The sequence below is a fragment of the Phragmites australis genome, chromosome 5 (assembly GCF_958298935.1).
Source record: "Phragmites australis chromosome 5, lpPhrAust1.1, whole genome shotgun sequence".
In the NCBI taxonomy this organism is placed as follows: Eukaryota; Viridiplantae; Streptophyta; class Magnoliopsida; order Poales; family Poaceae; genus Phragmites; species Phragmites australis.
The window spans coordinates 235,679-355,456 of record NC_084925.1 but is presented as its reverse complement, the minus strand read 5'-3'; the positions used below and the strand labels follow the sequence as shown (position 1 = coordinate 355,456).

Genomic DNA, 119,778 nt, shown 5'->3' with positions numbered 1-119,778 from the left:
GCCACATGCCAAATGATACATGAATCAATGCAACCTCAATTTTGTAATATTTGTAATATTCAGTTAAATCTGAATTTCAATGTAACCTCAATTTTGTAATATTCAGTTAAGTCTGAATTTCAATGTAACCTCAAATTTGAAATATATATATATATATATATATATATATATATATATATATAATATTCAGTTAAGTACGAATTTCAATGTAATCTCAAATTTATGATATGTTTGCAGGAGAAGACGGCTGTCAAATCCTGACTTTGCTTCATGATGCAGCCAGTATATAGGTAAATCCCTGAGAGTGATGAGCAAATTACTGACGGGTGAGAACTTCAAGTGTCAGTAAAGATATAGATAGTGACGTGTTAATTTACGACCCGTCACTAATGATCGAATCCCATGATGGAGAGACCTAGTCATTAGTGACAGGTCGTATCTATGACCCGTCACTAATTATATGTTTTATAAATAACGGGCCCGGGAACCCTAGCCTCCGATTTACACATACTAAGCTTCCTCCTCGCCGCCGCACCCACCGCCTTGCTCCTCTAATCCAGTGCCGTCTATGACTGCCAATGACAAGGACCTGGCATCGTTGTCCTCGGTGTCAGCCCCCGACGAAGATTACATCGATTGAGACCTCTTGAAGGTGGAGGCGGAGGAGGAGTATGAGAAGGAGAAAGCGATTGCCAACGACAAGGCGATCGCTCGTGCCGTCCATGAGGCGGAACTCATCAGCAAAGCTGATGGAACAGTGGAGGCCATCGTCAGTGACAAGGCCATCGCACACCTCTTAGTGTAGGAGGTGGAGATGGGCGACGACTACGACACCGATGACGGCGAGGAGGAGGAGGAGATGAGCGGCGACTCCGACATGACCGACGATGAGGAGGAGGAGGAGGATGAGGAGATGGGCGAATGGTAGTCCATTACTTACCTAAGTTTACTGTGGTAATCCGAATTTAGAAATTTAGATTTAGCACCCTTTTTCTGCAGTCCGGATGGGTATTTTTTGTGGAATTCGGACCTTCTTTGTAGTGATGAACTTACTTATCCTAAATTAATGAAAAGGTCAGTTAATTGGAAAAGTATGTTAAATTGAGGATGCAAGTGAGACAACTAATTGAGTACATTTTTCTCATCATCGGATTATCCTGCTGCTAAATCCTGACTTTGCTTCAAGATGCAGCCAGTATATATGTAAATAGAGGGATGATCACATTAGTGACGGATGATAACGTCATGAATCACTAAAGAGGTTATTAGTGACGGGTGAATTTACCACTCGTCACTAATTACCAAGTCCCAGTGATGGGATGGTAAATCCACCCGTCACTGTGACCCAATCATTAGTGACGGGATGTAAATTCACCTATCACTAATGATATATTTATAAATAACGGGCGCAAAAACCTTAGCCTCTGTTTTTTCCTAAGTCCCTCCGCACCCGCCACCCATTCCTCCTCGCCTCCTTCTCCCGGTCGTCCCCGAGGCCACCGCCGTCTCCCTGCCATTCCCATCCCCCTCCCCGACGCTGTCTTCCCCTGCGCCTTCGTCCCCGACTACCTCGACGACGAGGAGCCCACACCGCCGTCGCCTCCTCCCCAACAAGCACCCCGACGCCGAGGAGCCCGCGCCACCATGCTCTTCACCACCATCGGCCTTATCCATCGAGGTAGGCCTCCCGCTGTCCCCTCCTCACCGACGCCTACCGCCATCGTCCTCATCCACCATTGTGAGTTACTTCTGTGCATTCTGCCATACTTTGTGTGCCAGGGGTGAATGCAAATGGTATGTCAGATTATATTACTCGATGATGATAGCGGCTAAGTGAGGTTGTGTGTGATAGTGTAGTCTACTTAGGTGCGACAATATGAACTTAGCAGTTTAGCACAGATGAATTAGGCGCGCTGTTATCTTACACATTTAACACTTACTATTGAATACTTAAACTCTACGTGTTCCTAATGTTGACCCTTGAGTTGCGATTTCTATGTAGTATTTACAGTAATATAGGAGATAGAGGGTATGTGAATCAATGGTTAGTAGTTTAGCACAACTATGTTGAAATTTTGGTTTCCAATATGCATAAATATGGAGGCTGCAGTGCATACTGTTCTTTGAAATGATCTGAGAATTAAGAGTACGTTGTCACACATACCGATGATATGAGATGGCCAATTTGGCGTTTGGATGGCGACATCAGTCATAACCCACTCTCCGGGAGTAAAACTTGATAACATAAACATGTTCTTGATGTTTATATGCTTGGCATATGCAATTTTCATGTTTACATATTTTTATTCTTGCTTATATTCAGTCCTGACAGCACACATTAATTCTTATTCTTGTTTATCTGCTGTTGTATATTCTTGTCACTAATGAATGCATATTGTACAACAAGTTCATGATGGTTACAATTAAATTTGTAAGAAAATCCCAAAAATGAATCTAGGTTGCATAACCTATTACGTCGTCTCCCGTTTGAGAGTGTTTGATTATAAATATGACTTAACAACTCATCATATTTATAAGAAGATGCTCCCGAATTGTCCACGCACTTTGGACAGTTCGAGGATATGTGGCCCGAGTAGTATGTTTTTGTGCTCTTGTATGGTTCTAGAGAGAATTTCAGTGGTGTCTCCCTGTTGTTCTCCGGATACACGGCTCATTGTCGAGATGTGTATTTGGAAAACAGCGAGGAGATATTGCCAAAATTTTCTTCAGAACCGTACAAGAGCATGAAAACCTACTTGGGCCACATATCTTCGAATGGGATTAGGACCTATCTTTTCCTGTTAGAAATTAGGTAGGATCCTTTGCTTTAGATAAGAAATACAACATATTTTCATAAATTCATATAAAAGTGAATATAGTTACTAAGACTTATACAATTGTATCTGCATATTTGGATCTACTAGATGTCTGCCAATGAGTCATCGAGATCCTTTGACGAAGCACAAGCTCCCAGTAAGATGTCTGCGCAACTAGGTCCCAGTGGAGCAACAGTATGAAAGGCAATGGCACAAGTAAAGTGGCCGATTGAAAAGATTACCATCATAGAAATCGATGATGATGGCGTGCTTACGGAGAAGAAGGCCATGCATATGTTGCGGAAGCTCGCAAGCCTTAATGCTCGGGAAATGGTGTCATTGACCCTTCGGAAGTTCAATGACCTCACTGTGGATCAAAAGAACGCCTTGTTCAATGGTGGTGTCAATACGTTTCTGGAGTTCCCAGAGAACATGAAGGCGAAGGCTTGCAGGGTTGCTATGAAAATGATAGCCAAACTTTGGAGAAGCCACAAGAGCAAGCTTGTGAACAAGTATATGAAAAAAGAGTTGGACCCCTTCATCAAGTACCCATATATTAAAAGAGAGACTCGTGAAGTTTTTGTGGCGTCGAAGAGCTCTGAGACATTCCAAATGGAGAGTTCAGCAAAGAAGCAACTTCGAGCAAAGAATAAGCAGAATCACAGCCTGGGTACATGCAGGTATGTGGGGAAAAGGGATAAATGGTAGGCAGAGGATGCAAAGTTAGCCAACGAAGGCCGCGAGAATCCTTGGTTGCAATTCCCGGGGCGATCGCAATCGTATTTGTGCGTGAGGGGTACACTGTCAGATAGTGGAGAAATCACCTTCAAATCTAGCGAACATGATGTGCTCTCCACTGCGCTGGGAAACCCTGAGCACCCAAGTCGCGTTCGAGGCGTGTCCAGTTCCCAGGGCTGGAAGTTAGGCTTCTCTGAACACGTTGGGATGTATAAGAAGAGGAAGAGGTCGGTCCCAATAGATGTGGAAGCATTGACCCAGTCAATCAAGGAGATTGTTTATCAAGACGTCATGCAAAGGTTTGGGGCACAGGGAGTCGTAATTCCTAGTGCACCAGTGGGTGGTAGCCTCATTGCTGGACATAAGAGTAGTTAAGTCTCCAGGGAGGTTGAACAACCTGTCTTCTCTCCATTTGTGGAGCCTGATACCATAGACCTTCTCGATGGGCCCACGCCGTGCTCGCTGGTCATAAGACCTGGAGGCTACTATATTGAGGTTGCAAAGGGCCAGGTGCATCCAAATGTCCAGTTGTTACATACGGTCCCGATACGTCCTGGCTATGACGTGGTCTTCGTGGATTTTATACATACCAATGCCGTGGACACAGATTTGCCTGTTCCCCCCAATGACGAGATCAAAAAACTGAGCCAAGCTCGTCTTCAAAGGATCCAATGGAAGAGGGAGGACATCGTGGTGCACACGGTATCTAGGAGCGATCCGCTTGGACGTTCAAGTTCCCTATCCCAACCTCAACCTCAAGATGCGCTACTTGTATCGCCTTTGCCCACTCCGCCATCTACAGTTAAGCAACCTGAGGGCAGCCCAGAGAAGAAGAAGAAGCCTTTGCCCACTTCGCCATCTACAAGTAAGCAACCCGAGGGCAGTCCAGAGAAAAAGAAGAAGTCTAGGACATGGTCCAAGAAGCAGCTGCCGAAGAAATCCAAGTCCTCTGGTAATGACTCAATTGTTGAGAAGTGTTGGATAGGGGAATCTTGGACTAAGGAAAACCCAAAATTCAAGCTTGGAAAGCCCTTGCTGCCGGCAGATCCACTTCGGCAGGTGGGACAACCTTGTGTTGAGTTGCATAATTACTACTTGCAAGGTTGTAGAGAGAAGAAGGTTTCCATTATCTTATATTACCAAAATCATCACTTCTTGACTGGGGATGGCTACTTCCTCGTGGGCTTCAATGACTTATACGACCTCTTCAACCTCGATGGCCTAGATGTGGGGTTATGGCGATGCTTTACATTGTAAGCCCTTTCAAACTAGACGTTCATTAATTATTATCACTAAATTATCCAATCTAACTAATTTCTTATCTATAAACACTTGATATAAGAAACGAGAAAGAAGGATCCCTTCAGATTCCTTGACCCCCAAAATTTGATGATTTCTTTGATGGAACAACAAAGGAAATGTGTTGTGGAATATGTGGCTAGGGCAATGAGCCACTTCTCGAAGAGGGACTACCTGATGGCCGCCCACAACACGGGTGGTCATTGAATCTTACTAGTGGTGGGACCTAACGGCGAACGGGGACAATGTGACTATACTTTCATTAAATAAATCATCGATGAGTAAGCTCTTCATGACTTAGGTTACATATTGAAATTTTCAAACTTATACTAAATGTTGAATATTGGATCCCTCTTCGCATATAGGGATTTTGATATGTATATGTGTTGTGATCTAAACTATGATCCGAAGTATAGTCTTTACGGTAAGTGCCAGCAAACATATTTGCAAATACTCTACTACTACATTTTTTTCCTTTCGAACTAACGGGTTTTTCCCTCTCCAGTGTCACCAATAACCACCGGGCAACTCCTGTGGATTCTCGTTGCGTGTCACATGCTTCTATTCATGGCAGCAAAGGATATGAAATCCCCAGATGTAAGATAATTGCATAGTCTTTTCATAGCTGCTTTATTCATTACAAATATCCGATGATAAAATGATTTTGCTCACGCTAATTGCATACTTTTTCCATAACTACTTTCATTCAGCTTACCGGACGACAGCATCGAGTAGTCTGCACTCTCCAACATTTGAGTACGGATCACCTCATTCTTAATGACCGAAGTCTTCTCTTCGAAAGGTGAGTTCTATTGTAGGGAGGCATGGCTCTAACTTATGTAATATGTGGTTGTACTTTCTACTTATGTAATTTGTAACTATCTTGATGTAATTTATGGTTACACTTTTGACTTATGTAATTCGAGGTTGCACTTTTGACTTATGTAATTCGAGCTCTTGATGTGGACTTGCGTCGTTGTACGTTTCGATGACTTTTGATTATGTAATTTGTGGTTGCATATCTCGTGACTTGGTCCCTACAATGTGGGCATATATCTTGAAATAAATGGTGATTATGGCATGAATGTATCTGGATGTGTCTTATTTGCAGGAGAAGACGGTAGCCAAATCCTGACATTTCTTCAGGATGCAGCCAGGAAAAAGGTAAATCCCTTCGGGGGATGAGACTATTAGTGACGGGTGATAAATTCACCCGTCATTGATGATCGAGTCCTAGTGACGGGTAGCTTTCCAACCCGTCTTTGGAACTCAGTTATTAGAGACGGGTTGAAAAGATACCCGTCACTAATGACTCATAACACTAGTAACGGGTTGTAGCTACCTGTCACTGGTTCTAGATAATGAGTGACAGGTGGTAAATACATCGTCACTAATGACCGAGTCCCAGAGACGGGTTGAAAATCTACCTGTCACTAATGACTCAGTAACCAATGACGGGTGGTAACAACCCGTCACTGATAACTCGATCAGTAGTGACGGTTTGTAGTTAACACCCATCACTAATGACCGAGTCCTAGAGACGGGTTGGTAAGTTACCTGTCACTGGGGATCAATAATTAGTGACAGGTAGTACATATACTTGTCACTAATGACGATCATAGTGACAGGCAATAGGCCTGCTCAGGTCACAGGAGACGCATTTTAGTGACGGGTTTCAATTATGACCCGTCACTGGTGATTGTCATTAGTGACACAATAAGAGTGATGGGTGTCATAACCGTCACTAATGACGGTTATCACCTGTCACTAATGTGTTGTTCTAGCATAGTGACTATCACCCGCGCCTGCTACCCCCGTCCGCCCCACTGCGTCGGCTGCCATCATCCACCCTCGTCCGCCCACCTCGCATACGGGCATGCCCGTGGGTATGTGATGCCCGCGGGCAGTGGGCACAGGTGCCAATTCTTACCCGTGGCGGGTAATGGGTGCGGGCACGAGTTTGGAAATTAGATCACGAGTACGGATTTGTATAACTTCTAACTGTTTGTGCTTGTTACCATCCCTAGTTGTGAAAAAAATACAGGAATACACTTGGAATTTGATACAATGTAAAGATGCTACATAAATTCAGGATAATTACATTAGAGGAGGTTACTTAATTACAGAGGAATAACATCGAAGTAGGAACCAATCCAGATCCAACAGGAGAAGCTAGGCCACTTTTGGCTAGCTCAACATTGTGTTGTGATGCACCAGGGAGGGTGCCGCATGGCATAGTAGCCAAAAGGGTCTCCTCCTTGCTCCCAAAGACAGTTTTCTCTGCGTGAAGCTTCTGGAGCCTTTATTGTCCGATAAGAAAATATCTACGATGACTTTCTCCACCTCTCCCAGAAAAGGATCATGTATGGTGGCCTATAAATATAGGCCCTCACCCCATGGTGAAGGCATAGAGATTTCCCACAGAAAATAGATTAGATTAGGGTTAGAAACAACAGGTTGTTGCCCTTGGTGAAACCGGAGGTGCCGCTGCAAAGGACTACTTGTGCCGCATGGCACAACCCTAGGTTGCCGTGCTGCACCGTTGCCCTAGTTGCCTATCAGCCACCTCCCTTCGTAGAGGACTTCTAGAGAGGTTTCCTTGCACATCTAGCCATGTATCCGCAATGTATTATGGGATAATCTCTTTGTTCTTTTTCAATGTTATCGGAGATATTGCCATGTAAACTCTGAGATGATTTTGATATCTATTTTATCCATTCAGTCTATACGATGTATGTCTAATTCTCGTATCAAAGATGCTTGTATACCTAAAGTAAGGTAGATACAAACATTGTGTTTAAATCTATACGTACCCATAGCATCACCATAATGCATTTGTAGATGATTTTGGAATAATCTACGACGTGACAGGGAACTTGACGAGGAATAATTAATTAATAATTATATATATTTAATAGAAATATAATATATCTTTAGAACAAGTATTCACTATACACATGTCCTTAACTTGATACGCTAGTTTGCACAACCGCTATATAGTAAATAAGGCATGTGTTGATATTTTAGGCAATTCATCATGATCTACACGAAAACCATCCTCGGATTAGGAAGGAGCCTTACATATATTCTGGGAAGGTTACACTCAGAAACTCCAAGTATGATATGTTCCCTTGACTTGACTATATAAGGAGGGGAGGGAGTGCGTCCAGAGAGAGGGGATTCTAAGCCAGACACTTGAATTCCAGGCAAGGGGTTGGACTAGCCATACAGAGCAAGTCGAGTCGGATAGGAGCAAAGACAACCTATTGAGATCCACAATAAAGTCATAACATGATAAGATTCATTCGGCAAGGGTTTCAAGACTTAGAACCCGAGATACCTCGCCGAGATCCATAGGATTAGATCTAGACACACCCCTATTATAATTATCTTTTTCTAAAATTAATCAAGACGAAATAGGACGTAGAGCTATTATCCTAAGGGATACATGAACCTGCATAAAATTATGTGTTCTCTTTTTCGATATGCACAGTTGATGACAAGGTATTCTTACTTTAAATAAATATTCGCATAATCTACTTTACTAATCGTCGACAGCTACCGCTGGCCATGGTGATACGGTGAGACATGTCTTTATCAACTAAGCGCATCAAGTCTCTGATATTGGGCTACTCTGATGATGGGTTCTACGATGACTTTGGGCTTAACATCTATGTAAAGCCTGACGAATTGATGGAGGTTTCTCAATCTTCAATGGTGAATTTTGATGACAAACCCTAGGGTTTGCTGGTCAAGATGACCACTCACGTGATCATATGGCTTGTGGGTCATAAACCTAATTAACTATGACTGTAGCCTTGACTTTCGGTAGCTCTCACTACCGAGTAATGGCCAATATAGAGAAGGAGATTTCGGAGGACGAATCTCACTTCTCAAACTTTGACCCATCTACAAACAAAGAAGATATGGAGGATTATGGCATCAATGCGATCTCTACTGATCATCCTGAGGATCAGCCAGATGTTAACTTTGGGCATGAGAGTCCCATCGCAAATAAAACCGACAATGGCGCTCCACAAGGAGAATCGAGTCCACCTAAACTCCCCTCCTTGGCACACGTTCTAGGTGGAAATCAACACCGCATGCGTCAACAGATGTCGTCTTGCGTTTCAATTTGCCTCTGGCTCCGCTTGGCACCTACAAGGCGCGAGAACTCTACTCTTCAGTCTACCTCAAGGAGGATTATAAACTTCAGAATGGGCATGGTGATTGGAAGATATCACCGGGATTATCATTGCCTCATATTCTGTAGGCCCTTCACCACACAACACCCTCCTCTGTTCTAGCGGATGGTGAGTTCTGCTCCCTCTACCACCCCTCCCTAATTAACTCACAATATGGGAGAAGAACAGCCCCACTGGGCGAAATGCGAATCTTCACGCAATATGAATGTTACAAATTTGAGGTGCTTCACAAATTTTTTTACTCGTTTGTTACATAGAACTTCTGTTTGTGATAACTTTAGGCAAGTAACTAACTTGATGCAACCTTGCAACAGGGAAGCTTCCATTTTGATATGCAAGTTGCAAACAGGGAAAATAATTACTAGTATCTGGCCTCTTGAATTTACCATGAATGTTGATGTTGCTGGCATACGTCCCAATGTCTCACCATCCATCACCTTGGCTGGTTCCTACCTGTGCATTGGTTTGTGGAGCTAAGTTCCACTGATTTCAGACTAAAATCAAAATCAAATTAAAAGCTAAGACAAACAGGCCTAAAGGGAGATAGCATGGATGAAATCAATCAAATAACAAAAGATTCGAGGAAACTCACCATTGTATTAATAACCCCTTTGCGTCAACTGCGAATTTATTTGGAATGCAAGAGGCCGTTGTGTCGTTGGAATACGAAAAACAACCATACGGTCTGATGTAATCATATCCAGAAGAGGAAAAAATAAAACCTTGGGCTGAAGGTAGCAGCTGGTACGCATGACAAATATAATTGCTAAGAGGCAAGTTAAAATAAAAGAGGAAGGAAGAAGGAAGGGCTGGGAAGAAGAAGAAGAGATGAGTGGATGCTATATAATATATGTGAGATCCACTTTTGTTGACCGCGCGTGCCCTTGGATGTTATGGAGCCAAATTAGTTTGTGACAGACAAACGAGGTCAAATGACACACATGGAAAATAATCATATAAGACAAGGTCTTATGCATGTGAGGTTTGTCGGATTATTTTCGATACATAGGGAGGAAGTTCGGATTATTTAGGATCGAGCGAAACGTGGCAATTTCAGCAGGCATTAATTCATGAGTTCAGATTTTGTATACAGGGTTCCAGCACCCTCATTGGAAAATTCAATCAGCATATTGCAACGTTTCAAAAAATCTTACGTGCATGTAATACACATAAATTTAACTAAACATGCAAAAATCCAATTTCAAATTCATCCTAGATAAATGTCAAGAAACAAAATAGACAAGTAACCAATATCCAGCGAGCATGGTTCATCATGTGCTAACAGCACCACTTCTGCCTTTTCGAATCTCGATATTAAAGATGAATTTGAAAAAACATGTGTATACACATGTTTTTTATGGAATTTTTGAAACATTACAACAATGCTGAATTAATCATATTTTAATTATTGGGACGCCGGCTCCCTGGGAACCAACCAATTTCCCTTAATTCAGTATCCAATTGAGTAGTTTTCATGCACCCCAAACTCATGTGTCGATATACAATTGTAATTGGTAATATTTTGTTTCACCATTATCGACTAGAGAAGGATAGGTTAGGAACATGTGACACGTGTGATGGGAACGATAGGAAACGCATGCAACAGAGGCGGCCAATGGCATTGGGTTGTCATGGTTATAAGATAACACATGGGTCTTCCCGTTCGTTGATGGATGGTGTTTAAACAATATATGTGTAAATGCAACTAAAATGTGGTACAAATAGCTTAGATCTCAGCCACACGAATGCAACAGATACGAGCGGTGTATGTATGTATGTGTGTGTATATATGCGCACAAATTGAAACATTAACGGAAGCCACTAAATGATATACCAATAATAGTTTCATTGCATGGTCAAACTAATGAATGGTTGAGATAAGATGTATGAAGCACATGCATGGATATGGCATTTTTTAATCTCGTACTTTTATATACAGGATGTACAAATAAAAAATGTATTCGATTGTATTGCATGGTAGCACTACTACATAAACATCAATTCATGACCCTCTATCACGGTTGGTTCTTTAAAAACCGACAATAATATAGTATATTCAGAAAGAACTAGTAGTGGAAGAACCGTCAATGATAGTATTAGTGTTAGTTTTTTATATTGTCGACAGTAATAATGGTAAAAAACCGACAGTGATAATGGAGGGAGTATCGCCGCTATATGAAACTGGTAGCGATAATAGTGTCAAGAACCGACAGTGACAGTGTCAAGAACCGTGTTACGAACTGATAGTAATAATGGTTTGCAACCGTCTTTAGAAATTCATAGATTTACATATGGAGTTGGATGGAAACAATTTTTATATAAAAATATAGTTCTGAACGAGATCTACAATTTTGTGGTTGATAAGTTTTTTGTTTAACATAATTTTGATATCCAAATAATCATCACACTTTTGGGACAACAAGGGTCAAAAACAAAACATGTCTTATTACTCTCAGCAATCAGTAATATGTGAGATAGTAAGGAGACTTCACATAAGATGAGAAATCTACTCTTTAACTCCCCTACGACTATGTACATAACATAGGTGAGTGGTTCGGTGAAAAAAATTAGCCTTAAAGATATTTTTAAACTGATAATAATAATATACTCACTACTGATTCTGGTTTAAATTAGTAGCGATAGTGCAATGTCGGTTCAATAATCAGCACAGATGTCTGTTATGAACCGGAAGGTGGGCGGGCGACCAGTTGATTTTCCTTTTCTGAAAATCAGTTGTCTCGTACGAAAGCACATGACGCCACCATGCACTAAAACGCAACCTGTACTTTCCGTTACCCATTGTGTCGTCGTTGCCTCGTCTTAGTTTTAGCTGACCACTGTGCTGGGAGATTGGAAGTTGCCACTTTCGTAATGCTGAAAGTTTTCTATTCAGATTGATATTCAAGTCGAAATTCAAATTTCTAATGGAAACAGAATATTTCCAGATTCAAAAGGTGATATGCTTGATTTAAGATCTGGGTAGACTACTTCATAAAATTCAATTTTATAACTCATAATAGCGTAGTCTCTTTTGCTCTGAGCGAATACATAACTCTGAGCATAGACTGGTATGCACATACAAAACAAGACTTGACGATAGACCAGTTTGGACATACAAAACTTGAGTTGACGATAGACCGGTTTGGACATACAAAACTTGATTTATCTCTCTCTCTTTTCTTTCTGAGAATAAAATTGATTTCTCTTGTTTCCGACAAAGGAGGAAATTAAATAAGATCCTAGTTCTTTTTTTTTCAGATCCTCGATCCCGCACGTAGAAACTTCCTCCTTTTTGTTATGCCTGCTGCTTATCATACAACCTCTGTCTGCGTTGCTTGCTTGGATTTTTCTTCCAATTCAGTGTTGGATGGAGGAGCATCTGATGCCTCTTTGGTTTTTGCCCAGAGGACAAAGTATAACCCAGCAACCACAAGAGCAGAACCCAGCACACTAGAGAACCAATAGACACAATTAAAAGTATATCTACTTGAGAATGAATCCGGTGGTGAAGCTGCTGTCAGATAAATATATAGTTTGACGATGAAAATGAAATGAGCACATGAAGTAAATAAGGGTGATGTATACCTTCCAACATGGAGCTGTTCGTGGAGAGCAACGATGTTGACACCAGCTGCTGTAACTTGGATCAGAGGTGTGAATGCAGTTGTGAAGACTGGACCTCTTTGCTCTATGCACCAAGACATGGCCAAGAAACCTGTTCCAGACCCCATTATCCCCTGAGACAATACAATGATTTTTTTTTTGTCAAGAAATAGTTCAATCATCGTGATCGTTTTTTCTCCATAGAGAAACTTATAGCATTGATCTTTTTCTATCAATGATCCTGCTTACCATAAACAGCACAGTGATGATCTGGAGCTTGCTTCTTAGGATCCACACAGAGAAGTCTTTCTCTGTAGCTAGCCCAACAGCAGCCATCTGAAGAAAGCTGAGCAAGAACACGAAGGCAGTTCCAGAGTAGAGTGCTGGGTACTTCTTCCCCAGCCTTGACTGGAGAATGAACCAGAAGGACCAACATGCTGATCCGGCCAGCAGGGCCAAGGACCCAATCACCCATCTATGAGCACCATGGCCCACGGTGGGCCCTTGCTGTGGTGATGCCCCAGCTACAGACTCCATTGGTGGGGATGGGGATTTGATCAGTGATGGACCTTGGTAGAGTGCAAGCAGCATAGCTCCTGTGAACCCTACTGTTGTGCCAATCACCTTTGCTATGCCGGCTCCAGTCTTCAGGACTAGCTTTTCCATCCTGCAGTGGAACTTGCATATTAATTTCTTTTTTCTGGCAGTAATAATGCACACGGCATGTATAGAACTGAGAATTAGAGGACATAATAGCTGCATTGTAAAAAAGTGAAGTGAAGAAATACTAGCTTGGTACCCAAAGGGAAGTGCCACAAGGAAAGTGAACATTGGAGTCATGTTGATGAAGGCACATGCAAATGTTGCTGTAGTGTATTGTAGCCCCACGAAAAATAGCCACTGAGTAAGTGAGGCACTGCAGGTACGGTGCAACAACAAGAGAAGTTAGCGCTTGCTGAAAGCATCAAGAATGATGGATGATGGTTGCATGCATCTATCACTTACCCAAGCACTGCACTGAAGAAGAGATACACAAAGATCTCAACTGTAAGTTTAGGTCTTGTCTTCCTACGAGCATATATCCATCATAAACACAAGCACATCCAGCACTGTGACAATAGAAAATAAAGATACTGATCGAACTACTCTATATATTGTTAGCTCATTCATACCTCTCTCGGAAGTATGCGATTGGGGCGAGGAAGATGAAGGCAGTGAGCTGGCGAAGTGTGATGAGGACGGTGGTGTGCATCCCTTGGTTGAAAGCCATCTTTGTCAGTGTGTTGAGCACGGCAAACACAACAACAACCGCCAACATTGTTGCCGTAGGCTTGCAGTCACCCAAAGCATAACGCCCCATCTCTCTAGCCAAATGACGAGGCTTACACCTAGCTATATGATGCAAATCAAGCCAAGTGATGCTAACTAGTACTAATAGCTGCACTGCAATAGATCAAGCTCGATCTGGCTCCAATTTGCATCTCACACATTCATGCAGCAGGCTATTTATATATATGGCCATGGCATCCAATCAATCCAGTCGGGTGAGGATATATACCATCAATTAAGATAATATATGTTTCCTGCCCAAGGGATATTTTTCTAGACCATTCAAATGGAAGAACCTATCTGACGAAAGAAGAATTAATGAGAGAATTTTGTGCATGTAGCTTTATGCTAAAAAGAGGAAAAAGAAGGTCGGATGCTTTGGAAAAGCTGACCTTAAATTACATATTTAAACTGAAGGGTGTGTGGGTGTGTGTGTGTAAAAGAAGAAGAAAATTAATTTAAACGCTCCATCTTTCTTTGAAACACAGGACATTTCATTTGTTCCTTTATAAGGAAACCATTTTTGTATGTACTAGCTTTAGTACTAAGCAAAACCTTGCCGAGCCCTTTAAAATACATAATTAATTGCACACCTAAAAAAATAAAAAGGGAGCACATTATATTTGAGTGATCTCTTCCTCCCATTTTACTAATGCCATCCGTTGTTGCCTCATGAGAAAAGGATGCATACCATCAACAACAAGCAGATCAAAAAAGAGGGGTTGGAAAGGAGCTTATATGGTTGTTTTTACAGTAGATCAGAGGATGTCAATCGTATTTATTTGGATGTGCTCTGGTCTAAGTTTTTTAGTGCTCTGAGAGATATCTTCGGATGAAATATATTCCCCACTTCGGTAGCTGACTTATGAGCAAACTGACTTCTAAAGTTTCTCAAAATCTCTCAAACCCTAGACTTTTTCTATTTGCAGTATTGCTTGGGCACTGTAGAGGACAAAAAACGTCATGGCCATTGAGAAGAAATTCCCCACCAAGCCGACCGATGTTCTAATTCTTGTTATATCCTTCGTGCAGAAATAGAGCATCATTCTTAAACATGACGATAAGCTTATAGTGGACAGTGTTTTCTCATAGTTCCATGAGTGGCTGCCTTACTTCTCTTCGGCAGATGTTCTGGCTTCTGATGTATTTTTGCTTGACGCGGAGTGTTTGGACTTATGTAATTTTCTAGCCTATACATCTATCTTGTTCTCTATATATATGATCTCTCTGGTGTGCTGATAACCCTAGCTATTACCTTTCCTATCTTTCCCTCCTCTTCTGTTGTTTCTAAACTTTAATATTGGTATTCTCTATTAAAAAAAGCAGATCAAAGAATAACCGTTAGAAAACGGAAAAGAAAGAAAATGAATGAAACTGTCTGTCGATGCAAGACGAACATATGTGCATCGTTGTGCCTCTGTTGAAAAGCATCCAGTGCTAGCTTTCTCCATCCAGTTGATCCGTGATGGAATGCGTCATATATACGAATTTCTCCAGATTTAGCACATGGGCGACAACAACGATAGACAAATGGAAGACAACAAGGATCACTTTCTTTCTCAACTGATTTACTTGGCTTTTCTTTGCTCGGTAAATGAAGGCAATTATATATGTCAAAATCACTCATACATATAGTACGCATGCATCACTGACATGATTCTGATTTTTATGCTCCTACAAATATATATGATACCGAAGGCCATGTATCGTGTCGATCAGCCATAGTATAGTAAGACGATTAATGGAGTCTCTTTATGGATAAAAATCTCGAACCTTGTTATGAAGTGATTTTCGTTCTCTTTAACGTTTTAATAAAATTTTTTTATAGTTTCTATCACGAACATCGGTGGATCCACCTTGGTGCATGGGTATGCAGCTGCATACCTAACTTTTTTGGAAAAATCAATTATATATACACTATATATTAGATATACGTGTAGTACGTAGCTAGTTTGATCTAAAACTCACAACCTTAGTCTTCCATCGGATATCTGTTGTCGGCCTATCCTCACTTCCGTATGCTCTCATCGGCCTACAGTCTACGCATTTAGTCACTCAACAGCTTAATTACCCTTCGCTAGTTCGTTTCTTCACAATCTTGCATACTCAACTTAGATTTTCTGGATCCACTACTGGTCACGAATGGATTCCTAATGTCATTCCCTTTAGGACGAGATTCTTTCCCATTTTACTTCACGATTCTCTTCGAAAGAAAGTTAGCAAAGATGAGAGAAAATAAAGAGAACGAAAAAGAGAATAAAAAATGAATAAAATGAAAGGAATATGATTGGAATGGTCTAATATACAGTGGTGCGCATGCAACTAAAAACAGCATCTCAACTCTGACTAAACAGTAAATTAAAGACAAAAGAAAAAGAACGCATACGCATCGATCATGCATGCTGTCAAATGCAACAGTTAACACTTTTCGCTGCCGGTGCCCTGCAAATCTGATGCCCCCGGCCGGACGCAAGCAGATTTATATTATTCATGCATTACAAATTAAGAAGAAGCAGCTATTCGGAAAAAAAAAATAAGAAGAAGCTAGTTCGAAATTAAAGAACTGATGGTAGATGTTGCCGACACTAGAAATGCATGGTTAGGAAAGCAAGTATGGGATCCGGCCGGCCATTCTCTCTCACTATATGAAAAACAAATAAATAAGACACGAAATCAGTGACAAGTTATCACGACCTATCACGAAACAACTTTTAGTACGATCCATCATTTATATAGTTTCAAATCAGGATCGAACAATGATCTATCACTGATGACAGGTCATCAATAACGTGTTATAAAGTTAATTGTCACTGATGATATTAGTAATAGGTCGTAACTACACCTGTCGCTAATGTATAACACATTAGCAATTGGTCCCAATGGATCAGTCATTAATGACAAGTTATGTTACAACCCGTCACTTATGACCTGACATTAGTGATATATCTCCTTAGGTCAGTCATAAGTGACGGGTTATGTTAGGTATCATCACTGATGATAAATCATAAGTGACGTATACTGTTATGACCGTCACTAATGACTCAACTCTGTTATTATAGCTGGTTAGCTATTGCGCGCCTATTAGTTACAGAGCGTGACATTGGCGTCAACTTATGGCGATTTTCTTTGGTTTCGCTAGAGATTTTCTTCGGTTTATTTGGTGTCAATAACGACCAAGTTCGATGACCGCATTGACAAAGAAAAGAGAGACTTGTTCAATAATGTTGTCAATGAGTATGTAGAGTACCCTGAAAACATGAGTGAGCGTCAAACGAATACCACAATCAAGGTAATAATGAAAGCGATCGTGAAACTTCACTGAAACTTTAAGAGCAAAGTTGTTAATCAGTACTTGGCTAAAGAGGTGGTGTCTTTCAAGAGCTACAAGCACCTGAAAGCAGAAGATTGAGAAGCTTTTATGCAGAGGAAGAATACAACAGCAGTTCAAAAATAAGATTAGGGAGAAGAAGCAACTTAGAGCTAGGAACAAGTACAACCATAGGACTGGTCCAACCGAGTATGTGGTAAAAAGGGCAAAATGTCAGGCAGATGATGAAAAGTTATCCAAAGAAGGCCACAAGAATCCTTGGTTGCAATTCCCAAGATGATCGGAGTCATATTTGCAAGGGGTGAGATGTCCGAAAGCTGAGAAATCACAATTAGAAACAACCGAAGCTAGCCAAGGTTCTTTCTGGGTCAAGGAACATGATGTTCTTTCAACGACGCTGGGAACCTCGGAGCACACAAGTCAAGTGCGAGGTGTATCCAGTTCCTAGTGATGGAAATACGACTTTCCCAAAGACCTCGAAATATACAAGAAGAACAAGAGGTCATGCAGTGGACGTGGATGCATTAACACGGGAGACCTAGAAAAGTTTACGCAAACATCATACAAACGCTTGCGGCACGGGGAATACAGATTTCTATCCCAGAGGCAGGTAGCCTCGGAATTGCACAGAAGAGTAGCTACGCGTCCAAGAAGGTCGATCAACCAGAAGCCAATGTGACTGAGACGGATATGATGAACCTACTAGAAGAGCACATGCCTTGCAGCCTTGTAATCAGGTCTGGTGGGTATCAAATAGAGGTTGCAAGGGGCCAGGTGCTTCCAGACGTTCATATCTTACATAAGGTCTTGATATATGCTGGCTATGCTATGATTAGGGTGGACATGGTACATAGAAATACCACTCATCACGTGTTGGAGCTCTCCTCCAATGATGAAGTCACAACTCTAGGTGAAGCTCTTCGTCAAAAGATTTAGTGAAAGAGGGGCGACATCGTGGTCTCTAGTGCATCTCAGTCTAAACGAGCTTCAAGTGCACCGTTGCCGCGCCCCTCACTTCCAGAGAAGACAGCTTCACTGTCTTATCCTCCTCCAAAGAAGCTGGCTTCACCATCTCCTCCGCATTTGGTAGCCTCGCTTCCAGCTCTAATTCTGTCTCCCCCAAAGAGCCTAAAGAAGAAGGAAAAGCGAGTTGAGAAGAAAGGCTATAAGAAGCACCCGCCGAAGAAGTCGAATGTCATTGTACCGGCGAAGAAGTCCACGGGTATTGGAGAAGCGTGGATTGTACCCACACGAAATTCTAATATGAGAAGCCACTGATAACGGCGGATGACCTAACAAGGGCGGGATAAGCATGTGTTGACCTGCATAATTACTACATATAGACTTTTAGAGACACCAAAGCTTAATCCATAATTGTGCAGTACAAATGACGTCATTTCTTAACTGACGACGGCTACTTCCTTGTGGGTTTCAATGACTTATATAATTCGATTGTCGATTTTTATCTTTAATTTATAAATTTGATCGATTAAATTTGAACAAATTTCCACCAAATTTTAAGTATCGAGAATTTCCAAAATCTCCACCGAGCGATTTCCGAACGTTTTAATATTGTTGAAGAGGGTACGACCATATGGGCTTTAGTCTATCACATCGGTTGTCCCTAGCTTCCTCAGGTTTTGGGCCCACGTGAAAGACGTGCTGAGATTACGTAGGATGGACGACATTGGGCTTTAATTTACGCCTTGCCATTGGTTTCAGTTTCCTTCATCCAAGGAAGAAATCTAGTGTTTTGCTCTCGTACCAGTCTGATTTCCTTCCTCACCCATAAAATAAGATATTCTTGCTCTCTGATCTTTGGCAACTATGCAAATCAACCTCTATGGAAACTGTGCAAATCAACCTTCATGTGGTTTCCAAGAAGATGGTTTCAAATGATGTGGCTCACGCATGGCAACTGATCTCATGTGTAAGATGATACGTGGCGATAGTTTTATATAGTAGGCATCATAGTCACTAAATTGAAAAAAAATAGATGCATGCCCACTTCTCTGAAACTAAAGTGGTTGATTTGCACGGTTTTGGTAGTTCAAGAGCAATAATAACTAGTTTTGTGATTGAGAGTGAAAAATCAGAGCGGGGTCAGAGTTGAGAAAGGAAAAATAGACATATATACTATATACTTTGTGGCTAGGAATCGGTGTGCTTCCGGGGCATCATGCCACTGTAGCTCCTATAGCACCGTCTCCAACATGTGGGCCCAGCCCTGGTGCCGGTTCCCACCTCGCATGAAGCACAGAAAGTTCCAACGTCTCTCTCAGCGAACTCTAGACGCCAGCCCAAGACAACTCACTACCTCCTTCTACCACTTTAGATCGACTCGAACACAAGCACGTCCCGATTCATCCCATCCACACGAATACAACTCACAATCGAATCGACTCAACTCATAACCAAACAACAAATGGCCTCATCTCATACAGATGCTCCTTGAACACATATGCTTCTCAAACACAAGGCCAAATCAACCCAAACACATATCAGAGGCCATCGTAAGCGACCTCGCCTGCGCCCTGGACCTACCTGAACTCACCGGCGTTGCTCAGAGAAGCCCACCCGCGCCACTCGGAGGAGCCCGCTCAAACCTCCAAGGTCGTGCTACCGCTCCTCCACCGCATGCTCTCGGCCAAAGCGCTCTACCCCAAGAACTTCTTCCTCGCCTCCCTTGCCAGCGTCACCGCCAGGCTGTGCTGCCCCATGCAAACCTGCCGCGGGAAGATAGAGCTGACATGCAAGAGGAGAGGACACCATGGGATGAGAGGGCCGACGCATGAGAGGAGAGGACACCGCGGAGGAGAACGCTGGCACGAAATTGACGCGGGAGAAGATCCACTGCGGTAGGAGAGGGCCGGTGCAGACGGACAGCATGGACTCGGCACGGGAGTTCCACCACGGGAGGAGAGCCACCACTGGCAGAGAGGGCCGGTGCGGACCCACCAAGGGAGGAAAGCTAGCGCAAGAGGAGAGGGCCGACGCTTGTTGCTGGGCTCTGCTGCACGCCGCTGAAGAGAAAGAAGCACCAAAGAGATAAGGGAGAGAGAGACCGCCTGTGGAGAACAGATAAGGGAGAGAGAACTTGTTGCGAGGATCAGGAGCAAAATTGCACTGGAAATAAATTTTGGGTCCGGTCACATTGGCTGGTATTAAAAAACAGGTAGTGATCTGCCGATTTTTATATAAACCGGCTATGATAACCCGTTATCGTTGTCGATTGTTTCCTAAAACCGAGAATGATACGGTTGTACCAACTACAATGTACATTAGCACTTGACGCTGTCAATGTAGCATTATATTATTGCTCCATGTAATCTTCCTTATAGTGTACTTCCATATTGCGATCTGTAAATGTTAAAAAAAAATGGATGATGCAATCACATGTATGAGCGTGACCTAGCACGCCTATCTGCCTAGTTTTCCTTGTTCCTACAATATAAGACATGAATAGTCCGATGCTTTATTCCTAGACATAGTATATTTAATCATTCATAAATATTTATTTCACTAAAAACTATTACCTCTGTTTTTTTATTTATCACCATTGATTTACTGTAGCTATTTTGATCTCGTGTTTTTTCTGCGAAAAATTATAGATACCTAAAACTTTCATATCATTAGATTTGTCGTGAAATATACTTCATTAGTATTGTATACTTTTAAGTATTTGTAAATTTTTTTATAGAATAAAGCATAATGTCAAAATTATTATAGTAAAATTAATGGTGACAAGTAAATGAAAATAGAGGAAGTATGAATTTAGATTAGGTAAGGTAATCTATCCAAGTAACTAGACAAATTGTGATGAAATATGCGTATTGCCTCGTTGAATTCGGAGGCAGACACAAATAGTTCACATACAATGGATACCCATTTGTTCGTTTTCTTTTAGAGATTTCAGTTTTGCTATTTATAAGTAGTTTGAAAACAACTTATTTTTCAATTAATCTCCATAGTAAATTCTCGGATCATAATATGTAAGGGACTAGGATGATGACCGAAAAATAAGTTGGTTTCAGACACTTAAAAGTATAGTCACGCCCTTAAGATTTTGGCGGGCAGTGCCACTAAGAGACAGTTGATGGACAGTCAATCGTTGCACGCTTGGGCTGGACTTGCTGGTGTGGGATGGGAGGAGGGGGAGGAGGGGGAGGAGGAGGCACCGCTTGCTCCTCACCCCGTCTCCCTTCCACTCACTCCGTGCTGCAGCACAACCCAATCCTCTCCTTCTCCTCTCCTCTCCTCTCGCTCCTTCCTCCCCCTCAACATCTCACGCTCATCCTCCAGAGTTTCTCTCCTCAATCCACCTCTGGGCACGCACAGCCACGTAGGTACCTTGCAATCCAGAGCTTGCCGGCCACCGCCATGGCCGCCGTGACCGCCGCGGCCGTGACACTGTCCTCCTCCTCCCCTGCCAAGGCTGCTGCACCGTCCCCGTCATGCAGCCACTTCCTGGCATACCCGCGCAACGCCCGGGCGGTGCGGGTGCGGGTGCAGGTGTCGACGACAGAGACGGCTGAGGCGGCTCCAGCGCCGGCGAAGAAGGAGAAGATCTCCAAGAAGCAGGACGAAGGGGTGGCGACCAACACGTACAGGCCCAAGGAGCCGTACGTCGGCCGGTGCCTGCTCAACACCAGGATCACCGGCGACGACGCGCCCGGGGAAACATGGCACATGGTCTTCACCACCGAAGGTACCCTGCCTCTACTCTGTAATTGTATGCATATGTCGATCGATGCATCACAAGCTAAGCTACAAACGACTTTGATTTGCCACTCGAATGGAGCAATCCAAAACGACTTTGATGTTTGAAATACCGATTACCCTGGGTAGTTGCAACGGTTTTTGGGGAAATTTTTTATTTTGATATTTGAACCTTGTGATCTTGTTGTTTTTGAAGGCAAGCTCCCATACAGAGAAGGGCAGTCCATCGGCGTGATCGCTGACGGCGTCGACAAGAACGGCAAGCCACACAAGCTCAGGCTCTACTCCATCGCCAGCAGCGCCATTGGCGATTTCGGCGACTCCAAGACGGTCAGTTCATTCTCGATTTCTTTGAGTTGCATGTTTTATCGCCATTACAACAACAAACAAAAAACAAAAAGCGATCAAGGGTAAAATTACTTGTTATCGGCAGGTGTCGCTTTGCGTCAAGAGGCTAGTTTACACCAATGATCAAGGGGAGATCGTCAAAGGAGTCTGCTCAAACTTCTTATGTCAGACTTCGTTCTTTTTAGAATTCGAGAATTGTCTTGTCCGGTCTTTTCTTTTCTTTTATTTCCTTTCCCTTTCAGATGATGGATGACACAAATAGTTGAGTATTCAATACGATGTACTGTATATATATATACTTTGTTGTGGTAATATATATAAAATGCTGCAGGTGACCTGAAGGCAGGCTCTGAAGTGAAGATCACAGGGCCAGTTGGTAAGGAGATGCTCATGCCCAAGGACCCCAATGCAACTATCATTATGGTAAGTTAGTCCAGGGTGAGTTGAATGGAATGTATGCTTGGATGATGCGCTTGATGATGATCCTCGCAACATTGACCAGAAATGAACATCTCATTCACCTGTGTTGTACGTGTTGGTCATTGGCAGCTCGCGACGGGTACCGGAATTGCTCCCTTCCGCTCCTTCTTGTGGAAGATGTTCTTCGAGGAGCACGAGGACTACAAGGTGGAGTAGTTGTTTTTTTTGCTCTAGCCAAAAAGAAGACCTGCCTGTTCTGTTCATCAAACAATGGAATGTATCATATGATCATATATATCCTGTGCAGTTCAACGGTCTGGCATGGCTCTTCTTGGGAGTTCCTACAAGCAGCACTCTGCTGTACAAGGAGGTGAGTCAGTCAACTCTAGACATTGCGCGCATTTCCCGTCTTCGACTCGATGCATTTCCCTTGTTGGTCGTTGGAAAATGGTGATGTCGCAGGAGCTGGAGAAGATGAAGGAGATTGCGCCGGAGAAGTTCCGGCTGGACTTCGCGGTGAGCCGGGAGCAGACGAACGCGGCCGGGGAGAAGATGTACATCCAGACGCGAATGGCGGAGTACAAGGAGGAGCTGTGGGAGCTGCTCAAGAAGGACAACACCTACGTCTACATGTGCGGGCTCAAGGGCATGGAGAAGGGCATCGACGACATCATGGTCGACCTCGCAGCTAAAGACGGTATATATGCGTGCATCTTAGCTATCTTCTGCAACCACATCATGCTCATGCATGCTTTGCTTTTCTTTGCTTTCTTCTTCCTTGGGTTGAATCAATCAGCAAGTAACTGAAGAAGCTTTTTCTTTCTTTCTTTCTTTCCTTGTGTGTGTGCGCGCGCGCTGCGAATTTCATCAGGGATTGACTGGTTTGATTACAAGAAGCAGCTGAAGAAGGCCGAGCAATGGAACGTCGAAGTCTACTGATGGAATCTTGCTTTTTAATTCCTCTGTCTTCAATTCTTCATGCATGTTGTATCTAGTAGTCTATTGAGATGCATCATCATCAGCAATATGCATGCTCAGCTCAAATCAAACCAATCAAATCGTTGGCTCGTCCCATCGATCCATGTACGTACTTAAAAGGCCCATCATTTTACGGATATCGATCGATCGAGATGGATTTCTTTTTCTTTCTTGAGGCTTTTTAATGTTCTTTATTCTTTCTCTTTCTCTCTCTCTCTCTCTACATGGGAAGGCACAAGTCAAACATTGGGCCCTAGATTGGCCCACTTAAAGCCCAGCCCAAGACCACCCACCCTTCTCTTCTCTCTCCGAAAGAGACAAAAACCCTAACGCCGCCGCCACCTCCTCCTGTATAAAAACTGAGCTCGTCTCTTCCGCGGCCTCCTCTCCCCCGCCGCCGCACCTCCTCCTCCCGCACAGGCACAGCCGCCGGAGAAGAAGAAAGCCGGCGAGATGAAGACGATCCTGGCCTCGGAGACGATGGAGATCCCCGAGGGGGTGACGGTGAAGGTGGCGGCGAAGGTGGTGACGGTGGAGGGGCCGCGGGGGAAGTTCAGCTTCAAGCAAGCACCTCAACCTCGATTTCCAGCTCCAGGAGGGCGGTAGCAAGCTAAAGGTCGACGCCTGGTTCGGCACCCGCAGCACCATGGCCGCTATCCGGACCGCTATCTCCCACGTCCAGAACCTCATCACCGGCGTTACCAAGGGGTACCGCTACAAGATGCGCGAAATCAGGAACTTCCTCGGAGAGAAGAAGGTAAAAGACCGTCCTTCGTTCGTCCTCCTCTCATTTTTAGCGCCACCTTCTGTTACTGATATATCTTCTTGGGGCGATTTGCCTGCATAAAGATTGGATTTTTACGAGGTGTGTAGTGTCGCCCTTAGGATCATAGGAACTCGTGCCTTGCTGGATTTTTAGCTCTGATCAACTAACAAGGGTTTTAATTGATCCTAATTAGTGGTAGCCGAGTGCTTAGACTGTCAGGCTTAAGAGAATAGGGGATCGCTTATAATGTTGATGCTGTTATAACATAATGTGAGTCACTGCTGGTGTTATGGTACCTAACTAGTTAACAGAAGGAAACAAGTTAACAGAGCATTTTTGACTTGTGATTTACCTAGTTTTTCTTTTGCCTGTATGTGTATACATATTGGTTTATCATGCATGACGTACAGAGATAGACGTCATCAGGATTCATATATATACATATACTACTAACTCTTTGGTGAATGATGGATATCCTAGTCTTTTCTTATTATATAGCACCTCACTCTTAGATATATATAGTGCAAATATTCATGTTACCATATATTTAGAATAATAGATATACTTTATATCTATTATGTGCCTATACCTATCGTAGTTTATTGTTGCACCACCTTTAGTTACTACAGGTCAGTTTTCTATATATATATATATATATTTTGTAGGTATGCTCATTGTAGTTTATGTTTACGCACACATCATAAGTTGTAACTCACAGTGTTTCAGGTTGTAACTAGGGAATATGCGCAATGCGAATAACAAGTTGTAACTCACAGTGTTAGCTTCTCATGTTGCAATTATACATTTATGGACGTGAAATTGTAACTGGTCTACCTAACAAGTTGTAACTCATAGTGTTTCGAGTTGTAATTGAGGGATGTACGCAGTACGAATAATAAGTTGTAACTCACAGTGTTAGCTTCTCGTGTTGCAATTATGCGTCTCTTAACGTGAAGTTGAACTGATCTACCTAACAAGTTGTAACTTATAGTGTTTCGGGTTGTAGCTGGAGGATGTGCGCAATACGAATAACAAATTGTAATTCATAGTGTTAGCTTTTCATGTTCTAATTATACATTTCTGGACGTGAAGTTGTAACTCACAGTGTTTTGTGTTGTAATTGGAGGATGTGCGCAGTGCGAATAGCAACTACGCATAGGCGCAGTCTTGCCGTATGTATGTATGTGTATGTGTGTGTGTATATATATATATTGTTATGTGATCATAATTTGTTCACCTTTATGCACACTTCCAGTTACAATATTAAAAATAGTATAGTTGCGATTCATAAGATAGGTCAGTTACTATAAATATATATGATTATGACTCAGTAACTTCTCTAATTGTAATTATATATTTTTTGTCATGTGATCGTAACTGACTATTTTTTCCTTAGTCGTAACTTGAGGGTAGCGTAAAAGTAATGCAATTGCGTCTATGCGTAAGTTGTAACTATAGTATAGCACAAATCGTAACTGAGATGCCTACCATATTGTAACTGGATCAAAAAAGAGGGGAAAAGGCTCCCCACCGCTCACATCAAGACATGAATCCAAATAACACTACACAGAGCGTACACACGACCGTGTACCGCTCATTCCCGTGCGTACATCTTCGTTCCAACTCCAAGACAAAGAGCAACAGATCGGCCAATGGCGTCGCCGTTCTACTCATCGTGGCGCTGGCGGCCACCCGCGACGCCTCCGCAGGTGCAGATCGCGTCGCCGCTTGCAACTGCGTCAAGGCCACCACCGGGGGCTTCTCGGCCATCGACTTCGCCCGCACGGCCAAAATGACGCCGTGTAGGTCTGTTCTGCGTCTAGACGCATAATAGACTTATCGTGTGTGTATATATATATAGTTTCCATGCAATCTAAAAATTAGAAAAAGAAGAAGAGCTTGTACCAAAATAGCAGTTGAGTAATCCTCCGTTGTGCATGCTTAGCTTGCACGTTGAAGCATTCAACGATGGAACTGAGGCCTCTCAGCTCGATCATCACTTTGCCAACAACTGAGGAGGCTGGCATCTTCGATCCGCTCCATGCATGCATGGAAGAAGAAGAAGACGATGTCTCCATGCATGCATGCATGCACCTCCGATCTATCGATACATGAAAACCTTTCTAGTCATCTTGAATAAATAGCGAGCCTTCCTCCCAACCTCTCCCTTGCCTCTTCGATCTGCATCTTCAATTCGTCGTCTTCTCTCTCTTAATTATATATATAATTTCTCTCTCTTTATACATATATACATATATAGACCTCTCTGGGAGCTAAGAGAAAGAGAAGTCGATCAATTCCATCGCTCGAAACGTATCGAGACAGAAATAACAACTGCAAGGCCTTAATATATATCATCAGCGACAATGGGGATGCGTGGTGATAGTGTCTTCACGACGTCGCTCTGCCTCGCCATCCTCCTCTTGCGCAGCATTGCACCGGCACAGGCGGCGGAGTTGGAATCTGCGCCGACGGAGGAGTGCGCGAACCCGGTGAGCGTGGAGGTGGCGTGCCGTGGCGCGTCGGAGACGCACGCCGCCGTGGCCTACGAGCACTGCGTGGCGTCGCTGGCGGGCGACCCGCGCAGCAAGGAGGCCGGCAACATGCACGGCCTGGCCGTGCTCGCTACCAAGCTCGCCATCGACCACGCCGCCAGCACCGAGTCCAAGATCGACGACCTCTCCGAGCTGGAGGACTCGCCGCACGCGCGCGCGCGCTTCAACCACTGCCTCGAGCAGTACGGCGGCGCCACCGACCTCCTCCGCGACGCCCTCGACAACCTCCAGGCGCACATCTACGGCAAGGCCATCGAGCAGCTCGCCGCCGCGCTCGGCGCCTCCGAGAGCTGCGAGGACGCCTGGAAGGGCGAGGAGCACGTCCCCGTCGCCGGCCACGACAGGGAGTACGGCCGGATGGCGCACATCGCCCTCGGACTCACCCACGCCGCCGCATGATCCATCATCCATCAACTCCGATCCCGATCGACACGCACGACCCAGATCGGTCTATCCATCGATACATATCCTTGATCTCTTCTTGATCATCTGGTGTTTCTTCCATGTTTTGATTTGAGTTCTGTACGCTAGGGGGTGTTGTGTTGCTTGAATTAATTTCAAAACATGCATTCCAGCAATATTATTAGTTGTAGTCCATTTGTGTTTTTCTTTTTTGTGTGCTGTGCTATTGATTAAATGTTGTAGGGCTTCATCAGATGAAGAGAAAAGGAAGGAATAAAAGGCTTAATTTACTCTGTATTTTACTTGGTTCAGTTTTCTTCTTCACATGCATGGTGTTGAGCCATGTGTCAATGAAATTCACCCAGGAAATAGAGTTTCATGTTCAGATAAAGGTAAAAGTAATGGGCTTCATACCACTTAATGAATGATCAGATAAGGAATGGCAGAATCAAACATCTTTCAGTTCAGGATGAGGTTATACTGCACAGCATTGTAGTTCTTTGCATTAGCAGTTAATAATGCAGAGGATCGTTGTCGCAAACAAATGGGATAATTGATGAGGTACTAACTGTAAGCAGATTTCTCTAATTTATCAGTCTGTCAAAACGAGACTCAATTTTCAGAATCTCTGAGTTTGCAACAACGAAAACACCGGACAAAAGAAGAGTGGTTCCAACTTGGCATGCCAAAAGAAACTTGAATCAATTTCAAGTCAACAATCTGTCTTGCACTTGATTTTCCTCGGAAGAACAGTAATTCAATTCTTTGTTGTACGATGCCATTTTGGCGTATATTTGCACAAGTATACGTGTACATATACATGAAAAGGAAAAAAAAAGAAAAAATGGGCCAGCCGGCCTTTGCCTTCCGGGCCGGCCCAGCGGCCTTCTCTCTCTCTTGGCCGGCCCAGCTACTGCCCCTCTCCTTATCCCGTCACTCGGCTGCTCTATATAGCCCGGACGGGTGCCCGCGGTAGGGGGGAGGCCGGATCCGAGAGCTAGAGAGAGAGAGAAGAGAGAGGAGAGAGATCCATTGAGAGACACATCCTCGCCGCACAGGTTCTCTCCCTACCGCCAATGGCCGTAGTCGCTGATGCGTGATGTGGTGGGCTCCTGATGTGACCACCTCTTCATCTCCTTCTTCTTTGCTACAGGTTGGCCGCCGGCGATGCCGCGGGCCTTCGGGCTCACCGGGGACGTCGTGTGCGCTAGTCCCCCCCCCCCTCCTTCCATATCTGCTACAGGGTTTCGGCCGGCCTTCATGTCGTGATCGTACAGGGTTTCGGCCAGCCTTCACGCCGTGGCCATGGAGATAGGTGGGCCGCCGAGGTGCACAGGTTCTTGTTTGCTCCACCCGGCCTTCGTGACATGGCCGTGAGGTGTGTAGGTGTATGCCGGCTAACGCTTGCGCCTTGGCCGTGCGAGAGGCAGGTGTTCCAGCTGGTGTATTTGGTGTCGATGTTGTACAAGTTCCAACCGGCATGTTTTATGCCGTTGCCGTACAGGTTCCAGCTAGCGTGTTTTGTGAAGATGTCGTACAGGTTTCGGTCGACATGTTTTGTGCCGATGCTGTGGAAGCATACAGGTTTCGGCCGGCGTGCCTTGTGTCGCCGCTGCAGAAGCATGGGTATTCCATCATTCTCACTGTTGCATTTGGCCCCCTCATTTTGATCTTTAGCCACACGTGTGTGCGAGCTGTCCGCCGCTGATGTGTTTGCTAGCATCGTGTGTGCTTTATCCTCCTACATGTGTGTCTTTGTGCTGTCGTGCCGGCGTGCTTCACCACCGATGCGCTGGTGTGCGCGTGCACCACCGTTGTACTGGCGTGCGTCGCCACCGACGTGTTGGTTAGTGTGGCATGGTGTGTCTTGCTTCTCCGCCATCGTGCTGACGTTTTTTTTTTTTTTTGCTTCTCCCTTGCGTGAAGTCTGCGCTTGTACTCTGGGCAAGCACCATGTGCGTGTGTGAGAGCCATGGCTCTCTGCCGCAGCTCTATTACTCAGCCATATGCATGTGCATGAGTGCTGCCGCCCTCAAGCTAGTCGGTGTGTGTGCTGCCATCGTGATAGGACTGACATTGTGTTGGCTCGCTGCTGTCCGGTGTCTGTTGCCATTGATTTTGTTATGCATGCGTTATCGTGGCTGTTTGATGGCTGACCAGTGTATGCACTGGTCTGGGTGCTACCCTGGGTTCTGAGTACTGCTGCTATTCCCTATTGTTGGTCCTGGCTTGGTTGTTCTGCTGTCATCTGATACAACCCTAAGGCTGATGCCTTTTGTTACTTGTTTGGCCATCCTGAGATTGGTATTCCTGCTGATGGTGAAAAGGGTTGCTGACACCGAATGGTGCATCTATTATTGATGGTACAAATGACTTGGCATCAATCTCCTTGCCTGATGTCGATGTTGTTTTATTGAAGCTAATGGCCCTGTGATATTTATCGATGGTGGCTGAAGTCTAGCTTCTGAATGAGGCGCGCCCCTCCTGTCATGGGTGTGTTCTGTTGCTTGTGAGTTATGGAGATAGGAATGCCTATTGAGATGATGATCATAGTGATGAACTCCCCTTATGATGAGTTGAGTGTTGGGTTGATGGCTTAATGCCCAAATGAGAGAATAAAGGTTTTGTCGGTTACCTAACAATATCTCGTTATGGCTGATGACAATGTTGAGGCCCCGAGTCATGTTGCTTATGTTGATGGCTGTGAGCCTATTATCCCATGTGTGTTGATGACAAATATATGTTGCCTCGGATATATCGCTTATGAGATGTTACCGAGACCTGTGATGCTAGGGTTGAGGTTGAGGGAGGGTTGGCGTGGCTAAGCCGATCGTTGTGCTCCCGGGTAAAGCCGGTTGTAGCTATACGAGACACTATGCCTCCTAACCTTTCTCTCCCGTTTTATATCGCTTAAGGCCATGGCTGATGATGAGCGATTATACACACTATGCTAAGGCTATTTAGCCGATGATGACTCGGGATACATAAACAATCAGTAAAGCTCACGCTAGACTGTTATCTTGTTTCTGCTTTATTGCTAACACTTACTTTGCTCTGTTTTGATGCCTGTGACTACAGCATTGTAGACTCGGAGACGACATCCATATGAAGACTATCAGCGTGGCTTAATCGAAGGTAGCCCGGGAGACGGGCGTAATTAACCGGAGGCTTCGCAAGCTCACAGGAACCAAGACAAACGATCGCCGGAAGACTCAGTCAGATAGCGTGTGTATGTGTGTGAGAGAGCAAATTGTAATTTATGAAACTGTAATTTATGATTTCGATAACAAATGAATAAAGTTACGTGTTTCAATTACATTTTATCTTATGTTTCTCTCGTATACGTTTGTATCATGTCACATTCGCGATTAAAGACATTCAGCGTTACATATAGCAATTTGAATACAATGACATGTTTCGGATCCACGAAACAGGTTTCGAATGTGCGAAACATTTGTATTATTCGATGTTGACTGGTCCTTAAAAATTATCAATTTACCTGTGGATAGCCTAATCTGTGCCCAACAGTGCGCAAACCTGAATCCTATTGCACCACCACCAACACCACAACAACAACAGGGAAAATTGGTTTGGTTCTACAGCCAGATCCAAGAACAGGAACTTGGGCACAACCTGAGTAATCTTAAAACTTGGGCAGAAACTTGAAAATTATCTTTTCAGTGTCTAATGGCATTTGCCTGGTAAGGACAAGAACAGTAGCACACAACAAACTTGCCTTAGCATTCGGTTGCAATCCGACCTTCAGCAACAAACAGGTTGCTTACACACTTGAGCCACCTGGGCTGGGAGCGCTCCACAAAGCACTAAGCACATGACCCTGCTTTCTTTCCTCCTGCTTCAGATCGATTCTTGAAATCATTCATTATAGAAATGAATGCTACAGGATGAAATTAAAAAAAAACCAAATTAACACGGCAAATACAAACAAACAATAACGCATTTTCCTTCCTTGTCAGAATGCTCAGTTCTCACACTCCACATAACTTGCCAAATTTTTTGCTATCCTGATTCCTCGAGCATGTATATATGCAACCTCACACAATATGGGAGTCCAACAAAGGCTCTCCTGGCCCCTTGGTGCTACCTTTTACTCCAGTCTCCCAAGAGTACGTAGCACGTATCACAATATGCCACCTTCCTACCACTTCATTCCTTTCTTCCTCTTGTTAATTCTCTTTCAACAGTGCCCCTCGCCTTCAGTGGCCTCCCAGTTTGACACCTGCGAAAGATGCAGCAAGAGCAATCCTAAGGTGAACTACACCCTCTGTGTTACATCTCTTTCAGAGAGCCGTGAGGCAGACCTCCACGGGCTTGCTATGATTTCAGCAAAGTTGGTCAGATCGGGTGTGATGAGCATGGAGTCCAAGATGAAGGAGCTAAGCAGGAAGGAAACAGCAGGGACAAACCCAACCCAATCCACATAATATATCTCATCAAACTTAATCCCACCCAACCTAAAGAATAGCTTTGCCAACCTAACCCAACCCAGATCTCTCAAACAGGCTCAACCCACTCTCCAACCCATTATCACGTTTCAGCCTGTGAGCCTGGCCAGCATGCTGCTGCCCATGTGCCTAAAGCCAGCCGGTTCTAGTTAAACAAGTTCAAAAGTAAATGAGTGTCACATTCTAATTTTTTTATAAACAAGGTCAACAGATCCAAAATATAAAAAAAGAACGTTGAAGAGACCCATGTGCCGCAACTAAGCACGTTGAACAGAACTACAAAGATAAAAAAGAACACACGACGTTGAACAGAAACACACAATATTACATTGGCATATTCACTTATTATACATAGAAGAGAAATCACAGAAATATTTGTTCTGACTTGTTATACTCTACTGATCTTGGAGCTGCAGGCATATGGACATAGTTTAGATCAAAGAATATTTGCTAACCAAAGATGCAGCACAATGATAACGCACCCAATGTCCACAATAAGGAGTCTAACAAAGTTCAGAATGTTCAGAATGAGCATCAGATCCAATGGTCAATGGTGCTACATTTAGTTAAGTGTGTCATGATATAGTGATCTAAACTAAAACTTCCCAAAAAAACTTAACTAAACAGGGCATCATCGCAACAGAGAGTTGAAGAACTGGTGAATGTAAAAGAACTTGAACCAAGCACCCAACTGATGCTTGCACTTACAGTCAAAACTCAGACGGGTGTCAAAAGAACTTGGACTGATCATCCGCTGCAATCACAACAAAATAAAAAATATGCAGTTAAATAGGTGCCACAAGCATTGCTCCTGCTCCGGGCAAGACAATACAAGAACTAATCATTCTCAGATCTTATATGTTATAATGATCTGTCAAGCTAAAGCAAATATAACTTAGCCACAGAAGTAATAGGATATTAGCAAGTTCTTGCAACCTGACAGATCTCCCGATCTACTTTGAGAACGGTAAGCCTAGACAAACATCAACTCCCATCTACTTTGAGAACAGATCTCCAGAAGTTGACAGGAAAGAGAAAAGGGAAAAGGCATAAGCTTGTATTGTTGCTAAACTTTTTTTTTTTTTTTGCCTAAACAACTGAGTTGGATCTCTTTCTACAAAGCCATCTATGTCTGTCATTGTTCAGAAACTGAAGCAAACCAGCAACCCTCCAGATTGGTACATGCACACCTTGAAGTGATTGAAGATATGATAAATTCAGCAAAGTAGAATCAGAGGCAAGTTTTTCAGCACAATAGAATCAAGTTGATTACCTCATCTAGCTTCATTGCCTGGAAATTCATATAGTCAGTCTTTGCCACAAACAAGAGCTTTGAGAGTTTCTGGCGTCATTGAGCTTCGATTGTCACCAAGAATCCGACCGCCACAACTAAATGCAGATTCTGAAGAAACCGTGCTCATAGGTATTGCAAGGAAATCACGTGCCATAGCTGATAGCACAGGGTCTTTCTTGGCATCTGTTTTCCACCAGCTCAAAATTTCAAACCTCTCATCTGTTCTTACAAACTCTTCTTCTAAATATGCTTCAAGCTCTGACTTTGGAATATGCCTCCCTCTCCTCTGGGACCATCGAACAAATTCTTGTACTCTTATTTTCCTAAGGATTGGTGAACCCAAAGTACTCTTGGCTGCACTAACATGAGGCAAGGTTGCATTATTTCTCCTAAGAACCTTTTCATATTCCTCAAAGTACTTGGTGAGCCATTCTTTAGCCAAGGTCATACCCTTGTCAATGTCAACATAGTGCTTGCACACCTTATCGTAAAAGAAATCTAAGAAATCCATTTTCTCGAGGGATCAAGTATGACGGCAATAACAAAGGTTATGTTGTAGTTGCCATCCCAATACTTACTGAACTTTGAGTCCATAGCACTAGCCAAATCATTTAGAACCTCATTAACTTGCCATTCTCGATATCTTACTGCTTGGTGGATACAAAGAACATTGTGCAAAAATAGTTGACATGTAGGACTCCTATCCGCTGAGAATGCTTTTGTAGCTTCTTCAAAAGCTCCAAGAAACTCACCAATAGCCTGAACATTAGTCCACTCTTCCTTGGTTGGTGAAGGTTCAAGCAGTGATTCAGCGCACCTTTTCACGACAACCTTGTACTTGACAACCTCGACAATCATATCATGTGTCGAGTTCTAACGGTTAGGAACATCAAGAACTAAACCAGCCTTTGGAGAAAGACATGCCCTTTCAGCAATCTCATCAAAAGTTTTGATTCGTCATGGTGATGAATCAATGTGCCTGATTAATTCTCGTATCATCTCTATCGCCTTCACATATATAAAACCAATAATCTTCTTCTTCAAGACAAAGCTGGCATCAATATAATGGGTCGTTAGGCAAATACATCCTAACTTTTGGTTAGATGTCCAAAGGTCAAACGTGAAGCATATGCGGGAATCAAGATTTTACAGTTCACTTTGCAATTCTTGCTTCACTTGCTCATACCTAGCAACAGAATTATTGCGCATTGTTTGAAGCCTGATGCCACTAAATGTTGGTTGCATCGACTCCATCCATGGAGCAAAGTAGGGGTCATCAAATTTATTGAATGGAACCTCGCGTGAATGCACCACTTGACCATTAACTCATGGCTTCTTTGAGGATCAAAGACAGAGAGAGGGCAAGCAAACAAGCAAAGGGCTATCTATCTACTAGCATGAGAAGTGAAGTTGGAGAAGCAAACAAGCAAAGGACTGAATCTAATTAGCTAGCTAGGCGTTACACACAATTGCCAGTCATTGTCACTTGTTGTTCATTCATTCTCAGCAACACACTCACACATGACGCTACACCAGCAGCACGCCACCACCACACTCCTCTCTCTCTCTCTCTCTCTCTCTCTCTCTCTCTCTCTCTCTCTCTCCAAATCCTCTCTCTCTCTCCAAATCCTCTACATATCCATCTTCTTCACCGTACCTCCTCTAGCTAGGGCTCTAGCTACCTCATCAAGAACATCCACACATCTCCAAACCCACCAAGCAAGATCGATCCAACTAAATTCTTTTGATATAGTTATTGAAGCAAGATCGAGGGAGCCGGCCGGCTCAATTGTATTCGTTACCTTCATCCTCGGAATCGATCGTCCAAAGATTGATTCTACTAGCGTTGTGCCCCGCTTGTTTTTCTTCCCCTTGGTACCAAGTCAATCAAGCAATTGCATCTCCATTTATGGAGCTGTTCCCCCGGCAGCCGGACCTGTCGCTGCAAATCAGCACCCGCCCGAGCAGCCCGTCCTCCGCGCCGACGGCCTGGGGGCCACATTCGTCATCGGACTCCGGCGACAACAGCACCGCGTCGGCTCGATTCCACCACCTAGGGTTTTGGCGAACCACCGACAGCACCACCGTGAAAGACACAACGTCAGCGACCCTGCCGCCTTCTTACAACCTCCTCCCCTTAGCCGCCACCACCACGGCAAATCCTACAAGCACCAGTGGCAGTGGCAGTGGCAGTGGCAGCGCTGCTGCTGCGACCACCATGCCTCCTGCTTGTTACCACCACACAAGTATGAGCAGTGGTGGTGCAAGCTACAAGCAGATTACGTCTACCAGCAGCTACGACCATGGCGGCTGCTACTCCAACCAGCACTACCACCTGACGAATGCTTTGCTCAAGCCGATCAGAGAGGTCCCAATCTACCATCACCGCCAACATCCCTTCCAGTTCCAGCTCCAGCAGCAGCACGTGATGATGGCGAGGTCGAGGTACGCGCCGGCGGGGCGGCGAAGCTTGCGGGCACCAAGAATGCGGTGGACGACCACGCTGCACGCGCGCTTCGTCCACGCTGTCGAGTTCCTTGGCGGCCATGAGAGTATGTACACAGATCTCTCTCTAATCTCTCTGAGTGTATGAGCGCGTCGCGTGTCTATAATTAATTAATTGATTGATTGATTCACACATGAAAGATACCGATTTCTTTTTATTCTTAATTTCTTGTTCTCATGGAATTGATTTTGTGATGGGATCGAGTGATCACATGATGTGTTTTCTTTTCCTGGGATTAATTGGATTCAGGGGCTACTCCCAAGTCAGTGCTGGAGCTCATGGATGTGAAGGATCTCACCTTGGCCCATGTCAAATCTCACTTGCAGGTAACATACCTGCTTGATTAATGATTAAATTGACTGAATCTTATTTAAAATTTTGCGAACGGGTTTGTAGCTCGGTGGCAAAGCCTCAGGGAGAGGCTGAGCTGGTCACGGGTTCTATCTCGGCCTCGCACGTCTCTAACCTCCAATAAAAACCGTGCAGATAGGATCACACGTTAAAAAATCTTATTCAATATTTTCTCTTTTTTTTCTTTTTCATATGGTTGGAACATGTGTTCGTGATGGCTTTAATTAGTATAGGTCTTGATCCTTTTTCATCCAGATTTTCAAAGCTCAGTTCTTGATGCATGATGTGAATATCGAGCATGTCTCCTCTTCTTGTTTCAGCCTTGCTTTAGTCCATATAGCGCGCTCTTTTGTTAAAGCAGGCATATATGATCCATACATATATGGTTTGCAACGTAGATTGTGATCGTATGAACAGAGAAAAGAAGAAAGAAAGGAAACAACATAGCAGTACAGTGCATAGCTCTCCCTCCTCTCTCTCTCTCCCATTGTAGAGTGTAATGGAGCAGCTTTTTGCAAGAGGGGTCGGAACACAAGGCTAGCTTTTGCAATTGAAAGAAAATCTCTCTCCCTCCCTCCTTGTACATGTTGTGCAGTAAAAAAAGGTAATCAATATCTTTGGCAGGCAGGCATATATGTGCAAGGGAGGTATAAATAGATTGTTAGAAGAAATGACATTTTGCAGCAGTGTATAGTGACCAGTAAGTACATTGTGCAGTTGGTTTGTTATCCTGACCTTCTGGAACTTCGAATGCTCTATTAAATATAGTTTTAATTTGCATCTGAGGAAAACATGTAGTACGTACTCCAGGCTGGGCCAATATATGTACTTGTTGAATTTTTTTTATGTATCATGAATTCCTGCTAGTTAATAGCATGCTATATGCAATTCATGCAGATGTATCGCACGATAAAAAACACTGACAAACCTGCAGTTTCTTCAGGTATATACTAATCCTCTAAGATATCTTTTTGGCTTCTTAAGTTAGTTTTCCTTATATTTAAGTTAATTTCTTTCGTTATTTTTTAGGACAAAATGATGGATTCGAGAACGGGTCGGCAGGAGAGAGATCCGGCGACAGCTTTCTAGAGATCCGCAGTGGCCGACAGATGGATCAACCGTTAGCACAAAATGGGACTAATAGCACTACTGGGAATTCTCACACGAACAGCAATTACAGTGGTGGTCTATGGAGCAACTCTTCAAGGTGATAACACTCCTTTTACTTTGTTCTAATCTCTTTAGTTTCTTTACTTTCGTTAATCAACTAATTAATTAAGTGAAGCTAGTAGCAGAGATAGTTATATAAATAGTTAAATAAATGGATACTTAATAAGTAAATTTCATCATCCAATTCCTATGTGCACCATGCATGCATGCATATATAATCGTCCTAGGTTGACAAATAAAAGGAGTTATCTATATACTTAACCGATCCTAGCTACTCCTACATTTGACTAGCACAATTATGTGAATCAAGAAGGCTTAACTCTTATAGGAGTTGATATATAGACAGTAGCTAGTGCTGATTACCATATGCATTTTGATGTACTATTAGGGTTTTTTTTTCAGAGTCCTTAAACTAGCTCCTAGAGTAAAATAAGAGTAGCTCTGCTAACGACAGTTTTTAGCTAGTTTTCAGATCTTATATTGATTATGTGAGAGTGATACCTTAAAATGAACTAGATGTATGAAGTTAAAAATCAGTTTCTCCTGATTTATTTCCTCATAAAATTACTTCATCCATAGAGTCTACCTTAGAGAATCACTTTCAACTATAAAATCATTTTCTCTGTAGAATTATTCCTCCGAAAATTTGGATCAGATGAAGCTATAAGAAGCATGCCCTTACTGTATGAGTAAACATTTTATTTGTATATATATGTTTTACTACTTAACAATATGCCAAGAAAAGCTTGATTTTTCTGCTTTAGCTAGCCACAGAAAGACAGAGAGTGACAGTAGTACCATGTTGGCCGCGGGAGATGTCTCATGATCTCATCTCAAAAGCTAAGCTCTGTGGCATTCCCTATGCCTCATTCATGGACCACACTAGTGCTCTCTCTCTCTCTCTCTCTCTCTCTCTCTCTCTCTCTCTCTCTCTCTCTCTCTCTCTCTCTCCCCCCCCCCCCCCTAAAATGCAAATATAAATATATACTTGCTCGCAAAAAAATTGGAAAGAAATAAATCTTGGCATTGTTCGATCTATTTGTCCAGTATTTTTTGGACATTTGAAACCTCATGGTGGTGCAATGATAGATCTCCTTCAGTTGTTTAATGGCATGGCTGCAACGAAAAGCTGTTCCTCCTCCCCTCTGTACACGGGCATGGGCACATTATCGGATCGGATATTGGATTCGGATGTGAGAGTTAAGTATCAGTTGGATATCAGATATACAAGAATAAAATCGGATGTATCTGAAGGCTATCCGATAACTATCCGAGTCTATCTTTCGAAACTAGTAATTTTTTTCATACGGAGTCGAATAGAGCCAATCTTTGTATTAAAATTATTGTCCTTAACGAGATATACAAGTTTGTAGTTGATACCTTTTTATTTAAATTATTAATATGTTTAAATAATTAATATAAGCTTCAATTAGCATATTAGACACTCGTAACTTCTCCGATTTCACTCTAGCACAACTCCTTTCATAGAAGTATATTATTGATTTGCTTGTTGGACCTATAATGTAGTTGAGTTTTGGATATATAGAATGATCGAACAATCATAATATATGCAATATATATGATTATTGCTTTTACTCAATATCTTAATAAATATTTATGATTGACATTGTCTGTATCTGACTTGTCATATATTCGATTCGTATCGATCCTTATTCATGATCGAGACTATCCGTATCTGTATATGTATTCGATACCGTCCATATTTAGCTCTAATTCTAATAAAAAAATATAAAATAGGATTTAAATCACCGATATCCATCTATATTCAATCCGATTACACCTCTATTACCTAGGAGATGAGATGAGATGAGCACACAGTAACACATGCATACCAGAGAGTAGTGCAGGGCCGCTTGCTTGTCCAGAAAGGAAAATGACAAAATGTACTGCCTGCCTCACTGCATGCTTCCTACTAAAAAATTATGTATATATATCCTTTAATTTTGTTTTGCATGAAAAGTTTCACCCTACACAAAAAAGAGGTCTATGCACTATGCATGAGAACAGTGGTATATTTTTAAAGAAAAATAAAGCTAGCTAGGTTCAAACAAAGGACAAAGCTTAAGACTTCTTTGGAGATGGTGGTGCTACTGAGTTATACTACTACAATACTAGGCTAGATAACCTTTTTAAACATATTTATAATCATACCTCAACATAATGGTCCCTCAGTTGTGAGTTGTGACACATATATAGTAGTACACTAGCACAATGTTATTTGTGTGATTTCTGCTTGATCAGATCTAGATCAGGTGATTCATTACCATTAATTGGAGCCGGCCTTTTGATGTTTCTATTTATCATTTCTCTCTTGTGCCTCCCAGCAGGGCAGCCTGGCCTGATTTCAGCTCACCAAGTGAATCAAACACTGAATCCAGCAGAAAGCAAAACCTCAAGGTAATTACATATCAAGAAAACCATAATATTTTCAATTCTTAATTCACATTAGGATGTATATATGTACTCAATGTTTGGCTAAAGAAAGCCTGAAAATGGTCAAGAGAAATAAGATTAATAATATACAATTGGGTAGTGTTAATTTATGTCATATATATAATTATATATAAAAGAAGTAAGTGTAATTCCTTGAGATTTGATCTATCTGGAAGATAAACTAGACAACCAATTGAACTGAATTTTGTTTTGGCATGCAGGAAGAAGCTCCATCAAAGAGTTTGGAGATGTCAGAGATGAATGTGTCATGCATCTCTGAGACATCCAGCCCGCTGGCCGGGCAGCCAAATCTTGAGTTTACCCTAGGGCGGCACAATAAGTAGGGTGCTGCTTGCATGATCCAGTCACCAACAACGAACGGGCAGATCGATCGAGGTAATAAAGCAGGCACACAAAAGATGCAAAAAAGGGAAAGCATATGGCACTAATATATTCTGTCCAAAGAGTATGCATGCATGGCGAGATAAAAAAAGGCCAGCAAATTAAACTGATATATATTACCATCTTCACTCCACTATGTATGTGTGTGGAAATTAAGAAAGAGAGAGAGGTCGCAAGGAGATCTAGATATATTATGTTGCTCGATCTCCATATGGGGTTTGCGCTAGCTGCTTTACGTATATAAAGTCTTGTATGTTGTTTAAAGATTATATATATCCGCATGAAGATGATGAGTGAGAGATCGATCGACGAGCTGACTTCATCTTTTTCTGCTGCCACGGTACAGATTAAAGCAGCAGGGGAAATCTGTTAAAGGAGAGGCCTCGTTCACGTGCATGCAACTCCGATCCCATTTAGCTAGATGCATGTTGCTTTTATATATGTGCCCAAATTAAAGCTAGCAAAGGAAAAAAGAAATACTACTAGTAATTGTAGATGAGACCTGTACATTTTTCATGGAATTAATCGATCTGCGTGCAACCAACGACATGAAAAGAAATCTCACATTTACCAAACCTTACCTAAAAAGATGAGGAGCGCATATCGGTTGCCTTTGCATCTTCAGGATTCTTGCCGTACAATACAATCGTGCCCTCAAAGTTTTAATTCGTCAACAAATCGGGGATTGATAGAGGCTATCTGAAGTAGATATGATGATCGAAATTCATTGTTTTAAGCTTCCTAGCTAGCTTGTTATTTCATCTTGAAGTGAAATATATATGAACATAATATTTTAAGCGGTTGTAGTTAAATCTATACCTGTACCCTTATAAAATGCACGAGTTCTTGCAGATCCAATCAATCCATATCGTCTACCTGAGTTGATCAAATGATCACCATGTAAAATTAGATCTCGTTCCTCCTTCAAAAAATACAGTCAATCTTCAAGTATTTGCCTATAGATAAACCTACGATATGCCACCAAACAATTATCTAATCTACGATATAACATCTATTGTAAGGATGACATGTGGGTTCCACATGTTATTGATATAACGATTGCATATAAGAAACACAACGATTTATTTAGTGGCAAATAGTGGAATCTCCCGCCTTTCATACCTAGACATCCGATACTTGTCTTCCATACATTCCAAAAATACATCCAATCTCTCATTATTTAACTTTCATACCTAGACATCTAATATTTACCTTCCATACGTTCACTGACATATTTCTTCAGAGGGTGTGCCACCTCCTTCACTTTGCCTACAACGCTGAGTTTCTCCAGAGGGTGCGCCGCATCCTGCACTTCGCCTACCGTTCCGGCTTTCAGGAGAGGGTGCACCACCACCCGCACGTTGTCTCCACCGCTGTCTACCATGGAGTTCGCCTTTGTCGTACTATCTTTACACCAATGAACTATATAAGAATTATTTTTATCCCTTTATAAATCGGTCACCATCTTGATTCTCCTTACAACGTTGCTACGGACGATCAACTCTGGATGACTCGGCCCCCTCCACTCTCATATCTAGGTACTTGTTATTCTCCCCTTCCTGAAATTATATGATCATGTTGTGAATTTCGTGTATGCAAATCTTTTTTTATGTTATATCTTTTGACTTCTTCGGATTACTATATTCTGAATTGATTTCACGTGTGTAAAATATATGTGCAGTTGCTAGTTTAATAAAGTTGACCAGCCAGTTAAAACTGGTGATGTACATATGCTCTCAAATCTCAACACCAATCAGATCAATCGCGTCATACGTTGCATTTTGGTTTCAAAAATAATTGAAGCTCACAACGCACATTGCTAGCTAGGATACAACAAAATGTGCTATGTGTAGAAATGCATTGTGTACCTTTTTTATAAAAAAATCTTGGCATAATTTGGAGTATCAAACTTGCTAGTGTATATATAGGTTCTTCATCAACTGATGACTACTGCATCTGCATGCATAGCCTTAAAATTAAGAGAAAAAAACCAAAAGAAAAACGGACAGCCTTTGTACCTCTCATTGGTGAGAGCAGAGAGGCACCCATGCGTGTGGGTCAGTCAAACCCAAGAAAAGCAGAGAAAGCAGCAGCAGCAATAGATTGATTTAGTTTTTTCACTGGGACATGAAGGTGAAAAGATCCGAGGAGCCCTCCCTAGCTAGTAGCTAGAACCAGAATCAGGTCAGGTGACTGAATGATAAAAGAGATGCTACTCTCCTTTTTCCCCTGCAGATCAGAGAGCTTTTATTTTATTGGCACACACATGAATCCACACATGGACTGTTTATGCAATGCATGTTTGCCTTCTTTCTTTCTTTCAGCTTTAAAGGTTGTGGTGTTGGTGTTGTTCCCTTGAAGCACTCGAGGTTGCACTTTTGGGACCTGCTTGCTTTACCATGCATCTGTCTGGCATTGACCCAGCCACAGGTGAGTAGAAAGATCTTGCTAGCTAGCTGGTGTAGACTGCAGAAAGAGACCACCAAATTATAGTAGAATGAGTAGCATATGATGAACTACTAGTGATCATATAAAGGATACTCTAACTCCAGCTGTGTATGGCAGCATGGGCTACTACTGATTTGGATCTCTGATTCTTTCTCCCCGTGTTTCTTGGGCTAGACTAGACTAGAGATAGTGTGTGGTGTGGACAACCACAGCATGCATGCAGCAACAGCCAGTGTATTGCATGCATGTCAGGGCCACTGCAGTACGTGTTGACACCTCTTCTCATCCTTGACTTGAGCCCATCCGAATTTCAGACCGTATTGAAATCGTTTGTCGGCCCATAGCGATGGAAGCCCAGATCAAAGGAGGAGTCTCATTCTCCGGTGCTCCTGTGATAGTCTCGTCTTCTCCGCCGAAGCATCCGCAGGATCCAAGATCTTCATCCAGACCATCTTAGCCTTCCTCACGGATCGGACAGGCCGATCTCATTTGTGAGCGCTTGCTTCGATTCGCAGGATGTGGGTTGTAGCTGCTAGCAATATGATCATCCGACGGAGACTGACTCGCTTATTATGCTCCCTATAGTCCAGACACGAGCTACATGCCATTGTCACTTCTTCTTCTTCTTCTTCTCCTCCTCCTCCTCCTCCTCCTCCTCCTCCTCCTCCTCCTCCTCTCCTCCTCCTCGTCCATTAGCTGCTTGCTGTCTCTTCTCTATTCTAGCTAGCTTGAGCTTGACTATTAGAAGCCACAAGGATAGATGCCAGGCTCCTGATCCACTCCCTCCTTTGTTTGCCTCTCGACCTGTCCAATCAATTAGTATGATCTAGGTGATGTTTCTTTTAAAAACTATTGCTGACTTAGCTTCTGTCATCAATGGCACCACAATGGTGGCCTTTCTAGCAATTTGATAACTAATCGCCACATTGTTTGACCTAGCTAGTTCACGTTTTTTTTTTTTTTGGGTGCGGAATCAGCTTTTAAGAACATGCAAAAAACTATCACCTTTCCTTTTTTCTGTTTCTGAAGCAAGCTGCTGTTTGGTGGTAATTTTGCGGTGCTACGGGTTGGTTAATGTATCAGTTTGCAACAAGAGTGAGTCTAGACTCTAGACTTGAAAAGTGCAAGCCAAGATGGCAGATGAGATGATATGATCAGTAGTTTCTGGATTTTCTCATGCACCAATAGTCTGTCTGTCCACCAATCGTTGGATTAATACATAAATTATTGATGGAATTTTAGGTACATTTTCCGTTCCTGGACTTTCATTATTATCCACCCTGTGGTGGGGCCCAGCTGCAGCACCGACCTACCAGTACTACAATCAATTTCCGTACACACCACACCAGCAGCAGCTCATCAATTTACTCCGGGAGTACTGTATTTTTTACGTACTGCTGTCTCCAGTACTCCAGTGTCCACACTTAAGTGAGCCTGCCTTTCTGCCGAAAACACAGAAATCACATTGTACTATACCGTATTTCAAGAGAACAAACCATTCATAAGGTTTCCAAAGAACAAACTACATGTATTCCATTTTTAAGCAACTCTTATTTAAATATGACAAGATTAAAAAATTCAAGTCCACTTTCAAACAACTCTTATTTAAATATAAGAAAGATAAAATCATCCAAGCAAATACAAATCGACTAAGTAGAGCTAAACGATCAAAATCACCTCCTAGACAAGGAGTATATGGATGCCACCCCTTGACCAACTCAGTGCTATAACGGTATATGGATGCCACCCCTCCTATACAAATTAATCCTTTTTATTTGATGTGGATAGCACCACAAAGACCAGTATTTGATAGAATATCACATCTTGATCGATTAAAGCTTACAAATCGGTCTAATGATGTTCAATATACTAAAGATGTAAAGAAAGTATACCGAGCCGAGAAGGGTAGTGCTTCTACTCAAATTTTAGATTCTAATGTTAATAAAGTATATGCTACTACTGCTGATATTATTAAGATTGGTTCAATGAAAAATATTGACCAAAGAACTTGGCAAATGATCAATTATTTTTTTGATAAATCGGTCAAGTCTAAACACATATCTACTGTTGTCCAAATTGTTTCAAGGGATAATGATCATAAAGCAAGTAGCACCAAGACACTTTCTAAATACCTACAACCGAGGTGGTGTCCCTCAGGCTTGTCTCACACAAAGAAACGAAAATTGCAACGGCTACGCAAGCAAGAATTAGTAGAGCAACAAGCTGAAAAATTATGAGATGCTACTTTCAATGAGATTAAACCAATGCAACATGTGAAGCAAATATAAAGACCAAAGCTAGATGTTATAATAGCTCCTACAACAACTCTTTCATCAATAACAACGCTAGTACCTATGCAAGAGGACAAGAAAGATGAAGAATTACTTGATTATGAGAGTCATCGGTGTATGCTAATGATGCTTCACCAACTAAAGGTATAGATATTAATATGATTTTTATGTTACCTTCAGAGTTCCGGTTAAATGGTGTAGTGAATCAATAAACAAAGACGTAAGGCCAATGTATTACTTACCATCGTCCTAAGGTATTTATGATTGATGTCTTGATCATCGTCCTAAAAAATGTAGAAATAGGTCAGATATGTTTTTTTTGGCATATAAGCTTTACCAAAAAAAAAAAAAAAAATAGGGGGACACATGTTGACGATCGAAATTGGTATATTGTGAAGAATTTTGGTTCTGAAAGTTTCTTGGTTGATCAGTGAACAATAATTCGACCAGTAAATAGTAGCTCCGACCATGATGAATAGTGTTTTGACCAGTGAACAATACTTCAACTACCATAACAGTACTATGCCATATAAACAGTAACTCTAACCATACGAATAGTAACTCCGACCAGTGAACATACTTCATGACCACGATTAGTGATTACGATCAGTGGTCACGACAGTGGGGCGATCAATGACCATGGTTTATTTTAGCAGTTAGTCTCCGAACAAGTGGAAGAGCTGATCGGATTCAAGTACATAGATACATCAAGCATGTAGACGAATTCAAGAAGATCGAACTGCAATAAAGGATACTTAGGCAGATATATGAGAGTTTACGTGGTTGATTAGGAAAGATATGTTAGTTATAGAAAATTTGGAGATCAAAAAGCATAGCCGAATTATATTTGTAGATCTTGTTTAGTTTGAATTAGAAGTCCTGATCTCTTATGATTAAGATCTATCGTCTTTTAAATATGAGAGCGTCATGGCTAATTGAGAAAATCAACCAATGGATCAGATCAATCTACTTTACATTTCATCTTTCATCTAGTTTCTGTAACATTGTTCTCTTTTTCGATCTATATTAATACATATTCTTGATTCTAATGATCAAGGACAAGACAACGGTCATTCGTACTCTGACAGAATCTTTTTCGAGTATAGGTAACTATAAAAGTCCAATAACGTAGTGCCATAACTAGGGTATCACATTGCTCGTCGGATATTACATACGATGGGCTTCTTTTCATATCAACAGTGCCAACAACTATATGAATTCCTCTTAAAAACTAAATCCATTCATGATGTTACTATAATGCTATTAAGCTTCAAAGGGCGTATTATAGTAAATTTGATGCATGGAATTACGTCGATATCAGAACCGATACTTGTTCTTACCCCAAGGGATCAGAATAACAACGACTGAATGAAATAAAAACTCGAAGAACACAGTGCAAATTACTACTGCTAGTTTTACCACGAGCACTGTACATGGTAACTAGAATCAAATCCGAGGGGTTAAAAGAAGAGATGAGATTGAGCCATTCCGATCCGAGTAGTAGAGTAGTGAAGTGTCTGTTGTTGGCGGCTCATCTTCGTCTTCCTGCCGTCGCTTTCCTTCTCAGTCCAAAAGCGACACGTTTATTACAAGTCAGCCCTGCAGCCTTTCGGGGTCTCTAGGTCTGTCCTCCGTTCTCCATCCATCCATGGTGTGGTGTCCTACAGCTACAGCCTGTGCAGGATTCATTCTCGTTGCTTCGTTCTGATCAATCCGATCCAATTTTGAGGAGAGGTGGCCAAGATCTCCTTCTGCCGACCTCGGAAAGCTCAGTTTGGTGGTGGAAAGATTGGATTTTGATTCCACCTCCTGCGGATTTGAGCGCAATTGAAGCCAGGGTTGCGGTAAAGATCTCTCCTTTTCGCAGTTCTTGCGCCCTACGAAGACTGGGGTTTCGGCCGGATTTAGTCATTGGGAAGATTCCGGTGCTAAAGGAGGAGGAGTCAAACTTTGTGGGTCGGGTCGAGAAGGATTCATCGGTCAGCTTTGCGGTTATGCGGACGTAGGTAGGAGGCCGAAAGGTGAGGTGGTTGACAAGCAGCCAGCTAGGGGAGGTAGAGAGATGGCGGAGGCGGAGGCCTTGGACGGGAGCACCTGGGAGGACATGATGAGGAGGATTCTCCCCCCCGGCACTCCCATCCCCGAGGCGCCGCCCAACCTCGACTACTCCATCGCCCTCGAGTACGACGGCCCGCCGGTGTCCTACGAGCTCCCCAGGGTAGACCCGGTGGAGATGCCAGTAATCCCCACGGCCGAGCCGGTGTCTTGTCCCCAGATGCTCGGCAATGGAGGAGGGCTACCGTTGGCACCGGTTGTTGAGCCAATCCGCCTCCCGGTGTCCAGGATCGCCCGCTGCGCAGATCCGGTGCCGGCACAGGTTGGTGGCAGCTCAGAGTCGGTCAATTCTGTCCTGCAGAATGAGGAGTTCGACAACGATGACGATTCCCGCTCACAGTCGCACGGTTCAGCGCAGAGTTCACCGGGGCCACAGAATAGGCCTGAAATGCAGGAGGGGAGGAGAGCTCCGGTGGTGACATTTGGGTTCACGCCGGACAGCAAGTACAAGAGCAAGGAGTTTGAGGAGATGTCTGAGCAGTACGTGGCGGTCACAAAGAAGGAGAAGAGGAGAAGGGCATGTTACCGTTGTGGGAAGCGGAAATGGGAGAGCAAGGAGTCGTGCCTTGTCTGCGATGCAAGGTACTGCAGCTGCTGTGTGCTTAGGATGATGGGATCAATGCCAGAAGGGCGCAAGTGTGTCACTTGCATTGGTCAGCCAATCGATGAGTCGAAGAGGTCAAAGCTGGGGAAGAACTCAAGGACACTTTCGCGTTTGCTAAGTCCATTGGAAGTAAGGCAAATATTGAAAGCTGAGAAGGAGTGCCAAGCGAATCAGCTTCGGCCTGAGCAACTTATTGTGAACGGTTGCCCTTTGAGGCCTGAAGAGTTGACAGAGCTGCTTAGTTGCACACGGCCTCCTCAGAAGCTAAAACCTGGAAAGTATTGGTATGACAAGGAGTCAGGCTTATGGGGAAAGGTAAATCTATTAGAAGTGTAACAGCAAACCTTGTGTATAAATTTAACTGAATTTGTGCTGATGAAACTGCATTTTTCTGATAGGAAGGAGAAAAACCAGACAGGATTATTAGCTCTAACCTCAACTTTACTGGGAAGCTTCAGGCCAATGCTAGCAATGGCAACACTCAGGTTTATATAAATGGAAGGGAAATAACAAAGATTGAGCTGAAAGTTCTTAAGGTACCGGTCTTTCCATTTATTTTGCTCAGAAATAGAATCATGTGTTGCTCTTGGCCAAGCATGCTTTACTCCTCTAGAACTGCTTTTCGTCAAATATAGACTATAGCTAGAGATCTGAGAAAGACCAGCTATTGAGTCCCTTTGGCCAAACTGCATTCATAAGGAATATTTTAGTGACCAGACTATGGCTGCGTTTGGATAAGCTGTGGCTTCGTAGCTTCTAGCTAGTTGAGGAAGTTGTTATGGCTGTTGAATTTTGATTGTTGTCTTTTACAATAAACTTTTAGCTTCTCAGCACACCTAAAAGCCAAAAAAGCTAGCTAGAACATGCTTCTCTGTTTTTAGTTCATTTCAGCCACAACTGCTTCTCCAGGTAGCCAAAAGCCAGCAGAAGTCAGAACCAAAAGTCAGCTGTTTGGATAGCTTCTGTCTTTTTTCAGGAAAAAGCTGAAAATAAGCCTATCCAAAGGGGGCCTATAGCTGGCAACTGCATTTATTTTCCACTTTTGGTCCAAAGTAGCATTGTGTGTATTTTATAAAGTCTATATTTGTCAGTAATTCACACTAAGTTCTCATTGTTAGTTGCAAAAAAAAAAAGAGTTCCCATTGTTGTTCCTACGAACATTTTGTCTCAAGGAATTTTACGATACACCTATTTTTACTTAAACACTCCATTTCACATAATATGACTGTTGATAATAAGTCATACCTAACCATTTCAAGGCAAGTAATGACGTCTTACCCTGTACATAATTGGGGAAATCACAACATCAAACGAGGAAATGAGTAATGATGATATCAATGTTTTTGATACTGCGTGACGTGAGCCATTTTGTCTTTTCAAGAAAAAAAAACCTTTTCACCTATTCAGTCTTTTACTTTGAGTTCCAGAACATTAGTTGACTTCAAATATGAATTTTCTGCCATTTTTTGAAATATTCAAATTATGTACTCCACTGTTTTAATGGCGACCAGTGCGAATTAAAAGATTCAGACTCATTGATTACTAAGATACTTCAATTTAAAGTCAATCACGAACACTCTTGGTGTAATCGATTCATTTTGTATACATAACAAAGGCTCAACCGTCATCTTCCTTTTAAGACTTTCCAGTTTGCGACAAATTAGGAAGTTTTCCTAAATGCATCAGTCTTTCCATTCTGGATAGCGAGATATTAATACATCATACGGAAGTTCCCTTTGTAGTCAGGACTAGTAAGTAGTAACTGGCAGCCTAGCAGGCATGCTTTTTTTAGCTAAAATTGAGCTCTTCAGTTCATGGCCAAGATTTAAAAGAGCCCTTTTACCTCAAGAGATGCACCATAAAAGAGTGTTTTAATCACATCATTTACATTATGCTTGCAGGTTGCAAATGTTCAGTGTCCCCGTGATACTCATTTTTGGGTTTATGATGATGGTCGTTATGAGGAAGAAGGGCAAAACAACATCAAGGGAAAAATATGGGAGTCAGTATGTATCTTGGTTAAAAGGAACTGCATAACATTGTTATTTCTATGAAAACTTAAGCTCGGCATGCTTATTCCTGACTTTTTTTTTCTTTTGTGTGGCCAGGCTTTGACACGTTTTGCATGTGTATTGTTTTCACTACCGGTGCCTCCTGGGAATTCTAATGGAACCAGAGATGAAGTTCACTATTCTCCAAGAACTGTCCCTGATTATTTGGACCAGAAAAGAATCCAAAAGCTGCTTCTTCTTGGACCACCTGGTGCTGGTACAAGTACTATTTTTAAGCAGGTCAGATCTGATTTCATCCATTGACCCCTTTAGCTGTATCACAATTCGTGTGATGTAACTTTCTGTAACTGGCCCTGTGCGAGAGATTGCACTGTTATGTAGTAATTCATCTGTGGGATGTAGAAGCCATTTGAAGGTCAGTAGTGATTAATTTCAACAGATTAGCCATGTTTGTTACTGTCAGGTCCCTTTGACAGACCAGAGATGAGTTATGTTTTCTAATGTGTAATCATCGGTATTATATCCTTTAAGCAGAGTACTTAGAATTTTTTTAAGGAGTTCCAGCAAGTCATGATTCGTACTCAGGATATGTGTTATCTTTACCTGCCAGTGGTGTTGATATTTTGTATCCTGCACTAATTCTTGTATGTTTCATGCTGATTTTTTCCTTTTAATGTGTCTTAGGCTAAGTACTTGTATGGGACTAGGTTCACCCAAGAAGAACTTGAAGGTATCAAACTGATGATCCAAAGCAATATGTTCAAGTATCTTGGGGTTTTGCTGGAGGGCCGCGAGCGTTTCGAGGAAGAGGCTTTGTCTAGATTGAATTACACAATTTCAGAGGATGAAAAAACTCAGCATGGTAATATTGTCAAGTCATTTGCTCTTTTGCTATTTTCTCCAGACAGAGACAGTATTATTGAGCTTTTTTTTTGGTATGCAGATGAAAATAAAGCCAATGGCTCAAATTCCTGTGTATACTCAATAAATGCAAGGCTGAAGAAATTTTCAGATTGGCTTTTGGATATCATTGCAACGGGTGATCTAGATGCATTCTTCCCTGCTGCAACACGCGAATATGCTCCGTTCGTTGACGAGATGTGGAAGGATCCTGCCATACAAGCAGCATTTAAAAGAAAGGAAGAATTGCATTTTCTCCCCGATGTGGCCGAGTACTTCTTGAGCAGGGTATAACCTCATAGCTTTTAAATTAATATAGCTCTAACCTTGATCAAGCTAGTTTGTATCGTGTAGAGATGAACTTTTCATTTCAAGTTTTTGAATGACTTTTTGGACTATACTGGCATATTTTTGCAGGCCATTGAGGTATCAAGCAATGAGTATGAACCTTCAGAGAAAGATGTGATCTTTGCTGAAGGAGTAACACAAGGAAATGGGCTGGCCTTCATTGAGTTCACCCTTGATGATCGCAGCCCAATGTCTGAACCTTATATCGAGAACCCTGAGGCACATTCCCAGCCTCTCACCAAGTAATCTCTTAACTTCCTTCTGGCCGTGTATAGAAGTGCATATAAATCATGTGCTTAATCTTGTATTCTTTTTCTTCATCAGATATCAGCTGATTAGAATTAGTGCAAAGGGCATGAATGATGGCTGTAAGTGGGTGGAAATGTTTGAGGATGTCCGCATGGTTATATTCTGCGTAGCACTGAGCGACTATGACCAATTGGGACCTCCTGTAAATGGCAGCAGTAGGCCTTTTCTGAACAAGATGATGCAAAGCAAAGAGTTATTTGAGGCTACAATCAGGTATGCTAATCTTTTCCATTAGAGAAAATTTTAGGACTGAATGCATCTGCATGGTATAATTGTCCTCGCTTAAAATGATTCTCAACTTCACGTTATCTTGGGGCCTTGCGGGGAACATTCATTCGAGTTTCATAGTTGGAAAGCATTATTATCAATTATCTCAGTGTTGGTATTGTTTCTGAAATGAAAACCTTCCTTGAATCGGTTTTGTTGAAGTCAGCAAAAAAATTGATTATAATTTTCAATTCTGTTTGACCAGGCAACCATGCTTCTGTGATACACCATTTGTTCTGGTTCTCAATAAGTACGACCTTTTTGAGGAGAAGATCAACCGTGCGCCCCTCTCAACCTGTGAGTGGTTCAATGACTTCTGCCCTGTTCGGACGCACCACAACAACCAGTCACTGGCCCAGCAGGCATACTACTACATCGCAATGAAGTTCAAGGACCTGTACGTTGCGCACACGAACCGGAAGCTTTTCGTGTGGCAGGCCCGTGCTCGTGATCGTCAGACGGTCGATGAAGCGTTTAAGTACATAAGGGAGGTTCTCAAGTGGGAAGAGGAGAAGGATGACAACTACTACCAGGAGGAATCATTCTACAGCACCACTGAAATGAGCTCCTCTCCATTTATCAGAGCGGAATGAGCACCGATTTTGGAAGCTTGCTGTCTTCTTTCCCTCAGGATTTGAACTGATTTCGTGTCCTACAGAAATCATTAACGCTTGTGTGTTAATTCTACAGCTTATTCCGATCGTAATTGGTTGTGTGCATCTTAAGAGAGAAGAATCTGTTGGTCCTGTTGTTGCTTTGTATTTACTAATTATTTTCCTGACAGAGAAAGAAAAAAAATGTTTGCGTGAGATTTTGCCCTCAGTGGCGCGGTTGTGACATTTCTGTGATGCCTGTCTGCCCTCAAATTTCAGAACGACGCACCTCAAAATGATAAGAAAAACAAAGGACTCGGAACGACGATTTGCTGAATCTTGTCTTCTGAAAGAGAAGGGAAGTGCATCGCTGAACGCCTGTTTGTCATATTAGCATTCCAGAACGAAGAAGCTAATTGCCAGTTTGGCCAAAACGCATTACGGAGGAACAATGTTGCAAAGAAACAATCTGCAAGATGGTAACTCATTCACTGCAACTGCGCATGCTCCCCAAGGGGAGAAATATGTAGTAGCTACAAACGACAAACGGAACCAATTCTCTTACATTTTTAGGACTGTAGAACAACCTATCTGATCAATAAGTTGCAGTTTAGCTGAACTCTGTCTCAAAACTAATGGTAGACTCTGCCTCCAGTGTAAAACAGCTGCCGAGGGAAAGGGAAGCTCATCTCCTAAGTTTAGAAGCCATAACCTCCTGAGAACAACAGGAAAATAAAATATAAAGACCATTCCGATTTCTGAACAGGTAACAGTTGACGAGCAGCAGATGTCCCCATATATACCTGAACCACCCATTGGGTTTGCAGCAGGTGCTTTTTCAGGCTCCTTGATGTCAACGACAACAGCATCAGAGGTGATGAAAGTTTTCGCCACGGATGCAGCATGCTCCAAGCAACACCTCACAACCTGTTTTTGCAAAAGCAAATTTATGAGCTAAATGTTAGCGCAGGAAAAGGAGGGCAAATAAATTTTGATTGCAGTAAAAGAAAGAGGGCACGGAAAACACTCTAGTCATTTTCCAGCAAATCACAATGGACTCGAGGGTTTCAATATACACTCTTAATTGAACAATATTCTAAAGTAATTTGCTCATATTAAAAGAATTGTGTCATGCAACAACGAAGTGAACATTGCTTCTGCACAGACATACCTTGGTGGGATCAATAATACCAGCAGCCATCAAATCCTCATACTTCCCTGTAGCTGCATTGTAACCATACCTGGAGTTTTCGTTGGCAAGAACCTGAATGTGGACAGGTTTAAAATTTGTTAAGCATAAGTCTACCCCAACTTGTTTGGGAATAAAAGGCTTTGTTGTTGTTGTATAAGCTGCAGGACTTCTAATTCATACAGAACAAAATTCCATGTACAAACCTTCTCAATAACCACACTGCCATTAACACCAGCATTTTTCGCAATCAATTTAAGTGGATAGCTCAAGGACTTCCTTACAATTTCAGCACCAACCTTGACAAGGAAAAAAGGACAATAAGATCATCATTGATGGTATACCAAAAAAAAAGGACCTTAACCATGGGTAACATGAAATAACAATTGAACTTTTGGAAGAGAATCTCATATATTTTTCCTACCTTCTGTTCATCATTCTCAAGGGTTTCTATAATGTCATCGACTTTTGATGCAAGCCTTAAAAGGGTACAGCCACCACCAACAACAATACCTTCCTCAACTGCTGCCTGGCAACAAAGAAAGTAGTCAGCTAATAAGAACTGATTACAAATAGGATTTCATGTAAAAGTACAATCAATACAGTACTAACAGTGCATCAGCAGGCTATGTGAACGATAACATACAGGCACACTATCCCAAAAATCAATTGAAGCAAGAATATAACATTTACCTTCGTTGCATTAAGGGCATCTTCAACCCTCAGTTTCTTTTCCTTAAGCTCAGTTTCTGTCTGCGCTCCTACCTACAAAGCAAGACATGTCATTTTGTAATAGTTCTCTTCCGCTAAGGCATTCTAATACACCAAATGTCCTTCCACCATTGCAGCCTAATACACGAACATGTACCTAAGGTTCAACGTCAGGGTTTACCTGAATAACAGCAACACCACCAGAGAGTTTAGCTATCCTCTCGTTTAGCTTTTCTTTCTCATATTCTTGTTCAGTAGCCTGAAAAATTGATGTTTTGGAACAAACCATTAGTCAAAGCATTTCTATCCAGATAAACAAGTTACTTATGGAGACATGCAACACAAGCGAATGCAAGCTATCTGTATTGGAAAATAAGGGCTGCAAAAAGAGAGTTGAAAAACAGAGCAGAGCCATGAGAAAAGCGAGAATGAAGATGATTTGACAAACAGGAGAGGACCACACAGAATTTTAAACTTTCCAGAATGCAAACCTCAATCTGGTTCAGAATTTTAAACTTTCCAGAATGCAAACCTCAATCTGGTTCTTGATTTGTGTCACCCTTTTGTTTACTTCCTCCTGTGTAGTCCCATCTCCAACTATTGTTGTTGAATCCTTAGTAACTACAACCTTGGCAGCCGTTCCTAGGACCTCGTTGTCTGCCTTGTCAAGGGACAATCCAACTTCTTCTCTGATGACAGTGCCTGCACAAAGAATGAACAGTGTAAGTGATCAACTGTCACGGAAAAGAATATAATATCATGACTAAAGATGAAGTTAACCTCCAGTGAGAGTAGCAATGTCATCCAGGTATTGACTCTTGCGCTCTCCAAAACCAGGGGCTTTGATAGCAGCAATCTTCAATGCACCTCTAAGCCTATTAACCACAAGGGTTGCAAGAGCTTCCTGCTCAATATCCTCCGCAACTATTAGAATTGGATACCCACCTCTAATAGCGTCCTCCAGAATAGTGATAAGATCTCTTGCATTGTTAATTTTCTTGTCCACAAGGAGCAGCTGGGTAATAGAATTAAATCAGCGTAAGTGCACAGAAGTCATGAGGACTGCAATTGCTAGATACTACACAATTTTCAGTACAAAAGCTAGGGGGCACCAAACCTTGCAATTCTCATACTCAACTGACATTTTTTCACTGTCGGTTACAAAATAGGGGGAAATATAACCGCGATCAAACTGCATTCCCTCGACAACATAGAGATTATTTTCAGCACTCTTCCCTTCTTCAAGAGTGACCACCCCCTGCCGCCCAACCTTGCTCATAGCATCAGCTATCATATTCCCAATTTCATAGTTATTTCCCGCACTTACTGCAGCAACATCAGCAAGCTCACTATTCTCAACCTGCGGCATTGAAAGCAATCCGATATATATTCAAATTTCAATAGAGGATAATGCACTTGAAAATGAATAAGATACGCTCCCAAATATAACTGACTGTTAGCAAAACAGCAATACTATAGCACCTATATGCAGTTCAACTGGAAAAGAAATATGACGATAGCACACCATACACCTTTCAGAACAACTCTGAGGAAAAGATAGAAATGAAAAATACAAAGAAGAACGCATAGCTGAAAAGAAGGCAAATTGGATGTGCTGATGCAGCATTTTTTACTGGGAAACATGGTCATATCAAACGTCCATTGCGCTGGACATACTGATGCACATTCAGTCAATATATAGATTTACAGATAGGCAAGCCATGTCCACATCAAGTCCGTATTAGAAAATAGATGTATAATAGTAGGTATCTCATGAACGGTACTTAGGGTTGGTCAGCCATCCCATTTGTAAATAATACACTGGACAAAGTCATCAGATGCACACTGTGATTGTTTTGGAGTATGGTGGTTGTGTTGGCTAGCGATTTAGCTATATGCCATCTGGTTAATGGAAAGTGCTATGTTCCTATAAAAACAACATAATAGAAAGACATAATACTAAGGTCAGTACAAATGCATTTTCAGAACAGAACAAGATCATAACCAGAAGTTACCTCCTTGGACATCTTTTGGAGTTCGCTAACTAGTGCTTTGGCTGTTTTCTCAATACCTCGGGTGATCTGCACTGGATTTGCGCCAGCAGCTACAATCTGCGGAAAGTAACAAAGTCAACTGTAGCTTCATAACTGCGTAAAACATTCATGATATAAATACTGAGACATCAAGTTTTATAATGTTGTACCTTAACACCCTCGGTAATCATCCCTTGAGCAAGGACGACCGAAGTGGTTGTCCCATCACCAGCCAAATCATTTGTCTTAGCAGCAGCTTGCCTGACCAATTTAGCTCCAATATTTTCGACAGGGTCCTCCAGCTCAACCTGGTGCATGGTCACAGCCATTGATGAGAAAACCTTGCAGCCGCAGTAAGTTAAGGCATGGTTGTAGTATGAACAAATGATGGTAAAATTGTAATGTGACACACCTCCTTTGCCACAGTGACACCATCATTGACAATTTTAGGTGACCCATACTTGCTCTCGAGGACTACATTTCGTCCTTTTGGTCCAAGAGTAACCCCAACGAGATCTGCAAGCTTATTGACTCCATTCTGACATAGAAAACCAAGTAAAAAACAGGCATCTCAAACCAAAGTGACAAGATGGCATAGATGAGTAGAAAATGAAGCCGTCTTTTAAGAGTGATTCTGTTAGACAACTCACTTGCAGTTTCCTGATGGCCGACCCATCCTTGTTGAAGTACAACTCCTTGGCGGCATTAACTCTGAAACTGAACTTCCTTTGAGGCCTCATTTTCTGGGGAAGCGAAACAAATAGGGGGGAAACGAGGGAAAGGTGCTTCTTGGTCGCAAAGCCAGTAGGTGCAGCCTTGAGGCCACATGTGGAGGTGCTGCCGAGTGCCGAATCCATACTGTTGCCTATTGCAGCAAGCTGGACGGTTTGCATCAACATTAATTCAGTATGTGAAAAAGGAGTAGTGCTATAAGGAATATGCTTATAAGCGATGTTCAAGGGGAGGTTCCGTAGAACATGAAAATTGTAGGTGGTTATAAAATGCAATTTTCCATTACTAACAATGTGCAGTGAGGTGTAAAAGCGAAAGGAGGATTTTTTCGGGGGGGTTCAGTTCAGACTTCAGAGATAATGAAATGCATGTGTAGTGTAGGTACACAAAACTAATGCATGGAAAAAATTGTTCCTTTGTTGTGTGAATGAAGCATGAGACACCGGCAGCAGCGCAGACGAATAAGACACCAAACCCAGAATACGGGGGTCGGAAGACACGCCTTGAAAAAAAACACAGTAGAACCCAAACCAATCCAGCCTAGCCTCCCTCCCGTAATAAAATAGAACAAAATAGAAAAGAGTTGACAGCGATTTGAGATCATAATACTACTAAGTGGATCAAAATGACCCCAAGGTGGATGGGATCGATGGGAAAACTAACAACAAGAATCATACTAGTAATACTAATCCCTATCCCTCTTCCCTCCGTAGCAGCACAATCAATCAGAGTAGCCGGTGGCAGTGGATGGATCGATTCGTCTGCAGAAGCACCGATGGATCGTCGCGAAACAAGGAGAGATGAAGCGGTTGATTGATTTCATACCTGGCGGCCGGAGCGGAGGATGATCTGAGGGGTTTACGCGGTGGGTGTTAGGGTTTACTTAAATAAATACGTCTGACAGGTGGGGCCGGCGAGGGGACGGAGTAGTTGCGCAGATATGCCTTCCTTGAAGAACCAGCAAAGCATGCACATCACCATGGCAGATGTGTCTCTACAAAAGGCAAAGGCAAAGGCAAAGACAAAGGCAAAGGCACCTATGTATGGAATGGATGTACAAATAGCGAGCATTCACCAATCCCCTTTCTTCATGGAGATCTTCACCATTGCATCCTGAAATATTTGAAAACAAAGGAATAGTCTCATCTTCCACATGCACTTCCTCCATTTCAGATTGCATATTGTTGCTTCCGAGACAGCTACAGGGCAATAAAATGGCTTTGTTGATCCGATCCTAGGTCACAGCTACATTCAGGAAAGGAAATGGAACACCACAAGCTCCTAGCTCGTTCAGCGTCCTCATAAATCACCGCTGGTTCTGATTCTCCCTACGTCGCGCATAGCGGGTTCTGTCATTGTATCTGGGCCTATCTGCTGCTCTCTGAGGCACAGGCTCCACCCTCCTCTGCCTTTCTGGAGGTCTCTGAACAATCTCCCCGTTCACAAACAGCTCGGCTGCACATCACAATGAAAATTGCTGAGACAGTCAGTATCTTCACAAAAAGTATCGCCAGTCCTCCAAAAGTCACGCAGCACCAGTTCAAACCGGCAACTCAACTTTGATACGAAAAATGCACTAAATGAGCATGCGCACTAGTGATGTTTATTTCTCTCATCTCTATAGATATTTTAATATATTCCATTAACATACATGTCAATTAGGGAATCTAGATAAGAGTTTTTAGAACTTCATTAGCATTAAAAGCAAGACATTGCTCTCCATCACTTCATCCAGATGGAACATGAAACAATTAAGACACTTACGTAATTGTTCGAGAGGTGACATATAGGCGTACATGGCAGATTGGCAGTTTGCAAGACTTGTTACTTAATACATTAAAATTCAAAAGCAAAGCATTGCCCACTAGAATCTATTGCTTTTTGCCAGGACAAGAACACCATCGTTTGTAATTAAAAACAGTAAGAAACACCAGGTTCGGGCACTACCGGATTTCGAGACTTTGCCGTGTGCCTAGGGCACACGGCGAAGGCCTTAAAACACTCGGCAACATGTTTGCCGAGTGTAACACTCGGCATATCACTGTCGGCATACACAGTGCCGGCAAACTACTGTTTGCCGAGTGTTTTATATCGTGCACTCGGCAAACATATTTGCCGAGAGCCAAATACGACACTCGGCAAAAAAAAGTGACCTAACGGTGCCAATGCGTTAACGGCCTCTTTGCCGAGTGTCTCAGGGATACACTCGGCAAACACGAGGACACTTTGCCAGAATGTGACTTTCCGGGAGAAGGCTACCAACAACTGTCAGCATTGCATCGAAGGATTCTCGGCTGCCGCTAAACTGGGACTTGATAGCCATTAGGCGTCCGATGGCATCCAGTTGAGAAACCTTGCAATGCCCGTGAAGGGGTTGCTGCGCCGTAGACAACATATCATAAAAGGCCTTTACGGTTGACTCCGGCACTTCCTCCATACGTGCTTCATTAAAATGTGCGTCATGGAAGTCATCTAGCATGTCTCCGACCCCGACATCATAGTCATTGGTGCGTTGACGCACCACCTCCTCTCTGGCACGTTCGGACTCACCATGGTAGGTCCACCGGGTATAGTGTGGCATAAACCCATTCTTACAAAGGTGTTGACCCATGACCTCCTTTGTTTGTTGACGCGTGTTTGCACAAATACTGCAGGGGCACCAAGTTCCACGAGGTCCCTTAGGCCTAGCAAATGCTAATTCCAAGAACGCATCGGTCTTCTGGATCCATTCATCGGTCAAAAAACCCTGACTAGAGCGGCCAGTGTACATCCACTCACAATCATCCATCCTCTAACATATTGGGAAACATACACATATAATATTTTTTATTCAGCAAGTAATATAAAAATCAAATATTTGTGTTTGACCATAAGAGGGAATCGGCATGCATCAAACTATCTAATAGGTAAAGATAGGTCCTAATCCCACCCGACGATGTGTAGATTGGGCCGTTTCCATGCTCTACTCCGATCCGAGACAGAATTTCGGCAGCACCTCCCCGCTGTTCTCCAAATACACGTCTCGGCAACAAAGCCAAGAGAATGTGTATCCGGAGAACAACAGGGAGACACTACCGAAACTCTATCTCGGATCGGAGTAGAGCATTGAAACGAACCCAATCTACACATCCTCGGGCTGTCCAAAAAACGTGGACAATTCGAAACAGTTACGGTTATAGATATGCAAAGACTTACATATTTGTAACCATAACTCTTTCAAACGGGAGACGCATAGGTTACGCGACATGCACAAAACTTGCAGTTTTTTCCCTTTCTTTTCGAGAGAGAAATCAAATCAAAGCGCGCATTCAGTTCAAGAAAATACACACTTTGTGGAGTGTATAGCTTTAGTATTTCTGGAAATAACTCTTATCACTTTAGTTGGCATGGTTCTGATTTTAAATCAAACTAAACCACCAAAAGGAAAATACACTTTATGGTTATTCTAGCTTCAATCAAAGTCAGTACTCTAGTAGTGGTCTTAATACGTATATAATACACTCATCCATCACAAAGTAAAATGAGTTATATTTGTTTTTCAGTGTATGAATGCAAATAATTAAGGTGAATCGCGTAGCTATCTAACTCGAATATGCCTCTACATGCATATTGGAAACTTCTAACAGGATATGTGTACAAGGAAAACCTCGAAAAAAGTTTCTATCAGATATAGTCCTGGAAAATTTACTTATTAGACAGTACTTTATACTAATTATACCCTTTTCAAGGATGAAGCTGGTCATGATTTAGCATTCTACAAGTATATCAATTGCATGTTTACAATTAGGTTACTTGAATTAATTAAGTAGGGATAATAAATCCACAGATAGGATTCTCTGTAAGACAAAAGGCTCTATCCTCTAGCCATATAGAAGTGTCCCATCAGCAAGAGTTTCAGTAAAAGGAGTCAACCAAAATAGTAGGCTGATTGGATTTTCCATGTGTGTGGCAATTTGTTGCCTTCTATATTCCTTGCAGTACATTTTCCGGCATGACAAATCTAACCTTATCTATAGACTGCCTCAGTTAGAAAGGGAACTGGAGAAGAAATAAGCACACGCTTAAAGTTAACTTTGACCTTGTAGCTAGAAAAGAGCCGTCAATAATTCGGCCATAGACATTATATCGAGTTACTATGTACAAACCAGCTGATCCCTAAAGCCTAAGCTGGTATAGACATTAAAGACGAACAATTCATTTATACTTTAGCAAAACTGCATTATGGTACAAGATAATTGCATTATGGGGCTAACATGGAAACTTGAAAAGAATTGTGTAGAGGGGTAGCAGGAGGTGGCTATCTGTAGGAAGCAACTGCTTGTCTACCCACGGTGGGAAGGTGTACATTGGCTGTAGCAGGAAACATAGGAGTACAATGCTTGCATTCGTGACACATTCATGAGAGAGAGCTAACACCACTACCAATACAATTGATACAACTAGTTTCATAAGTAAAATGCTAGAACAAACTGTAAATTAAGAGAGAAATTTTCAGCGAGAAACTATGTATTAGGTCAGCCCTGTTAATTTGGAATGCAAGCGGTACCTTATACCCGGGCGTCGGAGGGGGGTGGCGCGGGGTGGCGCTGGCCGGCGCGGGGGAGGCGGCGTTGGGCAGCGCGCGGCAGCCGAGGTGCCGGCGGAGGGGGGGCGGGGGCGCTGCCGGCGGCGGCAGCGGTGGGCCGAGGCGGCGGCGGCCCGCAGGGGCGCGGCGGCGGCGGGCCGAGGCGGCGGAGGGGCGCAGGGGCGCGGCGGCGGCGGGCCGAGGCGGCGGAGGGGCGGCGGCGGGCCGAGGCGGCCCTGGCGGCGGAGGGGCGCGGCGTGGGATGGGCGCGGGGGCGCTGGCGGCGGAGGCGGGTCGGCGGCGCTGGCAGCGGGGGGGGGGGGGGGGGGCCGAGGCGGCGGTGCTGGCAGCGGGCCGAGGCGGCGGCGGCGGACGGGGGGCAGGGGCGGGCCGAGGCGGCGGCGGCAGGAGGGTAGTCACGCGCGGGACAGTTTTCGATCTGTCCCCGCGCGCGGGGTGGGGAAACCCTATATTCGCTGCTTTGCCGAGTGTGAAATCTTTGCCGAGTGTCAAATCTAGGACTGGTTTGCCGAGTGTGAGAGCAAGGCACTCGGCAAACAAGTGGTTTGCCGAGTGTAAAACAAAGACACTCGGCGAACAGCTGAAATTTTTTTTTGACTACATATTCACTAAATGAATTAGAAATAGCAAACGGACCCAGAAAAATACCAAATTTTAACATCAAATATGCTATGTTGTATGTTGAGTGTAGAAAAAGTTTCAATGTCAAACGACGATTCAAACGTCACTTCGGGTTCAAACCTAATCCGTTCCCTCTCGAAACCATGATTCTTCCTGGGAGATGCTTTGATTTCTAAGCATCGTACGTGACAACTTTTGCGAAACCTTCTCAATTTTTTTATCTCAACCTCTACGTATCATATCATGCCACTATGGCAAATCTCATGTTTTTCTGACTTCGTTTGCTTTTTTTAGAATTAAAAAACCAATAAGCTACATGTTGCTGGTCGAGTGTTGCCGCCCAGATGTTTCAAATTTCTTTTCATTTCTTGGGTATGGCCTAAAAATAGACTCAACAACATGAATATGATTTTTCTACCCATTTTTGTTCATTATTTCATGTACTTGCAGATCAAATTTGACTTATATCCATTAAAAGCCTAGAAATGCACTTAATGAATTAAAAATAGCAAACGGACCCAGAAAAATACCAAATTTTAACATCGAATATGCTATGTTGTATGTTGAGTGTAGAAAAAGTTTCAAGGTCAAACGACGATTCAAACGTCACTTCGGGTTCAAACCTGATCCGTTCCCTCTCCAAACCATGATTCTTCCTCGGAGATGTTTCGGTTTCTAAGCATCGTACGTGACAACTTTTGCGAAACCTTCTCAATTTTTTATCTCAGTCTCTACGTATCATATCATGACACTATGGCAAGTCTCATATTTTTCTACCCATTTTTGTTCATTATTTTATGTACTTGCAGATCAAATTTGACTTATATCCATCAAATAATTTCTTATGAAAAAGAGTTGTCCATAAAGTTAGATTTCGATAGAACATAGCAAACATGTTATCCATCCAAGAATCGCCAAATGAAGTCGCTTTTTTGTTCCACCACTTCTCACTATGCTACCAGCTACCTCCTCTGATGCACTTAACGATGAACCAAGCAAAACCCATAGATCAGAAGGGCAGCTTAGTGTGTCAAGCTGATCTGCTTTTGCTTCTTCCACTTGGCAAGCATTGAAAATTCCTTCTTTGTCTGGATGACAGCTGGAATGATAGTATATAGTCGAGAAATTCCTTTTTTAAGGCAAGGAAGAAGAATTGTTATTCTCTTTCAGAGCACAACTGATTCCAAGGGCCGCTCCCAGGAGTCCACATCTGCTGCATCTCAATATTAAGCACGACTGAATTCTAACTCCAAGTTCATAACAATATCATTCTTAAATCATACTGTAGTAGTATCGGAATCGATGTGTGGCGGTCTTTGGTTGGTTGTTATTACGAGAAAGAAAAGAGAACAAAAGGAAACCAAAAAGAAACTAAAGAAAAAAAAAGTTTGCCGAGTGCTTAATATCGAGCACTCGGCAAACATTTATAGACGACACTCGGCAAAGGGGCGACTCGCCGTCAGCCGCCGAACGGAGGGACACGTGGCGCGTAGTTTGCCGAGTGCCCGAATTCGCCGAGTGTTTGTTTTCAATTTTGCTGAGTGCTATTGTTTGCCGAGTGTTTTTTGAGGTATTTACCGAGTGTTTTCGTCGGGCACTCGGCGTAGGTGGTTGTTTGCCGAGTGCCCGATATATTACACTCGGCATATACGTAGTCACTCGGCATACACATCGTTTCCGGTAGTGGGGAATGTTTGTCATTGTGCCCTGCCCCACTAGCCTGCACCCCATTTCATTTGAGTGCAGCCGCTAGACATACATTAATTATTAGTCCGTTAGCATCAAAAGCATGACATTGCCTAATAGGCACCAAGGCCCGAAAATATGTACTAGACCATCAATGTACAATGATGGCCACCTTGGATCAATTCATATTGCAGCAAACCCCGGATATAATCCGGCATCTACGGAAAAAAAACATTTAGTAATCCTCTTGTATCATCTCCAGAGAAGTGTAGGTCATTTCAGTCACATCTGTAGCAATTAATTAAAGAGAACATACTTCTTTTATCTTCGAAAGGTTTCAAGAGGTAAGACGTAGTATTTATAGCTGTCTCATTCAAGAATTAAGGCATACCAGCAATATAATCATTGATGTGACGAATTCATTGTAAGCCCAGAAATTGCGAGGTTAAAAGACGGGCACATTCCATCAAAAAAAAATTCGCATCCACTAATACACACCATTTCACTAAGGTGCATGACCATGAAGGTAATTCTAGCTGGAAGTCCATTGGCCATCAAATTGAAGATATATTGCCAAAATGTAACACTACGCTCTTCTTAGACGTAGTGAACTCATTAATCCATAATGGTGATCGTCTTAAGCAACCATAACCCCACAAAATACCTCACCAACACGTGAATACAGGTTAATGTCTAATTTCCTTGGGTACATAAAGATCGAACCAACAAGCATTTCTTGGATTTAACTTAGCATGTGGAAACAATCAAGCAGAAAATCACTAGAAGTTGGTTGTGCGAGAATTAATATGTCAGGGAATTACCTCCATAGTCCTTGTATTCAGGGTCAACATATGAATCCGGGAGGACAAACAGAACACCAGGAAGCCCTGCAACGCAACAAAGTCAAACAAACACATTGCGAAGCACGCCCCTTTAAGGCTTTAATGAAAAGGAAACAACACAATTTATATCAGACTTAATTGTAAATGGCATGGAGACCTTCAAGCTTGTTTGATGTATCTTCGTCAATCTCACACCCGAATCCGAAGTAGCGTTGACAAGAGGCATTGTAAATCTTCTTATTGGCCTCTTCCTCACTGTGACACATCCAACGATGGAACGATATCAAGTCACAGGGCTTAGACGATCCAACTATGCCCTGCGCGGCGCCTCCAAGGCGGAAGGAGGAGACCGCTGGGCGCAGCAGCTCCACCAGGGCCGGGGAGGAGGGGACGCGGCGTAGGAAGGAGGATGAGGATGAGGAGAGGAAGAGGAGGGAGAGCAGCTTGCGAGCCATGGCGGCGGCCATCGCGGGGACGAAACCCTAGGAGCTCACCCATGGGCGGACCCATCAGCTGAATACCCAACTTTTTTGAAAAAAATTGATTATATAGCAACTATACTACGTATATATATCTCTAGTTAGGCCAACTTACTTGTTTGCTGCTTCAATCTATCAGACCACCTAGCAAATCGTGAACCCAAGCTACTATCCATCCTCCACTCGGTCTATTAACTAGAAAGAGCCCACCTTCTCATACCACAGCAACAAGCATCAGGAGTTCATGATCTCCATGTTGTGACTGCCCAGTTCAGCAGTCAGCAGTTGAGTGTGAATTTTTTTTGCAAGTTAAGAATAGTAACATCATTTAACGCTTTCAAGCCATGAAGGAACACAAAGTTAAATTATAATTTTCTTTTAAGTATTTTGCAATTTCTCTTAATTAGTTGAAACTTCTTTACAATGAACAATTTATATTTTAAAATTTACGCTACTATGAATTTCTCGTATCTTGGATTGAGTTTTTTTTTAATACTGAATACCCAATCACCAAATCCTGGGTCCGCCACTGAGCTCACTGATGCGAAGAGGAGGAAGAGCTGTCGATGCTATCGGGAAAGAGAAAGACAGTGCCTGCCAGGGGTTAGTTTCGAACGTGGTTTTCAGTTTTTACGATTCCAACCTAAAACAGATAGATAGTTTTTTTTATAGTTTTTTTATAATTCATTTGGTGTATTGCGGTAATTGACAAGCTGATTTCTGTCAATTTTTTATAAATTGTAAAAGTCTATTTTACTAAATTGTTTATAATTTTTTTTTAAATCTACAATCTAAAATTTTTCACAATCTAATTTTCTATAATCTAAATTTTTACAATCTACTATCTACAAGTTGTTTTTCAGAATCTCCAATTAAAAAGAACAACTCATGATTTTAACCAATACATTTTTTCCCCTTCATTTGATCTGCTGATAAATGGGCCACTTTCTGGGCTCAAAAAAAACCCTGCACACTCTTTAAGTTGATTTCTCAAAAAAAAAAAAAAACCTCTTTAAGTTGACAGAACTTCCCCTCAAGAAAGAAAAAAAGTTCATCAAACAAATATCAACAAGTACACAAATCAAAGAGAGTGGCAGCTTGTATTGCTGGGATTGTAACGGGTGAATTGCTCGAAAACGTGAGAAATAAAACTAAGTATTTTCCTTCCCTGCAGAGAGAGAATGTCCAAGCAACCCTCCCGATCTAAGCTTCAGATTCATTGATTCATTCATATATAGTGATTGTTTCTGATGTAGGTGGTGTAAAACAATTAATTACAATACATGGCAGAGCATCACCATCATTGTTTTTGTTAACGAGGGACACATGACAACAAAGAGTATTCAGCTGAGAGTGTATAAATGACTCTAGAAGCATGTACATGGAATCGTCTCCCGAACTGAATTGGGATTTTATTTTTATTTTTATTTTTTTGAAAGAGCGATATGTAGCAAAAGAGGAAAAATTATATATTGTCTGAAGTTTTGAACTCGATTAATTATAGGCTAAAATTGTGGATATCAACTACCAGACTGCCTGATAGGACAAGAAAAGGAGAAAGAAGTAAATATATCATTTCATTTTCCTGGACAAGTCATCCTCCGAGGAAGTATTGTTGTTGTTATCGTCGTTGCTGCTGTTGCTGCTGCTATCACTTGGCGTATTGCCAATGTCAGGAACTGCTGCTGTGGCCGGTTCGACATGAGCTAGCCGAGCTGCGCCAATAACCTGCTCCGGGAGCTCCTCGTATGTGTTTGCCTAAAGGAAGGCTCAAAGTGCTGTCAAAGCTGAAAAAGACTCCACTAATATTGTTCCCAATTCAAACCAAAATTTATCTTACCTGTATTAGGAAGGCCATATCAACCACTAATGTTGTCACCACACCAAATACAAGGCCCAGAACTCCATTTGCCACCGCAGAAGAACCAATGTCAACATCCACCTAAAACAAGAACAAATTACCTTTTTAGATAATGGAAACATCATTTCAACAACAAATTGCCTTATTCACTTTTTTTTTCTTGAATACGCAGGAGAGTTGTGCATATTTGTATCAAGAAGGAAGAGTTAAGCATGAGTTTTGCACGATGATCTGTGACAAGTCATAGTTGCGTATAAGGCATAAGGTTTGGTACTAAATGATTACACGAAAAAGGAAGCAACTGGTCCAGCAAAGACGGTAGTAGATTAGATGACTGAGCTGAAAGTGCGTAGCCGCTCCATATGGTGGATAGATTCTTAGCTCCTGCCTCACACTAGCGAATGATGTCGTCACCGATGAGGGCCACTAGAGAATCTGACGAACTACAGTGATCGTTGAAAATGATATCATTACGCGATAGCCAAACCCTCCAGCAAGTGAGAAGGATTAGCGAGTCCAGGCCCTTACGTAGGCTCTTAGTGGTGCCTCACCGAATGTCAAGCCACCAAGTAATGAGATAAGTCTCAGATGCAAGAGCATGAATCCCCAGAATCCGCTATTGTATCTCTCTCACCTAAGTGCAGTGAAGTAGCAAGTGATTCATGGTTTCTAGGAGCTGCAAGCAGTGCATGCAAGAATCGTTGGATTGGAGCCTGTGTCGCCGCCGTCCAAAGCCGTCCATGTAGCCCCAATCAATTGAAAAACTTAACCTTGGGAAGAGCCCAAGTTTTCCATACCAAACTAGCACCCTCAAAACGTATGGAACCCTGAAACATGACATGATATGCCGATTTAGCCGAGTATTGACCAAAGGTCATCCATTTCCAAATCACTCAGTCTTGGACGTTGCTCAAGGTGACGGAGTCCAGTCGACACCATAACTGCAAGTATTATGCTAACACTGGTATGGTTAGAGGGCCTGAAATATCTCTAATCCACTTGTGGTTGTACAATGTATCCTTCATTGTCCTCTTCTTCACGGTAGAGGCCTGAAATATCTCTAAGAGTGTTTTGCTTGTGGGGGAAAATTATTGCTCATAGGGGAAATTTTGTAATAGATATTTTGTTTGTAAAGAGAATGTCATTTGGGGGGGGGGGGGGGGGTTCAAAAGCAAAACCATGTAGCTCGTTTTTGGAAGTTGTTTTACTTTGCATGAGCACATTCATCTTCATACATACTCTATCATGCTTGTTTGATATGTATAAAGTAAACTTCATCCAAATTTTGAGATAGATAATATATGCAATGATATTCAAGATTCATTCACACATGCATAGATTATGAGAGAGTTTACTATATACATATTGGTTTTTACTAACATTAAAATATTTGTGGTGTTTGATGTTAGTAAAGCTAGTTTTGGCAACCTCAAATGTCTTTGTGATGTTTGATGTTTCCAAAACTGGTTCTTTGTATACATTCGTCTTCAGATTAATTGTATACTTAGAACTTTAATTTTTTGTCAAATATAATCATCTAGTGAGATAGTCATCAATTAACAGAATAGAAGTGATTGAAAGTGCATCTAGCCCTTATGTGTGATTTTGGTAATTAATGATAATACCTATGGACGAACTATGTTATTGAGAATTGTTAGTAGGATGTTACATATGTGATGCATGGAGGAGAGATATGCATCAAGATCAATGAGCTCTAGGTGATGCTCAGGTAAGTGATGACAATACCTATAGATTAACAATGATGTTGAAAATTATTATTAGGTCATTCTATAGGAGATGCATAAGAAATGAAGTATGGATTCATTGAGAAATGCCATGAGTTCAAAGAATTGTATCAAAGTCATTGAGATCTTAGTGGTGTTCAAAAGAAGAAGAAGAAGTTTGAAGAATGAAGGCTAAGTTACTTGTGGAGATCAGGTAACTAAAGATATGCTATTTTCAATAGAGTTTTATGGACTAATCATGTACTTTATGCTTGCGAGTGAGTTAGGGTTAGGATCCATAAGAAGACATAAGTTGAATTGAAATTATATATGCCAAGAGTGAAGAATAAGATTGGACTCCATATATGATAAAGTGAATTTATTAAAGATGTTAGATACAAAATATTTTTCTATGGCAAGACGGTGAAGGGCAAGCAAGACTTGCCTGCGATGGACCATCCGGTGGTGAAGGGTAAGCAAATGGCTTGGCGTCGAAAGACTAAGGCGATGGTGAAGAACGAGTGAAGGCTTTGCGCTAATGGACCATGTGAGACCATGGGAAGCTATGGGTTACTCGTATCAATCATATGAAGAATCAAGAAGAGATGAAGTGAAGATTATATGAAAGTTGAAAGCCCTGAAGGTTTAAAAGAAAGAGATAGTACTTGAAAGTATTCAAAAGCTCAAATTGGTTAAAAAAAATTTATATTTGAATTTGAGTATAGATATGTCACATTATTAAGAGGGATGCAACGTGAGCTATTTGTCGTGTCTCAGTGCTTAAGAGTTTTCTAACCAACCCAAAGTGAGAGTTAGCTTAAAGAGCCCGGTGCGAAAAGTGTGGAAGTGTTTGAATTGAGTTTTAGAGTGTTCTTAGTTTTATCCAATGTGTTTGAGGTCATTAATTCAGTTAGGATGTGTAGTCATTTGATTAAGCTTTCCATAGAGTCTAAAATCGTCAAAATCGAACTTTGGGATCAAAAGTTATCGTTGTTTTCAGAGAGTCAACTGTGCTAAACTCGGACTCTCCGGGTTGACCCAGATACTTCGGGTTGGTTGGAGTCTCCAGGTTTAGCTTTGAGACAGGTGGTCTATTTGGACTTGAGTGTTTCACTCGGATACTCCAGCCAGGGCTCTGACTAGGGTAAAGTCTAGAGACTCCGGCTAAGGCTCTCAGTTATACGTTCTAGTGCTAACCTGGAGACTCCGGGTTGATCCGGATACTCTGGGTCAGTAAAAAAACTGTGTAATAGTTAGTTTTTTGGGGTTAGTTATATATACCCTCTCACCCCCATTCTTTGTTACTGCTGCCAGGGCACGAAAGAAAAACCTTCTAGAGCCAAAAGAACTCCCTCACACTCCAATCTAGTGTGTGATTTGAGAAGAAAAGTGATATGGGTTGAGAGATTGCAAGTTTGAGTACAGGTGGGCGTATCTCCCATCTTGAGCACTCAAGTTCATCGATAAGAAGTTCGTGAAGCGTTTATTACTCTTAGAGTTTTGAGCTCCTATGCGGCTAGGCGTTGCCAGCAAGCACCTAAGGTTGTGGAGTGCCGTGGGAAGTTTGCGAAGGCTTCGATTTTACCTCCAAAAGGGAAGAAATCAAGAGTGAAAGCTAATGTCAAGTGTGACTGAGCTTGAAAGGAAAATAGTTAAGAGAGACCTGACTCAAGTATGACCGAACTCCTCAACAGAGACATAGTGACCTCTAGAGGAGGTGTCCGAACTTCGGAAAATAAATCTTGTATCTCCTCCCTTGTTTTCTTATTCTTATGTTCTTGTTCAATATTTATGCATATTCCTCGATCTACTTGTTTGTGTGAAATTGATTGTAGGTACTCCATGGATCTATTTAGAATCATCACTTGGAACACACGACTTCATTTGGTTTAAGTTAGAACTATTTAGACGTACTTTAATTTCAGTTTCAAGTTCTTTCTATGCTGAACCCGAAGTATCCGAGTCAACCTGGAAACTCCGGATTCTATACAATTTAAACTCGGAGTATTCGGGTCAACTCGGAGTATCCAGATGAACAATGTTTTTTGAGTTTTATTGCATATCTTTTGCTAGATTTAAGTAATCTTTGTCACTCTAGGATTGTAACCTCCACAATTATTTAGTGTGATTGTGCACTAGTTGAGCCTAGTATATTTAGGACGTGGCTGACTGGGCCCCCCTTGCGATGGCCATGAAGCCACAAGGAGGAACCTGGCAGGGGACGAAGTTAGGCCTGTCCTTGTGGAGGACAACCTTCCCTTGCTGTTTCGCCGACAACTGAGCAGTTGTGGGAGCAGGGACGACGTGATAAAGTAGCACTAACAGAGACCGCATGGATGAGGAGGAAGCTGAAAGAGGGGTGTCATGAAGCCAATGTTGCACCTTCGTTCTACCCGAGCTCGAAGCACCAAGCCAGAAGGGGCAAGCTAGCGGAGAAAGGGGGGAGGAGGTCGTTGGGCCAGAGGGAAGCAGAGGCGCTGGCGGTGGACGCCGAGCTTGAAGTGAGTTCCAGTAGAGGCGAATGGGGCGAGGCGCTCTCCATCATGCCTGTTGTATATTGCCTTATTCACAAATAACCAAAACATTTCCCTTCTGTCATTTGCTAATTGTGAGTTCCAGCGGAGGCAAACAGGGCGAGGCGCTCTCCATCATGCCTGTTGTATATTGCCTTATTCACAAATGACCAAAACATTTCCCTTCCGTCATTCGCTAATTGTGATACCCAACCCCACCTCCATGTTAACCCATTTACACGTTATCGAGATGTTGACATTGAAAAGCAATATTGACATTACCTCCAAGTAGCCAGGACCACGAACATAGCTACAATCTACGGCCTTTCCCAACAAACAAGGGGTGCTTCCAACACTCTGTCGCACTATCCAAGAGCCCTGAAGAAAAGAAAATTTATGTCAAATTGGAACCCATATACGAATACAAGACTACTATTGTGTGTGAGAGCAGACCTTGGGGACGGATGGTATAAGCTTCAGTCTGCTATTGCGGAATTCATCATCGCCATCAAAGAAACGCTGTAGTAACGATCCTTTTTTCAAGGAACTCGTGACAAAATACATGACCAAGCTGTAATGAGTTGATCCAGGAATCTACAAAGAGGATACTAACTTCACCAAAATTCTTCAAATGAATTGATTAAGATAAAAAAAAACAAGTCTTAAGGAATGCCAACTTAATTACCTGTATGTTGACAACAAATGTATGCATCCCTTTCTCAGCACCAACCTACGGAAGTGGTGAAAAGGAGCAAAGAAAGCATGATATGAGGATATGACATGATTATATGCTACTCTAGAATCCAGATAAAATTAAGCATGTATTTTGAATTGTCCTATTCAGAAGAGGACTCGAGAATAGACAAAGAAACCACTCATTTTATACATTCAGCAAAACTACTTTAACAATTGTTCTCATTTTACTAATCGATAAACCTTCAGAAGATTCTAGGCCAGTTTTTTTGTTTACCTGAGCAACACAACCTTTCTGCCTGGCAACATTATCCATGCGCTTTGTGTCCTTAAACCAGTCTATGGCCGCAAGCTCCATGAGATAACTTGCTGCAGGTATCTGTAACTTGAATACGAGTGTGTTAAGGTTCTTGATGATATATTTTTTCCTTTTTGAAAGCAGGTTCTGGACATTAGCAAACATGCTTCAAAAGCAATAAAGCACAAACTGGAAGATTTAGACCTTTGATTTGTCTTGTGGAAAGTTCTTGCTACGAACTTTAAAGATCTTGCTATCAGGTACTGTCCAACAATTGCGGCTTTTCTCATCAGCATCACGGTGAAGAATCCCAGAAAAGCAAGATAAATCAAGTTTTTCTGGAGCCTCATCTGCCATTATGATAAAGATATCGCAGTTACGGAAAAAAAAAAAATAACACCTGCCCAAGGAACTTGATAGCAGACATGATAATACAAGAATATAGAGTAAAAAGGGGAATCAAACCTGTGCACTTAGTATTATTATCAGATTTGTTCGGATCTTCCTGTACATTTTTGTTTTGATCAAGGCTTAATATGATATGAGGAAAAATGTAAAACTTGTATAAAGTAAATAAGTCATAAATTGTTTGCCATAGTGTGGTAGAGGACATTTAACACCTCTATATTAGCTTCAGGAACTTGATACTCCTCATCCTCATCCGATTCTTCGTCAATCATTCCCATGTTTTTATTATCTGCTTGACCTTGACCTGATGGTTTCGTCTTAGAGTCAACATCTTGAAGCTTCTGATATTTTTGTGCTGAAGCCGCATCAACCATCGGTTCCATCACAGGAATCCTTGGGGTTATATGGATTTCGTCTGTTTGGGAAAAAAATTCGCGCAACCCTGGAAGTATAAATTAAAGCCCAAAACGAATCAGTGAGACAACAGCACTAGGTGGTCAATTTAACAATAATTTGTTCTTTCATACTAAAGATGAAGGTGTTAACTGTTATTGCCGTCAAAAGAACAGTATTTTAATACCGGCAACACAGTTCAGTATCTGCAGCAAAGAATGGTACTGAAAGGAGGGAGAATAATTCAGGAACCATCCTTTCAGGTCGATCTGCATAAGATGTTGAACCTGAGTACGGGGTCTTCCATTGCGACACTTGAGAGGAGAAATCTTGAACCCTCCACCTGAACCAGTAGAAATTTCAGGAAAAAAGAAAGGGAACATATGTGGATATTTTTCTATATATTTGGAGTTTCTCTCGTACTCTAAGGTAGATGAAGGATTTAATATGGACCAAAGGAAAATTACTTTCAATACAAGCCCTCACAAATCCTCGTTGCCGACCACAATTTGGATGTTCTATTGATCGAAATAGCACAACTGCATGTGTACACATACAGTGTCAAACAGGAGGCATTACAGGCAGTAAAGGTTATCGGAAAAACAAAAAATCCAACAATTTACCATAACTTCCATCATCGTTACGCCGCCAATAACGAGCGTAACAAAGATCTCGGGGCCAGACTAACCTACATGTTCACGTGATGGAAAATTCGTTGGGAATAGTTGGAAAAGCAAATCTTAAGAACTTGTCAATCTGTGAGTATTGGGTTACATTGGACACCAGTGCAGCTGCAACCTATGATATAGTATTGCGGTGTGACCATCAACCTCTTCAACTAAACTACCATGTCGAAAGCTACAGTCCCATCTATAATGGAGAATAAAGATCAATGAGATCAACATCAGTAGTATGAAAAGTAGAAAGTTTAAAGGCCATACACTTACTCGTATCTTGTTACATCCATGCTCATCACCAGACCGAAAATGGCTTCACATGTGGCTTCCACTACACCTACAGCCCTCATAGCTCGGCTGCAGCTTCTTGCCTATAGTGCATCAAAGTAACACGCTGTCATCAGATTCAGAGTTTCAGACACTGTACATTGTACAAATCACCCAAAAAAAAAACGAGTTGGCACTGACAAGGTAATCAACTTCCAGAAGTTCTTCAAAAATGCGCAATCCTGCCGATGACAAAACAGTAAGCAACGTCAACTTCAAATAATCCTGCGAAGAAGAAGGGTTAATGACCTAATAAGAGAAACGCAGACTTGCCATTTTGGCATCTAAGTAGTCGCCAATTCTTCTTGGAGTAAACTTGATTGGGGTCATTCTCATTGGACACACCAAGGTCAGGCTCTTTGGTCCAGTCATGTATTGAATCGGGGGGGCCTAGCACCAGAAATGGCACGGTGAATTTCTATAATGTGCAAAAGTGAATATAAATCAGTACTCTACTTCACTCAGGGTAGTTATTGTAACTTTTTACCGTTCCCTATAGTAGTCCTGCGAGTCAAAGTAGGCCGTTCCTCTTCATCTTCAGCTCTACATTTGTAATGAAGTTACTGGCTAATTCAGTGAAATGTCTGACATAAGCTAATCTGACAGATGGAATGCCACTTACGCACTGTCATGATCTGAAAATGAAAAGTTCCCTCCAAGTTCCATGTCAAAGTCCATTGATGCAAAGGCCTTACGGTTTTTAGCTGTCATAGAGTCCTGTTGCTGCATGAATGAAGAGAATTGATATCTGATAAAACTACATACAGCATTTTCTATTTATTTTGCAAATTGCTATAATCTAAAATCAGTTCAGATTGAGTACTAGCTAATGGTCACATCCTAACACTGGGATTTTTTGTGGTACAACAATACCGATTACTGTTAATTGTCAAGGCAATGCAGCTTCATCTACTTCACAATTAATAAGAAACTAAGTGAAAAATGAATGAGTTTTCGAAAAAAGTGAAAAAGGAATGATGTTGAAATTCGAGCTTTCTTCAGACATGTTTAGAGCTATTGGGTCATATGTAATAAAAAAAAACAACTGATGGAAACATAGACTTACTACACCTGATCAATAATGAGTTCTATCTTCTTTTTCCATGCCATTGCGTCCTCAATATCATATGCACCCATCTGCGAATTAAATTTATTAATGATCAGAAGCTAGAGAAAAGAAGGGGAAATGTGTTCCTGTTGAAGGGTTGAGCTATAGAACCAACCGTGATCTGGTGCTCCTTTTCTTTCTTGTTATAAATGCACAGGACATAAATCATCTGGAAAGAAAATCGAAAGGAGGTAAGTAGGAATTTAGTATTCCCATGGAACACTTGGTTAGTGAGATACAGATAAAATGTTATGCAGATCAGCCAAAAGGCCTGTCCTCTATTATAGGCATTGAAAAAGAAGAGTTTTAAATTGCTTGATTGTTGCTGCATCCTGCATGTATAAAAAGCTGAAGTGGGAGTGGCCCTTCCATAGAATATTGGGATCACAACCCAAGAAGATATTATCGAACACACAATATTCGGAATTAAGGCAAGAAAGTAAATTAAGAAAAAGAGAGGAGGAAACTCACTTGCCCATGATGTGTTTTCAGCCCTCTATCCTCGACCCTGCAATTCCCATCTATTAGCAAAGACTTGAGCGGAACCTGGATGCATATCCACAAATTGCATCGAAGTTATCAGACACCAGAGGTTGGAATTTAGGCAGCAGAAAGCATGCATGATGTGTGGGGAATTCAGATAGAATTAAACAATCTCAATAGAGTATCAGAAATAACAGATAAAAATAGGGAAATCTCGAAAAGCACAAGCATGATACTGAATGAATTGGCAATATATATATATATATATATATATATATATATATATATATATATATATATATATATATATATATATATATAAGCTTGTTAATTAGCATCCATAGAAATGGCAATTGGACAACGGATCACAACTTGATTTGCTTTGCATGATCAACAAGACAAGCTCCCAGATTAGCAACACGTTACCACATTGGGACATCCGAAATCGAAAATTTTCCGAGATTCAAACAAGAAAAATACAAATAACAGATATGATAATTAATTTAATTTGAAGGCATAAGTTGCAAAGCGAGATTTTATATGCTACCATGTTGTCCTTTGGTTTCTTCTTGTAGTAGGCTAGCAGCTTGCTGTGGAGCACGAAGTAGCGCGTGTGGAAGAAGGACCTGCCGATCTTCCTCCGGCCATAGCGCACCATCCATCCCTCGTGGCGCACCGCGGCGGCGGCGGCCTCCCTGACGGCTGCCATGGTTGCCGCCCTGGGCATCTCGCCGCTCTTGGCAATGGTGGCGGCCTTGGGGAGCTCGCCGCTCCTGGCCGCGGCCTCCCGCCTGGACGCCGACGAGCTCAGCATGTTTGTTGGCATGCGTACCGTTACGAACCTTTGTCGCGAGGCTCCGCTCAACTGGAATCCATCAAGGAATGGATGGGTGGCGCGCGCGGTGATACGGCAGCAGCAGCAGCAGCAGGAGGAGGAGGAGGAAGGGCAGGGAGAACTTGGAGGGGTGGCGGGGCGGGGGACGCGCGCGCCAAAAATAACTGCCTGCTTCACCTCCTCTCGTCACGTTTAAATCGAGAATTAAAATTTAAAGTTTCATTCAGGTTCTTAAACAAAATTTAAAAGTAAGAAGTTTGAATTTTGAAGCTGAAGAAAGGCGGATTTAAAAGTAAGAGGTTTTTTGGAATAGAAAATAAATTAAAAATTCAAAATAGGAATAGAAAATTTTGGGCTGGGCTGGAAATAGTAGAGTCCAAATCGGATCCGGCCCAGCCCAACCGAAGCAAACCTATACGCTGACCCCAACCCTCGCCGCCTCCTCTTCCCTTCTTCCCTCCGGCTCTAGCTCGCCGCCGCCGCTTCTCCTTCCTCGCGAGCTACGGGAGACTTTTGTTTTCTCCAGGCAAGTACGAGTTCGAGCACGAGGAGGTAGCGGAGTTCGAGGAGGAGGAAGATGAGCCGCAGCTTGGGGATCCCGGTGAAGCTGCTGCACGAGGCGGCGGGGCACGTGGTCACGGTCGAGCTCAAGACCGGCGAGGTCTACCGCGGCTCCATGGTCGAGTGCGAGGACAACTGGAACTGCCAGCTCGAAAGCATCACCTTCACGGCAAAGGTTCGGAGATAGCCATCCATCCCTAATCCTTCTCCAGTCTCCATGTTGCCATCCTACTCTTGTGTCTCTGATGTTTGGCTCCTAATAATGCGTGGCGTTGCCTGGCAGGATGGCAAGGTGTCGCAGCTGGAGCACGTCTTCATCAGGGGGAGCAGGGTCAGGTTCATGATCATACCCGACATGCTCAAGAACGCCCCAATGTTCAAGCGCCTAGAGGCTAGGATTAGGGTCAGCACTCAACACCACCACCTCCTCTTTTTTTATAGCAATACTAGCGCTTCTTTTCTTTTTGCTACTGAAATACGTCCCTCATCTTGACATAGTACATGATTGATTACTATTTCTTGCTCTTCTTCTTGCCTCTACTGCAGGGTAAAGGCTCTGCTATTGGGGTTGGCCGTGGCCGTGCGGTTGCGATGCGTGCTCGGGTAATTACGGCTTCATTTATCACTACTAGCTTTCCTCTTTAGTCTGAAAGGATTTGAGTAACTGAATAAATTTCAACTGGAAAAGATTCAGACCTCCAACAAATAATTCTCAACGGCTATATAGATGTAATTGTTGATGGTTGGTCCAGTCCATACATGCAATGACATCCAAATTGTCCCGGTTTGGATTGGGGGTTTGGGGCTGAATTCTTAAGATTTTAGTACAAATTGAACTAAGTTCTTAAAAATCTGTACCTCCTCTAATTGCACTCATGTTTACTGTAAGACAGGCATGTTTGATATTTCTATGTTTAATCTTCAATTAATGTTGAATCTCCTCCTTGCTAGTTGCATCATCGCCTTTTGTTCAAGATCGGTATTGATAACCTTGACTTTTATTTTCTCTGGAGCTTGTGGATTTATACTGTGACAAAAAACAGGGTGTGTTGAAAATTAACCTTTGTTTTCATCATTTGGAACTTGAAGTGTTCCTCTGCAAGGAAAAAAGGTGGAGAGTATATACAATGGTACACCATAAAATTTGGAATAATTGGGAGTTTAAATGTTACTGCCGTCCCATTAATTCCATTGTACTGATTATGAAAGTATACATATTAATTAATAAATATATCATAATGTGACTAGTGCATCATGTACACCATGTACAATACCTAAATTTGCACAAGAAAGAAAAATAACTGTTTCAACTTGTAGCTTGGGATTATAAAGCACATAGGCTAGAAGTCATAGATCACATTTGCAAGTTGTAATCTGATTTTACCTGACATCTACATATATGGGGGATCTGAAGTATCATGGGAGAGTAAGTTCTAGAATGTCTGGCCATAAACTTTAAATGTCCAACCATCCGCAGTGAAGTCATCTATGCATTTCAGTGACCTGCCTGAACTTGAACATAAACACACACATTTGGATCCTATTTGTGTGTGTATGTACATTGTGTTATCTGTGCTTTCTAACCTTTTTCCTACCAATTGTCATAGGCTGCCGCTGGTCGTGGTGGTGGTCCCGTTGGACGGGGTGGAGCACCTCCGGTGAGGAGGTAGATCTGTCCACAGGACCATGGGCGCTGTTATGTGGCCAACGAAGTTTGCGCCTTGGTTATCAAAGCATTACTTGGGCAACCATGCTTGTAACCTAGCTTATGTGTCTCTCCAGTAGCCTGCCTGTGTTTACATAATGGATGCATATGCCTTTGGCCCCGTGGTGTATTGCTTATTTTGAGTCATGAGACTTGATAGTTTGAACGATGTTATTGAATGTGTGATTTGGATGAGTTGAGTAGTGACTGCTGCTTTTTTCGGTTTCCTCTAGCTTGCTGCTTGCTGCTTGCTGCAGTAGTTGATATGAAGCTCCTGACCTTTTGGGCCCTCATATTCCTGTTGAGCATGAGCAGCTCCATAATTCCACACAAAATCTATTAAAAAAAGTAGTAACAATTCCACACAACATCCATTCAATTAGTGTTTATTCATGATTGAATCACATTGCATTGGGTCTTGACATACAGCAAAATATATAAGCAAAGCAACAGCTACAAAAAGCAATATTGATTTGTAGGAGGATCTTGTCGATCTCGTTTGGTATGCTATACTCCATATGGTTTGGTATGGTATGGTAGCAACAGCTAGCTAGACGCGTGGACGTGGTCGCTGATCAACCCAACCCAATTGTTAGCCCGCTGCTCCCTATCGATGTTGCCGACGCCGGTGTGCGTGAGAATGGCCCACACGTCGGTGATGAACTCACCTCAGCGTGCCAGCGCCAGGGCGTGCGCATCCGCCCCCACCGAGGATGGACACGAACACCTCAGCCCAGAACTTGGCCAACATCCTCCACACCCTCTCCTCTTCCTCCATCGTCGTCACCCCTTCCTCCAAACTGCTTGCGGAGCTACGGGCGTAGTTGCAGAGGAGGGAGGTCATGTACCAGTCGGAGATGTGATGCTCTTTTCTTTCCGTCCGGCCTGGCCCATGATCCCCAACTCCCTCCCTATGACGCGCGGGCCTCGCCCGTCATTCTCTACCTCCCGCTTGCCCTCCACCCACTCCGCTTAAACCGCCGTCATGATGCCTGCACGACTCAACATGCATGCTCCCCCTATCTCCGCAACTGCCGCTCCCCCGCAACCATAGAGCCCCCTACTCGCCACCGCCCCCGTTCTAGCTCCCGCTCGCCCTCTCTGTGCCAAATTCACCGTCGAACTCCGCCGAGACACCCTCACCGTCGTCGTGCGCTCACAAGCCTCCCCGGCGTCGTACGAGCTTAGGACATCGTTTGCCTCGTCTGCGACCACTCGCCGTCGAATTCCTCCACCGTAGCTGAGCTCCCTTCGTTATCGAGCCTCCACCGTTAAAGTCCATCATCGTTGAGCCTCCTTGAGCTTTCCGACGCGGCGCGACCCATCAAACAAGCTCGCCACCACCTTTCGATTGTGCTTCACCATTCGCCTTTGTCATCCGGCCATCCCAACGACATCTCCACTCTTCGCCGGTCGTCCTCCATCGTGCCCGACCCACCGTCGTCCTCTCTCTTGCCGGAGCCAAGGTAGAGTTGCCCTCCACTGTCCGATCCCATTCGTACGGTTAGGATTAGAGGCTAGATACCCTTTCACGATGAGTAGATCTCGACTCTTCATTCTCAGATCAACACGCGTGATTTAAATAGATGTAGCCCAGTCATCCTGCCACATCAGTGCACCACGTCATCGTTTTGTCCGACATAGCGAGTCAACATCAGCGCCACATGTCACCCATGTCAACCACCAAGTCCAATCAGCGCGCTAACATCATAATTAGGGTTTTGTAATTAAAATTTATCTGATAATTCTTTTAATTAGGTAATTTTACATTTAGATCTATCGGCCTTTCTATTTTCACAAAAGGCCCCAATCAGCTACTATTTTTACAATAAAGCTCTTAGACTTTCCTATTTTACATTTACACCCCTAGACTTACTATTTTATTACAATTTATGCCTAAAATTTGTTATTTTACGTAAATTCCTGCACTAGTTACTATTTTATATTTAGCCCCTTGAATTTTTATTTATTTACATATAGGTCCTTGAACCTTTACATTTTTACAAAGAAGCCACTAAACATATACCTTTTTACAGAAGTCCTTAAAAATTTATAATAGCCCCTATACCTTTCTATTTTTACCAAACAATCCTTGATATTTTACAGAAAGCCCCTATAGGTTAAAACACTTATAACGTTTTCGTTATAGTTTTGTTTTAGACGATTCTTGCACTTACACGATCGTAGTGACATTTAATTTTTGTTAGTAAGCTTGTGTTTAGCTTTTTGATATGGTTTGATGTACTGCTTTTAGTTGTTTGTACTTGCTTCTTTCTAGTATTCGTGAATGCAATAGGAGACGAGTAGTGTGTGAGCTTGCAAGAGTAGACCTTCGACGTTTGTGAGCAACCTGTTATTGAAGGTAAGTACTTTTGACCACTTTGATCCCATTGTAGTAAAATGTGTCTTTTATTTGTTTTATTGCATGCTTGTCAATATGAGTCCTATGTTTAGAGTTTATTATTACTTTTCAGATTATCCTTATCACCTGTATTGGAGTCGGGGTATCAAGGGTAGATTTACTTAGCTCCGCTGTCATGTATATGGGTGGATTACTTAATAACATGATTAATTTTCTATGAGATATGAATCAGATTGGGTAATCTTTTCTATGCAATATGAATCAGATTGGATAATCTTTTGTAGCAATATGGATTGCTTAGCTCCATTGTCAGGTTGGTTTGATTTGTATGACTGTTGTGTGTGTATTGGGTACTGTGTGAGTACTTGCTTTAGATCCTAAAGATCGGTTTGTGAAGCATGTAATCCGGCTCAATAGTACAACCATGAGGCTAATATGGGTACGACCTGGCTGAATAATTAGTGATCTGTCTAACTCTGTACACACCAGTTGGCTGTTGAGTTGCACAAGAGGGGACCTTTGCAGTGGATGGAATCCCTGTTAGCGATGAAACCTTAGTGGGTGTATACAGATTAGGAGATGCTTTGTAAAGGCCTTGTAGTGAGACTCCAGCTCTACACCCTGGAAGTGTGAAGCAACACAGGAATCATGACTCGTGGGTAAAGTTATACAATCTCTGAAAAAAATAAAACTAGTTAATTAGTCATGCTCATGATTAAAAGCGGTTTGAACTTCTTTATGATTGGTGGGAATCTTGGATGGTTGGTTTTGGTAGTCAGGTGGTGATGACCCGAAGAGTTGGTAGCTGGATATAGAATATCAGGTGGGTTTGGTAGTCAGATGGGATCCGATAAGCTGTATCTTTTAAAGTCTGTCATCACACATAGTAAATAGGACCGCTATATCTTTTTGAGTCACAAGTTAAAATAGCTTAGTTGCAGTAAATTAGAGTCAAACATTCATTATCTTAAATCCTCATATCATATTTTTCTACACTTACCAAGTACTCTATATATTCACCTTTTTCTTTTTCTTTCCCCTGCTACGATCAACTTTTGTTCAAACCCTGGTGATGAAGTGGGTTATAGGAGGAAGACTTCGATCCGAAGATCCTGTTCTAAACTGGCGCTTCTCCTGGACAACATATGTGGTTGATGGAAGACATATGATTGCTGAAGGCTTATCCTAATGTTTTGTTTAAGACCTACATGTTTTTTTATAATTAATATTATCGTTATATAATGATAATATAATAATTTTATTTATAACATCACTGTATATATGAAATATGATCCTGACATATAGATAGAATGTATTTGATTAGTTCTTTTAAAATCAGACGTGATACTATAGAGCATCAACTCGTACGTCTCCACAGCGAAGAGGGTAAGCGTGAGGAGTAAGGTGACGATGAGGTCGGAGGAGGAGCAGACCATGCCGACGAGGAAGCTCATCTGGTGGACGAAACACTTGAACTGGACCACCATGTCGATGGGCAGGCCGACAAGCCCCCGGAACAGGGCGCCCAGCACGTCGAAGATGTGGCCGTTGCCGGTGATGAGCAGCACGGTGATGCAGTGGAGAAGGATGAAGGCGAAGGAGAAGGCGAAGTTGGCGATGAAGAGCAGCGGATTGGGCAGCGCCACGGGGATGACGGCCTGGTAGTACTCCATCAGGAAATTCATCTCCAGCTCCGTCACCTCGAGCGCGCGCTCCGCATCTTCCGCGCCGCCTCGTTGGTCGTCCCGTCCAGCTCAAGAAGGCCCCAGAACACAAGGTCCCGTGCCTGTGTCGTCCGGGTCTCCGCCGTTGGGAACCGCTCGAAAGTTCGCCGGATCAGCTCGAAGAGAGCCAGGGCGAGGCAGACGTTTCTCCAGCTTATGCCGGAACCGCTGGTTGTACCGGAACCGGAACAACGGGTAGCGCTCCGCGAGCTCCCAGATGGAGATGGTGCACACCCGGACCAGCTGATCCTTCTTCTTCTCAGTACTTGTGTTGCCTGCAGCAGCATGAGTTGAAGAAGATACGATGCTGTCGATGTCTTTGAGCTTGTAGCTAGCCGGAGAGCGTCTTGTCTCTTTTCATGCCGCCCTCCTCCATCACCGCGTAGTTGCAGGCCCTCATGACGCGCACCTGCGCAGTGCCGGCATCGACATCGTGCTGGCGTTCGGCGTCGACGAGCTCTTTCATGTAGACGGAGATGAGCCTGGCATTCTTGGCGACGTCGTAGGAGCCCTTGGCTAGCCAGCAAACGCGTTTGCAGAGGTTGTTAGACGCTGAAGATCCAGAGGACGATGAAGAAGGAGTACTTGACGCCCAAGTCGTGGACGTAGGCGTAGACGAGGCAGCCGATCCAGACCATGCGGGCGGCCTGCTCGACGGTATCGAAGACGGAGTAGCGGCGGATACCGTGGGTGAAGGCGTGGTCGTCGGGCGCGACCATGTCGACGAGGAGCATCCAGAGGAGGATGAGCTGCTGGCGCGCGGGCACGTGCTTGGCCTTGGCCTGGGAGCAAGAGGGCGAAGGAGGCGCGGAAGAAGATGCGCGTCGGGGCGGAGTGCGCCCGCTGCTTGCCGGAGAGGCGGCCGAGGATGCCCACGGCGAAGAGCGCCAAGGCCAGCACCGTCATCAGCACCGACGCGGTCACCATCATCTTCTCCGTGGCCCGCAGGTCGCCGTGAAGATCGCCACCTGCTCCGCGCCCGGGGTCCGCCGACCTGTTGTTGTACATCGTCATGTTCCCCTCCTGCTGCAGCTGAGCTCCGATCGCAGCGGCGCGGGCGGATTTATAAGCGAGTAGGAGCTTGAAGCTGACAAAACAAAACTCCAGCTCCAGGACTGGATTAATTCTTTGCTTGACGATGCACCAGCCATGCAAGCACGCAAGCATCCAGCTCCTACCTACTTGTCGGCTTAAGTGCTTGCCTGCCTTCCTTTCCCGATCGATGGACGTCTTTCTTAACATTTACGGTATTGGACACATGAAAAAACAAAATATTTGTTTAATTTAAAAGTATCTTGCACAGTGTATGGTTTATTAGGATTTAAACCATGAAAGGAAACTCTGCTACTTGTCGCTGCCTCGTCAAGGGACGAACATGGAAGTTGATTCCCGTACATGATGAGCAAAGAATAGGTAGGTGATCGTGTATATGATGCTAGCTTAGGACGACAAGCAGAGACATGCTTTATTCATTAGCTTTTACAAAAAACGAAAGAAACCAATCACACCATCTTCGATTTACTTAGAACGTTCACTCAGATATTAAAATGTGTAGCAAAGGCCAACGTAACCGAGTATACAATGCAACAACATAGAACCAGAACCCTTCCAGCAGAGTACCATGTAATGTATCGATTCGATTTAGCAGAGTACACGCCAGTTACCAACACAGCATGGTAGCAACTTCAGGACATATGCTCGCGGCATCACACACTACAACATGGCATTATAAATCCAGCTTCAGCATTACAACATATAACTGCACTTACCCATGTCTGGAAACCGTCAAAGTGCACTTCCTCCCTCTAATTCTCCGAGCTCAAGGAAGTTTCACCTGCTGAGTCACTTCCGTCTTGCATGCGCTTCATCTCGTATGCCCATTCCAATCCAGAGCAGTAATGGAGGGGAGGATTGAACCTGTGATCATTCATCTCAGGAGGCAGGAATGCACCATTCTCAACCAGGAATCTGACAGCCCTCTTGTTCCTTTCCTTGGCAGCAATGTGTAGAGGTGTCCCTGGATTGAACCCCAACATAGGCATGAGACTCCAAGGCCAAAAAAGTGTGTCCACTCACATTGTTATTTTGTAAGCATGCCTTTAAAAAAAAAAAAAAAATAATCATCCACTAGACTAGGAGCATAGAATTGAATCAAGAAACGGCTTCTTCCATATACAATTGCACTGCAGTTATTATTCCAGATATGAATGGAAACCATGCACATCATTCACATAAATTTCTGATCAACTGAATAAAATTTAGGTCCAGAATAAGCTAGACCTCACTATTTCAGATTTATACAAATCCATGAAATATCTGGCTTGATAGAAGGGGACATGCAATTAATGATAACTAGATGACAGATGCATATTAACAGCCACAAAGCCAGACAGCACACATTGGAAAGTATGTGCATGCAATAGCAGTAAATCCTAAAAAACATGATGAATGACGTCAGTAAATAAACATGCTTTACAACTCTACTATCTAACAAAGCAGGCAATGACTCAAGAGGAAATGTGAACTTACAGCCGCAAGCCCCTTTAGTTCGAGCATCAATATTTGCACCACGCTCCAGTAGTTCATCCATGATTTTAACATGTCCGCCCTGAGCAGCCAGATGTAGTGCAGTAGCACCAGGTGCTTTCGGTCCCCATGCAGGTGCATTGACGTCCATCCCCTCATCCAGGAGACGCCGTACCTAGCAAGAAATAAAGACCATCTTTATCATTTTGCGAGGTACTAACAAGAGAAAAAGAGAGAACACCTGAACTAAGAGATGGTCTAGGATCAATATCTTTTAAAGAACTAAAAGAAGTACTGACTTTTGTGTGAATCTATGTCAATTGTTAAATATCCATCCATCTAGCATCTATTTATTGCTAGTCGATGCTAAAAATGACATAGCATCAAGGAATGAGAACAAGTCGATCAGTATGTACAGCCAGTCACAGATGAATGCTGACAAAAGAACTGAGAGGAGCGAGGAATGAGGATCAAAACAATCAATATTTTACAAGCCACAGATGAAGGCTTGCATATGACCTATATAAATGTTTTAGATTCCAGAGCTAGTGCTTATTTGTTTAAATAATAGATGCATAAACTGTAAGTCTGAGACTTTGGCTTTTTGTTATTTCTTAACTACAGAGCAACAAAATGAAATCATGAGACGTGTGTTAACCTTTTTTTTTTTGGATGGATACGTCAGTGTGTGCTCGTGTATGATATGTGTGTGTATCATCTTAAGCAACGCATGTTGCAATCTGTATCTGGTAGGCTTCTGAAATCTATAGATATGCTTTGGAAACATATCTATATACCTCAGATTGTTTTGAATCATCATAGTTATTTGCCAGACAATGAATATTAGTGTAGTCAGTCCATGAGAAGCTGCAAACTAGGCAATAGCAGCGGCGCATGGAGTAGTCTAGTTTTGCACAGAAATTAGCAAAGGAAAACAAAGAAATAGTATGGATAATAATACCTCCTTGAGGTCTCCCTTGCGGGCGGCGACATGGAGCGGGTTCCAGCCACGGTCGTCAGCATCGTGGCTGCTCCGGAGCCGGCTCATGCTGAGCGACCTGGGCACCTGCACCATGCTTTAGTCTTGTATTCCGTGTGGGGTCTTTGGCAGATGAGGCGAGGCGGACTCAGATCCAAAGCAATCAAGCAAACGGGGCACGCAGCAGAGAGGGAGGAGGGAAGCAACCGGAATCGGAGATCGCTAGTAATTAGCAGCAGCAGCAGCAGCAGCAGCAGTAGGAAACGGGAGATTGGAATCGGAAGAGAGGAGACGAGATGATTAGCGGGAGGAGGAAGAGGAGTAGTTGCCCATGCCGAAGGGAGCGAAGGGATTCAAGCCGGGGCCGAGCGCGCGGAGGTTCTTGTGGAGCATCGGCGATGAAGAAGAAGAAGAAGACGAGGAGCGCGATGGGCGGCGCGGGGCGTACACCATAGTATGTGGCGGCGCGGGGATTAGTCCAATCGGATCCGAATTCGATTGCAAAGCGAATTCAGATGAAGGGGGGAGGCTGCGACGACGAGTTGGGGATGATCATAGCTAGCTAGCCGATGCCGATTCCGATCCCGCTTCCTCCTCCGCGTATCGGCCGGCGAATGTGGTGGGGGATGGGGGGGGGGAGAGGGGAGAGGCCAACTCAGATGAGCAACCAAACCCTATTAGTGAAGAAGAATGGATGAAAACGAAATCGAAATCGAATTCCTCCTCTTCCTCCGACTCGTTTGGCCCATTAAGCGATTGGGCTGAACGAAGGGCCCATCTCGCCGCGATTGCATACCCCTCAAAAACCCTTCTTCTCTCCCCATCGCATCTCTCCGACGCCGCCATGGCCGCCGCACGCTCCCGCGCCGCCGCAGCGTGGGCCCGGCTCATTTCCCTGCGACCGCACCACCACGCCGGCTCCAGCCCTCTTCCCCACCACCACCTCCTAGGCTCGCGGATCATGCCCCCGCGCCGCCACTTGGCCTTCTCCGCCTCCGCGGGGGGCGCCAGGTCCCACCAGCAGATCCAGAGCGAGCGGGTCGTGCACGAGCTTCTCGCCGAACTCGAGCGCGAGCGCCAGCGGGACCGCCGCAAGGAAGGCAAAGAGCAGGAGGATGACGGGGAGGAGGAAGACTATTTGGGCGTCAAGCCGCTGATCGAGAAGCTGGAGCGCCGCAAGGCCAAGGAGGCCGCCGCCGCGGACGAAGGCTTCTGGGAGCCCACCGACTCGGACAGCGACGAGGACGACGAGCGCTACACACCCGACGCCATCAAGAGACGCGTCGACGAGTTCGAACGCAAGTGCAAGCGCCACTCCGAGCTCCTCAGCTCATTCGCAGAGGCCGGTATGACGCCCCGCGCCCGATCCCTTCTCCACCACCTTACACGACCTTTCATTTTCGGCGCCAAATACGGCCTAGTTCTACACTGCCATGCCATTTCATAACTGCTCTGTCATTTGATGAACTAACTGGTCCTTGCCGTAATTTATCACTGCGGTGACGTTGCTGAACAGAAACCATCGACGAAGCTCACAAATGGATGACAAAAATCGACAAATTCGAGGAGCGACATCTGAAACTGCCACTGGAGTACAGGGTTATTGGTGACATGATGAATCGCCTCAAGCATTCCACAGGGAAAGAGCGCTTTGTTCTCCTCCAGAAGCTGAATCGGGCAGTTAGGCTTATGGAATGCAAGGAGGCCTATGACCCTAATAACCCCGCAAACTTTGGGACCATTCAGCACCAGCAGGTTGGTTCTCCAGAGGATCTGGTGCTCAATGCTGGGTTTGATAAGGAGAAGCAGATGATCCAAGGGTCAGAGCTCGAAGAGGACGATGAGGAATTCAATGAAGCAAAGGAGAGGGATGATATGCTCATAGAGAAACTCAATGCCATCGAAAAGAAGATTGAGGACAAGTTGGCAGAGTTGGATCATACCTTTGGTAAGAAAGGCAGAGTTTTGGAAGAGGAAATAAAGGATCTCGTGGAGGAGCGGAATTCCCTATCCGAGAAAAAGAGGAGACCTATGTACAGAAAAGTGAGTGGAGTATCATTTTTTTTTTTTTGAATTGGCCTAGCAATCTTTTACCTGGATGTGATCTTGCATCTATGTCTTTCATGTTTCGTAGTAGCTTCATTTTGCCTGCTGCATTGTTTTGTCTTCGACGTACTAACAGCCAGATCTGTCCATGATTCACTTTACAGGGTTTTGACGTGAAAGTTATCGATGTTAACCGGACGTGTAAGGTCACAAAGGTCAGTGTTCTTTATTTGAAGTATTTCAACTGCTAATTATACTCTTTTCACCAATTTCATTACCTAATTTTACATTTTGCTTCACAGGGAGGCCAAATAGCAAAATTCACAGCATTATTAGCCACTGGAAACTACCATGGTGTTGTAGGTTTTGCAAAAGCTAAAGGCCCAACAGCCAAGATTGCAATACAGAGGGTATGGATCTTTACCTTTCCAAACAAATTATCGAACTTGTATCTGACCAGTTCCACTCGCAGTTTCTTTGAGTTTATTATCTTTTGTCCTCAGCTAGAATGCAAATAATAGTTGATGACATCTTGTACATTTGATTTTTGCGGCATATCGATGTGTTGCCTCGGTAGACTGGTGTGGGGATTGTGCGCATGTACATGCACATGCAGTGGTACCAGTTACATTATATCACTCATGCTGAACATGTCCTTACTTCAGTTCAGAATCTTTAATGCTCAGTTTACACTTAAATTGTGGATTATCTTTTGTATTTTCTTTGATGCATGATAAGACTATGGTTTACCCACTATGGGCCTTTGAGTGGTATAACTAGTAATGTTTGTTCTTCAAAATATAATCGTAGAGAATCCTTAGTCTTGCCACCTGAATATCTGATTAATTATCCGGAATTTATCTTTCATGTTTCATTTGGAATTGGACTACCCAGCTACAATATCCATCTCTTACAGGGAATGTCATCTTTTGTTTTCAGGCATACGAGAAATGCTTCCAGAATCTCCACTACATGGAACGGTATGAGGATCACACAATTGCTCATGCTATCCAGGCCAAATATGAGAAGACAAAGGTGAACACATGGAAAGACCATATCACTCTTGTATGTATGAAATGTTTTGTGGTAACTCATGTGGACATGATTGCTGCGTGTGTATGTTAAGATATACCTCTGGCCCGGACCAATGAGAAGTGGAATGTCGGCTGCTGGTAGAACTGTTGAAACAGTGTTGTACTTGGCTGGTTTCAGCAATGTTAAATCAAAGGTGTGCTTCTCAAGTATACAGAATCACTTATCAGTCCTTTTGCATTTGGAAGTACTGATCTTTCTACCTTGCAGATTATTGGATCAAGGAACCCTCTTAATGTTATTAAAGCTCTCTTCATAGCATTAAACGCTGTATGTACCCATTTTTTCAAAACATTTACCGTTCCAAATCTTTTCATTCTCTACACTTTTGCAATATTTCTTGATCATCTTGTTCAATTTTGTTTGCAGATTGAAACACCCAAAGATGTCCAGCAGAAGTTTGGACGAACTGTTGTGGAGTCGTACTTGTTGTAGCCATCTGATTGTTTGGAGGAGGTGAGGCCAGCCCTTGCTGGCTTAGGCGTGGGAAGACAATGGCATGTGTAACCACGAGAGCTCTCTTTGTTTTGGCGATTTCAATCATTTGTTCAGAAGGCAGTAAGGCCCAACACACTTGTGATGAGAGAGTGTGTTTTGAAGAGATACATACTTCTAGTGGCAACGGTAACCAGATCACAACAGATGGTACTCTCTGGTGTCTTTCTAGTGGTGAACCTGAGGACACATTTGAGGGTTGTTGTTTTGCGACCTCTTGGTATGAGCTTTCTTGGTTTCTTCTTGTCCCTCCATGCTGTTGTGTGTGGATGACAGAGACGGGTTAATTGAAGATTATTTTCATAACTTGGTGTAAGAAAATAAGTCATCTGCCTCTTGGTTTGCTATTTGATGGGGAAACAGTTGGTTGTGTGAAACTGGAGTATCAAGGATTTGATGATTTGCGCAGCATTAGGCAGTATCCTGGCATCGATTTGTAAAGGGAAATTTACGAAAGAGATAGGACTTTGTATTTCAATCTGACTTGCTGAGTGACTGACTGAAAACAGGTGTGCACTGCATGCAAAAGCTTGCTGCTGGTTGGAGTGGAGCGTGTCTGCCATCATTTTTGAATCAATTGATACATGAGGAACCGCAGGCATTCCTTCATTCCCGAATACGAGTAGTGGTTGGTATCTTGTGACATGGCAGTAATCATAGTAGAAACGAAAGTGCATTATGATTATTTATTCAAGCATTAAGCATTATTGGATAATTGGCAACACAATATGAATATATGGGTGTTGCATACAATACAGGTGCTGGAGGCATTGCTTTATTTTGGCCCTTGAGGTCAGCCAGCACCGCTGCTGCATTCTTGGCCCGGTGATCGTCGGGGACGGGGAAGGCACTGTGGAGCTCCCTCCCATGCATGTTCTTCGCCTCATCAGCAAAGCAAAGCCCCCATTCACGAACTCTCATCCCGCTGCCGCTAGCTCGTCTCGTCGGCTGCCACCGCCACACGCTGGCCACCAGTGCCGCCCGGAGTTCGATTTTTTTTTATATATTTTTCAAATATTTTAAGATTATATGTTCATTTAAAAAACAATAAGGTTTATCCTACCGTTACCAGTTCAACGAACGAGAACAAGATTTCACCTATTGAACGAGCGAGGTTTTGTGGGCTCTGGATACCAGTGAATTTAATAACCGAAAAGAGCAAAGTTTTGTCCGTTCAGCGGGCGAGAACTTAATCTCGTCTGTTGAACATGCAAGACCTTTGTGGTTGCGAAATCGCGTGGGTCCACCCAAAAGTATCGCCCGTTCAGCGGGTGAGATCTTTTGAGTATTTAGGTCAGCGCGGCCGGCTCTATCGATGTTAGCATCTTATTTCATTCCCATTCAACGAAGATGAGATGAGATGAGATGAGATGAGATGAGACGAGAGGAGAGGAGAGGAGAGGAGAGAAGAGGAGATGGGAGGGGAGGGAGGGGAGAGAGATTTATATTGCGAAGCCCTGTCGAAAAAAAGAGGTAATTTTTTTCTTTTTTTTTAACAAACCTAGTAGGATAGTAACTAGTGCTAGGTTTTAATATACATCAGATGTTAGTGTTATGAATAGACACTTTTAGATATAACTATGTGATCAATTACTAAGAGTTGTGTCTATTGAGAAGAGATATCTTCTCAATAGACATGTCCTCTCATCGTGTCTTTTCAATATGTATAAATATGTAAACACCATGATCAATGAATATAAGAGTTACATTCTTTCTACTTTATTCTCTGAGTTCAATCTCCCGATCTCTCTCTACTTAGAACACATTATCATGCACTTTGCTCTCCAAACGGCTAATTGGCCACTATTGTAGATGGACGAATTCACCGATTGCATACTGGCAACTAAAGTGAAGGCATGACGTTGATCTGCTATGAGAATCAACCACAACAAAGAACAGAGGCATGACGGCCTCAACACAGCATAGAATGGAGGCACGACATCCTCGACACGATGAATCTGAGCACATCGGCTGGCGGCAGATCGGAAAACCGCACGAAAGCGACGACCAGAACAAAGCGATGCCATCCCGTTGCCATCGTCGACACCATCAGTGCAGCTACAGCTGCACCTTTCTGCCCATCTCCATCCTCGCCGATGCATTCGACGCCCAAACGGCCTCCTCTGATGAACGCGGCAGCGAGCGGCAATCGACATCCCAAAGGCGTAGATCTGGCGGAGCCGACGGCACACGGCGCTGTTTTGCCATCATCTTCCGGCACTCCACCCTTCGCCCTCCAGCGGCGACCTCCTCTTGGGTTGGGCAACCGAGACACTGTGCTCAGTTAATCAGTCGGACTCGCACACAGAAGAAAAAAAAAGGAGAACACCGCACGCCAGTGGCACCCGCGCATCAACGACGACCGGCTCGTTCCGGCCACACCCGTTCTCTAGTGGCGCCATCTCCACTCTCACGTGGAGATCTGCCCTCAACGGCACCAGGCGATGTTGCAACCGCCCTCAGGCGGCTACCATGGCCACCCTTCGGCGTGCCTGTCCTCCGGTGGTGCATGTCGACGGATCTGGCATCAGGCTCAGCGGTAGCCTGCCCTAGGCGGCGTCCAACCCGTTCTGGCAACGCCCAACCTCCACCCAGCGGCAACTCACCCTCCTGGTGGTGGCTCCCCGCACCGCCCAGCACCGGCGGCGACCACCCGCATTCCTCCGAGGCGGGGCTCCGCCCAACCAGTGGCGGCCCGCCCCTCTCTCTCCACTTCGGTGGCTCACAAGCCCAAGGGCGGCGGTGCACACGACTGGCAATCCCGCCGCCTCCCTCTGCGCATCGGCCCCATCCGACGACGGACATCAGCCAACGCCCCCGCTTCCTCCCGCTGCTACCAACCAAGTTGGCGGCCTGCATGGTGGCGACGGCATGCCCGCACACATGCCGGTCATCCAGCGGCGGCTCGGTCTGCCTGACGGTGGCCAACCATGCCGGCCAACCAGCAGCGATGATTTTTCTTGTGGGCGGCTGCCTACGCAACGAGGAGGGTGGGGTGCAAACCCTAACCCCCCCCCCCCCATTCCCTTTTATATGGGGTGGTCCCCCAGGCCAAATGGGCCTCTAAAGGCCTGATGGGCCTCAGTCCAGCTTGCCTTGGCCCATTCGGCCGGCAGCAACCAATGGCATTTTTACAAAAAAAAAACACCCCGTGTTTTTTGTTTAATTGCGTTAAAAAATATACAGTGAATTGTCATTTTATATTTAAACCCTCTGGTTTTAAATGTATTGCACTGTATTATATTTACATCATGTAAATATGCATTCGAGACACTGTTTTTCTGGAATATTATGCAATGTTCAATGTGTTTGCTTCGAGCATTCCCTATAACATGCAGTTGAATTAACGATCGTATTAATTTTGCAATTACAATTCTATTTCTTACAAAATTATTAATACAAATTAAGTGATTACCTCTTCCACTTGATATAACACAATGTTCCAAACCATTGCATATTGGCATTATTTTCAAACACAACCCGTAGAGCCATTATTTTTATTATATGGATACACATGCTTAAGTTAATAACTGTAATTTTTTTAAAATAATGCTAATGTAGTTATGACCTAGCTTATTTATGCCATGCCTTATTGTCACCTATATTCTGTTGAAACCCTAGAAGGTCCCCAACATTAATGATTATTTGGATGAATGCTTGTTTACTAGCATGCTTAGGATTGATTTGCTCAAATAAAAGAATTGGGATAATTTCATATGTTAATCATGCCTTTTGAAAAAGTATGAAGTGTTGTGTGCTTGGTGTGTGTAAGATGTGTTCATAGAAACTCTAGTGTGTTTCTGACGAGGGTGAGTAAGGTACCCCACAAAGGTGGGGATTACCTTATAGCAAGGTTCGTCTTTGTGGTGTTCTTGCTGGGAGACACTTGCCTTTATCGTATAAGGACCGGTTTGCTGCGACATCCTACCTAGTATTCAAGCGTACAACTACATGACATAAATAGGCAGGATTTGACACAACCCCTTCAACTTAGTTTGGTATCCACTCAGAGGCCAGTAGTGGCAACAGGGACCAGGAGAAGACTTGGGCAGTGCGTAACCCAAGGTCTGGCTGGTGATGTTGTTAAGGCTATGTTAGAGTCTTGGGATTGCTAAGTGGTCCTTCCCATGAATATTCTAAGGCCCTTAATATCTTAGTGTTCCGTGAGGGGATATTGTGGCTATGTTGTAAGGACGTTGTGTCTCATTATGATAGTTCCACCAATTGTTAAGATTGGAGTCAGTGCATATCTTATGGGTAAAGTGTACAACTTTTATTGAGTGTTAAATCTATCCAGATAGCCGTGTCCTCGGTCAAGGAAATGCAATGGTTCGATCACAATGATTAGCTTCCAGCGTGAGTACCTGCTTGGCGTGTGAGTGGGTAGTGTGCCCGTGTTTTCAAAAAGTGTTAGCTATGTGCCTGAAGTATCCCAAATTGTGTGTCCACCGACAAAAGAAGTGTGCGAACTGGCGGGATGGAAATATCTCCCCCAGGGCCAACAACCCCATAAACTCAACTTATGTGTTTCCCTCAACGATATTTTAAGATAGTATTTGCGAATTGAATCTTGCATCGAAAACTAGCTTTCTGCAAAACCTAAAGACTCTACAGCCTATATTTGATCTACCTTTATGCATCTAATGTCTCCCTTTGAGGTAGGGCTTGCTGAGTACCTTATGTACTCACTCTTGCTATATGTGGATTTAGATGATCCAGAGGCTAACTTCATCGAATGTGAAGATGAAGAATAGAAAAGATGGGTTTCATCCACACTCAAGCTGCCTGTAGGGCTTGGATCGCTTTTGCGTCATTTTCGTTGTGCTGTGAAGCTTTGTTTAATTATGCCTACGGACTTTTAGTGTAATGAACTCTGTATTGTTCCCTAATATCACACTTTAATTGATATATGCCTATAATATCTACTTATATCGGAAATATGTGTGTACCAGCTACTGATCTAGGAATTGGTATGAGTTACACAAGGTAACCCAAAGGAGGGGTCCGACAAAAAGAACTCTTGAAAATCATAGATAACCTTGACAAAACATTCGAAATACGAGATTTGACAGACTCTAAAATCAACCTAAAAACTAGGCTAATGAAAAGCTGGTTAAACTTCTATGTGAAGAGTAGTTAAAATGGTATCAAAGAGCTAAAATCAACCATGTCCTCTATGGCAACAATAATACGAGATACTTCCATTTGATTGCAAATGGAAAACACAGGAAAAAACATATTTTTCTGCTTAGAACAGGATGAAGGCACAATTGAAGGGGAGGCACAAATCAAAGATTACATTATATTACAAAATACTATAAAGATATTTCCAGTCTACCTAGGGTTAACCACTTCTCACTGATTGAATCACTAAAAGGGAAGTGCAAGATGCAATGTTCGAATGAAACACAATAAGGCTCCTAGCCCTGTAGAGTTTTACCAAATATTTTGGGATATCATCAAAGATGATTTGATGATGCTATTCCATGAATTGCACTCTGGAACCCTATTGATTCATAGCATTAACTTCAGTGTGATTATGCTACTCCCTAGATCAAAGAAGCTTGTCGCATCCAAAAGTATAGGCCCATATGCATGCTAAATGTCAGCTTCAAGATATTCACAAAAGTAGCTACAAACCGCATAAAAGGTGTAGCGGATTGAATAATTTAACCCACTTAGATAGCATTTATGCGCGGAAGAAATATACTAGAAGGGGTTGTCATCCTACATGAGATGATTCATAAACTCCATCGTAAAAAGATGATATGGTATTACCTAAAATTGACTTTTAAAATGCTTACTTTTTTTATTACAGACCCTCCCAATGAAAGGCTTCTCACCTAAGTGGTGCTCGTGGGTGGGGACATTCATCTCAAGGGGTAGTGTGGTGGTCAAAGTCAATGATAACAATGGTACGTACTTCCAAACTAAAAAGGACCTATGCTAAGGGGACCCGCTCTCTCTGATCATATTCAATATTGTTACTAACATATTAGCATTACTCATTGGGAGAGCAAAAAGAGAAGGGCAAACTGATGGACTAGTGCCACACATCGTTGATGATGATTTATCTATTCTTCAACATATCAATGGCATTTTACTCTTTATGGAACATGATCTAGAAAAAGCAAAGAATATGAAGCCTTTGCTCTACGCCTTTGAACTATTTCTGGCATAAAGATCAACCTTTACAAAAACGAGCTATTCTGTTTTGGCTCAGCCCAGAAAAAATACGAACCAATACACCAAACTATTTGGATGCATGACGGGCTAACTTTTGATGCGCTATCTGGGAATTCTGATCCATTATTGAAAGCTCAAGAATTCATATTGGAAAGGGGTCTAGGAATTGTTTGAAAAGAGACTGGGTAGCTAGATGAGCAAGCATATGTCCTCTGGTGGTAGACTTATACTACTCAACTCAGTTCTTAGTAGCCTTCACACACACATGATGTATTTTTTTTCTTATAACAAGAGGGGTACTAAAGATACTAGACTATTTCTGCTCCAAATTCTACTAGCAAAGCGGCAGCTAGAAAAAATACCACCTAGCGAAATAGAGTATCCTGTGCCAACCTAAAGATCAGAGTAGCTTATGAATCCAAGACCTCGATGTTCACAATATGGCCATACTATGCAAATGGTTATATAAACTATAAACCGAAGAGAGAATATGACAAGATTTACTACAAAACAAATGTCTTGGCTCCAAATCTCTAACACAAGTCAACTGGAAATCAGGTGATTCTCATTTCTGGGCTGGTTTGATGAAGGTAAAGCACCATGTATTTAGTTTTAGTACCTTTATAATAAAAGATGGATCCCAAATCTGGTTCTAGGAGGACCACTGGCTGAGAAACTCGTCAAAAAGAGACCAATACACATGTTTGTATACCACTGCATGAAATAAGCAATACATAGTTGCCAAAGTACTGCAACAAATTTCACCAGATATCTCATTTTGGAGGACTTTAATAGGACCAACATTGATAACTTGGAACGAGCTACTTCAACGCCTTATCAATATTAATCTATCATAAGAGCAAGATGAATTCCGAGGAAACTTGAAAGGAAAATTCTGTGTGAATTCACTATATTGAGCTTTACTACATAGTGACACTCCAATTATGATTAGACGACTGTGGAAATAAAGATCCCCTTACAAATCAGAATTTTCTTGTGGTACTTACGCAAAAGGGGTTCTATTAACTAAAGACAACTTATCTAAAAATATTGACAAGTAGTCAGAAGTGTTACTTTTGTCAAGAAAATGAGACAACTAAGCACCTCTTTTTTTACTGTCGTTTTCCCCGATCTGCATAGTTTATCATTCAGATGACTTTGAATATGTACCCACCGCGTAGTACACCAAATATATTTGGAAATTGGCCTCATGTTCTTAGTTAAAAAAAAAATAGAAAGCCAAAATAATGGTGGCATTAGCTACCTTTTGTTGGTCTTTATAGCTATGCAAAAATGGCATTGTCTTTAACAAAAAGAAAAACTTTTCTTCTTTGCAGGTTATGTATACTTGTCACGATGGCTCCATATGTGATATGTTCTGCAACTGCAAGAGCATTGGGAGTCGGTGTGAGTAGTGTGCATGCACTTGAAACGGGTGGTCAGAGAGCTTTTTACTCAGTTTGGATGACGGTCTAAACTGCATATCGAGGGTCCTCCACCATAAACATGCATTTGGAGTGTCACTTATGCTTTACTTTGTAATGCTTTTCTGGTTGAACTTTTTTATTTTTTGTTGGTTACGTGCATCTTGGTTATGCAGAGATCAGGAGTAAAATCTTATGCGGTTGGATAATCTTGATGTTACGACGAGAGTTAATAAAACTTTATTTATTGAAAAAAAATACTATTTAGACTTTGACCAATTGATTTCTCTCGAGTGTGTGTAAAAACTGCTACGAGTATGTAATAGTTTTAAAGTATTTTTTTATGGGAAACTAACAATACCTTTCTATTTTACTTAATTAAATATTTTAAAAAATATTGTGAGTCAAAGTTTGAACAGTAATGATCAAAGTTATCAGTTATTTAGGCGTCTAATTTCAGTCATACGTTTTATTACTTGGAGTATATAACCTAGGGTTAGAAATAACTTTAGAAATTATCCCACCATATGAAAAAAATAATAGTAAATTTTCTCGTATTATTAGGATTTTATTTGAGACCCTAACAATTGTTATGAGTTATAAAAATAGTCTTTTGGAGAATTTTAGTTTAAATTCTACACATGATTTTTATGTGAATGTAATTAAAATAGGTTGCACATGGATTATGTAACACGTACAAAAAATTTTAGAATTTTTGAAGAAACATAAGAGAATTTTTTGAGTGAATTTTATGTGAAATTAGTGCACAATACTTGTAGTTCTATGTTACTAGTCATAATACCTATAGTTTTATGATAAAAATAGCACAATACTTATAGTTTTATACAATTCACTCTTTAATTAATTACAGCATTTCATTTCCTCCCTAGCTGCTGCTGCTTCTTCTTCTTCTTTACTCGCGCATATAGCTAGGGTGCCTGAATTATATTAACCGATGAGGAAGCTGTGTGCTGCTGATTTGCACTTCGTAGCAAGGAAAGGTATCCACCTTGCAGATTTGTCACATTCTTGAAGCCCTGCATAATAAGCATACAAACGTATGTACAGTTAGTTAGTAGCATAAATATATTCAGTTGAAGGAAGGTACGCCTAACGCCTTATATATATCCTAATATCGTCCGTATCTTTTCAGTAGGCAGATTAACTTGTAGATATATTAATTACCGCGTTTAGAAGGTCTGCAGTGGCGAGCTTGGACCGAACGCCAGAGCGGCAACCCTGCAGCAAGGGAGAGCGAGATCGAGATCGAATCAGAGCGCGCGAGGAATGCATGCGAAATAATTATAAGAGAATTACCACGATGAAGCGGTCGTCCTTGCCATAGAGCGCGGCTACTTGCTCCACAAAGTGGGGATTTTTCTCCTTCCCTGCAAGCAGCAGGGAATGAATGATATTGATACCGATTATTGATCTAAGAAGCAGGCAGGGCGCAGGTAAAAGATAGCTTTGTCGTCGTCAGATGAGATCCGGTGGAGGCTTGATAAATAGAGCTAGTAGAGCTGATCTGATCATTATATACTCCTACATACGTAGTTTGTTCTCCTGAGCAAGCAAGAATGCCTAGCGAGTGAGTAATTCTCTTAACCGTACCGTGTGGGGTAACCGAGAGGTAGTAGGGGACATTTCGAGCACCGGCGACATGGCCCTTGTCAAAGTCCTCCCACATCCTGATCCAACATGCATGCAATTAGCAATAGTCACTCACAGCTACTCCCATCGATCCCATATAGAGAGAGTATAACTAGCTAGAAGAAGCTAGTTAGCTTTAACTGGTCGAGAAGGTAGAAGAAGAAGAAGAGCTAGCAGGCGTACCTGACATCGAGATATTGATGAGTAGCAGAGCTGAGGAGGGCGCATGCCTCGTCCGCGTCCACCATCGGTGTCATCGCATCCTCCTTCCTCTTGTCGCTGCTGCTGCTTCTGAGAGAGCCCATTGCCTGATTGCCTCCGGGGGCCGTGGAGCTAGCGTTTGTTGCTTTGCTATCTCCTATCCGCATCCATTAATTTATAGCAAGTGCAGGAGGAGGAAGAGGAAGAATGGAACAAGTGGCCGCCGGCCGGGTACGGCAGCATGCATGCTCAGGCTCAGCTGGACCAAAGGCGCGCATAGGGAGACACATTCATGCATACATTGCACGGTTTGCCGCGTCCGTCCGTGCGTCCATATTCTTCTCACTCTTAGTTCCCATCGCTGTCTGCAGATGAATAATTGAGTCCTCTTTTTCTCGATCTCGATCGAGAATATATATATATAGCAGATGGATAGCCATGCTGATGCGGCGACACATGGAATCAACCTAGATAGACAGCTGCTGCTGCTCAAATAAATGAATACTGAAACATCATCATTATATAAAGATAGATGGCTCTGCTAGCTGAGACTTCAAATTAATTAAGCTGTAAAACAAAATGAATAATACTCCATCTATCTATCGGAGCCAGCTGATAGGGATGTTATCATTTTGCGTTGCGCGGATAAGCTAGGCCAAGGCCTTGCAATCATGCCATGCATGCCGAGGGGGCATCTCGTCCGCGCGCTCGCTAGCTTATCCGCTCCCATGCATCCCCATCCACCCCACCCCACCCCACCCCACTCCATCGGTTATTATTCCAATCCCAACCTATCACATCTGCTAGCTGGGCGTCTGTTGTCTTTCAGAAAAGTTGGGATAATTAAAGTCGATTCTTCAAAAGCTCATTCTGGATTCCACTACTAGGATCGCGATTCCAGATGCTCTCGCTTAATTGCACTAAGTCGTCCGCAAGACGTATTCTTGTCTAGTACGATCAACATATCTATGATCAAAACACAATACTGTATGTCCAACTAACTGATCGATTGAACAAAAGTGCACCATTGACATAAAGAAAACTTAATAAGGTCGCCAACACTACTACTCTAGCTATGATCAAGTTTCGTTTAATTTCATGTAACTCTTGTCAAGCTGTCCAAGTCCCCTTCCCTGACCAGACCTCAGCTGTCCTCATCGATGATACCTTTCAGACAAGGATTACTAGTCAGTCGTTTCAGCTAGCTTGTGCTATAAATGAGTAACTAACTTCTGGCTGACCTGTCAAGGTTTCAATGTAATATTCATCATACTAGAAACTACAGTGTTTGTTTGATACATATAAAATCAATTCAGGATAGAGTAATTCGAATAAGCAAAAGGATATAGTATAATAAAATAGATATTTGTATTCACAAAATTCGTAACATGATGATGTAATTTCACATGGAATGAGAGAATCTACCACTATAGAAATACTGATCAATGATGGTTCCAAAATTAGCATTGAAATTGGCATCACTGTTAGTTTTGAAACCGGCAGTGCATAAGTGACAGGTGATAGTATAAGCACTATCACTATCGAGTTTCAAACCGGTAGTGATGCCTTTTTCATGAAACAAAAAAATAAATGAAAGAAAACCCGGTTGGCACCAACTTCGCCAACCGTTGGTGTTCACTACTATAGAAATGATTTAGTGGGACGTCCTTATACAGACGATTCTATAGAGCTATCTGTGCAAAGATTATCACAGACGACTCTAAACAAGAACCGTCTGTGATAATGACAGGACCCATCCGGAAGTGGTAGGACGTTTTTAATATATACGGTTCCTGTTTATATTAATATTACAGATGACTCTAATTGCGAGTAGTCTGTAATAAAACTAGTATCACAGACAGCTCCAAATTGGAGTCGTCTGTAATATTAATACATACCGCTCATATTTGGAGTCGTCTGTGATAAAAAGGATATCACAGACAGCTCCAAACAGGAACCGTCTGTATAATTAATACAGATGGCTTCAAATACGAGTCGTCTGAGAAAATGGCCAGAGGGAGGTCGGACACTTTATTACAGACGGCTCCAAACATGAAGGTGTCTGTACTATTAAAACAGTACATCATCCCCTACCTCCACATCAAAGCAGAGCCGTGGCGCCGAACAACAGTGCGCTGCTTTTAGAGGGAGAGGACAATTTTGACAAAAAAAAAATGTTAGATTTCGGTGAAAGCTTGGAGATTTATTGGTATTTATTTCTACAAGGTAGGCATTATGTTCTATTTTATTTTAGATGGTCTAGATTTTGGTTTGGAGAGCTAGCTAGATCTAGATCTAGATTTTTTCATAATAATATAGTTTTGTTCTATTCATTAGATGCTGTAGATTTGTATTCTAATTTAGTCTTGAGAGATCAAATATATCTACATCTAGATTTAGATTTTTTTTCATGATAATCTAGAATGTATTAGTTGTTCTAGGTATATATGAAGCTCAAAGTATAGATGAAGGTTTCATTATGTGATACTATAAATGACTAGCTTTAATCTAGTGTTGCAAATAAATTTTGGATTTTTGGTATTTAAACATAAAATTATCAATAACTATATAGTATTTAACGGCAAGTTTTGAATTAATGATTGCCCTTACTTTTAGGTATTCATGTATATAATATAACAATAATCATTAATTATTTTCAAAATAATTGTCATTTGTATGGTTCATTCATGTATGCATGTATGGTAGCTCCATTTTTTTCGGTAAAAAGCTTGGTTGCTCTCTTTTTATTAGGTTGATTTGATATTAATTTACTTCGTACATTGTAGATGGATCGTGGCTGGATGTACAGTTCTCGTACGAACCAAGGGTACCTTGATGGTGTGACGGCTTTTCTGGCAGCTACTAAGGAGGATCAATTGGAGAAGGATGTTGAATTTATATATTGTTTTTGTTACGATTGTAGAAATGAAAGGTCATTTCTTAGACAGAACGTAGCCCTACAGATCCAAGCGCACTTGATTATCAGGGGCTTCAAAACGGACTACACATGTTGGACCAAACATGGTAAAGAGCAGAATGTATAACATGAAGATGTTGGTATCATCTAAGAACCCGAAGTCGACATAAGAAGAGAAGATGACGAGGAATTTGGTGCAGATGATGATGAGTGTGGTGCTGCAGGCAACGATGATAGGTTGGATTAGATGTTGTGCGATGCAAACGTGAACTTGAGTACTCAGAGAGACTTTAATAAATTCATGTGCTTGATCGAGGACTCGAAGAAGCCGTTGTTCCCTAGATGCAAACTGGAATACACAAAGTTTTCATCCGTGCTTGAACTGCTTAAATTGAAAGCAAGCGATGGTTGGTCGGATACGAGTTTCACAGCGCTATTAGAACTCCTATCGAGCATGCTTCCATATGGAAATGAGCTGCCCAAAAGCACATACGAAGCAAAGCAGGTTCTTTGTCTGTTGGAGATGGATGTAGAAAGTATACATGCATGTCCGAACAACTGTATCCTCTACCGTAAAGATCTATCAGACTTGCATTCATGTCCAGTGTGCAAAGCATCTTGATACAAGCGTAAGAGTCAATCAGACGATGGTGAGGTGAAGAAAGGAATTCCTACTATGGTGGTGTGGTATTCTCCTATAATTTCGTGTCTTGAGCATTTGTTTTCGAATCGAAAAGAAGCCAAATTATTTGCTGGCACTCGGAGGGCTGCAAGCAAGATCGAAAGCTAAGGCATCATGCCGATTCACCCTAGTGGAGAAACATCGACACGATCTTCGATGACTTTGGTGTAGAAACAAGGAATATAAGGTTTGCTATGAGCACGGATGGGATGAATCCTTTTGGGAACATGAGCAGCAGACACAACATTGGACCAGTTGTTCTCAGTATTTACAACCTACCTCCTTGGCTGTGTATGAAGCCGAAGCACTTGATGATGTCGCTGCTTATCCAAGGCCCGAAATAACCTGGGAACGATATTGATGTATACCTAAGACCATTGGTGAAAGATCTAAAAATATTGTGGAACGAAGGAGCACAAGTATGGAATACGTACAAAAGAGATAATTTCACGCTACGCACCTTGTTGTTCTGCACAATCAATGATTTGCCTACACTACGTAACCATTTGGGGTAGAGTAAACAAGTAGATACGGTGTGCCCTCATTGCTTACATGGCACCACCAGTATGTGGCTGCCCAAATCGTGTGTTGGAATTTCCAAACTCTTGCAAGTGCATATACATGCTAGATTGGTTGTTACTGCTATATGGTGATTGTTCTGGTTTGTTTATTTAGGATTGATATATAAGCATCATGGGACAGTTTCATAAAGTCTCAAATAGCAAAACATGGTGTAATCATGTTATATATGTTGCTGAATTTGGTAAAGTTTCTATCTGAGTGTTTGAATAAGGTGCTTGTCGGTGACATGGGAACCAGGGGTCCCGAGTCCCGAGACCAGGACAGCAGAATGCCACGTGGCGCCTTCCCTCAGGGGCCATCTCCCCGAGGGCCGAGAAGAGACAGTTCCGGGAGGGGTGCTCGGGGCCATGAACAGTGGTCCCCGAGTACCCAGAGTTCCCCGAGGATCCGACATGGGCCAGTTCCGGGAGGGGTGCTCGGGACCATGAACAGTGGTCCCCGAGTACCCCGAGTTCCCCAAGGACCCGAGAAGAGCCAGTTCCGGGAGGGGTGCTCGGGGCCATTAACAGTGGTCTCCGAGTACCCAGAGTTCCCCGAGGACCCAAGAAGAGACAAATCCGGGAGAGGGCGCCCGGGGCCATGAACAGTGGTCCCTGAGTACCCAGAGTTCCTCGAGGACCCGAGCAGCCCCTTGCCGGTGGACCCCACAAAGGCTCAACGGTGAGGTGTCAATCGGTGGGAAACCCGATGCTGCATTTAAGAGGGAGCGTGGCCGGTCACTTTCAACCACTCCCCCCCACGCCTGTCGTACTGAGTACGTCAGTCCCTGCCACCTCCTGACACGAGGCGTGGGGACATTTAATGCGACGGGTCCCATCGCATGTCACCCTACGGGGCCCATAAAGGAAATGACTTGGAGATGTCTTCACTAGGCTCGAGGTTTATCGCCTGCCCCCTGCCGTGTCAGATCTGCTCTGACCGAACGGGCATGCGGGGATGTTCGACGGCTGCCCGGTGAGCCCCCCTGCACCTACTAAAGTTGGGTGTAATGGGCGACAGGACCGGCCAAAGGGCGCATTTTCAACCCCTGTAACATCAAACTGTAGCCCCATGATGGTTACTTTCTATTTATGGTGTACGAAAACTTGTGCCCCCTTTCTGGGCACGCTAAGCCTCCCCCGGTAGGATAAAAGGGGGGAGCACTTCGAAGAAAGAAAAGTTTTTGGGAGAGCAAGACGGCTGATAGAAGTCAAGCTTTGGACAGGCTGGGTAGAAGCTCAGAGTGACCAAAACTTGAAGACCGAAGCTCAAGACTTAGACAAAAAACCTTGTAACACAGAGATCCAGAGAAAGGCATTCCAAGAGCATTAATAGCATATCATACACACAGGAGTAGAGTATTACGCTCTGTACGGCCCGAACCTGTCTAAAATCCCTTGAGTATTTACTCCTAGTAGCCGACGATCATCCGTCCCGTCTAGATCTCATACATTCGCATTAAATCTACGTACGAGGTAGATCCAAAATCAGCCCCCCAGCCGAATCTCAAAGGGGGTCCCTTAGGATCCCCGCTTGTGGTGTTCATCCACCGACAGTGCTCATCTTTGTTCTTTTATTAGATTGGAAATGTCTACTCTAGGTTCAAGCTCATCACATGCTATGGGTGCTGCTGCTTCTACTGGTACACAGGCAGCACCATCTTGCCCCTCTAGCCAAGATCCTAATGCCACCATAGGAGATCCTACACAGCCAAGTGATGGTACGAATGATGTGTTGATAGATGATAGTGTCACTATTGGGAATAAAAAAAACTTAAATCTGTTGTATGGGAGGAGTATGGAAGAGTAAAAATAGGGTAGGATTGGAAAGCTAAATGTAATTGGTGTAGTAAATTACTTTCAGCTAGCTCAAAAAATGGTAATACACACTTGCATAACCATCTCAAGGTTTGCGAGTCTCGTCAGGCAAGACGTGGCCTAAAGCAATCTACATTGAAATTATCTTCAAATCAAGATGGCACAGTTACTATTGAGGGTATTGAGAGGGTTCGTGATAGTGTTGGATATTGGTTAGCCACTCCAAAAAGGCATGAAAGATTTGAAAAATGGCTTCCCAAATGAACAAAAGAGTTGCCCTAGATTGTAAAACTAGATGGAACTCCATTTTATCATGCTTAGTACTGCATTGGAGTATCAAGAAGTATTTGTTCGTCTTGCACAGCGTGAAAAGCAATCCACTCCTATTTGTAAAACTAGTGATGATTGGAAGTTTGGTAGAGAGTTTTGTGATAGATTGAGGTTGTTTTTGATATAACTGAGCTACTGTTAGGCACTCATTATGTGACAGCTAACATATTTTTTTCCTAAAGTATGTGGTATTTATTTGCCTATAAAGACATGGCGAGCTAGTAATGATCCCAACATTGAAGAAATGTCAAAAAAGATGAAATTGAAGTTTGAGAAATATTGGTCAGATGTTCATGGTCTTATGGCAGTTGCTACTGTTTTAGATCCTAGATACAAACTTCGTCTCTTGAATGCTCTTTTTGATGGTATTTATGGACCAAAAGTTGCAGCTACGGAAGTTGCAAAAGTCAGAAAGTTGTTGTACAGCTTGGTGGCACAATACCAAGAATCTATGGAGGTTGTTGCAACAACACATGGTGCCCATGCTCCTATTACTAGTGCTGCTTCGAACTTAGGAGATATTTTAGTCAATAGCATACTTGATAAATACCTTTCTTCGGAGCCAGATGTGTCATCTTCTTATGTGCGCACAGAGTTGGATTTATACTTGGAAGAGCCGTTGTTGTCTAGAACAATGGATCTAGACATCATTCATTTATGGCAATATACAGGTATCAAATTTCCTACTCTACGAAAGATTGCTCGAGATATCATGGTTATTCATGTGACCACAGTAGCATCTGAATCAGCATTTAGTACCGGTGGGAGGATACTTAGTCCACATCATAGCAGCCTTGCACCAAAAATGGTAGAAGCACTTATGTGTATGCAAGCTTGATCTCATGCTGACATGTTACGTAAATAGTTTACTTGAAGTTCGATATTTCAGTCTTTTTTCATTTCTTTTAATTATGATAGCACTAACTTTTGCAATTTGCATACTCTATTCTATTAGGTCCTGAGTCCACCGCTATGAATGCATTGATGACTTGTCTAGAGGATCAAGAGAAAGCAATGGTATTACTCTACCATCAATCAATTATTTTTTTTACCTCCTAATATTTATAAGTCATTGTATATTTGATGTTTCATTGCTTCAGGACGACCTCGAATCTACAATAATTGAATGATCATACTTCTATTAGATATTGTTGGTGACATGTGTTATCCATGTGGGCCTGCTGCAGTGCTGCTATTAGAGCCTTGGAGGCTTGGAGCTGGACAAAGGAGGCCTTTATAATATGTTCTACTTATTTGACATGCATGAGCTTGTAATAAGTACTTGTAATATTTGATTCAGTGGACTGTTGGCATGATGAGCATGCATGAACTTGTAATATTTGAGCGTTGATTGCTGAACTAAACTTAGTGTTGTGTTGATTGTTGAAGCTGAACACTTGAAGTCTTGTCTTGATTCTTGAACTTGTAATATCTGTTGATGACTTAAGTGCTGATGTTGTTAGTGCTGAAATATGAAATGTGTTGCTGGCTTGCTGCTAAAATGTGTTGTTGGCTTACTACTGAAATGTGTTGCTGGTTTACTGCTGAAATGTGCTACTAAAATCTGATGTTGGCTTGCTGAAATGTACTGCTGAACTGAACTTGACGGGTGCACGAAACCCGACAGGCGCCCGACAGGTTTGTGTTCGGGTTTCAATTTTAGCCCGTTTAGTATTTCGGGTTTGGGTAGAGTTGGAGTTGACGGGTTTCGGGTTGGGTATGGTTTTGCTCCACCCGGACCCGACCCGACCCATTGCTAGCCCTAAAATTATTGGTGACATTAGTAAGTTTGTTCAAACTCGTTCTCGTGTTGCTTCTTTTTGTGAATATTATTCTGGATTGGGTGAATGTGATGTATGAAGAATTAAACAATTTCACTCATAACAATATATGGAATTAGTAGAAAGACCAAATACAATGGGTCATAATGTGATTGGTACAAATGAGTTTTTTTTTTAAATAAGCAAGATAAAGATGGAGTGGTTGTGAGAAATAAAGCAAGATTGATTGTACAAGGATACATTCAAGTCAAATGTTTGAATATTTGTGGAACTTCTACTCCTATAGCTAAATTTGAGGCTATTAGAATCTTGATTGCATTTGATTCATCTTATAATATTAAGTTATATCAGTTCTTGTGAAAAGTGCTTTCTTGAATAGTAAAATTAATGAACATATCTTTATTGAACAACCTCTTAATTTTGAAGATCCTAAAAAGTCTAATCATATGTACAAGCTCTCTAAAGCTCGTTATGGCATTAAATAAGCCCCACGTGCATGATATGAGAGATTTAGATATTTTTTTGTTTCAAAAGGTTTAAAAGTTGGAAAAAGTTTATACTACATTGTTAACTAAATCTATTGTAAATGATTTTTTTTTGTATGTCAAATTTATGTTGATGATATCATATTTGAGTCAACTACCCAAAAATTTTGCAAAAGAATTTGGAGAAATGATGTCTAAGGAATTTAAGATGTTTATGATTGGAGAATTGAGCTTCTTCCTAGGACTTCAAATTAAACAACTTAAAGATGTGACATTTATTAGTAAAACCAAGTATTTGAAGAATTTATTGAAAAAATTTGGTATGGAGGATGCAAAGCTTATCAAGGCAGTCATGGTAATAAATGATCATCTTGATATTGATGAGGGAGGTAAACCGGTAGATTTAAAGCTTTATAAATATATGATAAGTAATTTGCTTTATCTTACCGCATCTAGAACCGATATCATGTTTAGTGTATGCATGCGTGCAAGGTTTCAAGCTTCACCTAAAGAATACCATTTAATGGACGTTAAACATATTTTGTGATATTTGAAATACTTTACTGGTATAGGGCTTTGGTATTCCAAATGTGCTAAGTTTGACTTAATCAGATATTCGAATTTCGATTATGCGGGTTGCAAAGTGGATTGAAAAAACACCTCTGCGAGTTGCCAATTTTTAGGTAGGTCGCTAGTTTCATGGTCATCCAAGAAACAAAACTTTGTAGCTCTATCTACCACCGAAGTAGACTATGTCTCCACGGGTAGCTATTGTGCACAATTGCTATAGATGAGAAAAACCTTTTTAGACTATGGACTAAAGTTCAAAATTATGCCTCTTTTTTTGTGATAATGAGAATGTCGTGAAAATAGCCACAAACTCAGTCCAACACTTTAGAACCAAATACATAGATATTCACCATCATTTTCTTAGATATCATGTGAGCAAAGACGATATTTTAGTAGATAGTGTACGGAACAAAGATCAATTAGCGGATATCTTCAGCAAACCTCTAGATAAGAGTCATTTTTGCAAATTGAGGAATGAGCTTAATGTCATTGACTTCTCAGATGTTGCTTGAAACAATAGACACCTAGTGTTTATGCATTTTGTTGTGCTAGCATCATACCATGATTTACATGCTCATATTTCTTATGTTAAGTTCTCTCCTGATCATGCCAAGTTGGTGCACAATTTTTTATTTGAGATGCTCCATCTATGATTATGTTTGATTTGTGTTGCTGATGGAGCTATAAAAAATCATATATTTAATTTTCTTTTTCCCAAACTCTTATTCCTAGTTCAATCCTAAAAATCTGGAGTTTTCTGCTTCCAGCGGTTTGATCACCATGCTACTAGTATGACCATCAAATCTATACAGAGAAGTTTTTTCCTAGCATTGCTCCAGCGGTCTGACCGCACTGAATCCTAGTGAAACTTCTAATTCCTTAGAAATCCACCGATTTGGATCTATTGGGTGCTCACTGTCATACCACGAGCTATGCTGGTCTGACTGCCAACACAAGCAGCAGAGGATGTTCATGCTATTTAATATTTTTATCATCCATTTCTCTTGTCTAATACTTTGTAAAGTCTCATATGATAAATGGATGCAAGTTGGTCAAGATGTTCGCAAATCGTAGCAAATTGGTGGAGTCAGACTCCAACGCTAGGACTCTGACTGGATGCCTTCTCATGGAAACATTGGTGAGGAATCATCATCTTTTGCTTGGAATCTTGGCAATCATGATATGCATGATGCTAGTGATGGGGATGAGAAAATAAATCACCATACATATAGAGGTATCAGGAAATCTTGGACTGCAACAGAATACACTAGAGCTAGGAGTACTTATCAATATGCTCTAGACAATGATGCCTCTCAACTACAATTTTATACCATAGTACATCAAGATGTTTTTTGTAATCACATTCTTAAAAAGAACATCTATGATCATAAATAGATTGATTGGAATTATGTGAGAGGCCAGCCAAGCATGCATGGACTTACTGAAATTTTCCAGGAGCTAGGATTGTATGAGCGTGTCGATTTCAAATGTGATTAGAATGTCACTATTGCGAGGTAGTTCTATGCAACAGTTGAAATTTCTCATGAACGTCAAAACCTTAAATGGATGATAGGGTCAAAAAAGTATGAGGCAACCTTTAGTGATTTTGCAAATATTGTGAGGATCCCTTTTGATGTTGTATGGGGATCCATAGATGTGAATACTGAAGATTGCTTAGCTAAGGATGTGTGGAGTACATATTATGAGGAGCAGGGTGTAGTATCTAGGATTACCCTTGGTACAGTGACAGGATTGAAGATTTTATCTGCGGTTGTCAACAAGATCATGAGAGCCACTTTTTCTCCTAAAAGTGGTAACAGTGATGCCATACGTGATCATAGAACTAGTCACAATACTACCATCAAATTTGTGTTACCCGTACACATCCAATCATAATAACAAAATTGACTGCTTCTACTAGAACTTATCACAATAGTAAACATGTACTTTCTTTTTGGTCCTAGTCTTTTCAGAATTGCCTTTTTAGAACTACCTTTTTTCGACATAGCCGTTTTAGAAGTAGTATTTTTAGATCTAGCCTTTCATACATAACCTTTTCAGATGTAGGTTTTTCAGAATTAGCATTTTTAGTTGATATGACCACTCCTTACTGTAGAATCAACTACTTTCCCAAGACCGATTTCTGTAGACTTAGTCCATACACTAGCACGATTCCGCTATATAAATAGATGATCTCTTAGCCACATCTAGAACCAAACCACTAGACTCAAGCTCCACAACTCCGACAAAAATAGCGTGCGATCATTTTCTAAGAAATACATACCAGATACTACGCCTGATGGGGTCAAAGTGCCCATATGCTGGTGTGGAGACCTTTGTAGGGTGGTGACATCCTCCGAGTTCTCTTATACCTAGGAAGGAGGTTCTTCATGTACCGTAGCTGCGATAGAGTAGGAGAGGGAGAGGAAATGTGAGAGGGCACATCGGGTGTGTGAGGCAGGACCGGAAGCGGCAAAGAAGAGAAAGTATCCACATTACACTCGATAGACCAGATGTTTTAATCATTTTGTTTACATATTCTCTAAGGTATGCTAGATTTAGACGTTGTACTTATTTAGATTAGAATAACATGCCACCGTGTATGTTGCAGTTTCTATTAAAATCATCGTGTTTAACTTTTCGTCAAATCCGGGTATCCAAAATATCGCACAAATATCTAATGGCATTGGACGAATCGACAACAAAAAATTGCGGCACGCAAACACCTATTCTACCCCAAATAAATTTAAATTTGACCACAACAAGGTATCGTCCGTTCATTAGGTGACACCTTGTTATCTCGTCCGGTGAACAGCCAACACGTGTCATGTCACCACTATTTTTTTTTTATTTCTGACCGACGAAGCTCACAAGATATCATCTGTTCATAGAGCAAGACTTTGTTCTCACTCGATGAACTAAACGAGAGATGACAGACTATGTTGCAAAATTTTGAAAGGAACGTGTAATTTTACAAATATATATAAAAAAAGGTAGTCAAGGAAGGAGCTAAGTATAATGCGGGTAAAAATGGGCCCTGAAGCAGCCCAAACGATCCTGCTCCGGAAAGTCCATATGTCATTGCCGTAGAGAGAGGCCATATGTCCGGGCCCACCCCAACGCCACCTCTTTTGATGGGAATTCGAGGGCAGCGGCGCTACCACCCAGGAATTTTGAATTCGACGGCAATGAATGGCAGCGCCTACTTCATTCCAAATTCAAATTCCGAATCCCCACCCCACCCGACCTCGCCTTCTTCTTCTTCCTACTACTCCTCCATCTCTACAGGCTACAGCCCGGCCTGCTTCTGACAGGGAGGCTACAGATCGAGCAGTCCAAGCACCCACAACATGGGCTGCGTGTCGTCGGCGTTCCTGGAGGACGACGCCGACCGCCGCCGCATCATCGGCGTCTCTGCCTCCTCCCACCACCACATCGTCTCCCTCACTTCCTCCACCTACGGCGTCCTCACTGCCCCCCGAGCATACTCCACCACCGCCACGCCTTCTCCTCAGCCGCCGCCACCGCCTCCTCCTCCGCCCACCATCTCAACGGCAAGGGCAACAAGGAGCACCCAATCCCAGCCCCTGCCGCCGGATGAGGTCATCAACTCCTGGGAGCTCATGGCCGGCCTCGTCGATCCCTCCACCCCAGCCAAGGCCACCCATGCCCCAGCAGGGGGCAAGGCCGACAGGGACCGCCGCCGCTGCATCCGCTTCCCTCCCCGCCCAATCGACGGCAACTCTTCCCCTGAGGAGTCGGCGGCGGTGCTCTACACCACGTCCCTGCGCGGCGTCCGCGCCACCTTCGAGGCCTGCAATGCCGTGCGCGCGGCGCTGCAGGCCCACGGCGTGGCCTTCCGGGAGCGCGACGTCTCCATGGACCGCGGCTTCCGGGAGGAGCTGAGGGAACTCGCGGGCTCCCCCGTGGTGCCCAGGCTGTTCGTGCGGGGCCGGCACGTGGGCGGCGCGGACGAGGTGCTGCGGTTGGACGAGGAGGGCCTGCTGGCGGCGCTTCTGGAGGGCCTGCCCAAGGCGAGGGGAGGCAGGTACTGCTGCGACGGATGCGGCGGCATGAGGTTCCTGCCCTGCTTCGACTGCTCCGGCAGCCGAAAGGTGGCCGTGTCCCTAGCGGTGGCGGGCCCAGGGAAGGCGAACAGGAGGAGGAAAGCGGCGGTGATGGTGGTGCGTTGCGGGGAGTGCAATGAGAACGGCCTCGTGCTCTGTCCAATCTGCTCCTGATCATCCATCCCATCGTCTTCACCTGTGTTGTGTTGGGGAACTGCAACTCTCTTCAGTTGTCCCAATATAATGCTGTGTAATGCTGCTGCTGCTGCTGCTGGGATTATTGACCAATCAAATCAAATGAATCGCTCTACAATCACTCGATCCGAGATTCTTCTTCTTCTTCTTTTGTCTCTCCTCTTCTCGGAAAGACAGAAATTCGCATGAATGGAATGCAATCTGAATTACTTTACTCGGAGTATATAATTCACGAGCTTGATGTGATCCTCAAGGTAATTAAGCTGCTGAATTAGCAGCAACAAATATAGTCCCCAACACTAGGAGTAAGTTGCTATCAATCAAATCCTCGTGGTAATTAGCAGGAGGGAGATCCATCAAAGTCGCAGGGCAGCCTGGTCCGTCCGCCGCCGCCGGCGTTGGCCCTGCGGAAGCGCGCGCCCTCGATGAGGACCCTCTGCGTCGAGCTCAGCAGCGCGCCGTTCATGTGGTCGATCACGCTGGCCGTCGTCGGGTACAGGAAGGGCCCGCCGGGGGCGTTGTAGTAGGCGTTCAGCAGCGCCGCCGTCGCCTCCCGGAGCAGCGTCCGGTACATGTCCCCGCGCCCCTCCAGCGCCTCCCGCAGCGTCAGCTCCGAGCCGTACCTCTGCGCCGCCAGGGGCCCGAACGCCATCGCCACCGTCGTGTTTGGGGTCACCACCATCCAGTGGCACCGGTGCTCAGGAAGCGCCCACTTGCTGCAGGGGTTATACATACGTAAACGTCACGCGATTCCAAATTGCGATGCAGATTACTTTTAGGACTAGTACGTACTCGTAGGTGCAAGCCGACCCCTGCGCCGGCGCCGGTGGTGGAGGAGGTGCCTGGGGCTCCCCTATCCCTATGGGCTCCTGTGGCAACGGCCGGCGCCAGATGGGCCTGCGTCGCCAGAAGGGCGGAAGCGGAGGAGCCAAGGGAGACTGTGAGGGCGCCTCCGCCGGTGGAGAAAACGGAGACCTCTGCCTGTCATGGCCGGGGCAGAAGTCCATGGCCTCCTCTGGCTGCGACAGAAGCGGCGGCACGGTGTAGAGCGCGAGGCCGAGCATGCGGAAGGCGAGGGTGAGCTCGCGCGGCGCGCCGGAGGCCGCGGCGCCGCAGTGGCCGGTGCCCTGGACGACGCGGGCGGTGCAGCGGGTCATGTCGGGGGAGCCCTCCATGCGGATGGAGAAGCCGCCGAACCAGTTGGTGTTGCTCTCCCGCACCGTCAGAGGGGTGTCGCCGCCGCCGCACTGGATCGCCACCCGCGCCCCTGCATCCACAACCCATGGTGTTGGTGTTGGCGTTGGTGTTGGTTAGGTGGGCAGAAGCAAGAGCATGCAGGGAAGGAGTAGTCAGCACCACAAATGCGTACCGTAGAGCGGGTAGTCGAAGAGGCCGCGGGCGCCGTCCTTGCACTGGTCGCAGAACACCATGCCGGCGACCACCGTGCTGGCCGGGCCCGTCGCCTCCGCCGCAGAAGCAAACGCGCTGAGCACCGCCAACAAGGAGAGCAACCATTTCCTGAGCATCCTGATGCTGCTGTTGCTGCCGCTAGCTAGCTAGTTGGTGATCTGCCTCTGCCTCTGCCTCGTTGGCGTGCTAGCTACCTGGCTCATATACATACATACATATGCTTGCATTGCATTCGGGAGTAGCTCCTTTGTGTGACACACACACGACACACGGCGGCGGCAGGGAATTAACAAATACAAAGGACTGAATGGGCTTTGCATGCTCCCTTTTTAATCTCTTGTCGATCACTTGGGTCTTCCCTCCATGCCAGGCGTTGGTGACTGGTGGGCGACTTCTCCGGCTACCCTTGATGCATACTACCTCAAGGGAAAAAATTAGATGCTTAAGGGTAGATCAAGGATAAGGCTGTAGAGTCTTTTAGGTTTTGCGGAAAGCTAGTTTTATTGATGCAAGGTTCATTTTGCAAAGACTAGCTTTAATAAAAATACTTCCGAAGAGAATACATAAGTTGAGCTTATAGGGGTTGATGGCACTAGGGGAGATACATCCGTCCCGCTAGTTTTCACAAGTCTTTTGCCAGCGGACATACAGTCCAGGAGGCTTAGGGCACAAAACCAAAAATCATTCTTTTCAAAAACTCGGGCACACAGCCCACTCACACACTAAGGAGATACTCACGCCGAAAAGTTAATCATTGTGATCAAACCATAGCATGTCCTTGACCGAGGACACGGCTATCCGGATAGGTTTAACACTCTGCAGAGGTTGTACACTTTACCCATAAGATATGCACAGGCTCCCACCTTAACAACTGGTGAAGCTGTCATAACGAGACGCAACGACCTCACAACGAAGTCACAATATCCACCCATGGGACACTAAGATACCAGGGGCCTTAGAAGATTCACGGGAAAGACCACTTAGCAATCCCAAGGCTTTGACATAGCCTCAAAAATATCACCAGCCGGACCTTGGGCTACACACTACCCAAGTCTTCTCCTGATCCCCATTGCCACTACCGACCTCCAGGTGGGTACCACACTAAGTCAGAGGGGTTAGGTCAAGTCCTGCCCATACAGGGCATGTGGTTGTACGAGTGGATACTAGGTGAGATGTCACAGCGAACCGGTCCTTATACGATCGAGGCAAGAGTCTCCCAGCAAGAACACCACAAAGACGAACCTTGCTCCAAGGTAGTTCCCACCTTTGTGGGACACCTTACTCACCCTCGTCAACACTACTCTAGGGTTTTCCCAAGAACATAAGTTTTATACGCACACGTACCAAGCACACATCACTTCACATTTTTGAAAGCATGATTAGCATATGTAAATAATCTAGTTCTTTCTTTTGAGCAAAGCAATCCTAAGTATACTAGTGCACAAGCATTCATCCAAACAATCATTATAGTTGATGTTGGGAACCTTCTAGGGTTTCAACGAGATAAAGGTAACAATGACAAGGCATGGGATAAACAAACTGGGTCATAACTATTCTAGCATTTCTTTAAAATCACAACTATTAATCTAATCATGCATACTCCTATTGTTTGAAACAACGGCTCTACGGGTTGTATTTAAAAATATAGGATTAAGATGATCAACGGTTGTAGGACTTGCCTTCATTGAAGTCCTCGTCTGTTCCTTCTTCAAACTCTGGGTCCTCGCGGTCTTCCTCGAATGCTCCTTCCTCTAATAATCGCAACAACGATAAAGGCACATACAATCAATCAAACGATTAAAATAAGGACTAAACAATTTACAAAAATTATGAAATTGACATGATTGCGTAGATCTCAAATTTAGATGAATATCGGTGGAAGAATCGTTGAAAACGGAGTTAGGACGGAGGAGAAACGAGCTTCGGAAGTTTTGCAGGGAGAGAAATTCAGAAAAAAAAGAAAAGTGGAGAATATTCCCGTAATATTTTGCTGAGCTGGCTCGGGTTGGGCTTGGCTCGCGGCTCGGCTTCACGGCTCAAGCTCGAGCTCAGCGGCTCACGGCTCGGCTCTGGGAGTGGCTTGGCTCAGCTGTCGGTGGGCTCGGCGGGTGGCTCAGCTCGACTAAAAATAGGGTCCACCTGTCAGCTACACAGAGAGAGAGATAAAAGAGAGAGTAGAGGGGTGGTTCGGGCAGTAGAGAGAACGGAGGGAGAGAGAGGAGAGGGCGACGGGCGGCGGTGGCGCGGCGGCGGCGGGCTGAGGAAACTGCTTCGGCCGGCGCGGTGAAGCGGCGACGGCCGGCAGCGGGGAGGGTGGCGGCGGCCCGGCGACGGGAGGGTGGCCCAGGTATGTCTATAGGGGAGGGAAAGGAGGGAGAGGGAGAGAGAGAAGGGGGCCGGGGAGGGGCTCACCGGCGGCGGCGCTCGGAGGGAGGCGGCGGAGTGCTCGGGGAGAGAGAGAGAGAGAGAGAGAGAGAGAGAGAGAGAGAGAGAGAGAGAGTGGGTGTGAGGAGGGGGGGAAGGCACTGTTCATCTCTTATATAGGGGTCGGTGACGGAGCGGGCGCGCGGGGCGAGGCGCGGGGTGTGAGGTCTGCCTGCGCGGAGCGCAGCGACGGGACGGCAGGCGGCGGTGGAAGACGGGTCACGGGGAGGGGATGGGGGAGATGGAAGAGAGAGGAAGAAGAGAGAGAAGGAGGGAGAAGGGGAAGAGAAATTTAGGGATTTGACACAAGTCGAGTGGAGTAAATGTTAATTTGATTAATGGTCTATGCAATATGAACCAGTTTGGGTAATCTTTTGTAGCAATATAGAACATAGAGATCTAGACAGGTTGGTTTGGTTGGTATGGTTGATGTGTGTACATTGGATGATGTGCAAGTATCTGCTTTAGATCCTAAGGACCGATTCATGGACATATAACCCGGCATAACAGTGCAACCATGAAGCTTATATGGTATGGCATGATCGATTAATTGGATATTCTCCTTATTCTGTACGCACCAGTGGACGGTTGAGTGGCACAAGAGGGGGCTTCTACAGTGGATGAAATCCCTGTTAGCGGTGAAATCTTAGTGGGTGTTTATAGATTTAAAGACACCTTGTAAAAGCCTTGTAGTGATCTCTCAGCGTACACCTCAGAAGTGTGTAAGGTACCGACGGGTATTGGCAAAAGAGTTGATCACGACTCGTGGGTAAAGTGTGCAGACTCTGCAGAGTATAAAACTGATCGATCAGTCGTGCTTATGGTCAAGAGCGGGCTTTGACTTCTTCATGATTAGTGGGAATCTTGGATGTTTGGTTTTGGGTAGTCGGGTGGTGGTACTTCGATGAGTTAGAAGCCATATATTGAATATCTGGTGAGTCTGTTAGTCGGATGAAATCCGACGAGCTGTTCCTTTAATGATGTTGTCGTCACACATAGTAAATAGGATTTCTAAGTCATTTTTGAATCCTAGACTAGGATGGCATAGATGCAGTAAATCTGAGTCAAGCCTTTCTTACCTTAAGCCTTCATGTCATGTTTTTCCACACTTGTTGAGTACTCCATGTACTCACGCTTAGCTTCTCCTAACCTTTTAGTGCTGCTCAGAAGTTGAGGACTTCAAGGACATCCCGAGCGATGGAGTTGAGTTCTAGGCGAATGAAGTTTTCGACCAAAAGATCATGTTCTAGGCTAACGCTCCCCCGAACAACGCCTGTGGATGGATAGAAGACCCACTACCGCTAGAAATTATCTTAGTATTTTCTTTAAGACCTATGGGTCCTTTTGTAATGAATCTTATCGTTATATAATGATACTTTTATGTTATCACTTATGAACTCACTACATATATTAAACCTGATCCTAGCATATATGTGGAATGCATCTGATTTGTTCTTTTGAAACCGGGTGTGACATGCCTGTCGGCTCTGATCTGTCCCTTGCACCATGAGTCGGCAATAGAAATGAGTAATGGCCTTTTTGGCTTTTGTCCACTGCAAAAGTATTTGAAAGGCGAGTCAAAATTAGGATTTGATTAGTCAAAAAGAGAATAACCAAAAGTGTCATGTTCAGTTTCATGAGAAAACGTTTCAAATTCCCAATCTTAAATGAACCGCTAAATCCGATTGGGATCACGACAAAGGCACCTCGCGTTGTCTCGATGAGGCAGCACGAGGACAACATAGACCATCACCACACCACAGCACCATCTTGACCGTGTGGCCACTGTCACCGTTGTTGCCCATGGTGGCGGCGACGGCTAGCGGCGACGCTCGTCGTGGTCCCTTTCTCCCCCTTTCTTCTTATCTGTCAGATGGCAATGGTCCTACGACAGATGATCGCGATGGTGCGAGGGCAGCGTGATGGCAGCCGATCTGTGCGGTGACACCAGAGACGGCTTGATTTGCACCTTTTGGCCACCGCCATGAGCCACCAGCGACATTGTGGCCTGTGGATCTACGCGATGATGTCCTAATCTGTAGATCTAGCCACAGGGATTGTGTTGTCACACTGTTGTTCGACTCTACACGGTGGGTCGTAGTGGGGGAGGCGCCCCTGCATTGTCAACACCTTCTAGGGTTGGCGGGGGCCCTGACGTGGTGCCCCCTTCATTGCGGCCTGTCTCTTCATGGTCATCTAAGTTTGGTGGAGGATCAATCTGATCTAGGGTGTTAGGTGCATCTTGGACACTACTGCTCGTGCAACAAAAGCGCCATGCCCGATGTGATGGGAGGTGTCCACCTCCACATGGTCCGGCAAGGCTTCGTCGTCTTTATGGCATGATGGGCCTAACAGCAGAGCATGAAGTGGACTATGACGCAGGAGTCATGTAGTGATAGCGCTACTGCGCTCGTTGTGCGGGGAGGTGTTTAACCTCAGCACAACCTTGCAAAGGTCCTCGTCAACCTCATGTCAGCAAAATCAGGGGTGCAGTCTGGTGAGGTTCCTTGCGGCATTTGGATCGTCGGGGCTCTTTTAGAGTGAAGCTTTTGGAGTAAAGATTCTTGAGTGATGCTCATGGGTTGACATATTGAATCACCTTGCTACCAAGGCACGTACTTTGCTGCTATTGCAGCGCTGATCTCCTCGGCGTGAAAATTACGATGCTTCTGTCTGGCTGGTCGAGAACCTACTCGGCTAGTCGACATACCTGCTCGCCTGGTTGAGAAACTGACCAAGAAGTACAACCATATGCTCGGAGTTGGTTGAGGAGCGTGACCACTTGCGTGAGGCTGGTCGCGGATCTAATCGAGAAGCTGCTCGAGGAGTTTGACATACACGACGTTGGATCGGTCTACTCCAACTTTTCTTCCACTATACTACGAGTCAAGTGGTAACGATTTATGATCCCTACTTGCATTATTTTCTTGTGAATATGGTAGAAATTGTTTGTTTTTAGGCTAATATAGTCAACTCGTTCCCCAACAACACTTTGTGTTCGCGGTCAGGGTCACCATTCGATGGTGATAGCCAACTCTGCGGAGGGGCCATCACACGGTTTTGATTGGCACTAATGTTGTGCTAGTCATGTCAGGCAATCGCATGTCTCTATTCTACAGTGGCAATCGGTCAGGTGTAGCTTAACGAAGGGGTTATGAGCTGACATGCGGCGGCAACGATTTTGGCTATACATGCTTGTGAGCAGCTTTAGTTGTCTATGTTTTCGTCTTCTATTTCCGGGTGAACATTAGATTTAGGGTGTCTTGAAGATCCTCTTGATCCGTGGTGGAAGAGCAGTGGACAAGCAGGTATTTCGTTGTTTTGTAGTTTAGGGTGATTATGAGTTGATGATTT

At 43.3% G+C, this 119,778-nt stretch overlaps 14 protein-coding genes and 2 pseudogenes across 21 annotated transcripts; 8 read left to right on the top strand and 8 right to left on the bottom strand.

Moving 5' to 3' along the window:
• Positions 1–12,062: 12,062 nt before the first annotated feature.
• Positions 12,063–14,171, bottom strand: LOC133917337 (WAT1-related protein At3g30340-like). Its single transcript, XM_062361241.1, has 6 exons — positions 13,834–14,171; positions 13,667–13,729; positions 13,461–13,577; positions 12,911–13,328; positions 12,644–12,795; positions 12,063–12,508 (listed from the first exon to the last, which is right to left on the bottom strand). The coding sequence occupies exons 1-6, from the start codon at positions 14,019–14,021 to the stop codon at positions 12,370–12,372; spliced, it is 1,077 nt and encodes a 358-aa protein (XP_062217225.1). The 5' UTR covers positions 14,022–14,171; the 3' UTR covers positions 12,063–12,369.
• A 7,352-nt stretch (positions 14,172–21,523) lies between these two features.
• Positions 21,524–23,950, top strand: LOC133918177 (ferredoxin--NADP reductase, leaf isozyme 1, chloroplastic-like). 2 transcript variants are annotated; one of them, XM_062361918.1, is made up of 8 exons: positions 21,524–22,050; positions 22,234–22,367; positions 22,471–22,549; positions 22,717–22,808; positions 22,935–23,012; positions 23,113–23,175; positions 23,268–23,502; positions 23,677–23,950. In XM_062361918.1, exons 1-8 carry the CDS (start codon positions 21,699–21,701, stop codon positions 23,742–23,744), a joined length of 1,101 nt encoding a protein of 366 aa, XP_062217902.1. In that variant the 5' UTR covers positions 21,524–21,698; the 3' UTR covers positions 23,745–23,950. The 2 variants fall into 2 exon arrangements, with proteins under 2 accessions (XP_062217902.1, XP_062217903.1); XM_062361919.1 differs by having other exon boundaries at positions 21,530–22,026.
• A 129-nt stretch (positions 23,951–24,079) lies between these two features.
• Positions 24,080–25,915, top strand: LOC133918178 (large ribosomal subunit protein uL6-like; annotated as a pseudogene).
• Positions 25,916–26,423: 508 nt separating this feature from the next.
• LOC133917336 (pectinesterase inhibitor 12-like) lies at positions 26,424–27,780 on the top strand. Its single transcript, XM_062361240.1, has one exon. It carries the CDS (start codon positions 26,916–26,918, stop codon positions 27,501–27,503), a length of 588 nt encoding a protein of 195 aa, XP_062217224.1. The 5' UTR covers positions 26,424–26,915; the 3' UTR covers positions 27,504–27,780.
• Positions 27,781–31,968: 4,188 nt separating this feature from the next.
• On the top strand, positions 31,969–44,032 carry LOC133918176 (probable transcription factor KAN2). 3 transcript variants are annotated; one of them, XR_009909727.1, is made up of 8 exons: positions 31,969–35,818; positions 36,022–36,098; positions 37,021–37,066; positions 37,153–37,330; positions 39,639–39,711; positions 39,969–40,143; positions 41,393–41,687; positions 43,840–44,032. XR_009909727.1 is itself a non-coding variant. In XM_062361916.1 (6 exons), the coding sequence occupies exons 1-6, from the start codon at positions 35,176–35,178 to the stop codon at positions 40,089–40,091; spliced, it is 1,140 nt and encodes a 379-aa protein (XP_062217900.1). In that variant the 5' UTR covers positions 31,969–35,175; the 3' UTR covers positions 40,092–40,925. The 3 variants fall into 3 exon arrangements, 2 of the variants coding, with proteins under 2 accessions (XP_062217900.1, XP_062217901.1); XM_062361916.1 differs by lacking the exons at positions 41,393–41,687; positions 43,840–44,032 and having other exon boundaries at positions 39,969–40,925; XM_062361917.1 differs by lacking the exons at positions 41,393–41,687; positions 43,840–44,032 and having other exon boundaries at positions 39,642–39,711; positions 39,969–40,924.
• A 2,345-nt stretch (positions 44,033–46,377) lies between these two features.
• Positions 46,378–52,252, top strand: LOC133918173 (extra-large guanine nucleotide-binding protein 3-like). The gene is made up of 9 exons (XM_062361911.1): positions 46,378–47,922; positions 48,006–48,143; positions 49,509–49,613; positions 49,716–49,898; positions 50,304–50,481; positions 50,563–50,807; positions 50,937–51,109; positions 51,192–51,389; positions 51,649–52,252. Exons 1-9 carry the CDS (start codon positions 46,951–46,953, stop codon positions 52,034–52,036), a joined length of 2,580 nt encoding a protein of 859 aa, XP_062217895.1. The 5' UTR covers positions 46,378–46,950; the 3' UTR covers positions 52,037–52,252.
• A 254-nt stretch (positions 52,253–52,506) lies between these two features.
• LOC133918174 (ruBisCO large subunit-binding protein subunit beta, chloroplastic-like) lies at positions 52,507–57,699 on the bottom strand. Its single transcript, XM_062361913.1, has 15 exons — positions 57,527–57,699; positions 56,620–56,847; positions 56,382–56,507; positions 56,140–56,277; positions 55,952–56,047; positions 55,054–55,296; positions 54,717–54,951; positions 54,469–54,638; positions 54,118–54,195; positions 53,919–53,990; positions 53,650–53,754; positions 53,432–53,524; positions 53,208–53,300; positions 52,840–52,963; positions 52,507–52,751 (listed from the first exon to the last, which is right to left on the bottom strand). Exons 2-15 carry the CDS (start codon positions 56,824–56,826, stop codon positions 52,735–52,737), a joined length of 1,797 nt encoding a protein of 598 aa, XP_062217897.1. The 5' UTR covers positions 56,827–56,847; positions 57,527–57,699; the 3' UTR covers positions 52,507–52,734.
• A 149-nt stretch (positions 57,700–57,848) lies between these two features.
• Positions 57,849–64,928, bottom strand: LOC133918175 (multiple organellar RNA editing factor 2, chloroplastic-like). Of its 2 annotated transcripts, none has more exons than XM_062361914.1 (3): positions 64,593–64,928; positions 64,415–64,480; positions 57,849–58,156 (listed from the first exon to the last, which is right to left on the bottom strand). In XM_062361914.1, the coding sequence occupies exons 1-3, from the start codon at positions 64,900–64,902 to the stop codon at positions 58,008–58,010; spliced, it is 525 nt and encodes a 174-aa protein (XP_062217898.1). In that variant the 5' UTR covers positions 64,903–64,928; the 3' UTR covers positions 57,849–58,007. The 2 variants fall into 2 exon arrangements, with proteins under 2 accessions (XP_062217898.1, XP_062217899.1); XM_062361915.1 differs by lacking the exon at positions 57,849–58,156 and adding an exon at positions 63,619–63,811.
• A 1,558-nt stretch (positions 64,929–66,486) lies between these two features.
• On the bottom strand, positions 66,487–76,213 carry LOC133917335 (protein ENHANCED DISEASE RESISTANCE 2-like). Of its 4 annotated transcripts, none has more exons than XM_062361236.1 (22): positions 75,947–76,213; positions 75,388–75,462; positions 75,032–75,085; positions 74,880–74,945; positions 74,431–74,531; positions 74,296–74,351; positions 74,082–74,198; positions 73,950–73,990; positions 73,752–73,852; positions 73,579–73,674; positions 73,428–73,492; positions 73,272–73,343; positions 72,992–73,147; positions 72,624–72,853; positions 72,469–72,508; positions 72,208–72,353; positions 71,983–72,084; positions 71,698–71,742; positions 71,466–71,606; positions 71,295–71,390; positions 66,755–66,856; positions 66,487–66,672 (listed from the first exon to the last, which is right to left on the bottom strand). In XM_062361236.1, exons 1-22 carry the CDS (start codon positions 76,211–76,213, stop codon positions 66,487–66,489), a joined length of 2,355 nt encoding a protein of 784 aa, XP_062217220.1. The 4 variants fall into 4 exon arrangements, with proteins under 4 accessions (XP_062217220.1, XP_062217221.1, XP_062217222.1 ...); XM_062361237.1 differs by having other exon boundaries at positions 72,208–72,341; XM_062361238.1 differs by having other exon boundaries at positions 74,431–74,525; positions 75,947–76,057.
• A 442-nt stretch (positions 76,214–76,655) lies between these two features.
• Positions 76,656–78,695, top strand: LOC133918172 (small nuclear ribonucleoprotein SmD3b-like). Its single transcript, XM_062361910.1, has 4 exons — positions 76,656–76,970; positions 77,079–77,198; positions 77,342–77,398; positions 78,403–78,695. Exons 1-4 carry the CDS (start codon positions 76,812–76,814, stop codon positions 78,463–78,465), a joined length of 399 nt encoding a protein of 132 aa, XP_062217894.1. The 5' UTR covers positions 76,656–76,811; the 3' UTR covers positions 78,466–78,695.
• Positions 78,696–82,124: 3,429 nt separating this feature from the next.
• LOC133917281 (uncharacterized) lies at positions 82,125–83,966 on the bottom strand (annotated as a pseudogene).
• A 137-nt stretch (positions 83,967–84,103) lies between these two features.
• LOC133918171 (phytochrome-interacting ankyrin-repeat protein 2-like) lies at positions 84,104–86,746 on the bottom strand. Its single transcript, XM_062361909.1, has 3 exons — positions 86,074–86,746; positions 85,116–85,287; positions 84,104–84,603 (listed from the first exon to the last, which is right to left on the bottom strand). Exons 1-3 carry the CDS (start codon positions 86,185–86,187, stop codon positions 84,392–84,394), a joined length of 498 nt encoding a protein of 165 aa, XP_062217893.1. The 5' UTR covers positions 86,188–86,746; the 3' UTR covers positions 84,104–84,391.
• Positions 86,747–86,757: 11 nt separating this feature from the next.
• On the top strand, positions 86,758–90,205 carry LOC133918170 (uncharacterized). The gene is made up of 8 exons (XM_062361908.1): positions 86,758–87,437; positions 87,608–88,134; positions 88,302–88,352; positions 88,440–88,547; positions 89,077–89,172; positions 89,264–89,365; positions 89,440–89,499; positions 89,599–90,205. Exons 1-8 carry the CDS (start codon positions 86,786–86,788, stop codon positions 89,662–89,664), a joined length of 1,662 nt encoding a protein of 553 aa, XP_062217892.1. The 5' UTR covers positions 86,758–86,785; the 3' UTR covers positions 89,665–90,205.
• A 7,919-nt stretch (positions 90,206–98,124) lies between these two features.
• On the bottom strand, positions 98,125–99,522 carry LOC133918169 (thiosulfate sulfurtransferase 16, chloroplastic-like). The gene is made up of 5 exons (XM_062361907.1): positions 99,168–99,522; positions 98,946–99,022; positions 98,652–98,722; positions 98,520–98,573; positions 98,125–98,371 (listed from the first exon to the last, which is right to left on the bottom strand). Exons 1-5 carry the CDS (start codon positions 99,350–99,352, stop codon positions 98,264–98,266), a joined length of 495 nt encoding a protein of 164 aa, XP_062217891.1. The 5' UTR covers positions 99,353–99,522; the 3' UTR covers positions 98,125–98,263.
• A 12,002-nt stretch (positions 99,523–111,524) lies between these two features.
• On the top strand, positions 111,525–112,784 carry LOC133917334 (uncharacterized protein At3g28850-like). The gene has a single exon (XM_062361235.1). It carries the CDS (start codon positions 111,679–111,681, stop codon positions 112,567–112,569), a length of 891 nt encoding a protein of 296 aa, XP_062217219.1. The 5' UTR covers positions 111,525–111,678; the 3' UTR covers positions 112,570–112,784.
• Positions 112,785–112,832: 48 nt separating this feature from the next.
• LOC133917333 (uncharacterized) lies at positions 112,833–114,411 on the bottom strand. The gene is made up of 3 exons (XM_062361233.1): positions 113,960–114,411; positions 113,383–113,857; positions 112,833–113,306 (listed from the first exon to the last, which is right to left on the bottom strand). The coding sequence occupies exons 1-3, from the start codon at positions 114,114–114,116 to the stop codon at positions 112,928–112,930; spliced, it is 1,011 nt and encodes a 336-aa protein (XP_062217217.1). The 5' UTR covers positions 114,117–114,411; the 3' UTR covers positions 112,833–112,927.
• Positions 114,412–119,778: the final 5,367 nt, after the last annotated feature.

Excerpts from the sequence above, each read along its gene's own strand:
- LOC133917337 (XM_062361241.1), bottom strand. The coding sequence starts at position 14,021 with ATGGGGCGTTATGCTTTGGGTGACTGCAAGCCTACGGCAACAATGTTG. Across the intron at positions 13,578-13,666 it reads TTCTTCAGTGCAGTGCTTGG|TGCCTCACTTACTCAGTGGC; the intron begins GTAAGTGATAGA and ends CCGTACCTGCAG. Across the intron at positions 12,796-12,910 it reads TCATCACTGTGCTGTTTATG|GGGATAATGGGGTCTGGAAC; the intron begins GTAAGCAGGATC and ends GTATTGTCTCAG.
- LOC133918177 (XM_062361918.1), top strand. The coding sequence starts at position 21,699 with ATGGCCGCCGTGACCGCCGCGGCCGTGACACTGTCCTCCTCCTCCCCT. Across the intron at positions 22,051-22,233 it reads CCTGCCTCTACTCTGTAATT|GCAAGCTCCCATACAGAGAA; the intron begins GTATGCATATGT and ends TTGTTTTTGAAG. Across the intron at positions 22,368-22,470 it reads ATTTCGGCGACTCCAAGACG|GTGTCGCTTTGCGTCAAGAG; the intron begins GTCAGTTCATTC and ends TGTTATCGGCAG.
- LOC133917336 (XM_062361240.1), top strand. The coding sequence starts at position 26,916 with ATGGGGATGCGTGGTGATAGTGTCTTCACGACGTCGCTCTGCCTCGCC.
- LOC133918176 (XM_062361916.1), top strand. The coding sequence starts at position 35,176 with ATGGAGCTGTTCCCCCGGCAGCCGGACCTGTCGCTGCAAATCAGCACC. Across the intron at positions 36,099-37,020 it reads ATGTCAAATCTCACTTGCAG|ATGTATCGCACGATAAAAAA; the intron begins GTAACATACCTG and ends CAATTCATGCAG. Across the intron at positions 39,712-39,968 it reads GCAGAAAGCAAAACCTCAAG|GAAGAAGCTCCATCAAAGAG; the intron begins GTAATTACATAT and ends TTTGGCATGCAG.
- LOC133918173 (XM_062361911.1), top strand. The coding sequence starts at position 46,951 with ATGGCGGAGGCGGAGGCCTTGGACGGGAGCACCTGGGAGGACATGATG. Across the intron at positions 48,144-49,508 it reads TTGAGCTGAAAGTTCTTAAG|GTTGCAAATGTTCAGTGTCC; the intron begins GTACCGGTCTTT and ends TTATGCTTGCAG. Across the intron at positions 50,808-50,936 it reads CCGAGTACTTCTTGAGCAGG|GCCATTGAGGTATCAAGCAA; the intron begins GTATAACCTCAT and ends ATATTTTTGCAG.
- LOC133918174 (XM_062361913.1), bottom strand. The coding sequence starts at position 56,826 with ATGGATTCGGCACTCGGCAGCACCTCCACATGTGGCCTCAAGGCTGCA. Across the intron at positions 56,278-56,381 it reads GTGTCACTGTGGCAAAGGAG|GTTGAGCTGGAGGACCCTGT; the intron begins GTGTGTCACATT and ends ACCATGCACCAG. Across the intron at positions 54,639-54,716 it reads CATTGCTACTCTCACTGGAG|GCACTGTCATCAGAGAAGAA; the intron begins GTTAACTTCATC and ends TTCTTTGTGCAG.
- LOC133918175 (XM_062361914.1), bottom strand. The coding sequence starts at position 64,902 with ATGGCCGCCGCCATGGCTCGCAAGCTGCTCTCCCTCCTCTTCCTCTCC. Across the intron at positions 64,481-64,592 it reads TACATCAAACAAGCTTGAAG|GGCTTCCTGGTGTTCTGTTT; the intron begins GTCTCCATGCCA and ends GTTGCGTTGCAG. Across the intron at positions 58,157-64,414 it reads TGAATACAAGGACTATGGAG|CCGAGCTGTTTGTGAACGGG; the intron begins GTAATTCCCTGA and ends TGTGATGTGCAG.
- LOC133917335 (XM_062361236.1), bottom strand. The coding sequence starts at position 76,213 with ATGCTGAGCTCGTCGGCGTCCAGGCGGGAGGCCGCGGCCAGGAGCGGC. Across the intron at positions 72,354-72,468 it reads TAATAATACTAAGTGCACAG|ATGAGGCTCCAGAAAAACTT; the intron begins GTTTGATTCCCC and ends TCATAATGGCAG. Across the intron at positions 71,743-71,982 it reads AGAAAGGTTGTGTTGCTCAG|GTTGGTGCTGAGAAAGGGAT; the intron begins GTAAACAAAAAA and ends CCACTTCCGTAG.
- LOC133918172 (XM_062361910.1), top strand. The coding sequence starts at position 76,812 with ATGAGCCGCAGCTTGGGGATCCCGGTGAAGCTGCTGCACGAGGCGGCG. Across the intron at positions 76,971-77,078 it reads GCATCACCTTCACGGCAAAG|GATGGCAAGGTGTCGCAGCT; the intron begins GTTCGGAGATAG and ends GTTGCCTGGCAG. Across the intron at positions 77,399-78,402 it reads CGGTTGCGATGCGTGCTCGG|GCTGCCGCTGGTCGTGGTGG; the intron begins GTAATTACGGCT and ends CAATTGTCATAG.
- LOC133918171 (XM_062361909.1), bottom strand. The coding sequence starts at position 86,187 with ATGGTGCAGGTGCCCAGGTCGCTCAGCATGAGCCGGCTCCGGAGCAGC. Across the intron at positions 85,288-86,073 it reads GCAAGGGAGACCTCAAGGAG|GTACGGCGTCTCCTGGATGA; the intron begins GTATTATTATCC and ends ATTTCTTGCTAG. Across the intron at positions 84,604-85,115 it reads AACTAAAGGGGCTTGCGGCT|GGACACCTCTACACATTGCT; the intron begins GTAAGTTCACAT and ends GGTTCAATCCAG.
- LOC133918170 (XM_062361908.1), top strand. The coding sequence starts at position 86,786 with ATGAAAACGAAATCGAAATCGAATTCCTCCTCTTCCTCCGACTCGTTT. Across the intron at positions 88,135-88,301 it reads GGAGACCTATGTACAGAAAA|GGTTTTGACGTGAAAGTTAT; the intron begins GTGAGTGGAGTA and ends TTCACTTTACAG. Across the intron at positions 88,353-88,439 it reads GGACGTGTAAGGTCACAAAG|GGAGGCCAAATAGCAAAATT; the intron begins GTCAGTGTTCTT and ends TTTGCTTCACAG.
- LOC133918169 (XM_062361907.1), bottom strand. The coding sequence starts at position 99,352 with ATGCGGATAGGAGATAGCAAAGCAACAAACGCTAGCTCCACGGCCCCC. Across the intron at positions 98,723-98,945 it reads CCTCTCGGTTACCCCACACG|GGAAGGAGAAAAATCCCCAC; the intron begins GTACGGTTAAGA and ends TGCTGCTTGCAG. Across the intron at positions 98,574-98,651 it reads AGGACGACCGCTTCATCGTG|GGTTGCCGCTCTGGCGTTCG; the intron begins GTAATTCTCTTA and ends CCCTTGCTGCAG.
- LOC133917334 (XM_062361235.1), top strand. The coding sequence starts at position 111,679 with ATGGGCTGCGTGTCGTCGGCGTTCCTGGAGGACGACGCCGACCGCCGC.
- LOC133917333 (XM_062361233.1), bottom strand. The coding sequence starts at position 114,116 with ATGCTCAGGAAATGGTTGCTCTCCTTGTTGGCGGTGCTCAGCGCGTTT. Across the intron at positions 113,858-113,959 it reads CTTCGACTACCCGCTCTACG|GGGCGCGGGTGGCGATCCAG; the intron begins GTACGCATTTGT and ends TTGTGGATGCAG. Across the intron at positions 113,307-113,382 it reads GGGTCGGCTTGCACCTACGA|CAAGTGGGCGCTTCCTGAGC; the intron begins GTACGTACTAGT and ends TAACCCCTGCAG.